At 35.3% G+C, this 129,782-nt stretch overlaps 12 protein-coding genes and 5 pseudogenes across 20 annotated transcripts; 9 read left to right on the plus strand and 8 right to left on the minus strand.

Annotated features, from left to right (window-relative positions):
- Positions 1–1,148: 1,148 nt before the first annotated feature.
- LOC147397478 (U4/U6.U5 small nuclear ribonucleoprotein) lies at positions 1,149–4,728 on the minus strand. Its single transcript, XM_086449175.1, has 2 exons — positions 4,046–4,728; positions 1,149–1,403 (listed from the first exon to the last, which is right to left on the minus strand). Exon 1 carries the CDS (start codon positions 4,669–4,671, stop codon positions 4,066–4,068), a length of 606 nt encoding a protein of 201 aa, XP_086305301.1. The 5' UTR covers positions 4,672–4,728; the 3' UTR covers positions 1,149–1,403; positions 4,046–4,065.
- Positions 4,729–15,444: 10,716 nt separating this feature from the next.
- On the minus strand, positions 15,445–19,475 carry LOC147397479 (glyceraldehyde-3-phosphate dehydrogenase GAPCP2, chloroplastic-like). The gene is made up of 6 exons (XM_086450206.1): positions 19,227–19,475; positions 18,804–19,047; positions 17,237–17,340; positions 15,910–16,007; positions 15,681–15,823; positions 15,445–15,532 (listed from the first exon to the last, which is right to left on the minus strand). Exons 2-6 carry the CDS (start codon positions 19,016–19,018, stop codon positions 15,445–15,447), a joined length of 648 nt encoding a protein of 215 aa, XP_086306332.1. The 5' UTR covers positions 19,019–19,047; positions 19,227–19,475.
- Positions 19,476–29,383: 9,908 nt separating this feature from the next.
- Positions 29,384–32,569, plus strand: LOC147397480 (Protein kinase superfamily protein). Its single transcript, XM_086449176.1, has 7 exons — positions 29,384–30,017; positions 30,087–30,341; positions 30,443–30,600; positions 30,725–30,804; positions 30,919–31,054; positions 31,273–31,422; positions 32,341–32,569. Exons 1-7 carry the CDS (start codon positions 29,813–29,815, stop codon positions 32,494–32,496), a joined length of 1,140 nt encoding a protein of 379 aa, XP_086305302.1. The 5' UTR covers positions 29,384–29,812; the 3' UTR covers positions 32,497–32,569.
- Positions 32,570–36,479: 3,910 nt separating this feature from the next.
- On the minus strand, positions 36,480–42,670 carry LOC147397481 (replication protein A 32 kDa subunit A-like). 4 transcript variants are annotated; one of them, XM_086449180.1, is made up of 10 exons: positions 42,194–42,469; positions 42,009–42,119; positions 41,818–41,915; positions 41,644–41,685; positions 41,314–41,391; positions 38,715–38,793; positions 38,497–38,598; positions 38,320–38,399; positions 36,912–36,980; positions 36,480–36,805 (listed from the first exon to the last, which is right to left on the minus strand). In XM_086449180.1, exons 1-10 carry the CDS (start codon positions 42,293–42,295, stop codon positions 36,721–36,723), a joined length of 846 nt encoding a protein of 281 aa, XP_086305306.1. In that variant the 5' UTR covers positions 42,296–42,469; the 3' UTR covers positions 36,480–36,720. The 4 variants fall into 4 exon arrangements, with proteins under 4 accessions (XP_086305306.1, XP_086305305.1, XP_086305307.1 ...); XM_086449179.1 differs by having other exon boundaries at positions 38,497–38,601; positions 42,194–42,456; XM_086449181.1 differs by lacking the exon at positions 41,644–41,685 and having other exon boundaries at positions 38,497–38,601; positions 42,194–42,670.
- A 337-nt stretch (positions 42,671–43,007) lies between these two features.
- Positions 43,008–46,451, plus strand: LOC147397482 (cytoplasmic 60S subunit biogenesis factor REI1 homolog 1-like). 2 transcript variants are annotated; one of them, XM_086449178.1, is made up of 6 exons: positions 43,008–43,293; positions 43,683–43,876; positions 44,546–45,025; positions 45,128–45,297; positions 45,820–46,038; positions 46,126–46,451. In XM_086449178.1, the coding sequence occupies exons 3-6, from the start codon at positions 44,636–44,638 to the stop codon at positions 46,283–46,285; spliced, it is 939 nt and encodes a 312-aa protein (XP_086305304.1). In that variant the 5' UTR covers positions 43,008–43,293; positions 43,683–43,876; positions 44,546–44,635; the 3' UTR covers positions 46,286–46,451. The 2 variants fall into 2 exon arrangements, with proteins under 2 accessions (XP_086305304.1, XP_086305303.1); XM_086449177.1 differs by lacking the exon at positions 43,683–43,876.
- Positions 46,452–46,529: 78 nt separating this feature from the next.
- On the plus strand, positions 46,530–48,917 carry LOC147397483 (LEAF RUST 10 DISEASE-RESISTANCE LOCUS RECEPTOR-LIKE PROTEIN KINASE-like 2.2; annotated as a pseudogene).
- Positions 48,918–49,809: 892 nt separating this feature from the next.
- Positions 49,810–51,657, plus strand: LOC147397484 (LEAF RUST 10 DISEASE-RESISTANCE LOCUS RECEPTOR-LIKE PROTEIN KINASE-like 2.2). The gene has a single exon (XM_086451078.1). It carries the CDS (start codon positions 50,156–50,158, stop codon positions 51,503–51,505), a length of 1,350 nt encoding a protein of 449 aa, XP_086307204.1. The 5' UTR covers positions 49,810–50,155; the 3' UTR covers positions 51,506–51,657.
- A 1,221-nt stretch (positions 51,658–52,878) lies between these two features.
- LOC147397485 (rust resistance kinase Lr10-like) lies at positions 52,879–55,032 on the plus strand. 2 transcript variants are annotated; one of them, XM_086449183.1, is made up of 3 exons: positions 52,879–53,135; positions 53,431–53,506; positions 53,582–55,032. In XM_086449183.1, the coding sequence occupies exons 2-3, from the start codon at positions 53,431–53,433 to the stop codon at positions 54,841–54,843; spliced, it is 1,338 nt and encodes a 445-aa protein (XP_086305309.1). In that variant the 5' UTR covers positions 52,879–53,135; the 3' UTR covers positions 54,844–55,032. The 2 variants fall into 2 exon arrangements, with proteins under 2 accessions (XP_086305309.1, XP_086305310.1); XM_086449184.1 differs by having other exon boundaries at positions 53,653–55,032.
- Positions 55,033–56,531: 1,499 nt separating this feature from the next.
- On the plus strand, positions 56,532–57,954 carry LOC147397486 (rust resistance kinase Lr10 pseudogene; annotated as a pseudogene).
- A 3,654-nt stretch (positions 57,955–61,608) lies between these two features.
- LOC147397487 (rust resistance kinase Lr10-like) lies at positions 61,609–64,425 on the plus strand (annotated as a pseudogene). Its single transcript, XR_015180255.1, has 2 exons — positions 61,609–62,207; positions 62,282–64,425. The product of XR_015180255.1 is annotated as a rust resistance kinase Lr10-like (transcript).
- Positions 64,426–66,630: 2,205 nt separating this feature from the next.
- Positions 66,631–68,861, plus strand: LOC147397488 (rust resistance kinase Lr10-like). The gene is made up of 2 exons (XM_086449185.1): positions 66,631–66,853; positions 67,480–68,861. The coding sequence occupies exons 1-2, from the start codon at positions 66,831–66,833 to the stop codon at positions 68,747–68,749; spliced, it is 1,293 nt and encodes a 430-aa protein (XP_086305311.1). The 5' UTR covers positions 66,631–66,830; the 3' UTR covers positions 68,750–68,861.
- A 130-nt stretch (positions 68,862–68,991) lies between these two features.
- Positions 68,992–70,292, minus strand: LOC147397489 (G-type lectin S-receptor-like serine/threonine-protein kinase At5g24080; annotated as a pseudogene).
- A 2,619-nt stretch (positions 70,293–72,911) lies between these two features.
- On the minus strand, positions 72,912–75,407 carry LOC147397490 (rust resistance kinase Lr10-like). The gene is made up of 2 exons (XM_086449187.1): positions 74,308–75,407; positions 72,912–74,191 (listed from the first exon to the last, which is right to left on the minus strand). The coding sequence occupies exons 1-2, from the start codon at positions 74,345–74,347 to the stop codon at positions 72,999–73,001; spliced, it is 1,233 nt and encodes a 410-aa protein (XP_086305313.1). The 5' UTR covers positions 74,348–75,407; the 3' UTR covers positions 72,912–72,998.
- Positions 73,877–90,755, minus strand: LOC147397491 (adagio protein 1-like; annotated as a pseudogene). The gene is made up of 4 exons (XR_015180256.1): positions 90,332–90,755; positions 86,240–87,842; positions 80,103–85,994; positions 73,877–73,984 (listed from the first exon to the last, which is right to left on the minus strand). The product of XR_015180256.1 is annotated as an adagio protein 1-like (transcript).
- LOC147397492 (rust resistance kinase Lr10-like) lies at positions 75,504–80,095 on the minus strand. Of its 2 annotated transcripts, XR_015180257.1 has the most exons (3): positions 77,800–80,095; positions 75,838–75,962; positions 75,504–75,756 (listed from the first exon to the last, which is right to left on the minus strand). XR_015180257.1 is itself a non-coding variant. In XM_086449186.1 (2 exons), exon 1 carries the CDS (start codon positions 79,163–79,165, stop codon positions 77,801–77,803), a length of 1,365 nt encoding a protein of 454 aa, XP_086305312.1. In that variant the 5' UTR covers positions 79,166–80,095; the 3' UTR covers positions 75,504–75,962; position 77,800. The 2 variants fall into 2 exon arrangements, 1 of the variants encoding a protein (XP_086305312.1); XM_086449186.1 differs by having other exon boundaries at positions 75,504–75,962.
- A 3,180-nt stretch (positions 90,756–93,935) lies between the features above and the next one.
- On the minus strand, positions 93,936–104,249 carry LOC147397493 (adagio protein 1-like). The gene is made up of 3 exons (XM_086449188.1): positions 103,787–104,249; positions 94,488–96,114; positions 93,936–94,239 (listed from the first exon to the last, which is right to left on the minus strand). The coding sequence occupies exons 1-2, from the start codon at positions 104,008–104,010 to the stop codon at positions 94,503–94,505; spliced, it is 1,836 nt and encodes a 611-aa protein (XP_086305314.1). The 5' UTR covers positions 104,011–104,249; the 3' UTR covers positions 93,936–94,239; positions 94,488–94,502.
- A 15,747-nt stretch (positions 104,250–119,996) lies between these two features.
- Positions 119,997–126,722, plus strand: LOC147397494 (plasma membrane ATPase 4). The gene is made up of 16 exons (XM_086449190.1): positions 119,997–120,232; positions 121,549–121,668; positions 121,780–122,016; positions 122,707–123,468; positions 123,577–123,699; positions 123,798–123,902; positions 123,992–124,136; positions 124,218–124,382; positions 124,477–124,715; positions 124,818–124,850; positions 124,955–125,036; positions 125,156–125,316; positions 125,409–125,582; positions 125,740–125,922; positions 126,044–126,225; positions 126,404–126,722. The coding sequence occupies exons 1-16, from the start codon at positions 120,176–120,178 to the stop codon at positions 126,498–126,500; spliced, it is 2,865 nt and encodes a 954-aa protein (XP_086305316.1). The 5' UTR covers positions 119,997–120,175; the 3' UTR covers positions 126,501–126,722.
- The last annotated feature ends 3,060 nt before the right edge of the window (positions 126,723–129,782 follow it).

Below are 129,782 nucleotides of genomic sequence, written 5' to 3' on the forward strand. Positions count from 1 at the left end.
AAACAATAAGTAATGTAGTCAGTTGTCACTGAAAAGGTTCAAAATATCATATTGTATTGGCTGATCTGTATCACTTTTCCAACTCTCTGATACGATACAAGTAGAGAATTCAAACATTCAATATTTTGTTCCAATTCAAACCCTCAATTTTGCTGAGAAATCATCCTCACAAAAAATCAGTCAATTCAGAAATTTCTAACTCTAGTTTATAAGTTGAAGAATTGTGAATCGTCAATTCTTGTACTGCTAGATTGTAACTATTTTTCATGGGATTAGAAGTTTCAGAATTGACTGATTTTTTGTGAGGATGATCTACTCATTATAAAGATGATCCTCACAAAAAATCAGTCCATTTCAAAACTTTTTAGTCATATAAGGCAAAATTTTGCCCAGAATGATGTAAACAATTTTGTCAAAACAACCGATCTTTTATATATATATATATATATATATATATATACCCTTCTTCCTTGTTTTTGTTTTTTTTTTTAATCTTTGCCAGAACAGAGACACACTCACTAACCCTCATCTCATGTTTTAACTTTTTAAGCAAAGTTTATGCCCTTGACCTCGGTTTCTTCTTGAAGACTGGGTAATTAGACAACCACGCCCTTCATGTTTTGTTAAATACTTGAGAAGCCCTTGACTTTTCAAACCGATAATATACCTTTGACCTTGATCTCCTAGGAACTAAAGATTTTTTATTTTATTTTAATGTATCTGTTTCGGAGGAGACTCGCACATCGAAACAATATGATATTTTAAACCTTGGTAACAGACTCACAAGTGCATTTCTTATTTATTCATTCTGATGAATATGTATATAATTTTTTTTATAATGATAAGTTTTTAAATGAAGTATGGGGGAATTTTTGAAATGTGAGGGGAATTTTGGGAAAAAGTGATTCAACAATCCCCTGCTCCACCTTCTCTCATTGTAATTGTATGGGAAAGCTAATAATTTTATAGGCTTGGTGGCAAGTTAATGTGATACCCACCACCACATGTATATAAAAAAAAAATTATCCAAAACGAGATTCCAAATTCGAAAGTCATCTCACTAAAACAATGGGCTCCCCACATGTGACATCCACTATTAATAAAAAACACAAAACACACCCAAATCCTATACATATCATAAGCAATAATTTACCAGAAAGATAAAAATCAATAAATAATAATAATAATTTTTGTAAAAGTCGACCACCACTACCTTATAAATGTCAACCACGTGAGCCTGGCTGTCACAAGATTAGCTTCATAGTATCATATGAATCTGTTACATTTTTGAAGAACAATAAGTTGCGTTCTTACATTGTCACTCAAAATATGGGCTGAAATCGGCAGAACAATCTATATCTATTCATCCGACTAATTCCATTTTCTCTAACACACACTCCTCCCTGCGAAGATTACATAAACTTCACCATAAGATTCAATTCAAAATCTATAAAACAAACAATGGATCATAATTCTTATTTCATGTTGCAATCAGGCTAATGTCACAAACTAGTGGAAGATTCGACGACTGAAGTACAAAATCCAATCCACTTGGTCAACATATGTCAACCAACATAACTGTAACATGTCGGTGATACACAACTAAAAACATTCACATAAGAATACAATCAACTGAACAATGACCAAATCTGCAAATGACTGGAAATGTAAGGTCGCAACAACCCAGGGTCAGCCCAGAAATTTCAAGTTCACGAGGCAATAGCTGGGTCAATAAAGCAAACACCAAGAAACTTAATTGTTCGCCTTGCCTTAGTAGCCTCAGTTTATGATGATGACTGGATAACCCATAAAGCACCTTTAACAACGGGAGTTGCACATGATTTACAAAGCTCACAATTGAATACATGACCACAAGGGAAACATGGGTGAAGGGTAAGAGAGTTGATAACATTGAGGGTTTATTTCATTAATCTCCCAACAGCTACGCATGACATAGGGTATCATTGACTTCTCAACCCAATGCTTTGGTCCATCCCCCCAAGGGAAACCTTCATTTGAAAGTGCAATGTTTGATTCTTTTTCGTGTCCCAACACTCTCCTAATGTTGTGGTAAAATAGACAAACCTTATTCTCCTGTCCTCCATAATGGTTTGGGGGGATAACACACCAACAGACGTTTAGTTCACGAGCTCATGCCAATGAGGGTATATTCCATTGTACTAGACCATTGCTAGTATTTCCGTTAGAAGCATAGTACTTTTGACTTTGAGGAGGTGCTTACCTTGAATTAGAAAACAAAAGAGATGGTCCCCCCGCCATTTTCGCTCTTGTCAAACAAAGACTTCAGATGGTTCTCTCAATTTTCTAATGAAAGTTGAATACCATAGTAACATGGCAAACATGAATGGATTTGGTAAAAAATCTGGCTCCCGTGATTGTTATTGATGCATAAAATCAACATCCAATCCCTCTCTTGATAATGGAAGTCCCATTGAGATTGTCAATGATGGTTCTATTCATTTTGAAGTTTTTTGTACAGCTTGCACCACACTCTTATTCACCATCAAAAAGATCCTATCAGTATTAAAGGAAAAGAAAAAAAAAAAAAACTTGAAACCTACTCTGAGCAAACGAAAAGAACTCAGGGATCTCCTACCTACCTAAAAATGAGATGCTCCAAAGACTTACCATCTACAAAGGACCCCTCCCCATTAATAACCGTCTATGGAAAAATGGAGTACTGTATACCAGGAGTCGGAGCAAAGGAATAGAAAACCGAGCACAACAAAGTATGTCTCATGACAATTGGAAATAAGACTATGCCATGGAAATGTGTCATAAATAATGCAGACTAGTATCTCACTCTTGTGTAGTGCCAAATGCAACAAGCAAGCGATTAAGAATACTCCAGTAACCAAGGGAGACAAGACCTCTACTAATCTCTATATGAAGCTATGGTAAAGTAAAAAACAAAACAAGGCATTAGCAGGATGATACAGTTCGACACACCATTCTCCCAAGACAAAACATTCGCAAAACCCTAACTTAAGTTGGTTAAATCTAGTTTCATACCATGTATCTCTTGCTCATGTAGGGCACATATTAAATTATATGCGATACTTGTATCATCATCATCGAAACCTTATCCCAACATTTTGGGGGGTCGTTTGAATAAATCCTAATCCTTCATTCAATTTTGTCTAGAGCCATGTCTTATGTTATTCCAAGTATGTTCAGACCCTATGTTACCTAGTTCGCTCAGTTCAAATTTGTAGTAGGCGACTTTGGAATGGACCCGCTTTGTAAGGGTAATTTGCTTTGGTTTCCTAGATCGGTTTCCTAGATCGGTTTTGCTTGTGCATATATATAATTCAAATATACAAGTTCTAGGTACAATTATAATGTTAAAAAAATTCTAAATTAAATATAAATATAAATATAATAATCCAAATTTTAAATATAAAAAATGAAAAAAATATAATAAATTGGTTTGGTTCACCGAACCAATTAAAAAACTATTTGGTTCGCCGAATCCAATAAAAATTCGGTGGGTTTGTGGTTCACCTGATTTTACGAACCCAGTACGAATTGTACCGCAAACTGGTTCGCTTCGTAGTGGTTTGTGGTTTGAACTAATAGCAACAAATTGGGTAACATAGTTCAAATCCACTTTCACTACCTCAATCCACGTTCTTTTGGGTATTCTTCTCACTCTTTTAAAATCTTCAACTTGCAAATTTCTTCTAACGGGGAAAGTAATCTACCTTCATTGCACATAACTAAACCAGCCATCGTGATCAACTTTCTCTTAATTTACAGCCTAATGGGTCTAATTCTACATTTTCACAATCGCATTCACTTCTAATTTTATCTTTCCTAGTTTTTCAACTTAACAAAATGAAGATTCTAAAACTTCAATAATGTTCTAATAAATGTTATACAATTCAACTCATATGCATGATTAATAACATTGTACGTCCCTACCAAATAATATATGATACAATATTACTATTTTCACTAAGTTTGTAACATAATCAAAGTTAAAAGCAAAATATGTGAACTAGAATTAGCAGAAAACCCTAACCTTCAAGAAAATGGACAAATCTAGCGATTGCACTCAGGAGGTAGAGGTCGATTAAACCCTCCCCGCCGATTCATGTATTGCCTCGGCTGCCGCTTCGTCACCGCCCTTATCCCGCTCACATTAGCACCGGGCACTGGTTTCCCTTTCGTTGAGTCGAATCCAACCGGAATCCCTAACTTCTTCATCATCTCTATCTCATCCGAATCCACCAGTCCATCAACCTCAGCATTAGTATCAATAGGAGCTTCTGAGGAATCTCGCTTCTGCTTCTGCTCCCTGGCGATGCCGTCGACGAATTCCGATACAGCTGCGGCCCGTTGCCGTTCTTTATCGTCACTGTCGTCTCTGCGGCGGTGGTGATGGTGTTTGCGGGGAGGGTCTGGTGACGAAGAACGGTGGTTATGGTGGCGGCGGCGGGAGGATCGTTCGATTGAACGGGATCGAGAGCGAGATCTGGATTTCAATCGACGGTCCGGAGAGCGGGTACGGGAACGAGCGTGTCGGGTCCGGGTACGTTCCGGGGTATGGGATCTTCTGCTGCGGTCACGGTCTCGATCTTCTTTCTCTCTTCTTCTATCTCTATCTCTGTCTCTGTCTCTGTCTCTCTCTCGCGCTCTCTCCACCATTTCTACTACTGAACTCGTTTGGGTTGTCTTCGCGACAGCACTATCTTTCTAGTTTTAGGTCCAAAAAATGGTCAGGTTAATCATGCCTTGGATAATTTTAAACCCTGGTTTGTTCCTTGGGTTTGCCAAAGTACCTAGGCCCTTCACTTGTCCAAAATAAAAAAGCCCGCAAACCCATCAACGAACCTGGAGGCCTGACTCGTAAATCAATCAGTCCGGACCTAGACGGATTCGAACCCGTGAAGCATGACCCAAATCTGAAGCCCGGCCCAAAGGCATAATATTCATTTTGAAGAAAAAAAATGTAGATTTTTTTTTTTTTTCCAAATAATAATAGTTATTTTCTAAAAGAGTCGTGATTTTCTGACACCCTGACGTGGTATGGGTTAGAACCATATATTTTAACCTTTGGGATACATAATTCTACATCCCCATAAATATGTGCAATTGTATGTCCCAAGAAAGAGAATCTATGGTTCTAGTACATGCCACATCAGGGTGCCTCTCTTGGAGGGGGACGTCAAAAAAATCCTTATTCTTTCCATATAATGTTGGATTGCTAAATTTTTTTTTGGAAAGAATAATGATTTTCTGACGCCCCCTCTAGCATACGCCCCATCATAGAACCGTAAATCATTTGCCTCGTGATACGTAGAAGGCAAATGATCTGCTGTTTTGGAATGGGGGTGTCAAATTATCACAACTCTTTTGAAAAACACTGTCAAGGATTTTGCTTTCCATCTATTTTTAGAGAATAATGCAAAAGTGACTTCCGACAAGTTACAATTGCGTTGGATGGACACTGAGCTGGTGTGGAGGTGTGTACAAAATCATAGATGCTTTCCCTCGAGATGCAAGTGGAGAACATCAATGGTTCCATGCACACCTTCGCATCGGCTCAATGTCCAACACAAGGTATTGAGCGATCATTCTAACATTGTTCTTTTTTATATATACAAAATAACTCTCTATATCAATCATTGGATTCTTAAGCATATTTTTGAAAATTTTGGACTTTCCAACATTTTATAATTTCAAATTTAAGGCTGTCAGCTGCTTTGTAGATCACAGAACCATTCAATAATTTGCTTATCAACAATCACCAATATATAATTAACTAAACTGTCATTCCTTTAACATAAATGACATATTTAAAGATATTCTATTGGCACACATACTTTTAATTACAACACACCAACCCTATTAAAGTTTAGGGTGAATCTCCATTTCGTGTGTTGAATATGACAAAATTCTGAGTTCGATAACTATTCATTTTAATTCTCAATATGTTTTTCGAGTGAATTCGTCACTTTTATAATCTATCAATTTGTGGATTCATCAATTATGTTATTAACGAATTTACTGATAAAATACTAATGATTTTGTCATATCAACAATCTCGTTTATAATAAAAATGAAAAATTCACTGTTTTGAGAATTAAAATGAATAGAGTACCGAAATAAAAAATTTGACCTAAGATGGGCATGTTTTGAGAAAAATCCATCAAGTTTAATAGTGGATTGCATATTGATGGGTGTGTCATAAGAAAAAGTTGGTGTCTTAATACAAGTTCTCTAAATTAAATATAGAAAATTGAACAGTTTGAGCAATAGTGTCGATCTACAGCTAGGCCTAAGAGTGACAGAAATACCGTTGAGATGGCAGGAAATGGGATAAAGGAACCATCTTCGCACCATGACATGTCGATATCTTTACATCTCACCCGGATGTTTATATCGCAGCATCAAACATCGTTTGAAGTTAGAAAAGTTCATATATTTATTTCCACCCAACCTCTCTCACTCTCTCATTTATTCACGAGAACTCCTCTCTCTCTCTCTCTCTCTCTATTCTTCTAGTCGCCATCGATGATAGAAACTATTGAGAACTTTAGCAATTTTTGAGAGTAGCATGAAAGAACGAAGCAGAACTCTCTAAAAATCTCAATTAAATAAAGAAACAAAAAAGTGAAAGAAAGATCATAATGGCAATTCTGAGAGAGAGAGAGAGGATAGTTTCGTTATTTGTAGAGGAGATTGATTGGTTCGCTAAAAAGGTAAGATTTACAGTTAAAGATCCTTATCACACACCTACATTTCCAAAAAAGTCAATTGATTTCTCTTCTTTTTCTATTTAGTAGATGGGCCAACCATTCTAGGGATATTAATTGGATCCACTAGGCCTTCAATCCAGCCCACTTCCCTCAAAAATAAGGATTTGGGCCTTTATCTTGAATCTGCAAAGGTTCTCGGGCTCAAAATTTTCCAACCTATTAAATCCGGGTAACGATGAATATTATATAAAATTTGATGTGTGATTATATATAAAAGTTTCAAACACATATATTATAAAATAACAAGTATCATATCGTTAATCATTTTTCAAACTAGTATATATATGGAGATTGAACAGCTATTTTGATGGAAAATAATATTCAAGGACTTCAAATAATTTTGAATTGTTTATGAATTTATTTTTTGTAAAATCAGAAATCAACCCAAATTTTTATAAAATTAAAATGGCTAGAGTTGGGCTTCAACTCAACCAATTACATAGGTTAGGGTTTAGCCAAGCCCAAACCTACCCATTGACAACCCTAAAACATCTGAGAAATTAGAAATTTTTTACTATAGAAAAGTCAATCTAGTAATTCACAAAAATCCAAATGACCAATTGCATGAAGTCCAACAAAGATAGTTTTGTGCATGTAGTATGTGATAACTTTGACATTCTTGCTAAGTAATGATCAAAGCGTGGAGGAAAATAAAAAAATAATAAAATTGAGGGAGGAGGCGAGTCAAATGAACTCCAAAAATTTATAACAATTGAAATTAACCCACAACCAGGGTCAGCACAAGCATAAGGTCATTTAGGTAATCACCAAAGGCCCACAAAATTGGGAAGTGTTTTCCAGAAAATTAAAAAAAAAAGAATTTTATTACACTCCTAGGATCTTTTAGATAAGATTTCCACAAATGCTAGTTTCTAAATAAAGCAAAGACTATAATGATAATTTGATGCTCTTTTTTTCAAACGTTCCTTGACCTAGCAGTTATAGAGCCATAAATCTTTTTTCTTGTGTATCCCAAAGCAAATGATTTATGATTTTGTGATGGGAGTATACAAAGAGCGTCGGATTATCACGACTCTAAAACAAATTCTCTCATCTTTTATCTTTCTTACACGTTCCATCTAAAGTGGAGTCCAACTAGTCTTACAAAGTTAGTAAAGATTTCACCTTTACTAAGGTTCCATGGTTGAATATATATATATATATATATATTTCACCATTAAATTTTAATTTTAAATTTGGGAGTTATGTGAAAGTTCAATAGCCGTCCATTTTCCAAAATAAAAATAAAAATGGATGAGTTTTTCCAAAAAATCTAGAGGGTTGTGGTGTTAAAGCTTAAAATCAATGGCAATTTCAAATCTAACAATAGGTGAGTGTCTGGAGGTTGTTTGTTTGATACCTAGTATGAGCAATATTTTTGCGGGGCCACCCACGAGGGCGTTCCCTCACTTACCTTGCGTGTGTGTGATGTGTGGGGCATTGCACATGCTTGGGGGACGGTCCCCCATATGCCTTGTTTTTTGCCCTGGCTCATTTGATCCCCTTAGTCTGATGTAAGTCTAGACAACACCGTTATCTTAAAAAAAAAATACTAACTAAATTAAAAAAGCCTACTTAAATATGGTTTAAATGAATAGATTGTAAAAATGCAAGTCAAATTTTATTTAAATGAATATGTCACAACATATTGAAATTTTGGGAGGAAGATGTTTCTCAAAAAGAAAAGTAAAAAAAAAAACTCATATCCAATGTTGGATCGGATTCCCAAAAAATTGTTAGTTTCCCAAAAAATTTAGGGAAAATTATTAGAAAAAACCGAATAAAAATATTATTTCTCAAAAAAAACCAAATTTATTTAAAATTAGGAAAAAGGTAAAAAACCGGCCATTGATTGGCCGGTTGTAGTCTCTCTCCTCCTTCAATTATTTAAAATAAAAAAAATTCGAATTTTTTAAAAAAACAGGTCATTAAATGACCGGTTGTGTTTCTCTCTCCTCTATTTAAAAAAAAAACGATTTTTTAAAAAAAACAGGTCATTAAATGACCGGTTATGTTTTTCTCTCTTCACTTTCTCTCTCTTAATTATTTAAAAAAAAAAGGTCATTCAATGACCGGTTTTATATTTCTCTCTCATCTTTTTCTCTCTACACTTTCTCTCTCTTAATTATTTAAAGAAAAAAAGGAAAATTATAAAAAAAAATCAAATATAATAATTATTTAATAAAAGTGAAGAGAAAAATTCATCAGACATTGAATAATGGTCGTTTCATTTTAAAAAAATTTCGAGAAAAATTCAACGGACATTGAATAACTGTTTAGAATGTAAAAATTCTTTTTTTTTTAATTTAAAAAATAGAGAGAGAAAGAGGAGAGAGAAATTCAACGGACATTGATTGGTCGTTTAAAATGTAAAAATTCGTTTTTTTAATTTAAAAAATAAAGAGAGATAAATTTAGCGAGCATTGAATGCCGTTTAAAATATAAAAATTTATTTTTAATTTTTTAATTTAAGAGAGAGAGGATATGGAATGGCAATGAAAACATTTGAATTTTTTAATTAAAAAAAAGGGAAAATTATAAAAAAAAATCAAATATAATAATTATTTAATAAAAAAGTACAAATTTTTTGAAAATTATGAAAAAGATAACAAACCGGCCATGTAAGGGCCGATTTTTTCTCTCTCCATTTTTTTCTCCTTTTTTATCTTTTTAATTTGAAAAAATCGAATTTTTTATACTCTAACTGGCCATTCAATGTCCTCTACATTTCTCTCTCCTCTTTCTCTCTCTCTTTTTATTTTTTTTAGAGGACGTTGAATGATCGGTTAGAATGATCGGTTAGAGAGAAATTTAGAGGACGTTGAATGATCGGTTAGAATGAATTTTTTTTTATTTTTTTAATTAAAAAAATAAAAAAGAGAGAGAAAGAGGAGAAAGAAATGTAGAGGACATTGAATGGTCAGTTAGAGTATAAAAAATTCGATTTTTTCAAATTAAAAAGATAAAAAAGGAGAAAAAAATGGAGAGAGAAAAAACCGGCCCTTGCATGGCCGGTTTGTTATCTTTTTCATAATTTTCAAAAAATTTGTACTTTTTTATTAAATAATTATTATATTTGATTTTTTTTTTATAATTTTCCCTTTTTTTAATTAAAAAATTCAAATGTTTTCATTGCCATTCCATATCCTCTCTCTCTTAAATTAAAAAATTAAAAAATAAATTTTTATATTTTAAACGGCATTCAATGCTCGCTAAATTTATCTCTCTTTATTTTTTAAATTAAAAAACGAATTTTTACATTTTAAACGACCAATCAATGTCCGTTGAATTTCTCTCTCCTCTTTCTCTTTCTCTCTCTATTTTTTAAATTTAAAAAAAAAAGAATTTTTACATTCTAAACAATTATTCAATGTCCGTTGAATTTTTCTCGAAATTTTTTTAAAATGAAACGACCATTATTCAATGTCTGATGAATTTTTCTCTTCACTTTTATTAAATAATTATTATATTTGATTTTTTTTTTATAATTTTCCTTTTTTTCTTTAAATAATTAAGAGAGAGAAAGTGTAGAGAGAAAAAGATGAGAGAGAAATATAAAACCGATCATTCAATGACCTTTTTTTTTTTAAATTGATTTTTTTTTAAATAATTAAGAGAGAGAAAGTGAAGAGAGAGAATGAGGAGAGAGAAAAATATAACCGGTCATTTAATGACCTGTTTTTTTTTAAAAATCGTTTTTTTTTTAAATAGAGGAGAGAGAAACACAACCGGTCATTTAATGACCTGTTTTTTTAAAAAATTCGAATTTTTTTTTATTTTAAATAATTGAAGGAGGAGAGAGACTACAACCGGCCAATCAATGGCCGGTTTTTTACCTTTTTCCTAATTTTAAATAAATTTGGTTTTTTTTGAGAAATAATATTTTTATTCGATTTTTTTTAATAATTTTCCCAAAAATTTAAAACAAACCTATCTTGAAATTAAAAAAAAAACAAAATAAAAAACATTCATGTTAGATTGTATTCCAATTAATTTTTTTAACTTATTCCATATAAAAGTTAAAAAAAACAAAAAAACTCAAATCCACCCTTGGATTCTCCAAACAATAGTTATTTTACAAAAATTAAAACAATCATTTCTTATAACTTTAAAAAAAAAAAAAAAAAAATTAATCTTGAAAATGATATGTTAACAAAATTTAAATATAAAAATAATTTTACATCTTAAAAAGTAAAAAATATAAAAATAATAATTATTTTTATTAATATATTACATAAATAAATAAACCGTCCTTTTAAGATTTCGTCCTAAACCTCAACTTGTATCGAGCCGCCCTGCCCATACCTTGATGTGAATATGATATAGTAATGTACTATGCACAGTATCTCACTTATCTTGCAATAAGAGTAGTTGATTTCCTGACTATGCACTAAATCCAAAATAGAGATATTCGTCCACCTTCACGCGTGGAAGTGAACAAAGACAAAAGACAAAATAGAAATCTATTCTAAGTTGAGTGGGGGAATTTGTTGTTAAATAAAGGAAAACGATGACTCAGTTGGACCATCCACCAGTTGATTTTTAATTGGTTACAAAATGATCGTGATGTATAGTACATCACTGTAGATGCTTTTCCACGAGATACGAGTAAAAACATCTATGGTTATGTATACGACACCACATCATTTTTCTTGTCACCTTTGTGCTTCCGTCTGTGTCATTCCAGCATTTTTTTTTTAAATTTATTTTTCAAATAATTTATAATTATTTTTGCACTGCCACGTCAGTTTAATATTGAAGTTAGTGTCCAACGCACAAGCAGTGTAACACGACTCTTAAATAGATAAGGGTGTTAAACTGTTAAATCAACAGTATACACCCGTGTGTTCTTTTAAACGAAAAAAAAAAAAAAAAATGAGTGTAAACTGTTTGAGATACGAGAGTGGTACGTTCTACAGATTATCACTAATCTTCTAGGGATTAGAATAGATTCTTGGGACACAGTTTTCTGAGGAATCCTCAACATCTCAATTGTTTATTTGATAGAGACTAGTGATGTTAAACTATTAAATCTAAACAGAAAATTATTGCCACATGTCTATTATTTACCATTATAAGATAGAATCAGGATCAAGTAACATTGGGCCTCAACTCTACATTGCACAGAGCCCAATGTATTTAATCTCTAACCAAAACTTGTCACGTAAATTATGTATGTTGTTATATGAACGGGACACCACTCTCGATTACAACTCTATACCATACAGAGAAATGGAATATTATTTATAGTGGAAAAACACATATTTCTTAGAGATCAGCACTGAATTGTAGGTTGGGGCCAATTTGAAATGCTACGTGTATATTGTTAGGGAGAGATTATTTATTTATTTTTTTCAATGTTTTGGAATATCATCATATCTTGACCATTGGATTGAGACAAGATATTCTTAAGGATAATAAGGTTTTCTCAGAGATAACTCGTTTTATTTTGGAGAAAGCACAAAATAGGTTATGAAAGAAAATTTCAGTGCCATATATGTTTATAAAGTACTTAGAAGATATGGATATTAATAATGATTTTTTTAAAATCAAATTAGGTATTGTTCTTATATTTATTTTTATATCTTTTTCATAAGTATTTATTAAAGGTTTTTTTTTTTTCTAGACGTATAAAAGTAAAAGCAAGTATAGCAAATAGTAATACCCATTTGTTATAGAAATGTGTTATTATATGGGATTGTCTTATGTATATTGTAGACACCCCAATTTGCACGAAACCGTTAGGAAAATCCAAATTTTCTCGAATTGATTTTGAGTCAGACTTAAACTTCTCAATGGACCCACATTGCCACTTGGCATCATATTCATGCATACATGCATACTATTTGCATCTCATATCATGCCCATACCTTGTCCCTAAACCTATGTCCATCACCCATATCCTAAGTCCAAACCCAAGTTCATATTCCAAACCCAAGTCCATGTCCTAACCCAAATCCAAGTCCATATCCAAACCCAACACCAAGTCCATACCCAAACCTAACACCAAGTCCCTCCTAAGCCCAAACCCAAGTCCATATCCTAACCCAAACCCAAGCCCAACACCAAGCCCATTCCAAGTCCATTCTCTCACCCCTTCATAAGATGACACATGTTGATACCTCATAAGCCCCCAATGCCCAATGCATCATCTAATTGGAGGGTCAACTTTTCTTTTGTGAAAACTCAAGAATGCCCTTCTCAAAAAGTCTAGTCAAGTCAAAAAGGTTATTTGATCTTTGGTAATAATCCATAAAGGTGAGAGAACTTCCCATTATGCCCTTAAAAGGTGGGAATCTTCAAGTACATACATGGAGTTCTCCCATTGGTCCATTTCAAAATTATACTTCCACCCTTGCTTTATTTGTTATTTACAAATGAACCAAGATTTACTTTTTACCTACCACTTCACCTTTACACATGTCATCCTCCTATTCACTCTCCCAAATGTGCTTTTGTTTTCCCATTGGTCCATTTCAAAACTACACTTCCACCCTTGCTTTATGAGTTATTTACAAATAAACCAAGATCTACTTTTTACCTACCACTCCACTTTTACACATGTCACTCCTCCATTCATCCTCCCAAAAGTACTTTTGTTCTCTCACCTCTATTTACCAAAAAACCAAGGATCAAAGCATGCTTTTAGGGTTTCTTCACAAATGTCATTTTTACCCTCATACAAATGGAAACTCCTAAAAGAAACAACCTAAATCTCATGTCCATTTTCTTTATTTTTAGGGTTGGACCACTTTATCCCCAAAAGTTCTCAAAAAACTCTATAAATACCCTCATTTTCTAAGAACAACTCATGCTCTCAAGCCCCCATCTCTCAACCTAAAACTCTACTAAAATCTCTACTCATCTCTCATCTCTCAACTTTCAACCTTCAACTCTCTTAACCATCAACTATATCCTTCAACTCTGAAGTTCATTACTCAAGCTCAAGTTCTCTCAAGACTTCCAAAAGGGACAAGGTGGGATAGTAATTATTTATTTATTTTCTTTTATCTTGCATCTTCTTCTTCTAACCCTCTCTTTTCTTTTTTAGAAACCCTTAGGATGTAATGGAGAACCCTCCTTCATCCCGAGTAGATTGAACCTCAACCTTGGGCATGGAATACTTGAGGCGGTTTGATCGAAAGGATGGAGGTTGAAGTCCTTTTTAACCCATTCTCATATCATGCATCATAATGTACACTATACACACACATCACACATGTTGGTTATGATGAAGAAATGTGTAACTTTCTTGATGGGGTTAAAACACTAAGTTTCTAGCTAAACATGCATGCATTAAGGTTATAGATCTAAGAGAATTCCTTTCATGGAACTTTTCTAAAATCATAAACCAACATTTCAACTCATGCAAAAGTGTGTTGACTCCATAGAATGTCTTTTTCTATAAGATATCTCTTATGTCAACACCAACATTAAAATCTCTTCCAATGAGGTACATACACACTATATGCACCCACCCACTTCATGCATCTCATGCATTCTACTTGTTATTTTAATCATTTTCAAAACGACCAAATCTAAAGGTAACCACCTTAGGTGGAGAGAATGGGGTGCTTAACACCTTCCCCATTCTCTAACCGAATCCCCTTACTTAGATCTTAGGTAGACCATACCTTTTCCATGATTGAGAGTCACTACAATGCCATAAAAAAAATGGTTTTCAAAATAATCGATTCGGGTGCCCATTCACACCCATTTACAAAAAAGAATGGTGGCGACTCCAAACAACGTAGCATTGAGGTTCAAAGTTGAACATTCTCATGTCTACATATATTAATTATTTTAATAAAGAATGTGGAGGGATAAAATTGTATCTCATCCAGATTGTTCATTCGTATCATCAACACACATCTAGAGGTGGACATATGATATCATTTGAAGAGAATTTTATCTTATTAAAGAAGAATCACAATTGAAGAGAAGTTTTTCTATTCTTTTTTATGTAATTATTAATTTGGATAAGGAGCAATATGATCAATTACAAATGAACTAGGGTTAAAACTTTTTTTAGGATTTTTCTATTTAAAGATCTTGATGTCATTATAAAAAGGGGAGGAAAGAAGGTACACTACAACATTTTTTATCTACAGCGGCGGATTTTTACGCCGCTACAAGGTCATTTTTCCGTCGGTAAAAGCTATTGCGGCAATGAGCAGCCGAACCAAAGATCCGTCGTTATTTCCTCTGTCGCTAATTATAGCGGCCGATAATGTATTCCGCTGTTGCAGGTGGTATCTTTAGCGGCGGATATTAATATCCGCTGCAATAAGTCGAGATTTTAACAAATAGAATATAATACATATAGCGGCGGATATTAAGATCCGCTGCAATAGGTCAATTTTTTTAAAAAAAATACAACACATATAGCGGCGGATATTAAGATCCGCTGCAATATGTCAATTTTTTTTAAAAAAAATATATAACACATATAGCGGCGGATATTAAAATCCGCTGCTATACGCTTTTTTTTTTTAAATAAAAAATTATTATATATCCTTCAAAAACAATATATAAAGATGGAATGTGTTTCTTTAACTCTATACCAGGTAAGCCTTCTCAACCTTCTCTATATATTTCTTCTTCATTAATACATTTTCATCTACAGTTCTAGAAAAAAAGAGTATTTTAAACAGGACTTCTACCTTAAGTCACCAACAAAATCATTGGAAACAACATCATCCTCCGTATATCCAAGGATGTCTTTCAATGGACCCTCTGATGCATACCTGGGAGAGAATTTAAAAGTTGATCAAATGTTACTTTGAAATGAGTATGAACGTATTAAGGACTAGAAAGATAGAAAGAAAGAGTAATATTGTAAAGGATGATTCACATGACACAAGATCTCTGTTTAAACTATTAGAAATGACATACTTTATGGCTGCTTTGTCATCTTCATATGAAGCACTTTTCTCAAGTCGACAGGTTAAGTCCACGACTGATACATTCGGTGTTGGAACACGGAATACCATTCCAGTGAGCTTGCCATTAAGTTCTGGAAGAACTTTTCCAACAGCCTACAACCACAGAAGCATAATTACAATTCACATAGAAAACTCCAAACCAAGAGAAGGATTGTTTAAAAGTTAATTCAGAGTAATACCTTTGCAGCACCAGTCGAACTGGGTATGATGTTTTGCGCAGCTCCACGACCCCCTCGCCAGTCCTTCATTGGAGGGCCATCTACAGTCTTCTGTGTTGCTGAACAAGAAAAGGAAATTGATATTACCAGGGCCACAAAAAGAAAAAAAAAACTCACAAGTGCACATCTATGTAACAAGGACACAACACTAAAAGAATTTTGGCTTATACCATATATGCATCGCTACAAGGATCCAGACTAATATGCATCTAACATGTAAAGTAGTCACCTTTGTTTTTCAATACAATAAGGTGGTTTCACAGTTTATTGGATGGCTAAGAGTTCATCATTTGATGATGGAAGAAAAAAAATCTACTTTGATGCCCCCTACTTTCTACCAAGCACCTTTTCTTTTTTTCTCTCATCAGTGATTACAAAGAAACATCTGAATAATGTTAATATAAGATGAAGCCGATCATGTTGTACCCAAGATCAGGGATCAAGGTGCAGTACACTCCATAGGTCTATTTCCCATGTTGGTCCCTACTTTTCAACAACAATCATGTTGTCCACAATCCTATCTATCCAAACCACTCAAGGCAAAGGCAAACGTTGGGTAAAACATAATAAGATGTTGAAACTGCTATAGAAGAAATAATACATACAATAAATCACTTAACAGTGCAGTTTGTTAATATGCGTGACTATAACTGATGCAACTAAAACAGAAGAATTTACCAACTAGAATAATAGAAATCCACCAATTGATTTCACTTGGTACAGGCTGGCTGTGCATAGCAGAAACGACATACATCAGATTTTCCTCTACCAGGTCAAAATTTGGCCAACTAGATCACCTTGGGATAACCATTGAATGGTGCATCTAAGCCGTGTCAATGGTTACAAACAGTACCTTGCTTAAATAGGTTACAAACAGTACCTTGCAAAATAAAAATATTTTTCTAGTATGATCAAAGTAACATAAGTTTGTCTGCGGATCGTTTCATCATAGTCCAGTGTAAGCCAGCAAAATATTACTACATCTCCTAATTTGACTTAGTAATAATTAAATCTCGTTGAACCCACCTTAACTCCATTAACCACTTACCCCTTCCTTGCCCAACAAAAAAAACACAACACCCTTATTGAATTATTAAGACCAACAACATGTGTACCCGCTTATGGTGTTTATCTACCAAAACGTTGAGTAAGAGTGTAAAAAAGCAATCACAAGATATCACGAAACATAAGAAATTACCAGGTCCTAGTTAGGAAAGGTTTTGAGATAACAATTCAGTCTTAAGGCAAAACACGCTTAATCTGCATTAAAGAATAAAAGTAAATGTACCTGGATTTTGTGACAGTGGATTGTCCATGACAAGATCAGGAGAGTTATTTCCCTCTTTGGGGAAATGTGGATCAACTAGAAGATGTCTTCTTAGACCAGCATACCTGTGGAAAACACCAACTTTCTTTAAATTAGACTCCTCAATGTAGTTGGCCCACAATTATCAAATAACTCAAACACAATTTGTGTAGTCTCCAAATATTGTGTTTGACGACTAGCTTAAAAGATAACATGGATACTATAATCAATTCATGAATTTTCTTAAAGACATAACATGCACCAACCCATTTAGAAGGAAATGCAACATAGCAAAACTAACTGTATCAGAGATTTAATTGGAACAAAGTGAAAATCCCACAATTTCAGAAAGAACAAAACAGATCCTCATCAACAATTCCCTTTCCAATAGAAAGATCAAGCAAAGACCACAATTTCAATCTTTATTGGCAAAGGAAAAAAAACATACAATAACATAAAACTATATATTAAACTTTTACTCCTTATGGATAACCAAAATAATCCACAGCACAGAATCCTAGTACCACTAATCCTAGAATCCTCATTAGCTCAATCATGACACAACCACCTAATCGAGTCCCTTGTCATTACTTTCAGACCAAATCTCTACAAACAAATGCACTGAGAACTTTATGCAATTCCAGCTTCAAACCATGAAGATGTATGGCATAAAAAAAAATACATATGCACCCCCCTCACAGAAAAGGAAAAAAACTGTTAAGATCTAGGTATCTAGGATGGAGAATTCCTATTTCCAAGTATCTAAACATGCAAATAAAAACTAAAAGGAAAATTTTAAAGTAATTCCAATAATTCAAAGAACAAAATCCTTTGAGATAAGCCATTAAAGTTGAAGACTATGCTAATCATAACCAATACTCCCGATTTTATTCCAATCATCTAAACCTCAAAACACTCCCATTAACAAGGCACCTACATGAAACAAATTCCGAAGTGATTATAGATCAAAGCATGCTAGATACAATAAATTCACTTCCTTAATGTAATTCCATGCATCAAAACCATAACGACCTGTTTGAATTGCCAATTTTATTTTATTTTTTGGTTACATAAGCTGGACTAGAACCCCATGAACTCAAAGTTCCATTATAATGTCAACTGACTAAACTATGGGGCTAAACCTAGAATTACCATTTTTGGGCCAAAAAACATGTTTTTAACAGATTTTCTGTGCAAAATAAAGGTTATCATCCATCAAACCATACTAATTGAAGTAAATTTACTTCTTTTTAGGTACTTTCAAGTATCTAAACTACTAAGCATTTGTTTTGGATTGCTAATTTTTGCACCCAAAAAAAGTACTTTAAGAGCTTGTTTGTGCACAAAGCAGGAGGAGGAGGAGATCTCGTCCATCAAACCATATTAAATAAATTTATCTCTTTTTAATTACTTTTAAGTATCAAAGTACTAAGAGCTATTGGAAATATCTTTCCTCTGGGAGATCCAAACAGGCCCCAAATTTTACACTAACAAATACCCAAAAAAAAAAAAAAAAAAAAACAAACAAAAAAACGAAAAATAAAATTACCTCCTTCCAGTATCGGCGGTGACACGTCGAAGTTCGTCGATTGAAGAAAAAGAAGAGGGCAAAATCCCCAAATTTATACGCCATTGAACACCTCTAAGATCAGAGAAATAATATTTGCATCCGTCTTCGGATATTTTAAAAGGAGATTGAGTAATTGAATCTACAGATGACGAAGATTCAGCTTTCAACGACTCAATTGGAGCTTGGGACAACATTTTCTCGCGATTTATCCTGCTCAAGCCCTCTGGAACAAGAGAGTAGACGATTTACAGAGATAGATTTGACAAGGAAAAAATCGAAACTTTTGAATTTGGATGGAAAAATTGGGCGATATACGGAATAAAATAGATATACTCCATTCATAGATCTATGCTCGTTTCTGTGTGTCTATAATTTCAGAGAGAGAGAGAGAGAGAGACTCACCAGTAAAAGTGCGCGATATCGGTGAAGTCGCACGGAGATGCTCCAATGTTTAGGGTTTTTAAAGAGAGAGAGAATGACAAGATGAGAAGAGAAAATGAAAGAGAGAGTGAGGGAGTTTCGAACTTTTTGTAAAATTCCAGCAGAAGAGAGAATGTGTTAAAAAAAATTGCGAACAGCTGCGGAAACTTTAATCCGCAGCTATATTAAGCTTGGTGAAACGTTTAATTTCTTTACAATAATTTAAAAAAAAAAAAAAAAAAAACACGCACTACAGTTGCGGAAACTTCAATCCGCTGCAATATATAGTTTAAATCATTTTTTTTTAAAGGAACCGTGGTCTACAACTGCGGAAAATCTAATCCGCTCCTATACATAGACTTAAAAAAATTGATACAGACAAAAATTCAATAAATCAAATTTTTATATTTAAAAAATTGATTTTTAGTGACGGATAAACATATCCGCTCCAAAAAACATTTTAATGTGTTCTCTGTAGTGGCGGATAAAACTATCCGCTGCAAAAAATTGATTTTTTTTTTAATTTTTATGTATGAATAATCCCCTATAACGGCGGATTAAATTATCCGCTGCAACAAATATTTCAATGTGTTCCCTATGGCGGCGGATAAAAATATCCGCTGCAATAAATTGATTGTTTTTTTAATTTTTTGGTATGAATGGTCCCCCATAGTGGCGGATAAAAATATCCGCTGCAAAAAAATTGATTGTTTTTTAATTTTTGGTATGAATGATCCCCTATAGCGGCGGATAAGAATATCCGCTGCAACAAACTGATTGTTTTTTTAATTTTTTGGGTATGAATGGTCCCCTATAGTGGCGGATAAAAAATCCGCTGCAACAAATTTGATTGTTTTTTAATTTTTGGTATGAATGGTCCCCTATAGCGACGGATAAAATTATCCGCTGCAAAAAACGTACCATATTGCAGCTGAAACATCCATCCGCTGCTATAAACCGACGCTATACACAAAAAATGTTGTAGTGGTAGAGGAAAAATAGAGGAATAAGGTAGAGAAAGACGGAAAGGAGGTGAGAAGGTCTTGTAACCGTAAGATTTATAGTGAAACGACTCCTTAAATTCATGGACGTACGTACGTTTGTCGAATCACATAAAAAATTATATATATATATATATATATATATATATATATATATATATATATATATATATATATATTATATTCTTTTTATTATTTTATAAATTAAATGATGAAATTATGATCGAGAGGTCGATTTATCACAAAATCAACCTCTATAATTGACGTCATTTGTGGAAACGAAGAGAAAAAATCATGAGAAATCATACGATATGATCGAGGTCTCAATTTGAAGTAGGAGCTGTCGTGAATACTGGCTCCTTCAAATTTAGGATTTGAGATTTATTTTATTTTGTGAAAGAAAAAATCATGACCAGGTCAAGATAGAGATCTATGATCATGATTTTAAAGGGTAAGGAAAGGTATGACAGCGTTATTAGATGGCACGGTTGAAGGGTGGGCCGTTTTGGTTAGGTGAGTGTTGAATGGACGGGAAGGTGGACGTTGGAATAGGGTTCGGCTGCACAATTTTGGGTACACAAACAATTGAGTAGACAGAAGAAAGTACGATAAGGAAATTGGATCACATGGTCGTTCAGAACGTTGAACAATGGTAACACCCCCATCTCTATCTCTGTTTTGGAAACATGAGATTAAAAAAAAAAAAAAAAAGTTAGTTTTCAAAGTTTTTATTAGATGTATTTAGAATACATCAATTTTGGATGTGAATTGAAATGTGTTGCTAATAATTCGTTCATAAAAGGTCACTGCAAGTGCAGCCAAATGAACGGTTATGATGCTTTCTTAGATGGAAGGGGTTGATCCACTCCAACTTCGAAAAGGTCATTGCAAGTGCAGCCACATGAACGGTTACGATGCTTTCTTAGATGGAAAATTCCATTCGACTCTATCATGGACACATACACCACAATAATAGTACTCCGCTGGAAGGATACATGAATATCGATATTATCAGGCATTATTTACATTAAAACGGATAAATATAGAAAATTTTATTTTATTTCATGATTTGTTTAATAAAGTAAATAGTAATAGTAATAAGAGTTAAGAGGGTGAATTGAATTGGACTTGTGCATCAATATTTGATCTATATTGTAATTCATACGATGGTATAAAGAAATAAAGGTAAAAAGGACATTGGATCGATTTGATTTATTAGGGACTCCAATTTTCACCAAATCGCACTGGATTAACAAAGTCCCTCGAGGGCTTAGGTCACCCGCATAATAAATTGTCACGTGAAATAATTTATTATTTGAGTCAACTCAGCATAAAATAAGATGGGGGCTTCATTCGGACCCATAAGATAAATCCCATGTGATTCAATTTGTTTTGTTTGATTGTCCCGACAAAAGGAAAAATTGAGGGGGTTAATTTTATGCTTAACTCGATCAAGTCTACAGATTCCGTTGAGTTAAGTAGCTCAATTTATTATCCAAGTTATAATCCATTGTATATTTGGGGATTTAGTTCGAGCTCATAATAAGGGTTTTATATGACCTAATTTGTTACTTGAGGTGACTCGATTTAAAAGTAGTATAGGGGTTAATCTCGTACCCAACTTGATTGAGTTGAGAGACTTCGTTTAGGTAAGAGGTTTATCCCATTATTCTAATTGATTGAGATTAAAGGTATACACGGGGGCTCGGTGCAAGCCCAATCATTAGAGTAAAGTAGTTATTTTGTAATTAGGGGCTCGATCCAAGTATAATTAAGGACTTGGACTTGGGATTACATAAGAGATATATTTTTAATAGGGGTGCAACTTGGTTCGGGTTGGTTCAATTTAGAATAAAATTAGAACCGAACCGATCAAGATCGATTTCATTATATAAGAATCAAAACTGAACCGAATTATTTTAGAAACGAACCAATCCAAACCGACCTTATTTCGGTTTGGTTCGGTTCCATGTGTTGCTAAGGAAGAGTTAAAATTCTCTCATCTCTCCCATTGTTAGGCTATTTTATAGCTTGAGAGAGAGAGAGAGAGAGGGAGAGAGGGACGCACCGTCGCAGCTGCAGACTCAAATCGTACCGTCGCAGGCACAGAGAGAGAAAGAGATGCACCATCCCAGGTCTCACCATCTCTGCACTGCATTGCGTCATAAACGAGAGAGAGAGAGAGAGAGAGAGAGAGAGAGAGAGAGAGAGAGAGAGATGAGCCGTTGGCTGCCGGTGGCAGTCGCAGGTCGTGGATACCAGAGAGAGAGACGAGGGTTGGGTAGTTTTATAAAAAAAGTAAAAAAATTAAATTAAAAATTAAAATATAAATTTAATATTTTATTTTATATTAATATTGGTTCGATTTTAGTTTGGTTCGGGTTTTTATATTATCTGAACCGAGAATCGAACCGAAGTTATCGGTTCTTTATTTTATAAACCCGAAATCGAATCGATACCCATTTAAACCGAACCAAACCAATCCAAATTCTACGATTTGGTTTGGTTCTCGGTTTGAACCGAATTAAGTTGCACCCTTAATTTTTAAGGATGATATTGTAAATCATTTTCCATGAAGTTTTCAATAAGGTAAGAAAATGTACTTGATTTTCTTCAAATTTTATAAGAAAAAAAAAGATTATTTTATGAATCTATGTTATTAAAAATATTATATTCTATGAACTTAGTGATCTCCATTTATTCAAGTTTTTCAGGTGGATTCAACAAATTTTTATAAAGCAAGAAAGTCGGTTCCTCCTGGATCCGAGCATTACTCTATGAGGTGAGTGATATGAAAATCCAATAATGTCGGTTCCTCTTTGACCCAAACATCACTTTATGAGGTGAGTGACGCAAAAACCCAATAACGTCGGTTCCTCCTAAACTCGAGCATCATTCTATGAGATGAGTGATATGAAAACCCAATAAGGTCAGTTCCTCTTGGAATTTCGCATCACTCTATGAGGTGAGTGATGCGAAATCCAATAAGACAATAAGGTCGGTTCAATGTGAATCAAGTTTCAATCTAAGGGGAGTGAAACAAATTTTTACAAGGCAATGACAGCTATGGTTCTTCTATTATTTATCAAAGTCTTGGATCATTTTTAGATCCAAGTCTGATCTGGGACTTCGATCGATTATTTTATTGTTTATTTAAGTTTTGGATCATTCTAAGATTCAAGTCCGATTTGAAATTTCGATCAGTTATTCTATTATTTATTAAAGTCTTAGATCGTTTTGAGATCGAAACCCGATCTGGGACTTCGATAGGTTATTCTATTATTCATTTAAGTCTTGGATCAATTTGGGATCTATACCCAATCGTCTTAAATTATTCTGGGATCTATGCTCGATCTGGGATTTCAATCTGTTTTTTAATCATTTGTCAAAGTTTTGGCTTATCAAGGAAACCAAGCTTAGCTTTGCGATAATTCTATTATTGAAATATCTGCATATTATGGGAGCTTGACCAAGTCGAATATCAAATTTGTAAAAAGACATAAAAAAGAAAATAAGCTTGAGGAATCAATAATCATACCAGTTTAAAAATTTAAGATGGTGCTTACTCAGATAAGAAGTATTTCTCGAAGGCAGATTTCAATACATCGAGTTTCACCTTTGAGAGGGGGCTGTGTGGAGGGATAAAATCGTCTCTCATCCGGATCGTCCATTTGTATCATCAACACATATCTCGAGGTAGATACGTGACATCATTTGATGAGAATTTTATCTTATTAAGGAAAAATATTAATTTAAGAAGATTCTTCATTTTTTTATGTAATTATTAATTTGGATAAGGGGTAATATGGTCAATTGTAACTTAATTAGAGTTAAAACTCTTTTTATGATTTTTCTATTTAAAGGCCTTTGAGACCATTGTAAAAAGAAGAGGAAAGAAGGTAGAGGAAGAAAAGAGGAATAAGGTAGAGAAAGACGGAGGGGAGGTGACGAGGCCATGTAAATGTGAGATTTATAGTGAAACGGCTCCCCGAACTCGTGGATGTAGGCACATTTGCCGAACCACGTAAAAAATCCTTATTTTTTTATCTTCTTTTTATTATTTTGTGGATTGAATGATGAAATCGTTATCGAGGTCAATTTATCACAAATCGACCTCTATAAGGAACAATATTTTTTTTATTTTAATTTGTGTTTAGTCCCATATTGGACATAAATTACCTGGTCTCTCTCTTTATAAACTCTGGGCCTATCCATTCATTGCCAATTGATTTGAGTTGACCCCCCAAATTTATCATAGTATCAGAGCGGGCCGTTTTTCCTCCACGTCACCCCAGTTCATATCTCTATGTGCTTTGGCCCACACGTACGTGGATGTGTTAAGTTTAGTCTCACATTGGACATAAATTACTTTGTCTCTCTCCTTATAAACTCTTGAGCCTCTTCACTCATTGCCAATTGATTTTGAGTTAGACCTTCAAATTTATCAATTTGTTTATCATTTTTAGTAAATCACCATTTTATTTTTTGTGAAAGAAAATAAAATCATAGTGATAAAGAAAATGTTGAAGTGATTGCATAAGACACTGTGTTACACATTGCTAACGTGGAGGGGTGCACAAAATCATAAATACTTTCCTTGATATACGAGTGAAAAATCTATGATTTTGTGCACACCTCCACGTCAGCACAACGTAGTGTCCATCTCTATCACTCCAACACCACTCTAATACTATAAACCCACTAATCTTGGAATGTAGGACGGGCCATTACTCCCATAATAACATCTAGGTCCTTACATATTTTACAAATTACTTTGATTTCTTATGTTTTTGAAAACACCCTTTTCTATGGGCCTTCACTTCAAAGACTTATTGTGTTTTTCACCAAAACATAATAAATGTCGTGAGCTGGTCGCAGTCATTAATCACAAATCATCATTATCATTTGCTTTATATCCCAAATTTGGTAAAATGTATCGTGTTTTGCGGTTAAACTCTGTTTACAGTTATATCTTCAGTTCACATGTCTCTTTCTACATCTAACTCACATTATTTTCAACTTTTTTCCAATCTTCCTAGGCCTTCAATCATTAGTGCTAAATCACTATTCTTTCCTTAACATTATCATTGGTTATTATTATGCGTATCAAATCATTTAAATCTATTTTAGTACAAGAAGGTAATTACCAGTTTCTATTTTTACCTAAAAAATATTAATTTGTTTTATTGAAATAAGTAAATCAAGGGTATGTTTGGAATGAAGGATTGAGGAGAGTTAGAAATGGTTTCAAACTTTCAATATTTGGTGGCCATGAGGAGACCCTCTCTTATTTATTTATTTTAGAAGATTTAGGACTTCTATGCTTGAGAGAAATTTTAGAGAGAAATAGTGAAGATCAAGGTTCACCGATGAGAATGATATACATTAATATTGATTGCAGAGCCAATTTTTATTTAAGAGGACATGTGTCACATTGAGATATTTGAAATACGAGATCTTGACCTAGTTAAATAAGATAAAAAGAATTGTATAAAAGTCGGAAGAAATTTATGAAGATTATTTCTTAATAATTACAACTTATTGAGCTGCCAAGTCTAGAATGTGGGAATTAATTAAAACTCGAAAACCTTAAGGAGACTAAATGCCAATATTATATCTAAAATGGAAATTCAGCCGAAATCATTGTAAGAATTTGAGGAAAAACCAATTAGAAAGGCCAATTCCATGAGTTCTATAAAGAAAGAAAACTCATCAAACTACAAATTGTGAGTGGAAAATATTGGTTACACTTAATCATTCTTGTATATAAATCCTAATTTGAACATTGGAGTAGAACTAATAAGTATCCCCATCAACGTGAAAATCAAGAAGGCTCTAACATCGCAATCTTGATAGTTCCTGGCAAGTAACAAGAAGTGTGTGAAATTAAAAATCCCTATTTAAAGAATTTGAGGAAAAACCAATTAGAAAGGTCAACTCCAAGGCCTATAAAGAAAGAAAACTCATTAAAATACCTAAATTGTGAGTAAAAAATGTCGGTTACACTTAATCATTTTTATATAAATCCTAATTTGAACATTGGAGTAGAACTAATAAGTATCCCATTAATGTGAAAATAAAAAAGATTCTATGTCGCAATCTTGATAGTTCCTGGCAAGTAACATGAAGTGTGTGAAACAAAAAATCCCCATTCCCCCCCCCCCCACACCCACTCCACCATGATCATTGAAGACTAGGGTTACCCAATTCATTAAAGAGGCACCGAATCGCAAATCGATTCGAACCAGTTTGTGGTACAATTCACTCTTGGTACATGATAGTTAGCGGACCAAACAAATATATTTACTTCACCTTAATTTCTTTTCACCCCTTCCACATGCTTATATATTGACATATCGCCCTAAAATTTTAAATTGATAAAATACCATTTTGACCTTGATCTTTATTTATAAATGATGAAAAATGATCAAATACCTTCGTCTTCTTTTTACCTTATTATTCACTTCAACCTTCAAATGCCCTCGTTTATGTCTAATTCTACGAATTAGATTTGTTCTCAAGTGGTGTATCATGAATTGTGAACTCAAATTCGAATTGAATGAACCCACAAAGCAGGTAACATAGTTGAAAACGATGAAGATACTCATTGATAACGATCATGGTATTCAATTGTAGTACAAGTGGAAAAATGGAAAATAGAGATAGATGCAAAGCCTTCAAGTGAGATGGACTTAGGTTTCTTGAAAAAAAGTATAAGATGATATGGACAGGTGAGTTACCATTTTTTTTTTCAACACCTTAAAGAATTATAATTCGCAAGTGTTGCAACTTGGCATAAACATCTTCCCTTTTCAACTACACCCCAAGCTCAATTTCAAAGTCTCATTACACCTAGAAAAAATGTCACTTCGACATATGATTTACAATCTACCCAAAAGATATTATGATTTCACCATCTCGACAAGAAAATCATCTTCCTACAAGCATAGGTGGAGTCAGGATTTTTCTCATATGGGGGCAATTAGGAGTAGAAATTTTTTTTTGGGGACAAGAGTGGAAATTTTTTTTTTGTCGGGGCAATAGTGGCAGATTTTTTTTTCTTGTCGTTAAAATTTGCCGCAATAACTCACTAATCCATATACTTTGAAAATTCTTGTGGGGGTAAGTGCCCTCTACAAGGTCAAATTGGTAAATAATTTTGCATGGAAATGTGCAATTGTAAACTTGAAATGTGCATTTATGCTAGAATAATCTTTTTTCGGAATCGAAGAATTTCACTATGGTGCCCTACATCCATTCATCTAACCAATATTTTGTAGAAAACTTCTTTCACCACTACATTTTCTAATTTCATATCAACTATTTCTCCACACCATTTATTATTTTTATTAGACACCAATGGAGAAACCATCTACCCTACCACACCCACTCACTCACTCTTTCTCTCTTTTAAAAAAAAAAAAAAACTGCTATTGGAACCTCAACTTTTACTTATTACACCCCAATAGAAAAACAAAAAAAATTCAATAGTTGAGAATAAGTAAAAGTTGGGACACCAATAAAAACTCTTCCTTTCCCTTGTTTAAATTTTTATTCATTAGATTTAAAATTTTACATGAGCCTAAACCTAAGTGTTAAAAACTGCTAAAGTTAGTTGAATTTGTTGTAATGCATTGTAATGTTGAAGTAAATAGCTTGAACAAAACTTTTTGTAATGTTTGAATGGTGTGTTTGAATCTTTAATTAGGGCGTGAGAAATAATTTAAGAAATCGGGATGTCATAAGTAAAATTTAGGGTGCCAATAGCAATTCTCTTAAGAAATTACTGGAAATTTAAAAATCTATATAAGCTATGATTAACGACAAAAGTGATTTTGATTTCTAGTTGGAATGAATGAATTTAGTTAAGGATGAGAATAAAATTTAAGTTTATCTTGATTTTAATTGAGAATTGAAAAATAATGGGATGACATAATACAAAATTTGTCCCCACATCCTTGAAATTCATTTAACTTGCTGTGGTAATAGAAGATCTTTTTTAGAGAGCACCCCAAATTTTTACTTAGCACACCTCAATTTCTTTAATTATTTATCACACACAAGTTAAAGACTAATACCATTCAAACTCCACAAAAACTTGATTCAAGTTATTAACTCAACATTATAATAATTTCAATAGTTGTTTACACTTGGGAGTTAGGATTAGGCTCTTATAAAATCCTAAATCTAAAAAATAGATATTTAAATGGAGACAGAGAGAGATAAGTAAAAGATGAGGTGTCAACTTTTCTAATATATTAAAAAAATTTATAATAAATCAAATTACGATATTAAATATGGGGTGTCGCCTCTATTTATTTATTTTTATTCTTTGAATATGATGTCTGATTTGCGGGTTTGCCCAAACCCCATATAATATTAATATATATATATATATATATATATATATCAATCCGAAGTCAAAACAAGATGAATCACAAAAAATGATTAATAAAAAACACAAAATCCCTATCATTAAAACCTGAAATCCAACAATTGAGTTTTGTACCTGATATCATATTTTAAGAGAGTTACTATTGCCACACCAATACCTATGTAAATCACACAGTTGGTGTGGCAATAGTAACACTCTATTTTAACTACCAGAATAATGTGCATGATTTTAAAACTCGTTCGAGACTGAGATGTATCGTCCGACTTAACTTGGTATTGGAGTTGAGCGGGACCAACTCGCAAAGTCATTATTTTTATCGAGATTTGGGACTCACGTTTAAATTTTTGACTTTTTAAACGAGAAGTCTCAAATATATCGAAAAACTCGTCCTAGACGACTCGATATCAGGCCTAGACGAGATGAGACGTGATGCAAAACCGAGTTTTAAAACCATGATAATGTGTCATTCCATCAGTGGCATGTTTCATGTACGCTGGATTGTCAACTATGATGATTTCTGCTGGTGACATATGTATTAAAAAAAAATGTGGTGAGACAGGTAACTATACAACTTCAGGAACTACTGATTCCAACACCTAAACAGTTGGATGGCGTGGTCCAACAGGTGGAGGTATTTGGACCACGTGTTAGACTTAAGTGTTTTTGTAGGGTTGGAAAACTGTAGTGCCAACCCAGAGAACTGCACCTCATAAATAAAACCAACGTTCTATCTCAATTCCATTAACACACCTTCTTCTGAGGAAGAAATTGCAACGAATACAGCAAAAGCAACCCTTCATATCGACAGAGCATTTAATACCCTCTCACTATCCAAGCAACATTACACCCAATTTTAGGAAAGTTTTCAGTCTTTATTACTCTCTGTAATAACCACCCAATCCTTCTTTTTTACAGAAAATTACAGAAGAGATCTTCAATTGTTGTGTTCTTGTCTTACAGTAGAGAGAGAAACAGAGAAACAGTGAGAGAGAGAGAGAGAGTGAGAGACTCTTCTTCTTTATAATTTTACCCAAATGTAGCGGTTCGGTTCCTTTCTCTCCAATTTTTCTCTTATACTTAACTTTCTTTCTTGTCCTTAGAATCACCTTTTTTTTTTGCTTCAAAACTGATTTAACACTTAACAGAGAGACCCTTTAAGAAAACTGGGTAAAATGCGTCATTTGCATCTAAGAAAAAGCAGCTTCAAACGTCTCTTTTCTTCTTCTAAGGAAGAAAACATCTCTCCACCTCAACAACAAAACAACAACAACCATGAAATCAAGTTGATTTTACCAATAACAGAGCCATCTCAAAGACCCACTTGGAAATGCTTCTCTTATGAAGAGATCTTTGATGCAACAGATGGTTTCAACACAGGTTGGTTTGTTTTTTATACATGTTTTATTAAAATTGAAAATTGAAAATTTTGGGTTTGATGGATTGCAGATAAATTGGTAGGGAGAGGTGGGTTTGCAGAAGTTTACAGGGGAGTTCTGAAAGATGGTCAAGTAATTGCTGTAAAACGTCTAACAAGAGCTTCAACTGATGAAAGAAAAGAGAAGGAATTCTTAACAGAGCTTGGAACTATTGTCCATGTTCACCATCCAAATGTGTCATCTTTGTTGGGTTGTTGCATCGACAATGGGTTCTACCTCATCTTTGAGTTTTCTCAACATGGTTCTGTTTCTTCTGTTCTTCATGGTATTTTAAAAATTTTGAAACTCAACAAAATTAGGACCATTTTTGGGTATTTTTTTATGTTTTTTTTCTTCTTCTCTAATTGGATGATTATTTGTTTGTAGATGAGAATTTATGTCCAATGGGTTGGAAAATTCGGTACAAGATTGCGGTTGGAACGGCTCGAGGACTCCATTACTTGCACGAAGGATGTCAAAGGCGGATAATTCACAGAGACATTAAGGCCTCCAACATTCTTTTGACTGCAGATTATGAACCTCAGGTCTGCTGTCTATTGGAATCAAATTTTTTTTTATAAATATTATATTTAAATATATATATTTATTCTTCCTTGATTGAACCAATATATATCTAGTTTAAGAAATGTGCTTGTTTGAATGCCTTAGATTTCAGATTTCGGATTGGCGAAATGGCTTCCATCTCAATGGACCCATCACTCGATTGCTCCGATAGAAGGGACAGTTGGGTCTGTAATTCAAATTGAGCAAAATTTCTTTTGGAGTAGATAGATTAGAACTAAAAGGGAAATGGGTTTATTAGTATTGAACCATTTTTATTTTATTTTATGTTATAATGCCAGGTACTTAGCACCAGAGTATTTCATGCACGGGATTGTTGACGAGAAGACCGATGTCTTCGCCTATGGAGTCTTTCTATTGGAGATCATCTCTGGTAGAAAACCCGTAGATGGGTCTCACCAGAGCTTACTTAGCTGGGTAATCCTCCTCATTCCTTACTCCCCTTCATTTTTTTAATTGAGAAAATGTGTTTGAAATTCGATTTGTTTCTGATTAACTAGTCTTATGGGTATTGCTAGAATCATTTAGAGGTTCTTACGAAATAGTTTCTCTTTAAATGAATCTTATAAACTGTTTCGTGACAAAAAGAAATGCAATCGAAACAGACCATTAATATCAATCTAAATTACAAACAGGCTAAACCCCTATTAAATGAGGGAGAGCTAGAGATGTTAGTTGATTCAAAGCTTGGAGGGGCATATGATATAACACAGTTGAAAAGGCTTGCTTTCACAGCATCTCTCTGCGTTCGAGCGTCCGCTACGTGGCGCCCAACAATGGGCGAGGTATCGTAATTTCTATTCTCTAATTAATTGATAATTTACTATCTAAAATTTTCCGTAGTATTGATTTCTTAATATATATATACATACAGACACTTATAATAACAAAGATGCCTTCTTAATTATTTATACTCTCTCAGAAGTTTTTGAAATTAAGGGAATTGTTTTTGACAGAATGATGTATTTGTTTAAATGTCTATCATTTTCTTATTTAGTAGACCCAAGTTTCTTGTCGTTTTTTCCTGATTTACAATGCTCATTAGGTAAGCATCCTTTATCCATTTCTGCTTCCTAAACTATCCCTGAAAGAGATGGGTAATATCGTACTTATTTGCTACTTTCATGAACCAAATTGAACCTTAGTAGTTGACCAGCCAAAAGATTTTAATTTTTTAAATTTTGGTTTGGGCTTATGGTAATTGATCTTAATTTGTGCCAATATAATACAATTATGTATACTATCATCATCTTATCCCTAAAACTTGTTAGTTTGTCTAGATTGACTTTGCACACCTCACTGCTTTGTTTTCATCAGCCGAGACTTAGATCTTGGATTTGGTGTTTTGTGGTGTCGGTGGAGGGCTATTTTCAGGGTGTACTACTGCCCTTCAAATAGTCACATTGCCCATTGTATGCACCTGACCTACCATTAAAAGAATCTAGAAAATAAACTAAGCAAGCTACCGATAGTCCTCAAGAAAATCAAAATCCCTTTTTAAGGGATTTCGAATCTTTTCTAGTGTCGATTTCGACAAAAGTAAATTAGTTACACTCTTATCTTGTGAAACGGAGAACTAAAATAGTAAACAATAATTTTTCTAATCAACATATATTTAGCATCCTCGAAGATTAACCAATTGAGCAACATTTTTTAATGTTATTTTTCTAATAATTGATCATAATTATACTTGAAAATGGCAGGTTTTGGAGATAATGGTGGATGGGGAGATGATCAAAGAGAACTGGAAAATGCCAGAGGAAGAAGAGGAAGAAGAATTCTGGGGTTTTGAGGATCTAGAATGTGAATTTGATAGTTCATTTTGGACATCTCCTCTAAATTCAACCTCCAATGAGTAGCTCTTAAGCCGGTTTGTTACTAAAATAAGAATCTAATCGTGTACATATATATACATTACGTTACATTTTTTTTTTTTTTGGCAAGGCAAGCGAGATTAGAGGTCCATAATTAGTGGGTGAAGGCGGGTTTTGAACCCAGGCCATGGTATCAATTCTTATGTTACATTACATGTCAATGATGAAAAGATGGGATTGTTGCACCAACTCCAACCTATTTTAATTTTTTTTTTCTGAAGAAACTCTTGTGAATGTACAGTTCTTAATGTTGATTAGATTCCATTGGAGTAGGCCAATTTTTTTTTTCATATTTTCTGCCAGGTGTTTGCTTTTAGAGAAAGTATTTCTTTAAGAATTAATTAATTTTTTTAAATAATAAAAAAATTGAGAATAAGTTATCTCTGTAAATATTTGTGGATGTTTGATTGAATATGAAAATATTGAAAGATAGTTGGTTTTTAAGTTTGGGTGTGAGGATAATTGTGACGGAATAAAATTAGGAATCTCTCATCTTGATAGGAAAATCATTTTCTTTGTGGGTCAGGTCTCAAAATACTTCCAACCAAACAAAAGAAAATTATTTTCTTAGACAAATAATGATTTTGTTAAAAAAATGTGCAATCATACACCTACAAATTGTATTTTATTGGGAAAATTATTTTTTCACTAATTTTTTATCCTAATCATAGAAGACTTCACTAAATTTTTTAATTCAGATCCATGTTAATGGATTCAACATTATAATAACAGTGGATATTGATCTAACTATACCCCGGCCTCTTCGATACTAATTCGTTTTGGAATGTTTCCATCAACTTTTCAATTTGGGTTAAATTGGAATTATTTTCAGATTATAGTTTGGAATGTTATGAAAATTTCTTGAAATAATTTGATCAAGATTGTCTCGATAAAATGAGATTTTAAATATTGCTTTTAAAACTGATCAAGATCAGATTTACCGCAGAGGGGCGAGCTGACTTTACACTAAACCTCACAAACTACAAGCCAATTATTGTGCAAACCGGCGCCTAGCAAGTGTGAGCAGGAGGAGTTTACGACAATCAATAATTATCCAATAAAATTGCCAATTACAGCAAATTTGGACTGATTAATGTCTATAAATATTTTGGTTTAGATCATCTTTGATAAAATGAGATATTAAATCTTGCTTATGATCAAATGATGGAAACCTATGCTTTATGGAATTTTTAGCCTCCCTAATCATTGACCTAATTCTGATCTCCCAAATGATCAAATCCAAACTGATTAATCAACTCGCATTGGTGGGTCCTTATGTGTCATTGAATTTTGAGTGCCACGTGGATAAAGACAACTGGCACCTTCACGGAACTGACAAGTGCAAGGGTGTCAGTAGCAAAAAATGGTCCCAATGTAACTTGAAAACTCGATATGGATTCCATACGATAGATCAATAGATATTATATAGATCAATAGATATTATAGAGCCCGATTTTGAAGTGGCTTGAAACTGACAGGCCACCTCAAATTTTTGAAGAAACCCTCTTCATTGCAAGACAAGGGGACTATTTATTTTATGTCCCTACATTTTTATCAAAATTTAAAATACCTCCTCCAAAATGCCACGTATAATTCAATGGAGAGAGGGTTTGAGGCGGCCCACCCGCTTCAAAGTTTTTTTTTTCCATATTATAACGATGATATATATAATAATATATTGTTATTGATTTCATTTTAGAGTAGATTATAATTAAAACATGAGTTTTGTGGGGGTTGTTGAACAGGTAAGTTCGATTGATTTGTGATTGGGATGGTGGAGATGGTACTTTAAATATCAAATACATAACCTTAAGTTATAGTGATTTACATGAACATCCAACATGTGTGTGCGTTTGGTGGAGAGTTGTTTTGAGGAACATTTTATGTTCTAGGTATTGGGTGGTTGACCATAAAAGGTGGTCCAACGATACTCACTATAAGCTACTTAACAATGGTATTTATGAAGCCTTGAAAAATAAAATAAAACTGAAGAAAAATAAAATTTTAGCCGAGTCGTGCTGGGGTGGGCATCATGATTCCCCCACCCAAAATGTCACTTCGGCATTATCCATTTTAGTCTCATGTTCACATACTCTACTATTTTATTTTATTTTTGGGTGGAAATCATGATTCTTTCAAACTCCTCAAAAGGAGATAATCTTGAGGTTGAAGACAATGGCTTTTTAAGGAAAAAAAAAATCTACTGTCTTTGGCAAAAAATTGAATACAAGGGCATTTTAAATGATTTCCATTAAGGCCTTGTTTGGTACCATCCAAATCATTTGCAAATGCAAAAGTTTTGCCCAGCAAATCATTTGCAGTATTTTTGAGATTGCAAATAAGAGGTTTATACAAATAATTTTAAATGAAATATATATATATATATATAACCTGACATCTCTAAATTAGATTCTAATAAATCATTTGCATAAGATTTACTCTGTACCAAGCAGGGCCTAAATACCAAATGGCATTAGTTTAAAAACACAAGAGTGCTCAAATATTTGCCAAAATCCAACAGGGTTTCCAAATCTAAATCATCAAAAAAGAACAGAGCAATGACCCAGACTGCCTAGTGGCACTCATTGATAACCATAGACGCAACCGACCAAAAGTGTTTATGATTTAAAATATAGAGCTAAGTGATTCCATTGTGGGTCTTTGGAAGCCACTAAAAAGATCAATATACCTGAACCCAATATGGTAAGATGTAGGGTTGTCCAATTGAATAGTGGAGAAGGTAATAAAAAGTTCCACGTGTCCATCACATTATTATTTGTGATCCACATATCTTTGCTTTGCGTATCAATCACATCTTTGATTAACAACTTCAATTATATAATGATTTAAAATATTAATCTTCATCATCCAATCAATATTTTTCACTTTGATTGATACCCGTACAGCTGTATAGTATGATTATGAAACATGAAGTAAAATGTAAGATCTATGTATAAAACAACACTATTAATCACCACAAGTAGCCATTTCCACACTAATTTTAGAGACATCGTCATCATCAAAACTGTCTCAAACTAAATGAATTATGATACTTAATTCAGGACCACACCTTGTTTTTGAGATCATACATATCATCATGTTCAACTTATTCTAATTTTTGTGGTCCAATAACACTCATTTTAGTTTGCCATTATCGCACACTAAAACTTATCTTTTGGTGGAGGCATGTCTTGAGACCTTTTCCTTTTCCTTACTCACGTAGCTCTTGTTCAGAATTCAATTGGGGTAGCGTGGGCAGGGGAAGATGAAATACTTATTATGTTAAAAAACAAGAATAAATAAGATTGATCACTAATTTACTAAAAAGAAAAGAAAGTCGGCTAATCAAGATTATTAGAAAAATCAATAAAATAATGGTCTTTCATAAAGAAGCTTCGACCAAGAATCCATCTTTAATGCTGACATTGTTCAAGTTGTAATTTTTAATCCAACTTTCTTCTACAGCCAATTGGGTCACTATTTATTAATTGATGTATCTATTCCTAGTTCTAGACTTTATTTGGATAAATTGCAAGACAAATTAATGACTAAAATTTCTACTTGCATTTTTAAAGAAACCATTAATGTAGAGAGATCTGTCACTGTCGGCCAACCCCCATTTGATGCACCTTAGCTGAGAGATGTCCAAAAAGACAATTGAATGAGATCAGGACCATTGGCTTCTTTTCAATCCTCACAAAGAAATGACACAGATTGAATGAAAATTTATAATACAGTGGTATTGATCAAGCAACGTGTTTACTCATATCCTTCCATGTGATCCATAGGTGTGACCCATCAAAAGGTAATAAGCCTAAACCCCTTGCATGTGAGCTACGTGTATGGCACATCCTATCAGGTGCAAAAGTGTTTCAGAATTGCAATATCTTAGGTAGGCCCAAAAACTTGACACATGTGACATTTCTTTGAGCAACTATTACGAAAAATAGCTATACAGCTAAACAAGGTTATAAAAATATGCTATATTAACATAAGGGAATCTCAAAGCTAACAAGCTAAATCATTGACTGTTTGATTCTGTCTGTCTCCAACTTTAGCATCCTATTAAGGATCTACATCCTGTCAATTAAAATAAAATATAAAATATAAAGAAAACTTACAGCATGAAAGTAAAAGTGCAAGGTGCAACTTGATCTCCTTTGAAAGGAGGAATCCATTAAGTTGATGGACATCATATGCTAAAGAGTATTAACCATTTACAGTAGATTTGAAATGACAATCATCAATTGTTGAGTAAATAGCACCTTCCTCTTCAAGAGATCTTATAGATTCCCTGCCAATACAATGTGACAATCAACAACGGTTAGATACTTTTATTCAAATGTTGGTTGATGTGTGCATGACATATATGTGTGGGAGCGTGTTTGAGAGAGAATTACATGATCTTCTCCAATGGAACTTTCAATTGCAGGACAAGTTCATCCCGATGTACACCCTTTTCCCGTCCCCTACAAACAGAGGGAAAGAGCATGAAACAGATCAACTTTTGAGGGTATAAGGACCTGATTAAGATTTTGTGAGGTTTGCAGGGGCAATTTTAATATGCTTGAAATGAAGGAGTTACATGTTAATAAGCAAAGTACACATCTAAATGTGCATGGGCAAACATGCGTCTTTTCTGTATACATGCATAACATTCATACTATTAAGTATGTATTGAATAACACCATAAGATCATATACGTGCAGGGAAACGACATCAACACCATAAGACATCATACACTAACTTATAAAACAGGAAATGGCCATCAGTGGGAGCACATGTGTACCTTTAGGGTCAACAACAGTCCAGTCAAGTGATACCCATCTACCAGCAAGAACCCTCACGATATAACAATGAGGTCTGGAAAAGGGTCCACTTATTGAATGGTTAGAATCAGTGGATGAGAAAAAAATAAAAGGTTTTCTGGGTGAGGCCCACCGATGATTAAGTTATGGAAATGGAAAATATATCCAGTTAAACAATCCAGAAACCAAAAATTATGAACCCCTTACCGATACTATAATATAACACCAAAAAATAAAAAAACATTTTTCAAAAACTAGTGCAGAGAATCCTAACCATCATAAACTGGGTTGAAACAAGAGTCACTTGGGGATGCAATAGATTGGCGAATCTCAACCATCCAACAGAACCATTTTTTTTTTCAATGCCAAGGAAAAAGGCACGAACATCAAGATCACCTGTGTATGTGGTGGTGAGGGGGAGCAAACACAACTGGATGATGTCTACGGGATAAGATAGCATCCAATTGCTTTTACTTTTTTACCTTGTCTTGGGATACAGTCCCAAAGCATGGTTATTCTTACCACCTGCATGAATCCAAATACATCGGCATTGGGCTCATAGATGATAATTTCCAGTCAATAACTTAGACTCTGGATCCAGCCATTACATAGTACTTGCATCCCACCCAGATGTCTGGATTGGCTACATATGTGTTACCACCTATTAGAAAGACACCAGTAACAACGTAAGTTTTGTACTAAACTATACTGGAGGCTACAGAGGTAGTTCGCAATTGAGGTAGGTAGTCCCCTAACTCCTGAATGTGGAATGAATCCGTACACCTGACCATTCAGCCCATTTTAGGGCTCAACAAGAAATACTTTCACTTGCTTCTCCTTTCTTCTTTCAAATTTTAATTTTTTGTAGACCAGCAAATTCAGGTAATAATAAGGTAGCTCAGTTTGCAGCTCTAATAAAAAAGAATGTAAAACAAGCATGACGGAAAGGAAACAAAACACAGATACTTGAAAGAAGCTAGAAGTTCTGTAGGCAACTTACAGATTTGCAGGTTGCTGCAAAAAGTCAAGAACCTTTTGATCGATGCCCTTAATTCCATCAAAGCTATATTGCCCAGAAAACTAGAAAAATAACATGAAAAATATTATGTCTGAAATAAAAAAAGACAGATCAATCAAGGAATCAGAAGAATATGTAAATTCCAGCTGGTTTCCTTACTTGATTGGGAACAGCACCTTGATACCCTATTGATCCACTTTGCAAAGAAGTGTTCATTGCTGAGTTTGTCATCTGTGGCTGGGTCTGGGCACTACCCCGCATCTTCTATCGACTCAAACACAGAATGCATCAATCAAATGCACACTTGCGTAGACATGTATATTTGTGAGTTGATGTGTAGTTAATAGCACAATAACACAAGGTATAGTGATCAATACCTGTAGCTTAGTGTTGCTAACATGCACATATATACACTCTATGAAGTGGTAAGCAATCTCATTGAAGTCAATTACAGGCCTGAAAACCACAGCTCAAGTTCATTAATATTGAAATCAAGTAACCATACCAGAATTGCATGCAACATGGAACACCAGATGTAATCACGTGTTCAATCAAAATACCCTTCAATTTTCTTCAAATGGATCATAAGTCCTGACATCCGCTCTCCTGGGAGGGGGGAAGCCATATATTCTCCAGAGCCCAATTTGTGAGTATAGCCCCAGAATAACTCTCTATACATGATTTACATTTAGGTCCCAGTAAATACTGCTCTCAAGGGATTATATTTAGAGCGGTACTTTCTTGTATCTATTTACCCCGATAGAAGCAAACTTCTTAGCAAATTTTCTTTGGATATCTTTACAAATAATAGCTCCATTAGCCACTCCATTTTCTTTTCGATGCTTAAATCATGTGAATTCACCACAATAAGAGCTCATGAGGAGCAACTCCTCATTTATCATCTTTTCTCCAAGTCATTACAGAAGATACCATACAGGATATAATTCAAATGGAAAAAAACAGACTACCACATATCCCCTCCCACTAATAGGCTCTAAATAGAAATACAGGAGACAAACAAGACATTGATTTAACCACTCATTCTTAATTTTTGAGAGTTCATAGTTTTTTTTTTTTTTTAAATTAAACAAATTTTGAGAAGAATTTTTTTGGAAGGTATATTAAGAATGACTTTTAAGAAATTCTCCCCCATCTTTTCCTTCATAAGAACCTTCAGGGTACTTTTCAACTTCTTAGAGATTGAACCCATCACTCTTGTAGGCTGAACCCATCATTCTTACTAGCAGAATCTCATAGTAAAAAACATACTGGAACAAATGATTTAAACCATCCATGTCTTCAAAGTAGAAAAAATAGGATAGCCACCACATATTTCTGAAATATAAGAATCAAACCCACATTAAGAAATAATTCCTAATTGATAAATAAAATTTATGCAATAAAAACTATTTTATTTTTATTACAAAATACATCTAAATAGTGTTTTCAATACCTTACTCTGTATAATATTACATACAACTATCAAATCAATTAAATAACTTTCTTTGCATGTATTAGTACTAGAGTTTGCCCGTGCCTAGCACACTCACCCTCTTTGAGGTTAAGGGGCTAAAAGAGGAAAAACAATAAAGTTGTAGGGAATCATTGGAAAAGGGGTAGAAGGCTAAGGACAATAAAGTTAGAGAGTATTATTGGAAAAAAGGGGGAGAAGAGTAAAGAAAATAAAGTTGTAAGGAATCATGGGAAAATGGGTAGACGGGTAAGGACAATAAAGTTAGAGAGTATTATTGGAAAAAAGGGGGAGAAGAAGAAAGAGAATAAAGTTGGAGGGGTATCCTTGGTAAGGAAGAAGAAAAAAACAAAAATTATTTTTGTGATTCGTGAGAAGATTAAATCCCAACCCTTACTTATGTGGGAGGGTAAACATTGGGAAGATGACCGTTGTGTTTTATTATATATATTTTATATTAAAACTTGTCTCTAAATGCTAAAATTATGTTTCTTTATTTTTACAAGTTGTCTATTTTATTGATCAAGTAAAAAAGGTCCCAATTATTTGTATGCCCAACAACAACAAAAAATAGAAGAAAACAAGAATAAGAAACTCAAAACACGATTATGATTATATAATTTTTTACAATAAAATAAAGCAGGAAACGTATGCCTTGGCCATAAGTCATATACATTAGTCACACTTAGCATTCACACCAAGGAGTTCGCCTTGAGAATGCTTCTTGTTATGAGGTGTATGCCTTATTTGTTTTTACAATTATTGCACTTCATGGCCTTTTTTAATCCTTGTCCTAAGGAGCACCTTGAGGTATATGTCTCTCACACTGTAAAAACATTTTTCCTAATTTTTGCAGAATTTTATAGTGTACATCATATCACATAACTGCTCAAGCTCGAATATTTATTTTTTACCTATTAAACCAATGCAATTGTGCAACTATGGACATACTAGAGGAGCATAGTGACCCAAGCAACTTATGTGCTTTTGGCACAACTATGAACAGGTTAAGATGACTCATCATAATGTAATTCTCAATTCCATGACTTTTACATTTCGATCGAAACAAGTAAGGTATGACAGAATTCATTGGAAACCTACCAACCCTTGGAAGAGTTGCCCTAGTACTTTTAAGACAATTACCTAACAAAATTCGAAGATTCTATTGGCCTATATTCTATGCAAAAGTTATTGACCTACTTGTTTGAGCTAAAATCCCACCCAAGATAGTCTAAATGAATTAAGTGTGACACGTGATCAAAGATTACATGGAGATATATAAACAAAGTTTACTTCAAGGTACAGTATCTATTGATACTTAATTTCTGCAAAATTATTGGGAACAAGTGATCCAAACAAAAGTAGTTTCAACATTCGCCATTACTACAATGGAAGAATATAACCATATGCAAATATTCATTTCATCTCACTTTATAACATGAAAATGAAAAAATATCAACTAAACAAAAGAATATAAAAAATTAAATAAATTACTAGATTCATACCTAACAGAGAAGGCAACTAAATGCCTCTTTCCCTGAAAACCTTTCAAGTGCCCATGAATTCGAACATACATACCATCCCTAATAGTATACAAAAATCACACCAATTGTGAGCTTTCCAATGCATAAATACCATGATATCTCACAAACAAATGAGAATTGCTAAAAGATTCAGTTAAACACAAAGGAAAATCTTAGATTTACGCTACAATATTATTTATTGCACCTCTTTCAGGTTTTTCAACAAATATCTTTGGTTCAAGGTTGGAATCTCAAATAAAGAACATTAAGCAATTCAAGTAATTAACATGGGAAGTGAAGCAAACATCTTACTGTATTTCCTCCATTTCCTTTGAATCAATACTTTCGTTCATCCTAACAATAACGGGAATAATAATAAAAAAAAAAAAAAACAGAAAAGTCACAATCGGCATCTAATGGTGTGATTAAATATTATCTTTTTCTAAACTATGAAGAAGTAAAGAAAGTAAAAAAAAAAAAAATCACCATCTGTGACAGTCAATGCGTCCCGTTCCATCATCGAGAGTAAAAGCAACCTCGGTCACTCTTTCAGCTTTATTGACTATCATCCCAATTAGAGTAACCTAACAAAAACCCTAAATCAAATCAGACCCTTTAAAATTAAAAGAAAATGGAGTAAAAAGAAGCATAGTTCGGGTTTGAGATACACAACATACATTGTTGACATCGACACCATCAACGACGAAATTAGATTTATCGTCACTTGAATGATAAGCTTCGCTTATCTGCTTCACTGTCAGCGGAAGCAAGCCCTGTGTATCTCGATTCTGCAACAAAAAATGAAACTAAAAACCCTAGAAGGAGAGATGCAAAGGAAGGTGAAGAAGAGATGATGGATTACCTTGGCAGGAGAAATACCAGAATCGGTGGTTTGAGTTGCTTGAGAAGGCATGAAACCACCGCCAGAGAAGGCTGCGTTGCCATCGAACTGACTCGAATACATCTCTGCAAAACTCAAGATCGAGAGAGACAAAAAGATACTTGGAGATTTGAAGTCAAATGATCGATTCTTATAGACAAATTGAACAGTTTCCCGCCAATTTCCACCCTTTCCCGCTCGCGCGCCTTGGTGTACGTGTACGTGGTAGTGAAGAATAAGCGACACGTAACACCACGGACTTTGCAACCACATGGAGAGTGAAAATGAAACTGAACTAATGGGCCGGACTTTCTATGGGTTGCTTTATTCGGGTTTGATTTCAAATTGAATGGGCTAAATCCAAGTCAGGTCGACCGTATTTGGGCCAATTCTGGAGAAGGGCTTTTGCGACCTTCTTGTGAGAAATAGGAAGTCCCAATAATGCCCCCTCTTTTTTACCGGACACGTTCCCTCTACATTTTTGTCAATATTTGAAATATCTTCTTGAAAATGCCACGTGTAATCATTTAATGTTTTTCCCCTCAATTGAGATAAGCTTAAGCTTGACAGATGGAGCATTTGCATGAGTCACCACTAACCTTCATTATTGGATCACCAATTCAACGGCCTTTGTTGGTGTGTTGTACACTAGTCAACGGTTGGAGATGATAGGGTTGACACCATTTCGTAAGATCCAAGTAAAGTTGCTCAAAATTTAGCCCTATGGATGCGTTCGTATGTGCTTGCGCACGCACCCATGCAACGACCTTACACACGCACACGCCTATGACCAGTGCTCTGCACTCATTGTGTCTCCCTCTCTCTCTCTCTCACGTATCCCTTCACCCTTATTATAAAAAAAGTCTTCTTTCTATTAGATTACAACTACTTTTACTTCTCTGTTGAGAGAGATCGAAGGCCTCAATTGAGAGATTATTTGATCGAGATCTAGAGAGAAAGAGAGTGAGGAAGAAGAGATGCTCGGGTTGACCTGTAACGCCTGCAACACTGGTTTTGAAGACGAATCGCAGCAGAAGCTTCACTACAAATCTGAATGGCACCGTTACAATCTCAAGCGAAAGGTCTGTTTTCATACTCTTTCACTTCTTTGGGTTAGGAATTCTGTAACGTACGTTCATCCAGTTGTTCTTCTGTTGGGGAAAAAATATTTTTCCATTTTGGTTTTCCACTGTTATGTGTTTGTAGTACATGTTATAAGGGTTTATTGTGTTGAAAAACCAAACATCAATCACTGAAACTAACACTAATGAAAATTCGGAGTACAGTGTTTACTTCGTTACCAAACAAGCCTTTGAAGTTCTTTCACTAGATTGAAACTTTTTTTTTTCTTTTCTTCCAAATGATTTGATTTATACCAAGAGATATGGGCTTAACTTTCCACTACACTATACCTAGGTATTTTTGGTGAATTGGTTGGGTTTGTATCATTCTATTATTTGATTGATGTCAGAGCCAGCACTAAAAATCTGGTACAAACCTCTGGAAGGAATGACCCATGGTACGAGTCGTCACAAAGTAGGCACCAAGGGCATTAGTGGAAGGGGTGACTAGGGGAAAGGGTTACCTGAGGTCTGAAAAAAAGGGTATCAGAGTGAAAGCCGCCACAGGGTGGGCCGCTGTGGACGTCGGCTGCAAAACAGGGTGGTATGTTACAGCCCCAAAAAATTATGGGCTTAAATTTCCACACCACTAACACCTAGGTATTTTTGGTGTATTTGTTGGGTTCTTATCATTGTGGAATGATCATATAGTTTACTTCATCAATTATATATGGGTTGGGATCACGTGACAATCCTTAGTTGACAACCATTTGTCTTACATGGGTTAGAAGTTCTGGAATGGGCTGATTTTTTGTGAGGATGATCGCCTCACCATAGTGACCATCTTCACAAAAAATCAGCCCATTTCCAGACTTCTAACCTTATAGGATAAGTGGTTATCAATTGGATTGTCACCTAATCCCGCCCCTAAGAAGAGAATGCACAAGAGGGAGTTTGTCACATCGTTGTATTAACCAAGATATATCCTATTCGGGGAAACTACCCGATAAAATGATTATAACCATATAAAGTCTAGACTATCACCCTATCCTAATGTAAACGGTTATGCCCACACTGAAAATAACACCAATTTGGTTTCATTGTTTCACTCGGAGAAACACACAGGGGTAGGATAGTTAGATGGTTATGGTTGGCAAACAGTTGAATTGTTGGCATGTGAAATCTAGCTTGGACTTGATTGGCTGGATTTATTTTCCATTTGCTGCTTATATTCCAACGGGCTTTATGCTAATCTGCACTAATTTTTTAACAGGTTGCAGGGGTTCCTGGGGTGACAGAAGCCCTGTTTCTAGATAGACAATCTGCATTAGACCAAGAACAAAACAAGTTGAATGAAATACCCATGTTATATAGTTGTGCACTTTGTGGGAAGGAGTATAGAAGCTCCAATGCTTATGACCAACATCTTAAATCTCGGACTCATACTGTGCGAGCATCTCAGGGAAATGTGGATCCTCAAAGTGAGGAGATTGCAGTCATAAAGCCAGCCCCAGCGAAAGAGGCAGAAAATGTAGAGAGTGATGGCAGCAGAGATGAGTGGGAGGAGGTGGACCCAGATGAGGACATGGATGTTGATGAGGAGGTGGATCCTTCCTGTTGCTTCATCTGTGATTTAGAGCATAGCACCATAGAAACTTGTATGGTTCACATGCACCAGCAACATGGGTTCTTCATCCCTGATGTTGAGTACCTGAAGGATCCCACTGGCCTGCTTATTTATCTTGGTCTAAAGGTACCGCAGCATATCCTTTCACAGTTCATGCTGGAGTGTTTTCTGATGTTAAATTTGATTTGACTTTTTATTTTATTTTATAAATATTATGATTTTACTCAGGTCAAAAAGGATTTCATGTGTTTATATTGCAACGATCAATGCCAACCTTTCAGCAGCTTGGAAGGCGTGAGGAAGCATATGGAGGCAAAAAGTCACTGCAAAATACGCTTTGGGGAGGGAGGTGATGATGAGGAAGCTGACTTAGAAGAGTTTTATGACTACAGCAGCAGGTTGTTATTATATTGTTGATGCATTCTTTTATTTATTATCAAATGATACCCATATTTGGATGGACGGGTTTGCTTCAGACCTTTGCTACTTTTTTTTATGTGATCCTCATTCTAGCTATTTAGTGGAGTTTTCATTCAGAGTTACATGTGACAGGCGTTCATGGCCATAACATAAAAACTCTTTTTTTACCTATAATAGAAATTTGCATTTTTGGAGTTAGCTTAGCTTATAATTATTTTCTTTTAGCAAGATAAAATGGTTTATGGCGCTCCCAGTTCTGAAGGTTTCCAGTTTGACTACTTTTCTTTATTCTATTTTTCTCTTCCTAGTTACTTGGACGGAATCTTTCAAATTACAGGACTATCGCATTCAAAATCTCAATTTGTGTGTTATATATGGATACTATGTGAACCCTTTTTTTTCCTCCAAGTATCAGAATTTCTTGTTCAAGATCTCAATTTGGGTGTTTTTTATATATTGATACAATCTGGGCATTGGTTGTTCCTCTCGCCCTTTTGTAGTTATGTGGATGCAGACGGAAAACAACTAGTGACACCAAATGATATGCCCAACACTGCTGAACTTGGAAGTGGTGGATCTGAACTTGTGATAACAAGAGAAAAGAAAAGTGGGACATTAATCAAAACTCTTGGATCTCGAGAGTTCTTGCGTTACTACCGCCAGAAACCGCGCCCTTCTCCAACAAGTGAGATTGCCCTCACTGCTGCCTTAGCCTCGAGGTATGCTTTGTCTCTCTGCTTGTGTTTCATCTTAAAAGGAGAATAAATGATGAACAATGAGCCAACTGGGAGGATTTTAATTTGCAGATACAGGAGTATGGGCTTGGTAAAAGAGCAATCAGTGGAACATATTCTTCGGAAGAAGGCGTTGAGGGAGATGAATAGGTCAGGAGTAGATGCAATGCGTTCGAAGATTGGAATGAAGAGTAATGTCATTAGGAATCTCCCCAGGAATAGTTTTTGGTGATGTCTTTAACAATCTTAATATAGGATTTAGCAAGGATTATGATCTATGTATAAATTAAATGAGCTGGCTCGTGACAAGGATGTGGATTGTAAAATAAGGATTTATTTCAATGTTGTTGTTCCATCTATACATGATATAAAAGAAACAGATGAAATTTCCTAGGGTACATTTCTTGTTATTGTCTCTTCAGATACTTTGAGCTGTTCTCACAACTGCATGGCCCCTCTTTGATGAACCAGGAGTGAGGCATGGAATCAAAACCAAATCCAAGTTTTAAGCTCATTGTGTTGAAGGAGCTGGTACAGCTTCTAGTATTGTTAATACTGCTACTAGTATTACTACTTATTCTTGTTGCTGCCATGTTTAAAACAGTTTCTAGGGCTTCCATATACTTTGGCATTGGAGGTGTGATCGTCATCAATGTGATTATGATTACCTACATGTGCCATCAGAGAGATAAACCAGACGAAACAACCACAGGAAATGAACCAGAGGGAACACTAATGAACACAGGCACTATTGAGAGGTTCATCAACAGGGTCATTAAAGAAAAGCTTGTCAGATTCCCAGCTCATCAGCTGAGGATTACAACCAAAAACTACAGTAAAATCATAGGGAGAGGTGGTTTTGGGTCTGTTTATGAGGGAAATCTAATCGATGGCATACCCATTGCTGCGAAACTACTCCACGATGACAATAATTCAAGAATTTGCCAACAGTTTGTTGCAGAAGTAAGCATCATAGGAACAACCAATCACTTGTATCTAGTTCAACTCTATGGCTTCTGCTTCGAGAGAGGCTTAGTTGCGTTAGTATATGAGTACATGAAGAATGGTTCACTTGCCCGGCTCTTGTTCTGTGAGAATCAGAAGATTAGTAAGGACAAACTTTACAATATAGCAGCCAGGACGGCCAAAGGAATTGTTTACCTACACGAGGAACGCGAGCAGAGGATAATACACTACGATATTAAGCCTGCGAACATCCTCTTAGATGCAAATTTCCATCCCAAGTTCACTGATTTTGGTCTTGCAAAGCTTTGCAATAGAGAGCACATCCACATGCTTTTCACTGGCTTCAAGGGGACACCTGGGTACGTTGCTCCAGAGATGTGGATGCCATCTACTATAACGCACAAGTGTGATGTGTACAGCTTTGGGATGATATTGTTCGAGATATTGGGAGGAGAAACTTGAACATTAATATGCCAGAGAGCCAGGAGTGGTTTCCGAATTGGGTTTGGAAGAAGTTTTGAGGAGGGGAAGATGTGGGAGGTGATTGACAAGTGTGGAGTTGATGAGAAGGATAGAGAAGTTGCGGATAGAATGGCACTGGTGGGTATGTGGTGTGTGTGCAGTTTAGACCAAACATGAGGCCCTTAATGAGTGTTGTGTCCAACATGTTAGAAGGATTGATAGAGATCCCTATACCGTCGAACCCATTCAAACACATGGTAGGTGGGTTAGTTGGTGCAGATTTGGGGCAATGTAGTTGCTTAGTTCAAGTCTCCAAGTTATCTAAGATCTGTACTTGTATTTGGTTTTACTGGAAATCTCTTCTTTTTTTCATTTGAATATAGACTTGTCTCTGTATGCTCATAATATTACTCTTTGGGCACTAAGAGGATAGTGAGGATTGAGTGAACAGCTTGACACAGTGATGGACAGACTCTTAAGGCACCAGAATAGTGAGTCTGAAGATCACCCAGAATAGAATCTAAAGGCACCACAAAAGTTTACTTATTAGCTTGGCTCAGTTCCAATTCAAAATGGTTGGATTTTCACAGATATATAGATAGATAATCGTAAGTTTTTAAATATTTCTGATTTATATAATAATATCAATATGAGATTTGTGATAATAGCATTAATCCAGCTGATAATGAAAAAAAGCTATTTTTAGGGAAATTTATTGACATGCCAAGAAACTTTAAGGGCCCTTCAATTTTTAGGGTACTTAAAATTGTTTTGGGCACTCCATGCGAAAGGGCACACGTCTCATCCTCCAACTATTCTGACGGCTCAGGCGAGGAGGAGGAGAAGAAGAAAAAGAAAACAACAGAGGAGAGAGAGAGAGGTCAGGAGGAGGAGAAGAAGAAAAAAACAGATAGGGAGGGAGAGATCGGAGGAGAAGAAAAAAAAAGGGAGGGACAGAGAGAGATCGGAGGAGGAAGAGAAGAAAAAAACAGAGAGGGAGATAGAGATTGAACGAGGAGGAGGAGAGAGAGAGACACCGGAGATTCATGGCTGGTTTCCAATGTGTTGAATCACTAGAGAAGACTTCATTTTTATTTATTATTATTACCACACTTTGGTCCCCTATTAGAGTTTCTTGGTGGGAGAATAAAACTTGCCTTATTTTTAATAAGAATCATGATAATCTGACTACCCCACGTGGCACACTTGAGCAACTCTTCTGATGTGACAAACTTGAAAACCTCAGATCTGTATTCCTCGAGAGACAAAACTGCATTTCCCCATAAAAATGTGTATCTCGATAGAATCGTACATCCTAAGGCATACAGATCAACAGTTCCCGAGCTTGTCACGTCAGGAGAGTCAATTGAGTGGCAAGAGTAGTCAGATTTTCATGACTCTTTTAATAAGTAATAATTTGGTAAGGTGCTGTTTGTTAAACTGAAAAAAATAAGTGCTGAATAGCATTAAACGCTGAAACTTATAAGCGCTGAATTTAAGTGTTGAAAAAGTTATTTGTTTAGATACTGAATCATATATGTTACACATTGTTGAAGTTGGTAAATTGTCTTTGTTATCCTTACAATCATATTATACATTGTTTACATATTTCAAATGCCTATTTCTTATCAAACACAATAAAATATATTATTTCTTATAAAATTAAAATATAATTCATTTTTAAATAATAAATAATACTCAAATCTTCAATTTTATAAATAATAATTTCTATTTATAAAAACCCACAAATTTCAAATTAAAAATAATAATGTCATACAAGTCACCAAAATTTGAAATCAACATTAAAATAACTTAATTTTAGATGAATAATTTTCGATAGAAATAAAGGATGTATAATTATAAAAGCACCTTATGAATTAATAAGGGCAACCCACACTATAGTCAATTTTTTGTTTTGTTTTATATGGGTTAAAGTTTTTGGAATGAGCACATTTTTAGTGAGGATAATCTAGAGATCATCCTCACAAAAAATCAGTCCATTTTGAAACTTCTAACTCGTCAAAAACAGTTTTTTGTTTTATTTTTAAAAATGACGATTTACGATTCTTGAACTTGTTTTGATAGGGTTAGAAGTTTTAGGATGTGCTGATTTTTGGTCTCCTCATTGTAGGGATCATCTTCATCAAAAATTAAATTATTCCAAAACTTTTAACCCATATAAGACAAAATAATTTAGCCATGGTGTGAGTTTATTCATTTGTGGGGTGCTTATATACTAATGAGGAGATCATCTTCACTAAAAATCAACTCATTCCAAAACTTTTAACTCATATAAGACAAAATAATTTAACCATGATATGGGTTTATTAATTTGTGGGGTGCTTATATACTTATCCATGGGATATAAGAGGTAATATCCTTTTAAGAATAAGGGCATACTTGTCCATGCTCAAAAAATGAAGGGCATACTTGTCCGTGTCGAAAAAAGCAAAGTACTTACCGCTTCAGCACTTTTTTTAAACATCAAAATAGTGTTGAATTTTTTTCACTTATTTTCAGTCATAAGCATTGAAAATATAGAGTAAACAAACACGCTATTTTGATAAAAAGTGATGAATTTAATTTTTTTCAGCAATAAGAACTGAAAAATAGCGCAAACAAACACTGCCTAAGTTTGACTTGATCAAATCCATCAACTTGGTGGACACGGATCATGGAAAAATCAGATTCAAAAGTCGTAAGCGAAATAAAAGAGAGCTCGAGGAAACCTCCAAGATGGGATTGGTTTTTTCCCAATTTTCTTGACGTGGGTGGTGGTGTAGAAAACAAGAAAATGTCCCTATGCTATATGTGGCCCAAACGAGGGAGAAAGTTATGTATAGACGCGCGCGCACACACACACACACAGATGATTATGATTATGATTATCTTTGGCATCGGAAGTGTGATCGTCGTCAATGTGATTATGATTATCTACATGTGCAATCGGAGAGATAAACCAGATGAAACAACCCCATACAATGAACCAGAGGAACCATTAATGAGCATCCACACTGTTGAGAGGTTCATTGGCATGGTCATTAAAGAAAAGCCTGTCAGATTCACAGCTCTTCAGCTGAGGATTGCAACCACGAACTACAATAAAATCATAGGGAGAGGTGGTTTTGGTTCCGTTTATAAGGGAAATCTATTCAATGGCGTTCCCGTTGCTGTGAAGCTACTCCATGATGATAGTGATTCAAGAATTCGCAAACAGTTTGTTGCAGAAGTAAGCACCATAGGAACAACCAATCACTTAAATCTAGTCCGACTCTATGGATTCTGCTTCGAGAGAGGCTTAGTTGCATTAGTATATGAGTTCATGAAGAATGGTTCACTTGACCGGCTCTTGTTCTGTAAAAATCAGAAGATTAGTATGAAGAAACTTTACAATATAGCAGTTGGGACGGCTAAAGGAATTACTTACTTACACGAGGAATGCGAGCAGAGGATAATACACTATGATATTAAGCCTGCGAACATCCTCTTAGGTGCAAATTTCCATCCCAAGGTCGCTGATTTTGGTCTTGCAAAGCTTTGCAATAGAGAACACACTCACATGTCTATCACCGGCTTCAAGGGGACTCCTGGGTATGCTGCTCCGGAGATGTGGATGCCTTCTACGATAACACACAAGTGCGATGTGTACAGCTTTGGGATGGTTTTGTTCGAGATATTGGGAGGGAGGAGAAACTTGAACATCAATATGTCTGAGAGCCAGGAGTGGTTTCCGAATTGGGTTTGGAAGAAATTTGAGGAGGGGAAGATGGGGGAGGTGTTTGACAAGTGTGGAGTTGATGAGAAGGATAGAGAAGTTGCAGATAGAATGGCAAGGGTGGGTATGTGGTGTGTGCAGTTTAGACCAAACATGAGGCCCTTAATGAGTGTTGTGGTCAATATGTTAGAAGGATTGATGGAGGTCCCTATACCGTCGAACCCATTCAAACACATGGTAGGTGAGTATGTTGGTGGTGCAGATTTGGGGGCAATGCAATTGCCTAGTTCAAGTCTCCGGGTTATCTAAGATCTGTACTTGTATTTGGTTTTACTGGAAATCTCTTCTATTTTTCATTTGAATGTAGACTAGTCTCTGTATACTGGTAATATTACTCTTTGGGCATTAAGATGATGGTGAGGATTAATTATTTTAATTAAAATCTACAAAATTCCAGTTGACTCGGCTAGATTTTCAAAATATCGTCCGAGACTTGTTCTTTATCTCATGAGATGATGTGAATGTTGAGACACCATGTATATTGTTGAATGAGACCGAGATGACTCAGGCTCGGGCAAGATTTAAAACCATGCTTGCAGGAGGAGGGGGCTATATGAATTGAGTCATGCAAGAGTGGCCTCAAGATTGTACCTCATATTGTACATCCTGACGTGAAAGTGTGTAGGAACCATATATGCTTTTTGACTTGTATTTCGATGAAAAGCATCTATGGTTCGCACTTTCATGTCGGGATGTGCGACATGAGCTACAATTTTGAGGTCACTTGAGCATCATTCTTATGAAATTGGGAGCATGGTTTTAAAACTCAAACAAGTGCACAAGTTGGAGTAGAATAGCGAGTTAGAAGATCACCTTGAGCATTATACTTTTTGGCTTGGACCCATGGTTTTACAACTCTTTCGAGACTGAGACGTATCGTCCGAGTTAACTCGGTATTAAGCTGAACGAGACCAACTCACAAATCTATTTGAGACGTCCACGTATCGTGAGATAAGAGAGACGTCTTAGACAAGATTTTGCAAATTCTCATCTAAGACAAACGATAGCTAACATCAATGAATAAATCATGAGACAAACGATATGTATCGGACGAGATTTTCAAAATCTTGTTCGAGTTAAACGAGACAAACAAGTTAAACGTTCTTAATCTTATATTCTTTCATCCAAAACAATTTTTCTTCATCTTCTCAACCAAGTGAACTAAAAAAAACAAGGTTTTGGGGAAAAACTTCATCTTCTTCATCCCATTCAAGACGAAATCGGATGAAGAAGATAAAAACATACGTACTAACGAAAATGAAACATAGGTAACAATGTAAATATTTAATTTATTTATTTTGATAAGTATATTATGATTTTTTTTTAAAAAAATTTATATTTTTTTGGTTTCATTTTTTAATAGGAATCAGTTTGATTTTTTTTAAATTTTTTTTAGATTTTTTAAATGATTAAAAATCATTGTCTCAATGGCGAAGGAGACAACTCGAACGAAACGAGACGTGAAACCGACTTTAAAAACCATGGCCCAAGTCCAATTCAAATTGGTAAGTTTGACTTCAAATCCATCAAGTCAAACTAGTACCGATCGAAGAAAAACTCAGATTCAAAAGTCGTTAGGTGAAACCAATAAAAGATGAGCTTGAGGGAACCTCAATGATAGGATGGACTTTTCTTAGTCAAGAAAACCGACTCTCTAATCAATGAGAGACTTCTCTCTAAAACTCCACCTCATGAATTAAGGGTAAGGAGGTGAAGCTTCATAGCAACTTCGGCCCTTTCAATGTCTGTGTTCAATTTTTCTATATGAGAAGCAGTTTTGGACCATGAACACCATGGATTATAAAGGTTGGAGGTGTGCTTAGGTGGCGGTTGAAGCACCAACAGTGAACTTCTGTTCTTTAAAGATATACTATCAATTGTGAGTTTGAGTTGTAATTATTAAACAATATTATTAGTTTCAAAGATTTTGCTTTATCTTAATCAATTTCTTGGTTTAATGTTGAATTGTTGATATTTATATTACTTGTTCACTAAATTATTTTGGATAAGGGAATCAGCTTTAGTGTTGTATTACTTGTTTGATTAGTGTTTCTTGAATATCTTGTGAACCTGTGATTACTATTTGTGGATTTATTAATATGGGATTTGATGACCTAATATGAGAAAAACAACAACTTAGTAGATTGATTTCTTCCTGACCTTGCTTCACTCAGATGTCAACCACTGATCAAAACTTTGGGATTCCCCCTCCTCCATCGAATGGTGACGGTTCTGAGACAATAGTCATTGGTAAGTTGTAAAAAACTCATCAAAACTCAAGACTTTGTTAGTGAATCACTGATACAAATTCTCGTAAATTTGCAGTTGTACTAATAGTTATAGTGGTACTAAACGTAGTATTTACCATGATCTTATGCGGTTGTTGCATAAAAAAGACAAAGAAATCAATTGTGACAAATTTAGATGCTCGAAGGAACAATGCGGCTATAGTAACTAGGCACGACATGGCTCAAATCTGGACGGCGGATGCTGAAACGATGGAGAGGTTCCTTTTCGATACGGAGAAAGAAAAACCTGCTAGATTAACTGCTCAACAACTCTCTAGTTTCACTAATAATTACTCAACAAAGTTGGGTTCTGGTGGTTTTGGAGTTGTCTACAAAGGAGAGTTCCCCAACGGAATGAAGTTCGCAGTAAAGGTTCTCAATAGAAGCTTGAACAAGAGAGTCGAAGAGCAATTCATGGCAGAAGTGAGCACAATTGGTAGAACTTACCATATCAATCTAGTGAGACTTATTGGGTTCTGCTTAGATCCACATATGAGTGCACTTGTATATGAATACATGGAGAATGGTTCCCTCGACAAGTTCTTATTTAGTAAGAATCCAAGGATCGAATTGGAGAAGCTACATGAGATTGCTATCGGGACAGCTAAAGGGCTTGCATACTTGCATGAAGAGTGCCAACCGAGGATAGTTCACTATGATATAAAGCCCGGTAATGTTCTCCTAGATGCTGATTTTTCTCCCAAGGTTGCGGATTTTGGACTCGCAAAGTTATGTAATAAGGACAATACTCATGATAGTGTCACTGATTATAGAGGGACTCCTGGTTACTCTGCACCGGAATTTTTCTTTAAGAACTATCCCGTGACAAATAAATGCGACGTGTACAGCTTTGGGATGTTGTTATTTGAGATCGTGGGGTGGAGGAAGAACCTCAATGCTGATCAGAGTAGTGGATTAGATTGGTTTCCGAGAGAGGTTTGGGAGGAGTATGAGAAAGGTGGACTGATGGAGATGATAGTAAAGTGTGGGATTGAAGAGAAGGCAAGGCAGAAGGCAAAGAGTATGTTTATGGTGGCCCTGTGGTGTGCTCAAGACTCCCCTGAAGCAAGACCACAGATGAGTGATGTAGTTAAGATGTTGGAAGGTGGTGTGGAAATAATGCCACCAGCGGAACCATTTCGATACCTGTACTCGGTACAGGAAGATATACCCATGACTCAGAATGAGAGCAGTACGAGTTCAAGCTATTCGACAACTCAAAGAAGTGATTCATCTTGGTACAAAGATTCCACCCCAATCATGAGGAATTATGAGATAGAAATCACTACTTCTTTATGATGAGGACATAATCTCTGTCTTATTCCCAAATATAATCCTTTTTTGCCATTCATTTCTATCTAAATCTATATCTTATGTCAAGGCAAATCATGAGGACTTGAATAAGTATTTCGTCGCAAATAAAGATGTTGTAAATGGTTATGAAATTTTGTGATATTGGTTATAAATTATAATGGGAGATTGGAATCAGATCCAACACTAAAGCTGTTTAGTTTAGTTTTTATGATTTGATGCCTCAATTTGTGGGAATGCCAACAGTTTGAAATCCTAATTTATCAACCAAAAACTATGGTTTGGATTAACTCTGCATTAATAGAAAAATTATTTTATCGAGTCTTTTACATAGTTGAATAGAAGTTTACCAAAAAAAAAAAAAGGTAATACTTTTACAAGGGTGTTTTAGATAGAGATTCCAAAATACTCAGTGTTAATTTTATTAAAATCGAAGGGGGTATGATTAAGTAAATTTATCAATAATTTTATTAATTTCCATATTTTTACCTGTTTTATTACAAGTTAATATAATACAAAACACATCATCTCAAGATAATTTAATAAGCTATGAACATTCAATCTGACATTGATAAGGAAAAAATAAATTATAAAAGGAAGAAACAGAAAGAAATCCAGGTCTATAGAGTATTTTAAGTTGACCATTACATTAATTAATAGACCCTGTGATAGTTACGTGTTTCTAAATGCACCGTGAGTTTTTGGACGATATCTTAACAACCCAGTAAGTGAACTATTTTCTTGTTTAATGACCCTCAGCCTGATAAAACTATGAATTCAAATAGTTGAGATCCAAATTCAAATTTTGAGAAAAAAATTGAAATCATCGACCTCGACAATTTGAATCATTGACTCTTGACAATTCATATCCAAACGTCAAGATTGACAATTTATAATTATTAGGATTGCCCAATGGTACCAAATCCAGTCTGTTTGGGTTTGGGTTTATCTTTGGATGCGATTAATAATTGGGTCTGGTTTGGTTTCATTGTTAAATTCTTGGATCCAATACCATTACATTTGGTTGGTTCCAGGTTCCATATATTAGGTCCATCTAATGAGCAAAACATTTCCTAACATTTGAATTTCAATTAAAGATTTTGAGAAATTTTCCAAAACGTGATCAATTTTTGACAAAATTCCCATTCCGGCTCATTATTCATTTTAGTTCGCAAGTGATGATCTCGTTGATATAAAATAACGATATCACTGTTATTTTTTTTCAAAGTGACAATCTCACTGGTCATCAAAGTGATGATCTTGCAGGTTCACTACTTTTTAGTGAGATTGTTACAATAAAAACCAACAAGATTGTCACTTCGAAAGAAAATATCGGCAATCTCAATACTTTATAGCAGAGAGATCTTCACTTTGAAAAACCTGCCATCTCGCTCTTCATGTTTTGGGAATTAAAATGAATAGTTAACCGGAATCAGAATTTTATCATATTTAGGTTACGAAATGGTAATTAACCCGACAATTATTTTTGGAGGTACCAATATGTTTTACAAAACATTTATAGATTCGAAATTTCAAAATGTATCACAGTGTTTCAATTTGCTATGTCAAAATACTTTGAATCATGCTAACTTAGCCATTTCCAAATTTGTTGTCGAGAACTCTGACAATCTTATTCTCCAAATTTTGCAGTATTTTCTGTGATAGGCACTGTGGCACTCGTTGCGGTCGTATTCGTAATCATTGATTGCTTGAAGAAGGCAGGAAGTGCGATACCAACTTATAACCCGAATCCTGAACAATGGCAGTGTTGAAGTTACAAATTTACCTGCTTCTGATGTTGAAGTAAATATTCCACCCAATTTTGAGGTACTTCGAGACTCACAGGTTAATGCAACAATGGAGAGGTTTCTTAGCAACATGGCAAGAGAAAATCCCGTATGATTTTCGCTTCAACAATTGGAAGGCTTCACTCAGAATTACTCCATAATATTGGGTTCAGGTGGTTTTGGAGTAATCTACAAAGGAAAGTTCCCAGATGGAATGCAAGTGGCCATTAAGGTCCTTAACATCAACGCGATCAGAATCGAAGAACAATTCATGGCAGAAGTAAGCACCATAGGAAGAACTTACCATGTCAATTTGGTCAGACTCTATGGGTTTTGCTTTGAACCCACGAAGAAAGCACTCGTTTACGAGTATATGGAGAATGGGTCACTTGACAAGTTCTTGTTGAATGTGAAACAGGACAGAGAGGGGGAATTTAAATGAAATTGCGGTAGGTACAGCTAAAGGGATTGCATACTTGCATGAAGGGTGTCCTCAAAGGATAACTCACTTTGATATAAAGCCTGGGAATGTACTCCTTGACATGGGTTTATCCCCCAAGGTTGCAGATTTTGGATTTGCAAAGCTTTGTAACAGGGAGAGTACCCGTGTGATCATGTCACAATGCGGGGGGGACCCCAGGATACACTGCACCAGAATTGCGGAAGAAGTTATACCCGGTGACCGAAAAATTCAATGTTTACAGCTTTGGGATTTTGTTATTCGATATAATAATGGTGAGGAGAAAACATGGCAATAAATTGAGTGAGACCCGAGAATCGTTTATGAGATGGGCTTGGGAGAATTTTGAAAATGGAAAGTTGGGTGAGATGATGGAGCTTTGTGGGATAGGAGAGAATGATGGAAAGGAGGCAGAATGAACGTCGATGGTTGCTTTGTTGTGTGTTCAATACTTCCCAATGATAGACCATCAATGAGCACTGTGGTAAAGATGTTGGAGGGGCAGGAAATTCTCTGGCCTCCAAACCCATTTCTATATCATGAGTCGGGATGACTTTGGTGGCGTCGAGTGAACATAGTGGAGTCTCAAGTTCTTCCACATCAATATCTTATTCTGTCCCACTGAAGAGGTTATTCGAGACGAAAACTAGCTAATTAGTTCACTTATATCTGCAATCCAATTATTTTATTTTCATATTTATACTCCCCAATTTGGTTATGAAGATCATTTCTTGATCTCTTGTTTAGTGTTGTTGATCCAATGTAAAAGAACATTTGAAGTATTGATGCTTTAGATAATGCTTAGATGTTTTATTTTAAGGGAAAGAAAATGTTGATGTAACATACTTTAGAAAATATAGAAAACACCACAAAAAATATTGTTACAAGAAACATAGAAAAATCTTCTCTCACTTATGTAGAAGCTATTTCAATTTCATATTTCTTCATGACAGGGGTTGAACATTTATAGAATCACTAATTAATCAATTTTACATTAGATTCTATTTCTTCAACAAGGATTCAACAATAAAATCCTAACTCATAGTCTAGTACCACATAGGGCTCAATTGGATTATAGAACCTATATATTGCATTTGCAGTTCCAATTTTAAAGGCATTCATATGCTTTTATCGTTGTTGTTGCACAGTCAAAGTTGTATTATTATGTGACTGATCATCAATCTCTTGGTCTATACTCTCCATTCTCATACATACAAAATAAATTGTCATCTCATTTGAGATTATAGTAAGTTCATGGAGAAATTGATCAAAATGGAGAACTTTTCAAACTTATTTACCAAAATGGAGCACGATACATCTTATTTCTGAAAATGGTAATTTATCATTTTCAAAAATATTTTATTTTACCAAAATGGTAAAAAAAGTAATTTTCATATTTATGCAATCGAAAATACTCTTTTTTGATTGCATGTCAGAAGGATCCTTCTAATACTGTATAAAATACATTCTAATCTCATGTCAAAAGGATCCTTTCGACAAAAATGATATTTTCAATAGCAAAAATATGGAAATGATTATTTTTACCATTTTGGTAAAATAAAATATTTTCGAAAACGATAAATTACCATTTTTGTAAATAAGATGTACAGGTCACCATTTTGGTAAATAATTGATATGTCGTACATGTTTTAGTAAATTTGCCAAGTTTATACTTTATACTACTCTTAATGAATTATAAACGATCTTCTTCAATTGTCGATTCTTGAAGGGCCACTGCAAGATCATTGTCATGATTGTCTAGCAATCCTTTGGACCACACTTTATTGGATTAAATTCACGATTTGAGGTTTTTTCCTTAGGCAAAAATTTTAATTATCATTTTTCAACAATTAAAAGTCATAGGACTTGTAGAATTCATTACATCTAATCATCATCACACATTAACAATCCTATATGAAACAACATGATCATGATTTGGGTGGTTGAATCAGTTGTATTGGCCAAGGTTAGGGAACTTGAAAAATAGCTCTATAATGTGATTCAAACTCATCTTTAGTGTCACTTTCTTTGATCAACTTGAATCTTGTATTGTTAGATTCAGCTTGACACGGTGATGGACAAAACCCACTACCCCATCACTTGAAGGAGGGGGGTTTATGAAATTGGGAGCATGGGTTTAGAATAGCGACTCAGAAGATCGCCAAGAACAGAATCTAAAAAAGTTTACATATTGGCTTAGCCCAAGTCCAATTCAAATTGGTTGAATTTTCACAGATATATAGATAGATGATTGTATGTTTTTAAATATTTCTGATTGATATAATATAAGATTTTGTGATAATAGCATCAATCTAGTTGATAATGAAAATATATTTTTTTAATAAATAATTTTGTAAGTTTGACTTAACCAAATCCATCAACTCAAACTGGACTTGGGGGGCACCGATCGCAGAAAAACTCAGATTCAAAAGTCGTAAGCGATACCAATAAAAGATGAGTTTGAGGAATCCTCCAAGATGGGATTGGTCTTTTCTCACTTTTCTTTACGTGGACGGTGATGTAGAAAACAAAAAAAAATGTGTCAAACACATAAAGATTAAAACATTTTTCCTAATCCTACTATTCCTATGTCTTAGAGAATAAGATGCATCATATTAAGATGCATGCGATACACTGTATCATTGTTACTATATCTCATCACAAATGGAAAATTGTGATGGAGGATATTCTAGAATATTTATTGATATTTAGAATATATCAATTATGATATTCTAGAATATTATATCAGGCTATTTCCATATAATTTTGTTGCTGTAACTTTTGTACATGGTGTATAATTAATCCAATAATTCTCAATAAAATTCATATTTCTACATGGTGTCAGAACTCAAGCTCCATTGAACACATCGATCTTGATGCATCATTCTTTGGCGATAGCACCATCGTCGGACCTAAATCTATCTCTTTTTTTTTCTATACTATTGCATCATTGACAATGCATCTCATAATAAAAGAAAGTTTAAGGTTGTGATTTAGTAATATTCTACATTAGGAATTATAGATAATTAATAATTATAAATTAGATTAGTTTTTAATATCTAAGTTGATGTAATCTCTACAAATACCCTAATAGGGTGTTCATGTAATATTCATACAGGAATTCTCACTAAAATTCAGATATTTTTATGGGATTAAAGCTCAAGCTCCGTTGAGCTAATCGATCTTGGTGCACCGTTCTTTGGTGATGGTGCCACTGCTATCATTGGACCTAAATCTTTTTTTTCCCCATTTACCATTGTTCTAGTTTTCTTCAATATAACTATACCTCCTTTTATATCTCTACAAATACCTCATATCGAAACATTCATCTATTAGATCTCTTTTGTTAGTTTTATTTATTTATTTATTTATCTAAAATCTTTCCAAGAAGAGTTAATTCATTTAAATATCAATAAATATTCTAAAATATTCTCCATCACAACCAGGGGCGGAGCCAAAATTTTCCTGTAGTGGGGGCAAACTATGGTTAGTTGTTTAGTGAAGATGAATGGTTTTAGGGAGAAATTAAGAGGTTTTTAGTTAGAAGTTGAAGAAAATGATATTTAGGTCATTTCCAATTAACATTTGAGAAGTCCCGGTCAAGAGGCAATGTCATCAACAAAAAATAGAAGAGGTGAGGGAGTGGGGACAAATGGGGCATGTAATTAGTTGAAAATATAGGTGTGTCTCAAAATTCTGTGGGGGCAAAAATTGGAGGGAGGTAAGGGTGTAAGGGAAAATGGGGAGAGAGGTGAGGGAGTGGGGACAAATGGGACATGTAATTAGTTGAAAATATAGGGGTGTCAAGTTTTGTGGGGGCAAAAATTGGAGGGAGGTGAGGGTGTGGGGGCAAATGGGGAGAGAGGTGAGGGAGTGGGGACAAATGGGGCATGTAATTAGTTGAAAATATAGGGGTGTCTCAAAGTTCTGTGGGGGCAACTGCCCCCAGCAGCTCCTTACTAGCTCCGCCCCTGATCACAACCTTCCATTTGTGATGAGATATTATGTATCTCATGCATCTTATTCTCTAACACAGTAAGAGAGACTTTCTCTCCTAGACCTACCTCATAATGAGTGAGGGATGGATAACCAAACGACTTTGACTTAAGTGTAAGGAAGGTGGGGTGAAGCTTCTTAGCAACTTCAGCCCTTTCAATGCCTGTATTCAATTTCTCTATATGAGAAGGAATTTCACAACATTAACACTACTGAATTATAAACGTTGGAGGTGTGCTTAGGTGGTCGAAGCACCAACAGTGAACTTCTGTTCTGTTCTTCCCAGACATACAACCAATTGTGAGTTTGAGTTGTAATTATTAAACAATATTAGCTTCAAAGATATTGCTTTGTCTTAATCAATCTCTTAGTCTGATGTTGAATTGTTGATATTTTTATTACATCTTCTCTGTTACTTCTCTTTATTTGTACATATATAATTTTGACTATTTCACTAACTTATAATTTTGTACATGCATCTTAGTGATGTATTACTTGTTTGATGAGTGTTTATTTTTTGTTGAAAAAAACTGACATGCACCATCTCATTCCTTAATCTAAGTCTCACTATTTATAGAAATATTCCTTGTTGAAGATGGATAGAGATCATAACTGAAATAAATAATTTGTCCGATATATCCGCTAAGGGTATTTTTATTTAATAAATCCAATAGGACTCAATTGGTGTGAAACATTGTAAAGCAACTTTGAGGTCGTGGGTTCAAGTAAAACAAAAACAAAAACAAAACAAAAAAAACAGGGTTTTTGGGTATTGGTCAAGTATTCTGGTGTATGTCAGCTAATCCTAACTTCGATTCATGATTGCAATCTTTTTATATCTTGAACAATATAGAGTTTTAATATGTTGTGAACCTGTGGTTACTATTTGTGGATGTATTAATATGGGATTTGAAATATTATTGTGGTTTAATATGAGATTTGATGATATAATATGAGAAACACAACAACTCGGTAGGAACAATTAAACAGTCCTATCCCTAGTCTAATTTGCCCCTGATCTTACTTCACTCAGATGTCAACCAATGGTCAATACTTCGGGATTCCCCCTCCTCCATCGAATGGTGGCGGATCTGCGACGATAGTCATTGGTAAGTTCAAAAAAACTCATCAAAACTGAGACTTTGTTAGTGAATCACTGATCCTAATTCTTGTAAATTTGCAGTTGTACTAATGGTTATAGTGGTAAAGGTAGTGTTTATTGTGATCTTATGCCATTGTTGCATAAAAAAGACAAAGGAGTCAATTGTGACAGATTTGCATGCTCAATTGACCAACGCGGCTATAGTAACTAGGCCATCTCCAAATTTCAACATCGCTCAAATCTGGACAATGGACGCTGAAACAATGGAGAGGTTCCTCCTCGACATGAAGAAAGAAAAACCTGCTAGATTAACTGCTCAACAACTCTGTAGTTTCACTAATAATTACTCAACAAGATTGGGTTCTGGTGGTTTTGGGGTTGTCTACAAAGGAGAGTTCCCAAATGGAATAAAGTTCGCAGTAAAGGTTCTCAATAGAAACTCGGACAAGAGAGTTGAAGAGCAATTCATGGCAGAAGTGGGCACAATTGGTAGAACTTACCATATCAATCTAGTGAGACTTTATGGGTTCTGCTTAGATCAGCATATGAGTGCACTTGTATACGAATACATGGAGAATGGTTCCCTTGACAAGTTCTTATTTGGTAAGAATCCAAGGATCGAAACCGAGAAGCTACACGAAATTGCTATCGGGACAGCAAAAGGGCTTGCATACTTGCATGAAGAGTGCCAACAGAGGATAATTCACTATGATATAAAGCCCGGTAATGTTCTCCTAGACACTGATTTTTCTCCCAGACACTGATTTTTCTCCCAAGGTTGGGGATTTCGGACTCGCAAAGCTATGTAATAGGGACAATACTCATGATAGTGTCACCGGTTATAGAGGGACTCCTGGTTACTCTGCACCGGAGTTTTTGTTGAAGAACTATCCCGTGTCACATAAATGCGACGTGTACAGCTTTGGGATGTTGTTGTTTGAGATTGTGGGGCGGAGGAAGAACGTCAATGCTGATCTGACTAGTGGATTAGATTGGTTTCCGAGACAGGTTTGGGAGGCGTATGAGAAAGATGGACTAATGGAGATGATAGTAGAGAGTGGGATTGAAGAGAAGGTTAGAGAGAAGGCAAAGAGTATGTTTATGGTGGCCCTGTGGTGCGCTCAAGACTCCCCTGAAGCAAGACCACAGATGAGCAGTGTTGTTAAGATGTTGGAAGGTGGTGTGGAAATATTGCCGCCACCGAAACCATTTCAATACTTGTACTCGGTAAGGGAAGGTATACCCATGACTCAGAATGGGAGTGGTATGAGTGGAAGCTATTCGACAACTCAAAGAACTGATTCATCTTGGTACAAAGATTCCACCCCAATCATGAGGAATTATGAGATACAAATCGCTAGTTCTTCATGACGAGGACATAATCTCTGTCCAAGCCTTATTCCCAAATATAATCCTTTTTTGCCATTCGTTTCTATCTAAAACTATATCTTATGTCAAGGCAAATCGTGAGGACTTGAATAAGTATTTCGTTGCAAATAAAGATGTTTGAAAATGGTTATGAAATTTTGTGATTTTGCTTACAAATTATAATGGGTGATTGGAATCAGATCCAACAATAAAGCTGTTTAGTTTAGTTTTTATGATTTGATGCCTCAATATGTGAGAGTGCCAACAGTTTGAAATCCTAATTTATCAACCAAAAACCATGGTTTGGATGAAGTCTGCATTAATAGAAAAATTATTTTATTGGGTCTTTTACTCATAGGGATAGAAGTTTTAAACAGAAATCACTTAACCATGGTTTGAGTGCTAACTTAGCCATTTCCAAATCTGTCGCCGAGAACTCTGACAATCTTATTGTCCAAATTTTGCCATATCTCCAGTGATAGGCACTGTGTCACTAGTGTTCGCAATCACTGATTGCTTGAAGAAGGCAGGAAGTGTGATACCAACTTATTATTTGAGTAATTAGTTTTGTTGCATTGTAATATGGTGTTCTACGGTACATTGTATCATATCTATTGAGATTAAGACATGCTTAAATTGACTTGATTGAGATTTATTAGGGATAGAGTTTATCTCTAGATATGATTAGGTTTCTATATAACTCTATTAGGATTGCTGTAATTTTTATCTAAGAGAATCAATAATATCTCATTCTTCTATACTTATACCCGAATCCCGGACACGCTTCTAATGTTTAAGTAAATATTCCACCCAATTCCGAGGTATTTAGATTTTCACCTCAACAATTTGAAGGCTTCACTCACAATTACTCCATAATATTGGGTTCAGGTGGTTTTGGAGTAGTCTACAAAGGAAAGATCCCAGATGGAATGCAAATAGCCATTAAGGTCCTTAACATCGACGCGATCAGAATTGAAGAACAATTTATGGCAGAAGTAAGCACCATAGGAAGAACTTACAATGTCAATTTGGTCAGACCCTATTGGTTCTGCTTTGAACCCACGAAGAAAGCACTCGTTTACGAGTATATGGAGAATGGGTCACTCGACAAGTTCGACATCAAGTGGGGGAATTTGTAATTGCAATTTTAAAGTTGTATCATAGTTGTTGTTGTTGCATATTCAAAGTCGTATTATTATCTGAATGATCATCGACCTCTTGGTCTTCTAATACTAACACATACTCTCCATCTCATACATAGACAATAAATTGTCATCTCACCTGAGATTATAATAAGTTTATACTTCTCTTAATGAATTGTAATTAATTTTAGGTACTAAAATAAATCAATTATTTAATTTTAATAAATCCACACTTAGATTTTAAAAAAATTAGTGTTTTTTTTATAATTAATAAAATAGTTGACCCATTTTTGATAATTTTCCTTTTTATTTTTCTTCATGGAAAATGATAGATTAAAAAAAAAAAAAGAAACTAAAGGTTCCTTCTTAGGTTTGATCCAAGGTGTTGAAAATGGACCGTCACAAAACCCACAAATTTGGAAATTAAAATTTGAACGTGAAAAATAAACTTCCTTTTTTTAAGTTTTTAAAATTTTGTGATCTACATTCCTGTGATGTCCTATGATGTTTTTAATGCTTACATGGATGCGTGGTTTGTTGTCGGGAAACTTTCCTTAACTTGGTAAGGAAAGTTTTGTTTCCTTTTGATTAATGATAAAGGGACTCGCTAAGAGCAACTCCAAAGAATTTTAAAAGTTGCCTTTAAATTTTCAAAATTTCAAATTGACATCTTCTTCAAAATAAAGGCTCTAAGCCACTTTCCTACTCCAATGTGTTCTACCTTCAAATCACTATTCATTCCTTTAAAACTTTATTTAAACGCATTAAATAAATTTTAAAAAAAAAAACGTAAAATAAAAATGCTATTGACACTCCAACTTTTACTTATTCAACTTCAATTAAAAGAAAAAAAAAATGGAGAATTGCTATTGGCACTCCAACTTTAACTTATTGCACCACAATTTCTTAAATTATTTATCACACTCCAATTAAAAATTAACACACTCTCCAAACATTACAAAGGCTTGTCTCAAATTATAATCTCAATATTACAAAACATTATAAGCAAGAAAATCTTGCAAAATTGGTGGTTCACATTCAAACATAATTTGTCATAAATTTTCATAAAACTTGATCGATTAATTGATTCAATTTGATTTTTAAAATATTAAATGAAAATACTTTAAAATTTGTTAGTGGCAAAAGTGGAATTTAAATAATGTTACATGAAAAAGAGGAAGCTAAAATTGACACTTATACAAAAAATGAGACACAATAGGGTTTATTGGAAAAAAAAAGTGAATAGTGATAGAGATGAAGCTTCAAATCTTTTCTCTTCTCTTCAAATATGAAACAATGAATAGTGATTCAAAGGGGTTTCCTTCAAAGTAATTGACGGTTTGAATTTGGTTCAATTGCTAAAACCTCTATATTTGAAGTTTTAAAGGATAGTTGGAATTGCTCTAAAACATATGCGGTCTATACATGCTTGACGTGGCAAGTGCATAGAATTGTAAATCTTTTTCCTATGTATTTGAAAGAAAAATATATATGATTCTATGCACTTGCCACAGGAACTACGTAGACACCGAATACGACTTTCGAGTCAAATTATCACGACTTTTTTTTTTTCCTAACAATGCTAGTGACCAGGACACTGCCTTTGACACGGCACTGATGTGGAGGTGTGTTCAGAACCATAAATTATTTTCACTTGTACCAAAAGGAAAAGTATGTATCATTTTGTACACATCAGCACAACGTTGAATGCAGTGTCGTAGGTAGTCACCTTAGCAATTTTTTTTTAAGGTGGTGGGCCAGTGTAATCAGGTGGAGTCAACAGAATACTTTGTGATCTATATTCTATCCCAGCTGCTCTTGCATGGAAACTTCCAATTGGAAACGCGTTCAACGACTTTGATTTTTTAAAAGTCAAATTTTCAAAGTAGAAGCAACCCCTGCCTAGTGGTTAAATGTGGAAGTTAAATTGTGAATTTGTTCATCTTCTTCTCCTCTCTCTTTGTTCATCATTTCTTCCAAAAAAAAAAAAAATCTTGAATTTCAAGAGAGATGTCATTCGAGGGTACTCATTCGACTAACTTCCCATTCCCAACAACGTCCAACAACGGTTTCGACGACAATTTTAAGTCGGTCACCGATGATTTTGATGCAACATTTAGATGGGCTGTGGCGGGTGCCATCAGTAAGTTACTAAAACCCAATATAGCACTAACCTTAAAGATTTAAAATTTCGTTTCGTTTTGTTGTTTCGATTTTTCTATAAGTTGAAACAGATTGGAATGTTTTGGAAATTCACTTTTTTATTCATAAACAAATGTAGAAAACTATTATTAAATGTATAAAATGGAAGTTTAGATTAAATGGTTCCATTTCTCTTTCTTATATTTTGATGATATCCATTAGAAATGTTTGGAACCAAACATAGGTACATCAAAATATAGCATTTGATGCACATATATAATATTACAAAAATTCATTTTTTTTTCTTGATTAAATAAATATTAGGTTGGTGAAATGGCCAAGATCACATCTCAAGATGCTGAGGTCTTGAGTTCGAATCCCCCTTGGAAGCCACCTTCATGGATTTGTCCCATTAATTACCTAGTGCTTGTGGGGAAGGGGACTGCATGTACCCCGAGGATTCGTCAATAAAGTTTTTTTTTTTTTTTTTTCTGGAAGTATGAATATGTTTTGCAAAACATTTGAGTTACACTAAAATGTCGAACATACGACAATGTTCCATTTCAGTATGTCAAAATACATTGAATCATGCTAACTCAAGACAATCATATTTTGCAAATTTTGCAGTCTCTGGATTGGTACTACCGTGGCAATCATTGTAGTAGTAATCAAAATTATTGATTGCTTGAAGAAGGCAGGAAGCGCGATACCAACATATATCCCAATCCCAAACAGTGGTAGTATTGAATTTACAAATCCAAAAGCTTCCACTGTTGAAGTAAGTATTCCACCCAATTTCGAGGTAGTTCGAGACTCACAGGTTAACGCAACAATGGAGAGGTTTCTCAGCAATATAGCAAGAGAAAAACCCATCCGATTTTCACCTCAACAATTGGAAACCTTCACTGAGAAGTACTCCACATTATTGGGTTCAGGTGGTTTTGGAGTAGTCTACAAAGGAGAGTTCCCAAATGGAGTGCAAGTAGCTGTTAAGGTCCTTAACAGCAATGCAAACAACAGAGTTGAAGAACAATTCATGGCAGAAGTAGGCACCATGGGAAGAACTTACCATATCAACCTGGTCAGACTTTACGGGTTCTGCTTTGATCCCAAAATGAGAGCACTCGTTTACGAGTATATGGAGAATGGGTCACTCGACAAGTTCTTATTTAGTGAGAATCAGACATTTGAGTGGAAGAAACGACATGGAATTGCGATAGGAACGGCTAAAGGGATTGCATACTTGCATGAAGAGTGTCAACAGAGGATAATTCACTATGATATTAAACCCGGGAATGTTCTTGTTGACACGGATTTTTCTCCCAAGGTTGCAGATTTTGGATTGGCAAAGCTTTGTAATAGGGAGAGTACCCATATTGTCATGACAGGATGTAGGGGGACACCAGGGTACGCTGCGCCTGAATTGTGGAAGCCATACCCGGTGACCCACAAATGTGATGTTTATAGCTTTGGAATGTTATTGTTTGAGATAATGGGAAGGCGGAGAAACCATGATAACAAATTGAGTGAGGCCCGAGAATGGCTTCCGAGATGGACTTGGGAAAGTTTTGAAAAGGGAAAGTTGGGCGAGATGATGGAACTTTGTGGGATTGGAGAGAACGACCGAAAGGAGGCAGAGAGAATGTCAATGGTTGCTTTGTGGTGTGTTCAGTACTTGCCCGAGGCAAGACCTATAATGAGCACTGTAGTAAAGATGTTGGAAGGGGGAGTCGAAATTCCCTCACCTCCAAACCCATTTCAATATCTGGAGTCAGGGGTGTATTTAATGGCGTCAAGTGGAAACAGTGGAGTCTCAAGTTTTATATCATCAGGAAATGCTTCTGAAATATCTTATTCTGTCCCACTTAAAAGGGTATTCGAGATAGAATCTAGCTAGTTAGTTCATCAGGAAGAAATTCAAATTGTTTGTATGTTTATATTTGAAATCCAAGAATTATATCTTTATATAATCCCCAATTTGGTTTGGTGGATCATATTTTGTTCTTCTATTCTTAATGCTTCAGATAATGCTTATATGATTTGTTTTAGAGAAAGAAAATGTTGATGTAACATACTTGAGAAAAGATCCCTACAAGAAAAACATTTTTTATAAGATAAAACAAAGAAAAATCTTCCCTCATCTCCCTTATGTAGAAGCCATTTCAATTTCATATTTCTTCATGACAGGGGTTGAACATTTATAAGATCATGTATGCATTCGAGAGGAAGCTGAGTCAAATCCGCTCTGTGTCCCTGTTGAAGAAGCATTTGGCTCAGGACATGGGAGTCTCTACAGCTAAGTATTGAAATGATCATGGATGTTGGAATCTCCATCTCTCCTTCTAACATCTTCACCACAAGACTAATCCATGGCCTTAACTCAGCTCGATATTGAACGCAACAGAGAGCAACCACAATCATCTTTCTCCTCAATCCCACAAACGACCATGATCTCCCCCAATTCTCCATTTTCATACTTCTTCCACACCCATTTTGGGAACCACTCATCTCTCTGGAACATTAACATTGAGATTCTTCCTCTTTTCAACGATATCAAACAAAAGCATTCCAAAGCTATAAACATCACACTTTGGAGTTATAGGAAAGGGCATCCAGAGCTCTGGTACCGCATACCCCAGTGTCCCCCTTCTTCATGTCATGATCACATGGGTTTTCTCCCAATTACATAGTTTTGCCAACCCGAAATCAGCAACTTTCGGTGTTAAATCTTGCATCAAATAGAATATTTCCCAGCTTTATGTCATAAAGAATAATTCTCTGTTGACACTCTTAATGAAAGTAGGTGATCCCTCTGGCCTTCCCAACCGCAATCTCATTAAGCTTCTCAAAGTCTATGGTCACATTTCCTTGAATAATAACCTGTCAAGTGGGCCATTCTCCATGTACTAATAACCTGTCAAGTGCGACAATAACGACCTTTATAAAAATGATTGCTGCAGATGAAGCTTTGTTACTCGACATTTCCCAAGAGATGCAGAAGATCACTGTAGATAAAAAAGCTTAGGCTGTTTATGTGAAGGAGGGTGAGAATTTAGGGGGAAGTGGTTCAAAACAAGGACAATGGTTTTTCTATAGAATGCAATCACCATTATTTTCATCTATGTTTCTATATCAAATACTTGGTTCGTTAACGTGTCTATCTATAGTTATATCTTATCTCAAGGAAATTAACTAGTCTTACTGCCCAATTCCATGGATCAATCAGATTTATTACATATTTTAAGTATTATGTTGACATCTATAGCATGTTCAGCGCTAAAAGCTATGCAAAGTTTCTTGATTCATGTTTAAATTACCAGAAAACAGCATATATTCTTCGTCAATGATGAGACCATGAAGCCGGCCAAGAAATTGACAACCATCTTGGACACTTACCATTGTTTTATGCTAACATATACTAATCTTCATGGGGTCCATGGGACCATCAATCAGGAAAGAAGAACTTCATGAGAACTTCATGAGATCCATTGCTATTTAGCTGTTGTGAGATGCAAAATAATGAAATTGCAAGAAGATCAAGATGGCTCCCTATACCAGGGATTGTATTTTTCCTATTTAATCAAAGAAGAGATCAAACACTTGAATTATCATTTAGAGATGGTTAAAACTTAAAAATACCAAAAGTGATCCAAGTCCATCTACATTTCAAGTGGTTATGATTATCTGAACAGTTTTAGAGTAGTTTCACCATAAAAATCTATTAGGTATGACCCATAAAGCGGAAGAGCATAGGGGAACAAGCACACTTAGCATATCTCAAGGAGCATAACAAATACCCAAATACTTACAAATAAGATAAAAACGAAATAGCGAAAACCAATACATGAATTAATCATGGACAAAGTTCACATTAGTCATATGTTTATACAAGGCAGAGATCCATCCATGCTGATGGATAAAGCAATCCACAGACAAGTGCAACAGATGCATTTAAGGTTGACACCAGCTATGTATTCGATTGTACCTCACAAAGATAAAACACAAGTCCACAACCACCCTCTACCCATAATTCTTCATGTAAAGAAGATATTTGTTCACGACAGGAGTTCAACAAATATTGAAAGATACGTTTGGCCATGGAGAAAATTCTGAATCTGAACAGCTTGGTCTGCATCTTGTACAAGCAAATATGAATTCCTTGTAAAAATGGTCATAGGAAAAGAAAACCGAGAGTGGGTAGTTCCTTGCCTGCCGGCCCCAAACCAGTCTTTTTGCACTGAGCATCATCTCTAACGCCCAAGTTGTCACACTATCCCATACATTTTGGCAAACCATTCTCCACAGGTCCTTGTTCTTTGTTAATTGATAGAGCCGCTTACACACAGAACCAACAGATGTAATGTCTCTTGGAGTTAGCCATGAGAGTATCTTTTGAGCCAAGACCTCATCGCTCAGTTGAAACATGCAACATAGATCAGAAGAAACATTTCCATATCCAGATGAAAGAGGCTCATATGAGTAAAGATCTACTAGTTATATTTTTTATTTTTAAATCATTTTAGTCAGAATCAGTCATTAAAGCTTAGTCCCCAAAAAAATGGAAAAAAAAATAAAAATAATACAATTCAGGATTGATTGTATCTTCACTAACATTAGGTGGCTACAATGAATTATAGGTTACAATTTGTAAATGTGCTGCATGTGGATCGTAATTTTTGTCCACCTAAAAGACATGAGAGAATGGTGTGTAATGAAATGCGACCTTCAAGTGCAACCAAGCCTTGAGGAGGACATGTAACTGCAAGGTAGCATAGAATGTGGTCATGTCATGCAAGCTTCCGTGATTGCATGGTGCATGTACGGATCATTACAAACAATCTCAATCGTTGATCAGGAGAAGATGTTAGGATCAGCATGACCAGATACTGATTTGAAGAAAAAAAGAGGAAGTGGGGTTTGCTATCTTAGGTTTGTGTCAATGAAGGTATTATGCAATCTACTTACAGAAGTATGGAAACGAATGAAAGTCATATCTATGAAGTTTTTTTTTTTTTTTTCTGAAAATGACAATAGGGTCCACAAAACCACCCAACTATTGTGAAAAGTATATGAAATTAATCATCATGATATTTGGTTTAAGAAGATGATGATGACGATGGGATAAATACTTGAAGATGGAGAATTTGTTAGCAATGCATGAAAAAAAAATGGTGGAACAATTAATTGAAACCAATACAAGCTGGGCAAAAGGAAACAAACAAGAAAGTTAAGGGCTTTCCTCTTCCTTTTCCTAAAATGCAAACTAATCAAGAACTAACCTTGAATTGCATACATTTTACAAAATATAAGCTAATTGCTAACATTAGGTTTTATAGCTACACTTGAATTTTGTTCAATAATAATCCAAACCGGCCCATATTTAAAATCGCCAAACATTACGCAATTTTATGGCTACACCTAATTTTGGATCGGTTATAATCCAAGCCGACCAATATTTTTGTGGAGCTACGACCTACCATCAAAATCGGCAACTCCTGAATTCAGATAATCTCTGCATTCTATTTTGGCTGTCAAAACTTTAACTAAGAAAGCAACGTCTTGCAATTTGGTCTTCTCACTGATTACTGGGTTCCTTTTATTTTATTTTATAACTATTATCTCTGTATTTATTTTTTAAAATCAAGACCTATAATGAGCACTGTAGTAAAGATGTTGGAGGGGGGAGTCAAAATTCCCTCACCTCCAAACACCCATTTCAATATCTGGAGTCGGGGGTGCATTTAATGGTGTTGAGCGGAAACAGTGGAGTCTCAAGTTTTATATCATCAGGATATGCTTCTGAAATATCTTATTCTGTCCCACTAAAAAGGGTGTTCAAGATACAATCTAGCTAGTTAGTTCATCAGGAAGAAATTCAAATTGTTTGTATGTTTCTATTTGAAATCCAGGAATTATATCTTCATATAATCCCCAATTTGGTAAGGTGGATCATATTTTGTTCTTCTCTTATTAATAAAATGTAAAAAAAAAAAAAAAAAAAAACAGGAATTAATAATGATTCAGATAATAACTAAATGATTTGTTTTAGAGAAAGAAAATGCCGATGTAACATACTTGAGAACAGATCTGTACAATAACAACATTTTTTAGACGATAAAACAAAGAAAAATCTTCCCTCACCAACCTCATGAAGAAGCCATTTCAATTTCATACTTCTTCATGACAGGGGTTGAACATTTATAAGAAGATCCTATATGCATTTCAGAGGAACCCGAGTCAAATCCGCTCTGTGTCCATGTCGAAGAAGCATGTGGCTCAGGACCAGGAGTCCCTACAGCTAAGTGTGAAAATGGGTTCATGGGTGTTGGAATCTCCATCTCTCCTTCTAACATCTTCACCACAAGACTAATCCATGGCCTTGACTCGGCTCGATATTGAACGCAACAGAGAGCAACCATAATCATCCTGACTGCCTTCTCCCTATCTTTCTCTTCAATCCCACAAACCACCATGATCTCCCCCAATTCTCCATTTTCATACTTCTTCCACACCCATTTTGGGAACCACTCCTGGCTTTCTGGAACATTAACATCGAGATTCTTCCTCTTTCCAACGATCTCAAATAAAAGCATTCCAAAGCTATATACATCACACTTTGGAGTTATAGGAAAGGGCATCCAGAGCTCTGGTGCCGCATACCCCGGTGTCCCCCTTCCTCCTGTCATGGTCACATGGGTCTTCTCCCTATTGCATAGTTTTGCCAACCCGAAATCGGCAACTTTCGGGTTAAATCTTGCATCCAATAGAATATTTCCCGGCTTTATGTCATAATGAATAATTCTCTGTGGACACTCTTCATGTAAGTAGGCGATCCCTTTGGCCGTCCCAACCGCAATCTCATTAAGCTTCTCAAAGTCTATGGTCACATTTCCTTGAAATAATAACCTGTCAAGTGAGCCATTCTCCATGTACTCATAAACAAGACCTCGCAAGTTTCTCTCGAAACAGAAACCATAGAGTCGCACCAAATTAAAGTGATGGGTTCTTCCAATGGTACTCACTTCTGCTATGAACTGCTCCTCGATTCTCTTATCAGAGCTACCATTTAATATCTTTACTGCCACCGGTGTTCTGTTGGTGAAAATTCCTTTATAAACTGCACCAAAACCACCTGCACCCAACAAATGGCTGAAGTTATTGGTAGCAATCCTAAGTTGTTGAGAGGAAAACTTGATAGGTTTCTCTCTTTCCATGTCATTTAGGAATTTGTCCATGTTTAAAGTCAAAAAGCTCGAGTCTGGAATAACTATGTTGGTTCTTCGCTGAGCTCTTTTGCAGCATACGACAGTGACAATAGCGATCTTTATAAAAATGATTACTGCAGATGAAAAAGAAAACAATTAACAAACAATGATGATTTTCTAAGTGAATTGTCAAACCCAATGAAGAAAACTAAATGAGAAACCAAATTTGAACACCTGAGACAAAGCTTACCCAGGCTTGCAGCAATAACTGGTGCTTCGTTACTCGACATTTCCCAAGAGATGCAGAAGATCACTGGAGACTAAAAAGCTTAGATTGTTTCTGTGAAGGAGAGAGAGAATTTAGGGGGAAAGTGGTTCGAAACGAGGACAATGGTTTTTCTATAGACTGCAATCACCATTATCTTCATCTATGTTTTTATATCAAATACTTGGGTCGTTAACGCGTCTATCTAGAGTAATATCTTCTCCCAAGGAAATTAACTTGTCTTCTGCCCAATTCCATGGATCAATAACATTTATTACATATTTTAAGTATTATTTTGACATCTGTAGCATGTTCAACAGTAAAAGCTTTGCAAAGTTTCTTGATTCATGTTTAAATTACTATGATGCTCACTAGGTACCTAAGAATATGCCAAAAAACAGCATATATTCTTCATCAATGATAAGACCATGAAGCCGGCCAAGAAATTGACAACCATCTTGGACACTTACCATTGTTTTATGCTAACATATACTAATCTTCATGGGGTCCATGGGACCATCAATCAAGAAAGAAGAACTTCATGAGGTCCATTGCTATTTAGCTGTTGTGAGATGCAAAATAATGAAATTGCAAGAAGATCAAGATGGCTCCCAATACCAGGGCTTGTATTTTTCCTATTTAATCAAAGAAGAGATCAAACACTTGAATCATCATTTAGAAATGGTTAAAACTTAAAAATACCAAAAGTGATCCAAGTCCGTCTAAATTTCAAGTGGTTATGATTATCTGAACAGTTTTAGAGTAGTTTCACCATAGAGTTAAGCAGAATATAGAGTTCGCAGGAACTACTTTTGATGATTTTGTTTTTGGATGGCATTCTTTATGTAATCACTGATGTTGTTTTTTTCTTTTCTTTGTTACTTTTCTTGAGGCTATCTCGGCCTCTTTGTTTCTTGTTTGCCCTCTTTGATCAATATGTTATACTTTAAAAAAAAAAAAAAATCTACTAGGTATGATCCATAGAGCAGAAGAGCATAGGGGAACAAGCACACTTAGCATCTCTCGAGAAGCATAACAAATACCCAAATACTTACAAATAAGATTGAAACGAAATAGCGAAAACCAATACATGAATTAATCATGGACAAAGTTCACATTAGTCATATGTTAATACAAGGACTATGTATGATTACATGACATGGAAATAGACTTCCAGAGATCCATCTGTGCTCTTAGCAGAGATCCATCTGTGTTGATGGATAAAGGAATCCACAGACAAGTGCAACAGATGCATTTAAGGGTGACACCAGCTATGTATTCAATTGTACCTCACAAAGATAAACCACAAGTCCACAACCATCCCTCTACCCATAATTCTTCATGTAAAGAAGATATTTCTTCAAGACAGGAGTTCAACAAATATTGAAAGGTCCGTTTGGCCGTGTAGAAAATTCTGAATCTGTACAGCTTTGTCTGCATTTTGTACAAGCAAATATGAATTCCTTGTAAAAACGGTCATAGGAAAAGAAAACTGAGAGTGGTTTGTTCCCTTGCCTGCCGGCTCCAGAACCAGTCTTTTTGCACTGGGCATCGCCTCTAACACACAAGTTGTCACACTACCCCATACATTTTGGCAAACCATTCTCCATAGGTCCTTGTTCTTTGTTAATTTAGGGCCGCTTGCACACAGAAACAACAGATGTGATATTTCTTGGAGTTAGCCATGAGAGTATCTTTTGAGCCAAGACCTCATCACTCAGTTGAAACATGCCACATAGATCAGAACAAACATTTCCAAACCCATTGCATTGAAGTAAATTTTTTAAATATCCTTCCTTTTTCTTTTTCTTTTTTATATCATTTTAGTCAGATTCAGTCATTAATGCTTAGTCCCCAAAAAAATGGGGGTAAAAAAAAAAACAAACAATTCAGGATTGATTGTATCTTGAGTAACATTAGGCGGCTACAATGAATTATAGGTTATAATTTGTACATGTGCTGCATGTGGATCGTTGTTTTGGATTACTGTAAAGACATCAGAGAATGGTGTGTAATGAAATGCGACCTTCAAGTGCAGCCAGACCATGAGGAGGACATGTAACTGCAAGGTAGCATAGAACGTCACCATTTCACACAAGCTTCCGTGATTGCATGGTGCATGTTCAGATCATTACAAACAATCTCAATCGTTGATCAAGAGAAGATGTTTGGATCAGCATGAACAAATACAGATTTGAAGAAAAACCGAGGAAGTGGGGTTTGCTATGTTAGGTTTGTGTCAATGAAAGAATTATGTAATCTACTTACAGAAGTATGGAAACGAATGAAAGTCATATCTATGAAGTTGTTTTTTTCTGAAAATGACAAATTGGGTCCACAAAACCAACCAACTAATATTAAAAGTATATGAAATTAATCATGATGATTTTTAGTTTAAAAAGATGATGATGATGATGATGATGACGACGATGGGATAAATACTTGAAGATGGAGACTTTGTTAGCAATGCATGAAAAAAGATGGTGGAACAATTAATTGAAACCAATTCAAGCTGGGCAAAAGTGATTCTACTTTTGCCTTTCTGAAACACATTTAAATGAAACCAATTCAAGCTGGGCAAACGGAAAAAAAGAAGAAAGTTAAGGGCTTTCCTTTTCCTTTTCTTAAAATACAAACTAATCAAGAACTAACATTGAATTGCATACATTATTCAAAATATAAGCTAATTGCTAACATTAGGTTTTATAGTTACACTTGAATTTTGTTCAATAATAATCCAAACCGGCCCATATTTAAAATCGCCCAACATTTCGCAATTTTGGATCGGTTATAATCCAAGCCGACCGATATTTTTGTTGAGCTACGACCTACCATCAAAATCGGCAACTCCTGAATCCTGATAATCTCCACATTCTATTTTGGCTGTCAAAACTTTAACTCAGAAAGCAATGGCTTGCAATCTGGTCATCTCACTGATTACTGGGTTCCTTTTATTTATTTATTACTATTATCTCTTCATTTATTTTTTTAAATCAAGACCTATGATGAGCACTGTAGTAAAGATGTTGGAGGGGGAAGACGAAATTCCCTCACCTCCAAAACCATTTCAATATCTGGAGTCGGGGGTGTATTTAATGGTGTTGAGCGGAAACAGTGGAGTCTCAAGTTTTATATCATCAGGAGATGCTTCTGAAATATCTTATTCTGTCCCACTAAAAAGGGTGTTCAAGATACAATCTAGCTAGTTAGTTCATCAGGAAGAAATTCAAATTGTTTGTATGTTTCTATTTGAAATCCAAGAATTATATCTTCATATACTCCCCAATTTGGTAAGGTGGATCATATTTTGTTCTTCTCTTCTTATTAATAAAATGTGTAAAAAAAAAATGGAATTATTAATGATTAAATGATTTGTTTTAGAGAAAGAAAATGCCGATGTAACATACTTGAGAACAGATCTGTACAATAACAACATTTTTTAGACGATAAAACAAAGAAAAATCTTCCCTCACCAACCTCATGTAGAAGCCATTTCAATTTCATACTTCTTCATGACAGGGGCTGAACATTTATAAGAAGATCCTATATGCATTTCAGAGGAACCCGAGTCAAATCCGCTCTGTGTCCATGTCGAAGAAGCATGTGGCTCAGGACAAGGAGTCCCTACAGCTAAGTGTTGAAATGGGTTCATGGGTGTTGGAATCTCCATCCTGACTGCCTTCTCCCTATCTTTCTCTTCAATCCCACAAACCACCATGATCTCCCCCAATTCTCCATTTTCATACTTCTTCCACACCCATTTTGGGAACCACTCCTGGCTTTCTGGAACATTAACATCGAGATTCTTCCTCTTTCCAACGATCTCAAATAAAAGCATTCCAAAGCTATATACATCACACTTTGGAGTTATAGGAAAGGGCATCCAGAGCTCTGGTGCCACATACCCCGGTGTCCCCCTTCCTCCTGTCATGGTCACATGGGTCTTCTCCCTATTGCATAGTTTTGCCAACCCGAAATCGGCAACTTTCGGGTTAAATCTTGCATCCAATAGAATATTTCCCGGCTTTATGTCATAATGAATAATTCTCTGTGGACACTCTTCATGTAAGTAGGCAATCCCTTTGGCCGTCCCAACCGCAATCTCATTAAGCTTCTCAAAGTCTATGGTCACATTTCCTTGAAATAATAACCTGTCAAGTGAGCCATTCTCCATGTACTCATAAACAAGACCTCGCAAGTTTCTCTCGAAACAGAAACCATAGAGTCGAACCAAATTAAAGTGATGCGTTCTTCCAATGGTACTCACTTCTGCTATGAACTGCTCCTCGATTCTCTTATCGGAGCTGCCATTTAATATCTTTACTGCCACCAGTGTTCTGTTGGGGAAAATTCCTTTATAAACTGCACCGAAACCACCTGCACCCAACAAATGGCTGAAGTTATTGGTAGCAATCCTAAGTTGTTGAGAGGAAAATTTGATGGGTTTCTCTCTTTCTATGTCGTTTAGGAATTTGTCCATGTTTAAAGTCAAAAAGCTCGAATCTGGAATAACTATATTGGTAGCAATCCTAAGTTGTTGAGAGGAAAATTTGATGTGTTTCTCTCTGTCCATGTCGTTTAGGAATTTGTCTATGTATAAGGTCAAAAAGCTCAAATCTGGAATAACTATGTTGGTTCTTCGCTGAGCTCTTTTGCAGCATATGACAGCGACAATAACGATCATTATAAAAATGATTATTGCAGATGAAAAAGAAAACAATGACGATTTTCTAAGTGAATTGTCAAACCCAATGAAGAAAACTAAATAAGAAACCAAATTTGAAAACCTGAGACAAAGCATACCCAGGATTGCAGTAATAACTGGTGTGTCGTTATTCGACATTTCCCAAGAGATGCAGAAAATTGCTGGAGACTAAAAAGCTTAGATTGTTTATGTGAAGGAGAGTGAGGATTTAGGGGGAAAGTGGTTCGAAACAAGGACAATGGTTTTTCTATAGAATGCAATCACCATCTATGTTTTTATATCAAATACTTGGGCCGTTAACATGTCTATCTAGTTTTATATCTTCTCTCAAGGAAATTAACTTGTCTTACTGCCCAATTCCATGGATCAATCAGATTTATTACATATTTTAAATATTATTTTGACATCTATAGCATGTTCAGCGGTAAAAGCTTTGCAAAGTTTCTTGATTCATGTTTAAATTACTATGATGCTCACTAGGTACCAAAGCATATGCCAAAAACAGTATATATTCTTTGTCATGATGAGACCATGAAGCCAGCCAAGAAATTGACAACCATCTTGTACAGTTACCATTGTTTTATGCTAACTTATACTAATCTTCATGGGGTCCATGGGACCATCAACCAAGAAAGAAGAACTTCATGAGGTCCATTGCTATTTAGCTGTTGTGAGATGCAAAATAATGAAATTGCAAGAAGATCAAGATGGCTCCCTATACCAGGGATTGTGTTTTTCCTATTTAATCAAAGAAGAGATCAAACACTTGAATCATCATTTAGAAATGGTTAAAACTTAAAAAATACCAAAAGTGATCCAAGTCCGTCTACATTGCAAGTGGTTATGATTATCTGAACAGTTTTAGAGTAGTTTCGACATAAAAATCTACTAGGTATGACCCATAGAGCAGAAGAGCATAGGGGAACAAGCACACTTAGCATCTCTCGAGGAGCATAACAAATACCCTAATACTTACAAATAAGATTGAAACAAAATAGCGAAAACCAATACACGAATTAATCATAGATAAAGTTCACATTAGACATATGTTAGTACAAGGACTATGAATGCTTACATGACATGGAAATAGACTTCCATCTATGCTCTTAGCCGAGATCCATCGTGCTGATGGATAAAGGAATCCACAGACAAGTGCAACAGATGCATTTGAGGGTGACACCAGCTACGTATTCAATTGTACCTCAGAAAGATAAATCACAAGTCCACAACCCTCCCTCTACTCTTAATTCTTCATGTAAAGAAGATATTTGTTCACGACAGGAGTTAAACAAATATTGAAAGATCTGTTTGGCCATGGAGAAAATTCTGAATCTGAACAGCTTGGTCTGCATCTTGTACAAGCAAATATGAATTCCTTGTAAAAATGGTCATAAGAAAAGAAAACCGAGAGTGGGTAGTTCCTTGCCTGCCGGCTCCAAACCAGTCTTTTTGCACTGGGCATCGTCTCTAACACACAAGTTGTCACACTACCCCATACATTTTGGCAAACCATTCTCCACAGGTCCTTGTTCTTTGTTAATTGATAGAGCCGCTTGCACACAGAACCGACAGATGTGATATCTCTTGGAGTTAGCCATGAGAGTATCTTTTGAGCCAAGACCTCATCGCTCAGTTGAAAATGCTACATAGATCAGAACAAACATTTTCATATCCAGATGAAACAGGCTCATATGAGTAAAGATCAGAACAAACATTTCCAAACCCATTGCATTGAACTAAATTTTTTAAATATCTTTCCAGTTTTTTTAAAAAAAAAAAACCATTTTAGTCAGAATCAGTCATTAAAGCTTAGTCCCCAAAAAAATGAAAAAAACAAAAACAAAAAAACAAACAAACAATTCAGGATTGACTGTATCTTCACTAACATTAGGCGGCTACAATGAATTATAGATAACAATTTGTACATGTGCTGCATGTGGATCGTTGTTTTTCTCTACCTAAAATACATGAGAGAATGGTGTAATGAAATGCGACCGTCAAGTGCAACCAAACCTTGAGGAGGACATGTAACTGCAAGGTAGCATAGAACGTGATCATGTCACACAAGCTTCCGTGATTGCATGGTTCATGTTCGGATCATTACAAACAATCTCAATCGTTGCTCAAGATAAAATGTTACGATCAGCATGAACAGATACTGATTTGAAGGAAAAAAGAAGAAGTGGGGTTTGCTATGTTATGTTTGTGTCAATGAAGGCATTACGTAATCTACTTACAGAAGTTTGGAAACGAATGGAAGCCAAATCTATGAAGTTTTTATTTCCTGAAAATGACAAATAGGGTCCACAAAACCACCCAACTATTGTTAAAAGTATATGAAATTAATCATGATGATATTTGGTTTAAGAAGATGATGATGATGATGACGATGGGATAAATACTTGAAGATGGAGACAGACTTTGTTAGCAATGCATGAAAAAAAAAATGGTGGAACAATTAATTGAAACCAATTCAAGCTGGGCAAAAGGAAAAAAAGAAATGAAAGTTAAGGGCTTCCCTTTTCCTTTTCTTAAAATACAAACTAGTCAAGAACTAACCTTGAATTGCATACATTATTCAAAATATAAGCTAATTGATAACATTAGGTTTTATAGCTACACTTGAATTTTGTTCAATAATAATCCAAACTGGCCCATAGTTAAAATCGCCAAACATTAGGCAATTTTATGGCTACACCTAATTTTGGGTCGGTACCGGCCCATATTTTTGTTGAGCTATGACTTACCATCAAAATCGGCAACTCATGAATCCTGATAATCTCCACATTCTATTTTTGTTGTCGAAACTTAAACTCTGAAATCAATGTCTTGCAATCTGGTCTTCTCACTGATTACTGGGTTCCTTTTTCTTTTATTCTTTTATTATTACTATTATCTCTTTATTTTTAGTTTTTTAAATCAATGGAGTAAATCGATTTCATTATCGACTCCATTGAATTATAAATGTAGGAGTAACTACAATAAAATAAGAAAAAGTCGACAGATGATTTGGGCTTTATTCAACAAATGCCAATTACAGCCCCCCATTACAAGAAATAATCAAGTTAAAAGTTCTAAAAGAGCAAGAGAACTCAAAAGAACGTGGACAGAGATAGAGAAATCAAATATAAACACTATTTCACTAAACAAAAGATTTGGCTTTGGACAGAATGATGGAGGAGCAGGATTTGTTTGGCCAACCCCATGGGTGTACACCAGTTTGGGTCATTCATGTAAAACAGTAAATACATGCCCACTTGGATGCGTGGTTGATGTGTGCTCTACCTGCAATTGTGCTTTCTTTCAGAAAATTTAAAATCCCCTACATTTGGGTATTAAATCAAAACTCAAGCCAATCTATCAAATACAGGAAGAAACCACCATTTCCACTCATCCATGCAGTATAGCTCGGTGGGGGTACCACTTTATCAGTCAACCTTAGATAATCCAAATAAGCCAAAAATCAACCAAATTGACGGTCATTAATTACCATCAGGATTATTTTTGGCTACACCATGTAACATGATACTGCATAGGCAAGCGGGGTGGCGATTGACAATGCTTCATAGTGTTGCTTGACCTGTCCCTCTTATTTGCAGAAACCGAAGAAAAATCATGAAATCTTAATTCTTAACCCCAAATGTGAGATAGGATCTTCAAAATAATTACTAAGGAGCAAATGTGACGGAAGTTAACTGGTGAACATGTAGAAATTCTTATAAGGGTTTCTTAGTTATTTCTAATCTTCCAAGGGTTCTTTTATTATTAGTAACACTCTTATGATGTTAATATATATATGAGTGAGAGAAAGAATAAAACAACTCTCTCTTCATCTCTTTTCTTCTTCTCCACAAAAACCCTAATCCTAAAACTCTCAAATCTACTTGGTATCAGAGCTCAAGATCAATAAGGACCTTAGATACAAATTTAAAAAAAAAAAGAGAGAGACAAGAAGACTCTCTTACTTGCTGCGTCTGATGACGTCAGCAGCCGGCGTGTTGACGTCATCTGACGCTGTTTTCGTTGGATATTTTGATCTTTTCTGATTGTTTCTAAGAGAGGGTGATTTTAGAGAATTTTTTGAACAAGTTTCATACGATTTGGAGTTGTTTTGAACAAGTTATGATGTTTTTAGTAAAAAATCAACAAAAATGACGAAATTTCAAGATCTGTCATTTTCTCTCCGTCTGTTCATTTCGATTACTTGTTTCTGAGTTTGGACTTGAGTAATTTGGTCGTTTTTTTATGAGGAATCTAATGGTGGTGACCGTTGATCGATTGGTCAAATATTGAAGCTTCGGTGATCTTTTCTTTGGACCTCTTTTCTGTTTTTTTGCTGAAAATGGTGTTTTTAATGCAAATTTGATCTCTTGTGTTATTTTTTTATATGGATTGACTTGTTCTCCATATTCTAATGCTTGTCATGTGTTGTTAAAGAGAATAATAAGTGTGTTTCTCCATCGAGTGAAGTGTACATCAACTTCAAGTATCTAGTGGAGTGTATTTCGTGCTCTCAAGGTGTTTGTTGTTTTTTTTTTTTTTTTCGAAAGTTTCTTTACAATGTCTGAGGTTAGTCAGTCTTCGAATGTGTTTTTGAATGGTGAAAGGAGTATGAGTAATCCTCAAAGTATTGCTCATAATCTTCAGATCACTACAGTGAAACTAGATGGCCATAATTTCCTTGCTTGGTCTAAATTGGCCATACTATACATTAAAGAAAAAAGCGTTATATGGCTTGAAACAGTCTCCTAGTCTATTCATTAAACATTCAAGCTGACCACACATTATTCATTAAACATTCCAATGAGAAAATTATTGCTCTCATAGTCTATGTTGACGACATTGTAGTGACTGGTAATAACTATGATGAAATGAAAAAATTAAAATACCAGTTAGCAAAGGAGTTTGAGATTAAGGACTTAGGTCAATTGAAATACTTTCTTGGGATTGAAGTTGCTAGATCAAAGAAGGGTATTTTCATCTCGCAGCGGAAGTATGCTATGGATCTCCTTCATGAGACAGGTATGATGGGTTGCAAGCCTTGTGATACTCCCATTGAGTCAGACCATAGGCTTCGTGAATCTAATGGTGAACCCTCCATTGGTGTTGAGAGATATCAGAGACTTGTGGGCCGGCTTATTTACCTCACCTTAACCCGCCCAGATATTGCTTATGCAGTTAGTGTGGTAAGCCAGTTTATGCATGCACCAACTGCAACTCATTTAGATGTTGCTTATAGAATCCTAAGGTACTTAAAATCCACTCCTGGACAAAGTTTATTATATGCTTGTCATGGTAGTTTGCGTGTTGAAGCCTACGTAGATGCAGATTGGGCAGGATCAGTGTTAGATCGTCGTTCCACCTCTGGATATTGCGCATTTGTTGGGGGTAATCTTGTTTCTTGGAGAAGTAAGAAACAGACAGTGGTTGCAAGATCCAGTGCAGAAGCTGAATTTAGGTATATGGCTCATGGGGTGTGCGAGCTTCTATAGCTTCAAATCCTCTTAACCGAATTGAACTTTCCTATTCATGGGCCGATGAGTTTGTATTGTGACAATAAGGCAGCCATTAGTATTGCTCATAACCCAGTTCAACACGATAGAACCAAACACATTGAGGTAGATAGGCACTTCATCAAAGAAAAGTTGCAGTCTGGACACATTTGTACTCCATTCGTGCAAACTGAAGATCAGTTGGCTGACTACTAAGGGGCTGGGTAGTTTACATTTTCATAGCATTGTTAACAAGTGGGGCATGAAAAATATATATGCACCAACTTGAGGAGGAGTGTAGAAATTGTTATAAGGATTTCTTGGTTATTTCTAATCTTCCAAGGGTTCTTTTGTTATTAGTAACACTCTTATGATGTTAATATATATAAGTGAGAGAGAGAGAATAAAACAACTCTCTCTTCATCTCTTTTCTTCTTCTCCACAAAAACCCTAATCCTAAAACTCTCAAATCTACTGAACATGCATAACTAAGAACCAAACAATGATTTTGTTTTGCGATTTCTTAGCATATTCCACCAAAATAAATAAATGGATAATAACAAAGTTCACAATCATATAGGATAAGAGTCATGATAATCTGACGCACCCCCTCTGACATACGCCCCTATCACAGAACCGTAGATCATTTGCCTCGGGATACATAATAAAATGTTGTGGTTATGTGTATCCCAATGCAAATGATCTACGGTTGTAATGGGAGCGTAGGGGGGCTTCAAAAAATCATTATTGATAGGATAAACGACGAGGTTAAAGTAAATATTCACAAGAAACTTACACTTTTCTCCAGAAAGAACTCACAAAGTAAATCCCACTTGATAATACTATCACTAACTAGGGCTGCAACCTGGGCGGGTTGGAGGGTAAACTCAGAATCAACCTAAGTAGGAGAATCACCCGAGCTCAACTCAACCCAACCATCGGGCCTAAGCTCACTAACCCAAGCTCAACTCGAGTTTGATCTTCTAAAATTGGATTGAGCACAAGTTAGCCCGAATGAGGAAATTTTGTGCAATTTGGTCAGGTTGGGCTCGTAGAATAACACTTATTTCATTTTGATTAGCAATAAATTTTATATTAAAAAAAAAACATAAAAAACAAGAGCACTAGTAAATAAAATTGTTTACAACCTTCAAATACATCATTGAGAGAATATTTAGACAAATCATACCAAACCAAAGCCGCATTAATAATATTCAATTGTCCAGGCTCGCCCATCAATCTGGTTGAACCTACGTTGAGTTCGGGCTAGCCTGCCCAGGTTGCAACCCTATTACTTACCTATATACCTGAATATTACTGACCGTATCCCACTACACACCCATACTGGTAGAATGCATATTTGGTATTTTCATTCATGATTCTGTGAGATCAACTCCTTTCCTATCAACAGATCAAGCATGATTTGTGAAGATAAACTCCATCACCCAAAAACAGATCAATCCAGCTACATGAACCTGTAACAGGAAAATACATCATGCACAGCAATAATTTCACGACTTCTAACCACAGTAACATATCATACGATATTCTAACAAACACAACCACTAAACATTGCTAATCGTACAACAAACAACCATTTCTTGACTACTTTACACAGCCCAACTTATTTGTTTTCACCATTTTATCAAAACTATCCATCAAAATTGTTATTAAATTTGATGTTGAAATCATTAATAATAATTCCATCCAAATGACTTACCAGTGCACTTCTGAATCACAAGACTGAGCTTGCCAAAGACAGCTCACTCAGCATCCACTCCTCCCCAGTTTGTCCACCAAGAACTATAGCCCTCATTCCTCCAACAACACACGTACTATGGCTCCAAGCGAATCTGGGGGGGCACCCGGGTACATTTAATATCCTCCAGGTTGGTTTTTCATCAGTTGGGTCCAGGAGATAAAGCTGGGAGGCAGAGTGAGGACCAGCAACTGACCCACCAAAAATCAGAATCCTACCCCAAGGGAGACTCACTGCAACGTGATCCAGCCGAGGAGGAGGAGCTATACCTGCTGGATTTCCAGCACCACGCATACCACTTCCAGTTACGCATCTCCAACATGGTTCCTCTTCACTTAGATCCATCGTGAATCCATCACTTGAGCGGAGTCGAAGAGGCCCACTCTTGGCCAGACCTCCGAACATCAATAGTTTCCGCCCACCATAGACAGAAAGTGTATGTCCCAACCTGGAAGGGGGTGTCCATGACATGGGTATCTCTCTCCAGACAGGTTTCTCCATTGTCATGAGATCCAGACCAAAGGTGTCACTGAGAAGCACCCCAGAATCTGCACAACCACCAGAAACTACCAACTTCGAGCCATCTAATATGCACGCGCTGTGCCATGATCTGGAGGGTGGTGGGGCCAATCCAGAGATTTCACACTATGCGGGATGCTGTGTATCCAAATCCAATACAAAGACGTCATTGAGTAAGCCCTGCTTTCCACATCGTCCAAAGACGACCAAGACTGATCCATTTACACAAGAAAGAGTGTGACCCCACTGTCCCGGGGGTGGGGAGCTCACTTTGACATGTTGCCACTCTGGGTGGCTAGATTTCAAATCCAACACAAATGTGTCATTCATTGGCTGCATGTTCACCCCTTCCCCACCAAATAAATCCACCCGGTTTCCAACGGCACAGGCGCCAAAGTTGCAACGAGAGGGCTCCACTGTACCTCCAACAGTTAACTTCCTCCATGCTGCAGCTTCAAGAGTGGTTAGTTCCCGTGCCAGCCGACCCCATCCCAGTCATTTTGCACTGGGTACCGTCTTCATCACACGAATTGTTTCACTACCCCATGCATTTTGGCAAACCATTCTCCACAGGTCCTTGTTCTTTGTTAATTGATAGAGCCGCTTACAAACAGAACCAACCGATGCGATATCCCTTGGGATCAGCCGTGAGAGTATCTTGTGAGACAAGACCTCATCGCTCAGTTGAAACATGCCATAATGATCAGAACAAACATTTCCATATCCAGAAGGAGGCCCGTACGAGGAAAGATCAGAATGGAACCGTTCGGAAGATTCTTTTACTAAAGATCCAGGCAGTGGACCCAGATCAAGATTCGCTTCGGTGAAGAACTGGATGCCAATAACATGGGTAATGGTTTCATTGTCACCATGTATTGGGGACTGCAACCTGTTCATCAATGGAGAACCATCTTTCTTGAAGTTCAATATATCACCTTGGAATTCAACCCCATCCGTAAGACATCTCTGCATTTCGGAAATTACAGTGGTGTTTACCAACGGATGTCTCCTTTTAGCAAATGGCCCTCTACACTGCATAAAACTGCTGAAATAAGACCTCAGGATATCAGTACTAGTATTATGTTCTAGCTAGATGAGCAATACAAGAGTTAAAAAGAAAATAATTGAATTACATTTTAACCATCAATGCTTGACTTAAGACTGGAACGAGAAAGTGTTTGGGATGTTAAAGACGTTACACTTGAAAGGAGAAAATAAAATCACAAGTTAACCCAGTTTTATAGAGTTATCTAGAGCTCATAATCAAGTAAAAATTCCATAAATCTAGAAAATATCTAAGCCCATGATTCAGCATGAAAAATACTTTACAAAATTTGTAATGTAAAAGACTCTCTTTATGATTAATTCGAGAGGTAAATCACTATTTATCATATTACAGAGAATACAGTTATTTACAGATAATTACACTTCATGGTGACAAGGGAAGTCTTTACAAAACTGAATGAAACCACATCCTCTTGCAGTGGATGAGAGAGTAATTTTGGCTGTGAGTTAGATCCTGCGCATGTGCACACTCAAACCCCCCCCCCCCCCCCTTCCTTCTTTTCAAGCTGACGGGAGATCTGCCATGGTTAGGTTGTTAAGTAGATATTGAAACCTTTGTATGGATAGGCCCTTTGTTAACAGATCAGCCACTTGATCTTGTGTAGAGACCTAATGGACATCAATAGCTTTTCTTACAACATGTTCACGGATGCAGTGATAGTCGATCGATCTCTACATGTTTGGTGCGAGCATGATAGACAGGGTTAGTAGCGAGTGCTATGGCACTGATGTTGTCACACCATATGATTGGGGGAGAACAAATACACATGTGAAAGATCTACTAGGAGAGTACATAGCCAAGTGAATTCAGCAGTTCTATGAGAGAGAGAGAGAGAGAGCAATATTCGGCCTCAGTGCAAAACGAGGAACCGTAGGTTGTTTCTTAGCCCTCCATGAGACAACGTTGTTACCCAAAAATATGCAAAACGCACTTGTGGAACATCAATGATCGCAGCCCGCCCAATCAGAGTCAGAATAGGGTTTTAGTCCCAACACTACACAGTGATTGGTCTGAGGAGTATACCATAATTAAGAGTATTTTTAAGATAGCGTAGGATTCATTTGACAGTTGTCCAATGTAGTGTTGTAGGGGCATGCATGAATTGATAGACTCGATTGACAGTAAAACCATTGCTGGGTCGTTTCAATGCGAGATATTGAAGGGAACCTAGGAGACTCCGATATTCTGTAACTTTTGGTAATGGGTCAAATTTGGTCATGCAATGTCCAATAGGAAATGGTGTATTTTGGGGTTTTATGAGATCAAATTGTCACTTTGGTAGGAAGCCAATGATATACTTGATTTGAGATAAAAACAACCCATGATGATTACAAAGAACATGAATCCCCAAAAAATAGTGTAGATCACCCAAGTCTTTCATTGCAAACGTGGCACCAAGATGATGAATCAATGAGTAAAGATCGGCCGACGAGTTCCCCATTATGATACCAAGCACTTGGTGCTTGCTTCAGTCTGTTGATTTCTTTAAGTAAACAGCACACATGATTAGGAAAATTAGGGTCAACAAATGTAGGAGGCTGTTGCATATAAACCTCTTTCTATAGGTTTCCATGAAGAAAGGCGTTGTGGACGTCAAGTTGTTTGATAGGCCACTTAAATTGAACAAGAAGGGTAAGCACTACACAGATAGTAGTGGGTTTAACCATATGACTAAAAGTCCCAATATAATCAACCCCTTCTTGTTGGTGAAAACCTTTTGCTACAAGTTTGGCCTTGTAGAGGTTAATAGTGTCATCTGCCTTTTGTCTGAAACTTTAAATCCATTTGCAACCGACATGGTTATGTTGATGTTTTTGGGGTACTAGAAACCATGTACCATTCTTAAGAAGAGCATTATAAACTTGTGAAAAGACCAAATGGAATTTTTATTTATTTATTTTGCGGGTGCAAACTTGTTGATGGGTTACCATGGGATCGCCGGTTGGGGTAGGGTGTGTAGTAAACTAGTAATGGGTTGAGGATACGATGTATTGGGTGCTATAGGTGTCACTAAGGAAGGAGTAGAGGTTGGGTGGAGTTGAGAGTTAGTTTGACAGTGTGAAAGTGTAAAACAAGGCAAAATGCTTTCTACGGACTCACTCACGTGTAGACGGACTTTCATCATGTCTAGGTAGGGGGAGGATGACATGGTGAGTGTGGGTTGTGTGATTGAGGTTGTTGAAGAAGAGTTGATGGAATTTTTGCCAAATGGAAAGACTTGTTCATCAAAAATAACATTTGTAACCATTGTAGTTAAGGCTATATATAACCTATAAAACATAAGCAAATGCCGCGATATTCAAGTTTGTGATTATTGTAAGGCCGTAAGAATGGAAAATAAGTGCAACCCAATGTGCGTAAGATAGATATAATTTGGTTAGTGGCAAATTGTAACAAACACTAATAATAAATAGCAAAGAAATGAAGCAAATATAATTGAAAAGAAGAAGAAGAAGAAGAAAATGTACCAATTTCGACCGATTACTTCCTCGGCTTGGTAGCCAGTGAGGAGCTCAAAATCTGAATTAACATACACAATTGGGTGGTGAGGCTCTAAAGCGTCAGTAATTACGAATGGAGACCAAACTGGCTGTTGAAGCCATCTTCGAATTGTGAATGAAAGAGGCCCTCCATCACTTGGCAAGAATCCATCTTCTTCATCATCTCTTCTCTCCTCTTCTTCTTCTTCTGTATTATAGCTCTTCATCTCCTCCAATTCTTTTTTTCTCTCAAACTACGAGAATGGGTTTTAGCCTCTCTCTCTCTCTCTCTCTCTCTCTCACTCTATAACCTGATTTCAAGCTGAAGATATGCACCTTGACCTAGGTTTTGTCCAAACGACCGACATAAAACGAGCTAAATGCCCTTTCCTTCACCATAAGAATCGCACATGTCTTCTTCATGCATGTTCTTTTTGGATATGGAAAGCCAAAGTTTATTGATAATGAGGGACTTGGAAAAAACTTTAATGGATTACACGTGCCATTTTCGAGGAAGTATTCCAAATATTGACAATAAAAAAGTAAGTGTGTGAAATAAATTTCAAAAAATCCACATGTCATGCTATTGAACCTCATTATCAATTCGTAGGGTTGTCAATGGATCCGATTTATTATCGAAATTCAATAATAAGATCTAGACCCAATCCATTAATAATTGGATCAAGTCAAACCCAATTTTATATATAAAATCTAAATAAACGTCGCATATCTCAACAAATATATAATATAATTTATATATATTTTAACATATTATCAAATTGGGACATGATTGATCCTGATCCGATCCAATAAGATATCGGATCGTTATCATAATCCAAAACATCGATCTAAATCCGAAGTTATCAGATTGGATTGTGGATTTGATCCGATCCATTGACAGCCCTAGCAATTCAGAATACAATAAAAATTTGAATTCTATTTGATTTTAGGTTGCAAAAATCCGATTTAAAATTTAGTCAAAAATTCAGTAAATAAAAAATACGTTGCATATGCTTTATACATGTATTATCCATCCCATTTCTAAAAGAGTCGTGTTGGAGTAACATTGAACTAGACATTGATTCTCACATTGCTGATGTGGAGGTGCGCACATTGCCATAATGCTTTTCACTCGTATCTCGATGAAACATCTATGATTTCGCACAGATATTCATGTCAGTAATGTGGGAATTAATATAGTTGTGATGGTGGTGATAATGAGAGTATTGAGGTTATTGTTCCATTAATTTATAAAAAAAGACCAAAGTCAAAAGACAAATCAATAATTTGAAAAATTAAGGTGATATCTCAAATAAATGAAGAGGGGCATGACATTATTTTTTTAAAGATGAAAGGGACATTTATCACTTAAAAAAGTGGATTCCTTTTGAATTTTGAAGCGTGACTGCTTCACAATCAAACTTGTTTACATCATACAACATACAACAAATTACAATTTTTTTATCAAGTTTTATAAATTTTCGTAAAAAAAATGTGTATTATTCTTGTTTAACTTAAAATATGTGAATTATTTAGAATAATTCAATATTCCAAAGAATAATACTTTCATTGAAAAAAAAAAGACAAAAAATTCATGAATTTTTCACGAATCAAACGGGAGATTGCTAACAAGGGTTACGAAGAGGGATCCAGAGGTATTCCAAATATTGATAATAAAAAAAAAAAAGTTGGGGTGTGAAATAAAAAAGAGAGTTCCATCGAAATTTGGATGCGGGCTGCCCCGATTCAAAGTCGGATTCATGGGGGGCTCCTTGTTTGATTTCAGTCTTCATCAATGCTCTTTTGGATTTGCATGGCTAGATCATAAGATTGATTGTCATCTTCAATAACATTAGGCATAAAAACCAAACCTTGAATTATAGGTTACAATTCGTACATGTGCAGCATGTGGATCATCGTTATTGCCTGCCAATAAGCACATGAAACTAAACCATGAGGACGACATGGAACTGCTAGTTAGCTTAGAACGTTATTATGCCACAAAAGCTTACGTGATTGCATGATGATGGATATTTGGATCATTACAAACAATCTCAATCGTTGATCATGAGAAGATGTTAGGATCAGAAGTGAACAGATAGATACTGATTTGAAGTAAAAAAAAAAAAAAGAGGAACTGGGGTTATCAATGTTAGGTTTGTGTTGATGAAAATGACAAATGGGGTCCACAAAAGTACCTCCAACTATTGTTAAAAGCATGTAAAATGAATCATGATGAATTGATGATATTTGGTTTAAGAAGATATGATGATAGGGTAACCTGATTATAGGAATTCAAAAAATTAGATTTCAAATTCTAATAATAATAAGAAAAAATTTACTACAAAAAAAAGTCAATTTGAGATTTCACAGAATCTTGAATAAAACATCTTCAAATTACAAAATTACCCTGGTTAACTTTGTAGGATTGGTTATCCGAGGTTCTCTGAAGTCAGAACTCCCTCCCACAACGATTTTTTCTAATGTGAACTCTTTAAACCCTGGTGGGCAAGTCAAGAACGAACCTTGAATTGCATATATTATTCATACTAGAATCAAATCACCACCCTTAGGAAGTTTTATAGGCAATTTTTTAACTACACCCAATTTTTATTTTTGATAAGCAAGGATTTTATTAATAGAAAGGCAAGATTGACTGAGATGGCCAACCAAGCGAAATCAAGTACAAAAGATTACTCTTGTGAAATACAACACACCCCTTTCCCATCTTACTACAAAATCTTCGAATCTACAAGATAAGAGGTTAAGGGTCCCAAGACCTTAGCCACAAATATGTGTCTGTTACACTACAACCAAAGTCCCCAACAAATTGCGAAGTGTGTTAAAACTCCAATTTACCATTAAAAAAAAAGGGCAATCTCCACATTCTATTTTGGCTGTCAAAACATTAACTCTGAAATCTGTTCTCACTGACCACTGTAGGTCTTGGAGAGGAGAGAGAGATTGTGCCAAGGTCTCCTTCTTGAATTCAAATGAATTGGAACTCTCAAACCATTAAATTTCTCTCGAGTAAAAAATCCATTCCGTCTCTCAATGGTGTTCCTTGGAAGTGGAATTAACATTTGTGTAAACTTAAGAAATTCTAGGGTTTCTTCAATTCCGGTATAGACTTGGGTCACCAGCAGGTTTCTTTTTAAATCATGGAATAAATCAACTTCGTTTATATTACATTTTTAGTGTAGTGAAACATGAGACTTTCACTTTAGATTAGGGAAAGATGAGACGCATCATACCTAAATTGATCCTCGCCAAAGATGATTTCAACATACACTGCCAATGGGGTCATTGAATTATAAATGATTTGGGCATACATTCAAGAAATGCCAATTACAGCCTCAATCAGAAGATATAACCAGGTCGAGGGGAAAAAAGAGGGGGGGCAGCTTTATATTGTCGCCTAACCAGTCCCTCTTATTTGCAGAAACTGACGGAAAATCATGAATTCTTAATTCTTAACCCCAAACATGAGGATCTCCAAAATACAACTAAAGAGAAAATGTGACCGAAGTTAACTGGTGAATGATTTTGTTTTGTGACATCTTGGCATAACCCACCAAAGTTAATAAATAGATACCGACAAAGATCACAATACTTATAGGATAAACATGGAGGTTAAAGTGTAAATATATACAGAAAAGTTACATTCTTCTCGAAAAAGAACTCACAAAGTAACCCCAAATTATAGCAGTATCACTTAACTATATACCTGAATATTACTGACCTAATCCCACTACACAACCATACAGGTAGAATGTATATTTGACATTTTCAAGCATGATTCTGTGAGATAAACTCCTTTGCTGTCAACAGATCAAGCATGATTCGTGAAGATAAACTCCCATCACCCAAAAACAGATCAATCCGACTAGATGAACCTGTAACAGGAAAATACATCATGCATAGCAATAATTTCATGAGTTCTAACCACAGTAACATATCATACGATATTCTAACAAACAAACACAACAATGAAACATTGACAATCATCCAACCACAAACCATTTCTTGACCACTTTACAAAGCCCAACTTAGTTGATTGCACCAATGATCAAAACTATTCATCCAAATTGTAATTAAATTTGGTGTTGAAATCATTAATAACAGTTCCATCCAAATGACTTACCAGTGTATTTCTGAATCACATGATTGAGCTTGCCAAAGACAGCTCATGCAGCTCACTCAGCATCCACTCCTCTCCAGTTTGTCCGCCAAGAACTATAGCCCTCGTTCCTCCAACAACACACGTACTATGGCCCCAAGCGAATCTCGGGGGACGGCCAGGTACATTTAATATCCTCCAGGTTGGTTTTTCATCAGTTGGGTCCAGGAGATACAGCTGGGAGGCAGAGTGAAGACCAGCAACCGACCCACCAAAGATCAGAATCCTACCACATGGGAGACTTACTGCAACGTGATCCAGCCGAGGAGGAGGAGCTATACCTGCTGGATTTCCAGCACCAGGCATTCCACTTCCAGTTACGCATCTCCAACATGGTTCCTCTTCACTTAGATCCATCGTGAATACGTCACTTGAGCGGAGTCGAAGAGGCCCACTCTTGGCCAGGCCTCCGAACATCAATATTTTGCGTCCACCATAGACAGAAAGTGTATGGCCCAACCTGGAAGGAGGTGTCCATGACACGGGTATCTCTCTCCAAACAGGTTTCTCCATCGTTGTGAGATCCAAAAGGAAGGTGTCACTGAGAAGCACCCCAGAATCTGCACAGCCACCAGAAACTACCAACTTAGTGCCATCTAATGTGCACGAACTGTGCCATGATCTGGGAAGTGGCGGGGCCAATCCAGAGATTTCACGCCATGTGGGATGCTGTGCATCCAAATCCAATACAAAGACGTCATTGAGTAAGCCCTGCTTTCCACATCCTCCAAAGACGACCAAGACTGATCCATTTACACAAGAAAGAGTGTGACCCCACCGGCCCGGAGGTGGGGAGCTCACTTTGACGTGTTGCCACTCTGGGTGGTTAGAATTCAAATCCAACACAAATGTGTCGTTCATTGGCTGCATGTTCACCCCTTCCCCACCAAATAAAACCACCCGATTTCCAACGGCACAGGCGCCAAAGTTGCAACGAGAGGGCTCCACTGTACCTCCAACAGTTAACTTCCTCCATGCTGCAGCTTCAAGAGTGGTTAATTCCTGTGCCAGCCGACCCCATCCCAGTCGTTTTGCACCAGGTACTGTCTCCAACACACGAGTTGTTTCACTACCCCATGCATTTTGGCAAACCATTCTCCACAGGTCCTCGTTCCTTGTTAATTGATAGAGCCGCATACAAACAGAACCAACAGAGGCAATATCTCTAGGTGTCAGCCTTGAGAGTATCTTGTGAGACAAGACCTCGTCACTAAGTTGAAACATGCCACAAAGATCAGAACAAACATTTCCATATCCAGATGGAGGAGGCCTGTATGAGGAGAGATCAGAATGGAACCGATCGGATGATCTTCTAGACTCTTTCACTGAAGATCCAGGCAGTGGACCCAAATCAAGATTCGCTTCAGTGAAGAACTGGATGCCAATAACGTGGGTAATGGTATCATCATCACCATATATTGGGGTCAACCGCAACCTGTTCATCAATGGAGAACCATCTTTCTTGAAGTTCAATAGATCACCTTGGAACTCAACCCCATCATCAAGGCATCTCCGTATTTCTGAAACTACGGTGGAATCTACCAATGGATGCCTCCTTTTAGCAAATGGCCCTCTACACTGCAAGAAACGGCTGAAACAAGACCTCAAGATATCAGTACTAGTATGGTTCTAGGTGAGCAATACAAAAGCAAACAAGAAAATAAATGTGTCACATTCAACCTTCAATACTTAAAATATGGAAGCTTCAAATAATTAGTGGAATAAAAATGGGCTGGATAAATAATGTGTGTGCATGTCCGTGGTGCCCCACCCAACCCAACACACAGGGTCGTTTCAGACATCAAGAACAACATAAAAGTAAATCAAGTACAAATAACAAAAATAAATGTGTGGATCAAAAAAGGGGATAACAAAACAATGACCATGAAGTTATCCAATATGAGACTTTTTAGATTCCAGTAAGAGTGAAATAGACAAGCTCACGCAATGCAAATGACCATCTCAGCTATCTCATATCAGTCATTCAGGTTATCAAGAACAAGTTAATAAAGTTATAAATGTAAAAGACCACCACAAACATTAAAGAACTTAAAGGAAGAAGTAAAACAGATAGAATGAAAAATGTTTTATTGGATCTATAATTTAATTAACTACAATTGGTAAACAAGATAAAGTAACACAAAACAGCTAATACTCCCTTGTAAAGCATATGACTACTAAACAAATGGCGCTGACTTTGAAGTTATTACCAATAAGGGAAAGGTAACCAAGTTGACGCAATCATAGTCACCAAGTCAGGGGTTTGGGAATTAGTCGATAAGGGAAAAAGTCGAAGAAAACAAAAAAATTGAAATAGTTTTAAGATAATGTTTTTTTTTTTTTTGTTCTAAAAAGTATTATCATTTATATCATCAAATCCTACTTTAAATTATAAGAATAAATAGTCTGCGAAAAAACCCTTTAAAAAGTGACGATGAAATCACATTTTTTTGTTAAATCGCGACTTTCGTTTAACATGTGACTTTTTCAAAAAGTCGTGATTTAATCACCGGCCTTTAAAATCGCACTTTAATCACGACTTTTTCAAGAAGTCGACGACGTTGGTGACTATGGACACAATGCACATAGCCATCTCCGCTATCTCATATCAAACATTCAGGTCTCTGTTAAGTCTTTCTATTATTGTTTGCTTCCGTCATGTGAGGTATCTTTCTCTCCATCTGTCATTTGGTCTGCTCTTGTTCCTTTTAAGGTGTCTTTCTTTTTATGACTTGCCTCTTTGGGTAGAATCCTCACCTTGAATAATTTGATCTATCGGGGGTGGATTACCTCAAATTTTTGCTATCTTTGTTTGAGGGACGGGGAGTCTGTCAACCACATTCTTATTTACTGTTCTTTCTCCTGTGTTATTTAGATGTTCTTCTTATCTCGTTTCCAAGTGGATTGAATTCTTCCTTTATCTTTTTTTGCGCTTTTAGAGGGTTGGAGTTCTAATATCTTCTCTTCTAAAAAGAGACATCTTTGGACTATCCTTCTTTTCACCATTACTTGGGGTCTCTGGAGAGAGCTCAACAACAGAGTGTCTCATAACAATGAGAGCTTTTCTCACACAGTGATTTTAGAGATTTTGGGATTTCCTTTCTTTTGGTCAAAGATGAGTAAAGACTTTGAGGAAGTGTGCTTCCAAGATTTTGTATTTAATTGGGAAACCATTTGTGACTCGTAGCACCCCACCGGACGTGTATTTTATCCTTTCTTTCTTTCTTTCCTTGTTGTTTTTTCTTGTCTTGTTGTTTGGGAGCTATCTCAGCCTCCTCTTCTCATTTTCTTCATTAATTAAATTTATATATATCAAAAAAAAAAAAACTTCATAAATTTAAAATTCAACTAACAATAAAGAACTAAAAGGAAGAAGTGAAATTGATAAAATAAGAAATTCCTTTTTCCTTTGATGCAAAAAAGCGTCCTAACTCCCTTTGAAAGTGGGACTAATCCCTATAGATATCCCTGCCACAACAAACAGGCGTATTGGGTAAAGTTGCGAGTGGGAAGACTCGATCTCACAACCTTGAGGACCACACCTAAGCCGTTGAACAACTACACCACCACTCATGTGACAATTAGAAATGTCTTATCAGATCTACAATTTGTAAGCAAAATAAGGAAATACAAAACAACTAATCTTTCCTTTTGAAAGCACAAGACTATCACACTTTTATCAAGACAACAAACACCACTAGTCGGCAAAAAAATTCTAGTACACATCCAACATTTCCCATTCAATCCTTCAAGCAGGTGAATGACGATCACTAGTCCTAACTTGTTGCTCTGGCAAAGAAAATCACTAATTTAATCATCACGTTTTTATTGAAGGTTTTTAATAGTACCTAAGAAAAATTTTCCCGCATAAAATGATAATGTTCACAACTTAGATGCTTCATCTTTTGAGAAAAATCGACAACATTTGATTGTTGGGATGCATGAAGAGAGGAAAGATGAGAAGTTTATGTAAAGTAGCACCATTGTCCAAATTATTTTTTTTGATAAAGTGTAAAGATATATTAAGGGAAAAGAAAAGGATTTACAAAACAGGCAGTTGAGATACCCAAATAGAACAAAGAAAACAAAAAGAAGCAAAGCAAACAAACAAATCGCTAAGAGTTACACAAAAGATCCCATCTAAATACAAAGTCGTTAAAAGATACCCCCAAAAATTCCTTGCTCAATTTCGACCAAAAGTACAGCAAACCCAAAATCTACAGATATACAACAACATGAGGCAAACATTCCTTACCCTGAAACACCATGTAGTTCCTCTATCTCCAAAGACCTCATGCAATGACCAACAAAAGGATAGCTCAAAGGTATCTTTTTCTAAGAAAGAAAGTGTTAAAAGTCCATGCTTCCAAAAGCGACAAGAAATTTTTAGGAAAAACCCACTCCAGTTGAAAAAGGGAGAGAAATGTAGTCCAAATACCCCGAGAAAATGAGTAATGAATTAATGTGGTTAACAGACTCTGCTTCACTCAAGTAAAGAGGGCAAAAATTTGGAGTAATCCAACCACGTCTAATCAAGTTATCCAAGGTAAGAATTTCTTTAAGGAAGCTAACCACACGAAGAATGGAATCTTGGATGGGATAAGAGCACTCCAAACAATAGTTTTTTTTTTTTCAATAAGTATAATACACTCCAAACAATAGTTTCCAAGAAAGAGTTCTCGAGCAAAAGAAGAAGTTTATAAAATGAACGAACTGAGAATCTCTTGTCCTTAGTCGAAAACCATTCCCTTTTGTCTTGATTATTCTCATTAATTTGAGCAAAATTCAAGAAATCAAGAGAAGATATTACCTCTACTATCTCCCAGTCATTGAAATTCCTCCTGAATGTCAAATTGCAAGTAGTAGTAATGCCATTACGAATCAGACAATTCTAAACCGCATAGTTCTTTTTCAAAGAAAAATTGTACAAAGACCGGTATTGAGTTGATAGAGGAAATGTTACCACACCATTTATCCTCCTAAAAAGTAACTCTATCTCCTAGTCCTACTCTATAAGTGATCCAACTATCAAACTGATTGACAACCTTGAGAATCCCTTTCTACACACTACAACCATACATGCTTGAGGCCTCACCACTATATCAACCAAATCTCTTCTCACTGTATTTAGCTTGCACAACTCTCCTCCACAAATTACTCATTTCCTCCCCAAACCCCCACAACCATTTACCTAACAAAGCTCTATTGGTAAGCCTTACACCTCTGATCCCCAATCCTTTATTTTTCTTTAGGGTACAAATCAACTTCCAATTTATCAAGTGGTACCTTCTTTCTCCATTCTTATCATTCCATAGGAAATTCTTCATAAGACGTGCCCATTTAATCTCTACAGAACTGGGTAAAGAGAAAAGGGATAAGAAATAATCGGAATACTAGTCAAAGTACTCTTAATTAAAGTTACCTTTCCACATTTTGAAAGATATCTCGCCTTCCACATGCTTAGCTTCTTTTCCAAACTCACCACCACACTTCCCAAATGCTCTTGCTATTGTAAGGTGCCCCTAACAGTAGGCCTAAATAAGAAGATGAAAAACTGCCAAAGGTGCACTCCAATGTGGCTGCCAACATAGGAAGATCATAAACGTTTCCCACCCCGAACAACTTGTTTTTTTTTTTTTTCAAGTTTATATGCAAACCAGAGATTGCTTCAAAACAATATAGAAGCACTCGCAAAATACGCACTTGCTCCTTACGTGATCTAAGAACACCAAGGTATCATCCACAAATTGAAGATGAGAGATCAATGGTCCCTTATTGTTCACCCTGAAACCCGATAATTTCCTTAAATCTACCACCCTTTAGAAAAGTTTACCCAGTGCCTCAGCCACAATAAGAAATAAAAATGGGGAAAAGGGATCCCCTTGTCTCAAGCCCCTCGTGCCTCTAAAGAAACCTATAGGGCTATCGTTAATAAAAATAGAGAAGGAGACCGTTGTTGTGCACTTCATAATCCACCCAATCCACTTTGACCCAAAACCCATTCTTTCCAACATATACTCCATAAACTCCAACTCGTATGACCCTAACCTTTTTGCCTATCGATTTTTCCTACCAACATGGCCTTCTTTTCTTTCAATCTCTAGTCAAGACATTCATTTGCTATCAACACTCCGTCTAGAATCTATCTCACTTTAATAAAGGCCGCTTGTTCAAACCCAATTAAAATTTTCAAATATGCTCACTGATAGTGGTGTAAAGCCCCCACTTCATATAGAACTTTGCTTCTATGAAGTAACTACTATTTCTTGATGATTCAAATGAGCAAGTGTGTGTCTGTACGCGCTCGTGTGAGAAAGAGAGAGAGAGAGTTGACAAGCAAAACATGGCTTCGACATAGTAATAAATTTAGTATTAGAATCTTGTTAAGTAATGTTTTTATTTATTAAATTTAGAATTCACATTATAGAGCTGTTGGGATTTGTTCTAGTTGCTCAATTAGTAAGAAGGAATAGGAGTTTTGCTTGTTTTGCAAGTTGAAATTATTTTGAAACATTGCTAAATATTTTTATTTCTTTTAGGGAAGTATCTTCAATAGGGTGGCTTTCGTGGAAGCGACTTCCAAACCTTAACCAAAAGGTCGAAAGTTCAAGTGATGATACCAAATCAGTACTTCTTTTAGGGAAGTATCATGTCAGTATATAAAATGGAACGTAATGGATATTCTACATCGTCGAATGGAATGGCAATGTTTGAATGAATTTTCTCTTTGCATCTTCTCTCTAGATGTGGTGAGACTCCATACATTTATGCATCTGTCTCCCTTATTTTTCTGCTAATACAATCACAAAACCCTAAACCCAAATTTGTACTACATTTTTGCAACCCGCCCCCCCCCCCCCAGCCAACCAAAAAAATTTTCATCCAGTAGACTTAGAAATTGTGTAACAATAGAAAGATTTAAGTAACAGCCAAGGTTCCTTCGAAGGGGGTTTTATTTGTTTGGACCGCCGTGAAGGTGAGGATTATAACAATTGATCAGTTGAGGAGAAGGGGTTTCTACAGCCTGTATATTTGTTGCATGTGCTTGGCAAATGAAGAAACAGCCAATCACTTGCTTTTGCATTGCGAGGTGGCAAGGGGAGTATGGATCCATTGCTTTTCGTTGTTCGGGATTGATTCATGACTTTTGGGTTCGGTAAGAGAAGTCTTTAGTGAATGGCTTCAATTGGGGATATGCTTCCATAATTCAAAAAGGTTGATTTGGGGTTTAACCCCTTTTGCGATTTCATGGTGTATTTGGAAAGAAAGAAATCCTAGAGTGTTTGAAGGGAAGACTCAATCAAGCCAAGCATTAGTTTTATTGGCTCTAGGGCTTCTTTTTTCTGGTGTAAGATCTTCAAAGGAGTGTTCTTTGAGGATTTCTTAGTCCGTTGGGATAGTATTTGTAACATTTCTTATTAGTTGTTCTTTGTTTCTCCTTTGTATTTTCTTTTCTTGGGTTGAACATCTTGACCTTCCTCTCTTTCGTAATTTCTTCCTATCCATTATCTATCCAAAGAAAAAAAGGAAGATTTAAGTGAAATTGGTATTAAGTGTGGATGATATAACAAACCCCATTAAAGAGAGGGAAAATGGTTAGAAAAATCAATGAACAAGCAAATTCAAAAGAAGATAGAACAATTGAATGCCTCGATTACAATTAAACTCCTTGATTAATTTCATTATGAGATAGAAGATATATTTAAATTGCAGCACCTTTCACCACTTGTTTGAAACCTAATTCAAAAAAACCTATCATGTTGTCCTGCATCAATTTTGGTGTCAAGGCTAATTGCTCTGCATCAATCCAGCTGAATGTATCCTATTCACCATTTTGGTATTAGATCTAGCTGCACTTTATCAAGCCGGCACAATGAACTTTATTCCACCATTCAATTCTATACAAAACTATGCCTTTCTTGACTCAAGTGTCTTCATATTTGCTATCACTACCTCAATACATGTCCCTTCTTGTCTTCTCTCTCTTTTAGAATCTTCTAAAAATGTTTAAAAACCAAGTGACAGAGAAATATTGGAAGCAAGAGAGACAACACTTAGGTGCAATTGTTGAGTTGGGTCAAAAGTAAAACCCAACTCAATGAAAGTGCACATATTCTTCTCTAGTTACATACGTGTACATTTCATGCATTTAATAATAATAGAAGAATATAATCTTCGTTATCTCTAACTGTGATAAGTATCCTTTCCCTTGTGATGTCTTTCATGTAATAAAAAAACAAACAACAGAGAAGATTTCTTGTGTGAGGGGATCCTTTGATAAGATTTGTTGTATAGGTAACTTCCAAATTCCGTTTGAGGGAGTTATTATATTTAGGATTACTCCAGAGATATGTAGAATTAGTTCTAACATCTCTTGACTACCTTGTAGCATTTGGAAGGTCTAGAGAACCGTGGAGAAAATCTTAAAAGATAATTGTCGATGGCATGGCAAAAGAATTCCATCTAGTCATGTTAGGGTGGGACGATCAGCTTTTACTCGCACATGAGGAAAATGTCCAATACTTCTTGTGCATCATGCATGGCGCCATGCCTTACATGCACATAGGAACAGACCATGAAAGGAGTGATTTAACATCCTCAGTCCTCACCCCTCAAGTTGAGTGGGCCAAACATAGTTCCATTCAACTTGGAACATACGTCGTCGAAGGATAATCAGGCAGTCTTTTAGTAAAAAAAAGAACAATGGATGCATCATGTTTATTACTCCTAAAACATTGGAACAGATTGATAGTCCAATTCAAGGAATTCACTAAACATGTACAACTCATGTCAACCACACACTAATTATCACAAAGTAGAATTTGGGGGTGAGTAACATGGAGTCCAATCGATCCAGCAGAAATCTTACACGCCCAAATCCAAGTTATTGATTCAACTTTTGATCCCATCCATTGAAAAACTATCTCTTTATGCTAATCACAAAAGAAGAGCAAAAATTTAGAAAACAAACCAAGTTCTTAACAGCTTTAATACGATTTCTACCCACAAAAAGTAATTTCTAGGATATTTACAATTGCATCCGACTTTGTTATGCAGATTAAACCCTCTAAAAATCTCAATTGAAGCCCTAAACGCATCCATTACCGAAATTAGAACTTTATTAACCAACAACCAAACAGAAATCGAGAAGAAAATTACAATTAGACGAAAATCGCACCCAATTATCAGATCTCAATTGATTAAAAACCAACAAAAGCTAACCAAAATATCAAATCGAAGAGATTAAGAAGACGAAAACATACCAATTTCGTCCGAGGATTTCTTCGGCGCGATAGCCAGTGACGAGCTCAAATCCAGTGTTGACGTATATAATTGGCTGATCCGGCTCCAAAGCATCTGTAACAACGAGACCACATGGAGCAGTTTGAAGCAAACTCCCGATTGTGAAGGAAAGAGGGCCTCCATCGTTCAACAAAAACCCTTCCTCGTCGCCACTCACTCCTTCCGAATCGCTATCCCACTCCATAATATCACCCCCAAAATCAACAATTTCAACCCATCACAGCAAATCCAAGCTGAAGGACAGAAGAAATTGGAGATACTGTTAGGGTTAGGGTTAGGGTTTCTTTATTTGAGAGAGATGAGGAGAGTTCGAGGTTCTGAGATGAACTGATGATGAGATTTTGGATGGATTGATGAGTGGCTGGTGAGACTTGGTGACTAAGCCACAAACCGATCTAATAAAGTCGAGAGAACCGGAGAGAAGTTGTATGTCTTCGTCGCACGTGCGTCTGAAAGAGAGAGGAGGGTATTCGCACGCTTGGACTGTGGATGAACTTATCTTGACACGTGGTGATGCTGGATGGTTAATTAACGGCTCTTGTTTTCCTCATTGGTGCGTACTACGCATTCGGAGTTCGCGAATGTTGCCCTTTCATAAAAGAAGTGTAAATTTTGATGTACCCTCCGGATTCTTGTGAAAATTGAAGACACCCCTTAACTTCGGTCTTCCTTGAGAGACTTGCGAAATGACCAAAGCAGTCTCATTCCCCGACCTCTTTAACCTATTATTTAATGAGAAACACTTTCCTTTCTAAGAGTTGTTGAGCTCAAATGGATTTACCAAATTAGCAATCCAACAACACCAAAACCCTCTAGATTTCAAGGAAAAAACTCAAATTCAAAAAAGAAAAAAAAATTGGACTTGATCCAAAGTTTTGAAAATGGATGACTGGTGAACTCCCACCGAATTCTTAGATTTTTTATTACAATTTAACAATGAAAAACAATCTTTAAAAAAAAAAAAACCCATAGAATTTTGTTCCTTACATCATTGTGGCATCAGATCATGTTTTTGGATGTCAAAAGGTGAGCTCAATAATCCTTAGTAAGATTTGAAATCTTATTTAAATTAATAAGACTAGACTTACTCTTATTTAATGGTATGTATCTATTCTTAAATAATTTTCATTTTTTTCTATCATATGATGGAATAACATATGCTCAATTACAAAATATTATTCTTTTGTAAAGATTATAAATATTTAAATCTTTAAAAGATTGATTATGATAGAAACACCAAAAACAATTGATTTGATAGAGTATTTACAAATTCAATTATCATTTTCATAAATATTAAACGAGCTGTCTTAGATCTATGGCAAGTAAAGGGCATTCACACTTCACTCGATTGCCCCTAAGATTGGGATGATTCACCTCACCATCTCATCTTGGACAAATTTTAAAATCATGCAAACTACAAATGAGTCAAGGATACCATACTTTCTAATGTGGTAAGAGAAGCAATTTCGGATCAATGAAGGCCTCCCACTCACGGTGAAAGATGGGTAATTCAGTACCTCCAAAGATATTGAGGACACCATATCCATCATTAAAGTTAGCATTGAAAAGGAGGATTTGATGGAATCTTGCATCTGGAGTTATAAAAGGAGGATTAGCGAGATGACCTATTAGAGATGATGAGATGATTTGGATGAGTCAAATTGATTCCCATTGTCGCCTAGACGAGTTGAGAAACCTTGCAAGTTTGAAAACCATGATAGACATGGTGTTACAATCATGGTTTTAAAACTCACCCGAGATTAGATGACTCTAAGTTGTTGATTTCATGTGGGGGTTTTTGAAAACCAAGATTATCATGACCTCGAAACAAATAAGAGTTTTACTAGCGTTTTGCCCCATTAACATCTAAGTACTTTTGATATATTCACATTAAAATCATAGATGGTTTCACTCGTATCCATAGTAATAAAGTTTGGATTCTGTAATTATTCAGTGAGGGTTCAATTCGGATAAGTTCAGAAAAATTTTGTTAAAAATTTGACAATGTTTGAAGATTATACAAAATATTTTATTAGATTTCTTACCAAAACCTATCATCTGCTATCTCTTCTAAATCATAATTTCTTTCTTGAGCTCCGGATGTTGAGAAAACTAAAATTTTGGAGGCAAATGGTAAAAATGTTACCATATTCCATGATTAATTGAGGGATCGTCAATTAATTTGTCAAATTAATCAACTAACCACTAGTTGGGAGTATTTTACAAATTTTTGGAAAAATTTGGAGAATTTTGTGACAATGCTCATATTTGAAGGAAAGTGTTGTAGGAAGTCACGTCAGCATTATTCTTAGATATGTTGTCTATAACTACTAAAGAACCTTTCGATTTCTAATGCAAGATAGAAATCGAGAGGAGGTGTCATTAACATAGGGAAGTATCTCTAATTTTCACCAAAACCTGATGTTCTAAAAGGTCACTTGTAGTGAAACCAAACTGGGAGGATCCAAAAGATTTTGATGTCTCCTTTGTTATTTTATTTATATTTGTGGATGTGAATAGGATTTGCTCGATAATACTAGAAAGTTCAATTGCAATCTTTATGTATCATCAATGGGGTACATATGGCCCATTTTGGACATCTAATCAGCTCATTCTTTAATGGGGTTTGAAATTAGGCCCAACCATGGATGAAAGCACTACACAAGCCCATCTAGTCTATATTTTTGTTTTGGGTTCAATTGCTTCTTCACAACCGAAGCCCAAGTCTTCTGTGTGAACCAAATCAGAGCTAAAATCCCTAAAAATTAATAAATTTCGCCTTTTAAGCATTCTAAGACCTGTTTGATTACCATTAATACCAAAAAGGAGAAAAGTAAAGGAAATACATTCTGGATTTTTTTTTTAAAAGCACTTTGAAAATGGTGATCCGAACAAGCCCATAGTTTTGGGTAGACAGTTTTGCTTATTTTTGCACGAAACTAAAGACGTCTTGAGCAAGAGATAGAATATCAAGAAACTAGACAATGGATTGAACATACGTTGGTTCATCAATTAGCTTAGCTCAAATTCCGATTCCCAATTTTTGGTTTGTTACTATAGAACAAACCCAGTTTATAAGGTAAAAAGAGATAATATGTTTCTTGATTCACTAGTTAGATTTGCTTTGCTTTATTACTTTGAAATACAATCATAATCTTAAAAAGGTTTAGCAAAAAATAAAATTTATGAAGAAATTGAAGATGTCTTAACACACAAGTAAATATATAGAAAGTCTCTTTAATCTCTTCTCGATTATAGATAAAAAGCCAAAGAGACGTAATCAAACTTCTCAAGTAAATACATTTTATCTTATATTTCAATGTGCCTTGATATAATGTTGATTTGCTAAACCAAATGAAAAAAGTTTCTACAAATTGAAATAATTAAGTTTTCCATGAGTCTAAAATATGTCGTATTGTGAATTGGTCCACTTATTTTGTATCGTTGCTTGGTACGATTGAAGCAAATTTGCTAATGAAGGATTGAACTGCATTGGGTTGGGACCCATGGAACAACGGCTTGATGGTCCTAAGAAGTAGAAGATGAAACAACCCAAGCCCAGCTTCCAAACAAGCTAAGCTTAGGTTTGGCCCACATGTAAAAACTTCCGTGTCACCTCATCCAACTATATATTAGAAGCTTAGCACAATCATATAGTTGTAACCATCAAATCTATAAAGTTTCTGAGTGAAATTTTCACCCCAACTTGACCATTATTTAATCAACCCCACACACCATTAGTGTGAGTGATCGTAAGTCATGAATTCAATATCCAGAACGAGCATTAATTCCTCAAGGGCCACTCATGAGGGTGCACCCTCACTTACTTGGTGCGTGTGATGTGCGGGTGTTGCACGTGCCCAGGACTAATCCTTGGACAAGACCATGGTCTATGGACTGAGCAAAATGGCCAGATATGGGGCTGGTCCCCTGTCTATAGGGATATTTGGTTATAAAAAATAAAAAAAAAGGAAAGTTATTATTTAATATTTCATGTATATCATGCAAATAGTTTGTAACTATTATGGAAAGTCCAAAATATGTGAAAAGTTTTTCTGTGCATGAACAAATGCAACTTGCAAATAAAACATATGCTTTTAATATTGCAATTTTGATGTTTAATAAATTGTCATAGTGAAATAAAAAATTTCATAAACTAAATAATGGAAATAATTGTTGGAGTAATTAGTATGATGCATTGAAATGAGGCGTACTACAATACACCGTGTCGTATTTATTGAGATTAATATAAGTTTAGATTGATTTGGATCAGATTCTTAGGGAAAGAATCTATCTCTTGATTGGATTTGATTTCTATAAAAGTCCTATTAGGGTTGTTGTAATCGTCATCAAGAGATTCAATCAATAATATTCTTCATCAATCATATCGGGGATCTCTTCTTACCTAATATGTAAAATTGTTTTTTTTTTATATAGTAAATTTCATGTATATTATGCCTATATAGTCAATTTAGAAGGAAAATTTAATAAAACGATAGTAAGACCATTCATACTTTATGGAGCTGAATGTTAGGTTGATAAAAAGCATCATGTTAATAAATTGAACGTAACAAAGATGAGTATATATAATGAGTGAAAAAACTATGAAAAACAAAACTAGAAAGAAATGTATTTGAAAAAAAAGAAAAGAAATAGCTTTAATATGAAATAATTAGACAAGAGATGCCTCAAACAAGACCATCATATATAGTTGACTTTACGATGTGATGTCACGGGTGGGATCCATGAAATGCAGCCTTGTAACATTTGAGAATGTACCACATACAGTCTAGGAGATGAGGAAGAGGGTTTACAATTGAGTCGTGATAACTTGACTCCCCTCTCTGACATACGCCTCCCTACGTCCTCATCACAGAACTGTAGATCATTTGCCTCGAGATACACAAGGAAAAGATTTATGATTTTGAATATCCCGAGGCAAATGATCTACGATTCTATGATGAGGGCGTAGGAGGGAGTTTGAAAGTCATCATTCTATCATTCTTTACTATCAACTAAAATGATGGGAGTGGGAGACAAAAGTTGCACCTACCCCAATGGCTAATCACATGCAAAGAAGGAAACCCATTAGTCAGATACTAAAATATGTAGGGTTTTGAGATCTCTTAGCACTACCATCACCCATTGCACACAAACATCTAATATGCTATCTTAGATATTCCACTAGACAGAAAAGACCACGAGAAAGTAAATTTATAAAAGATTCTTTCATTTATTTATTTATTTCCCTTTTTTGTGGGTTGTGTTGGACACTCTTATAATTTTGTGTGATTGTATGTAAAATATTTTCAAATAATCATGAGAAAATGATTTCCAGTGTTTGATTGCACGTAGAAAGACGTCAAAAAAGTGAGAAAATTATATTTTCCTGAGAATCGTTTTCAAACCAATTTTAATTTCCATGCCCAATCATACAGACATTATGTCTTTGATGACTTCTACTTTCTCCCCCTCTTTGTTAGATTCTCACAAGATAGAAAAGTGATGGTTCACAAGGAATGGGCCTTGTCATGAGAAGGCATGGACTTGTGAAATAGCCACCTGACCCTTTTCGAAAGATCACATGAGAGCAAACGTCCACCATTGGAGCCTCCTTTGGCACTCGAGACTGGAGACTTTTAGATCTTTTTCTAAAGCTTGTGATTAGATTTTTTTTGAAATGCTCAAGACACGTGAGAGTTTTTAGAGTTTATTAGGGCGTTAGAGTTGGTCAAAATTCAAGTAGGCGGCGTTATGAACCGGCCATTGGGGGCCTGTGAATTTAACATTTGACTCACATTACGTGAAAAAAGAAAATTTTGACGGGGCACGGCCAATGACTTTTAAAAATCAAATTTCAAAGGCCCAAAGCCATTGAAATTATTGTTGTTCTCCTGATTTGATGGCTTACAGCCATTGAATTTCTCCCATCCTCCATTAATTTGATGGTTTCGATCTCCTGTAAAAAAAATAATTTGACAATGATAATTTTGATGCCTTGCTCCGTCAAAATTTACGAAATTTGACAACCTTGAATCATCAAATATGGGTTTTTTTCACATTATGCTAGGGCTTTTCAACATTCTCTTTGTCCATCCACTGTGACTCCTAGTTATTTGTGACCAATGATGAAAGTCATTTTTCTAATCTAGACCCCAAACCCATAGCCTAGGAATCCATTTCAGTGGTGAATCACTAGGGAATCTTCTCCCATATCAGTTTGTTCAATTGATTTGCGGAGGTAACCGTGTTTGTGAGTATATTTTTCCATCGAAATAATTTCATCTAGAAAAGCTTCTCAATTTGTACGTGGTATGTGCAAACATGTACACATGTATTACAATACTTAATATTTATACATGATTTAGATTTTTATAATTATTTTTAAAATTTTAATTAAATGGATAATCTATTAACTTTGACTTAAATGACCTCTTCATATTGAGGTTAAATGTAAAAAATGGGGGTATTTTTTAGGGTGGCACTCTGAGGCCTTAAAGAGAGTCAAACGTTTTTTTCAAAAAATCAGTCCCTTCCAAAACTTCTAACCCCATCAAAAGTGGTTTACAAAAATTGGACGGTCCACAATTCTTTAACTTGTAAATTAGGGTTAAAAGTTTTGAAATGAACTGATTTTTTGTGAGGATAATCTCTTCATCATAGAAATTATCCTCACAAAAAAAAAAAAAAAAACAGCTTATTCCGATACTTCTAAACCCCTATTTTGAAAAATGTTTGGCTTTCTTTAGGGCCTCCAAACGTTTCCCTTATTTATATTCCAAGTTTTAGTGTAAACAAATGCTTATCCTTTTTTCCTTCTCTCATTATAATAATGAAGATATTTAAGTGTACTGTCATATGTTCCAACCATTGGACATCTAAATAGCTGAAATAGGAAAAGATTCTATTCTGATCCCTTTCTTTGAGGAATATATTCCCATCTCAACATTTGTTGGGCACTAGAATTTTCCTATTTCACTTTTTAGACCCCTGATCACACTTTATTATTGCTTGATGAGTCCACAATGGACCTCAAAATAAAGGAAAATTCTTATTTGGGAAAATATCCTTAGAGATTCCCTAAACAAATGCATCGCAAAACATTATCTACACTAATAATCCATATGAAACCTATGCTTTTCCTTCTATTCTAGGAATAAGTACTAGTTTTTTTTTTTTTGGGATTTGTTTTCTCGAGAATCCCTATGAACATTCATCTCGTCTCTGCATTGGTTTGGAGTATGGACGCATAGACCTTGACATCGTTAGAGGCTAAAATTTTCACCATATAAACCTTTGGTTTTATGGTGTGGACTGTAGAGAGTGATAGGCAATAAAATGCCCTAGTGTCATAGTTGTCGAGTATTTGATGACAGATGGATCGTGTGATACATTAGTCACGCACTTTTGTAAATTATATCAATGATTCTCCATACCCCACAATAGTGTCCTTGGGTTCTTATCTGAGTACTCGACCGACTACCAAATATCTTTGAATTTATCCTGTTGGGCTCAATCGTGATTGTGATTTTACGAGACATATTAAAACAACTGTGACACCTAGGCATTGAGTGCATGCATCTTGATAACTCGCCATCAACTTTTATAATCCTAGTACTTAAAGAAACAATTGGTTGAAAAGCCTTGGCAATGCAGATAAAGACCCATGAATTTGGAAGAATCAAACCATCCCTTCCCCCCCACAACAATTTCCACTACAAAGCTAAAAATCAAATATTGCCCATGCCCAAGAATCATCTTAATGGAGAAAAAGTTGTACTAAAAGCATTGGCTCACAACAAAAAAAATTATTTTTTTTAAATGGAGGTGTATATTTGAACTTATGCACCCCAAGTGAGATGTTGGTTTTCTTCAACAGCAATAATTCTCTTGGCATCTTTTCTCTCCCTCTGTCACCTTTTATATTTTCAAAGGTGATCTCAAAAACATAGAAGCTAGGTGGGCCATAGGGGACCTTAATCAAGGACCGTTCATTCATCTTGTTCAACAGTCTTCACCACTGAAGTTGTGAGTGGAAGTATGATGTTGCCAAATAGTACAAAGTTCCTGAAACAGAATATCATCAAACATCACAAATTATGCTCTATTCATCATGCCGTAGAGATCCATGTGCCACATATTGATGTTCATCTCAAGCACCTTAATAATTTAAGCTAATGTATGTTTGCTAGGTTGTAGTGATAGAGAGTGTACCTACACAAAGATCACATCGTATGAGAAAAAAATCACTTGGTTTTTATTTGGAATGATTAAAAAAGTTAATGCCAACTAGGGCTGTCAATGAATCGGATTTGGATCTGATTGGTATAAATTGACCCAATAGTGTCCTTTTGAACTCCATATCCGATCCAAAATAATGTGTTGTTTTCATCTTATTAAAGTCAAAAAATCAATAAAATATTTAAATATAAGGATTAAATGCCCTTAATATTTATTATGTAACGAACATTAATATGTCCTTGTCTTTTTTACTAAGAGAAAATAAATAAAAATATTATTAAAGAAGATAAAGATAAAGATAAATAATCATTTTTTATTTATAAAAATATTCATTATTTAAATCTCTCCAATGGTGTAACAATGTCTTTCTTTCGAAGCGTACATAGAGAACCATTAATCAATTAGCATTCTTTTGCAAATTTCTTTCCAATATAACAAATCACTTATTATTTCAATACACATGACATCATGCCATTAAACCATCAACTTCACAAACATTTTTGTTAATCACAAATCTCTATTTTACTCAAATTTATGAGCATTGCCCAAAGTGTTGATTGTTTGAAATCCAATGGTGGGGATTCACCGAGCACACTCCCTTTCATGGAGTTGATGACCATTAAAACACTTCTTATAAAACTATTGAAAAAGAAGAAACTTGAAAGGTGATGGAGCAGCTGAATTTACTTGCTTACAAGGAAGGCATGAGACGTGTGAGTCTCTTTAGTTTTGCAACTGTTAAAGTCTCTCTCTCTCTCTTTATAGAATTTTCAAATTATGACCATTACACGCGGCGGCAGATTGCACAATCTCAGGCCTAATGGAGCCGACAATGCCTAACGGTCTTTTGCAACGGTCCATGGGTTCTAATTTAAGGCAAGTCGAGTCACGGGCACATGGCCAATAATATGGAAATTCAACAATGGCAGCTGATACGGTGGATTTATTTACAGACGAAACAGCTTATTTTTCACTTACTTAAGTGATCTTTTTTATAATAATAATAATAATAATAATAATTAATTACCAGTTTATCTTTTCATTTTGACTCACTCATTACACACTACCACCTATTGAACAAAAAAATTTATTTTATTTTTCTTCTTTCCTTCTTTCTTTCTCTTCTTGTTCTTGTCTTTCATATTTATCTTATTTTGAGTTTTACGAGAAATTGAATAAATTGAGATTAAGTTTTAGGATTTTTTTTTATCGACTGATAATTTTTGCTTGGATGAATTTTGAAATTCGAAATGCAATGAGGATAGCATTGATACATTTTGTAACATCTTCTTAAATCTCATTAATATTTTCATTTCATCGAACGAATATCTATTCTGTGTCGGATAACATCCAAGCTTATACCTAAAATATTCTCATAGGATTATGTGAACAAATCTTTTGAAATTTCTAAATAAATTCATTATCCCCTCGTGTTTCTTTAGGGATAGGATAGTTTCTATTTAAATTTCTTAGGATTTCAAAATCTTACAAAGTAATGTTTCATTCATTGTACTTATTTTTTCTTGAGGCAAAGGCTGACTATTTGGACTTGACAATGGGACTCTTGAAAGACGACTCTTTTGACGGACCCAAAGTGATAAAGATGACGGTTTAAAATGTTTGGGAGTATTTTTTTTTTTTTAGTTATTGCAGCACACACAACCCACACACAGAAAGAATGCAAATGACATCATCCTAAACAATTTTTTTTTTATTACTGCTAGTACTCACAATAAAAACTTTTTTTTTATTTATATGTGTTGTTATCAACAACACACTACTCATTATCCATTTTCATCAACTTTTCATAGGCAACACTAAAGACATTTCAAAATTGATGAATTGTCTTATAGGCTTGGCTTGTAAAGACTGAGTGGCTTGAAAAAGCTAGTGCAAAAGAGGTATTGGCCACTTGTAAGGAATTAGTCAAAAACTAAAGCACGCTTGCTAAATTGAAAACTTAAAAGAGGCAATCTAAGCAAAAGTTAGAGGAAAAAAAATAAAAACAAAAAAATAAAAACAAAAAATCTTCATTGAATTGAAAAGTTAAAAAGATGGTCTGAGCCGAAACATCAGAAGTCCGAATGACTAAGTTTCAATATCTAGCTTAAACCAGGCAAAAACTTAGAAGCTACAAGTATCTTGTCTACGATTGAAAGAACCCTTATAGGTCCTGGCCTACACTGGCTAATGTCATTGGCTTCATCTTAAGTAAGAACATGACATGAATTGATGAATGAGTTTATTGATCGGTATTTAATCAATGTAGACATTAAACTCACAAGAAGAGATTTATAAACTTTTTTTTTTTTTTAGTTATCTTATTTTGATTTTTTTTTTTTTTTTTTGCATCTAATCATGAGAGAAGTTCTAAAAAAATCATTGTTAAATCTCAAAACGATAATATTGAATCAAAGGCATCGAAGATTTTTTTGACAATTATATTCAATAGGTTCAGATCGAACTTGTTTTAGTACATTTAGTAAGTATTTACTGAACATTACAAAATCGATTCAGAAGGTAGGTCAAACATAACTTTTTCATTTGAATGGCTTTGACTCAATTAGAAGTGTTAGGGTAAGAAAAATAAATAAGATCAAAGCTTAAAACCCTCATTGAAACATTTCTAGATGCAAAGAAAAATAAGTAGAAATTAGAGAGATGAGAAAGAAGAAGAAAAATGATTTAATACCTTTTGGTGGGTGAAATAAGAAATTTAAGTTAAAGTATATTTAATAAGTGTGTGTAGATAATTATTTTAAAGTTAAGGTTGGTTATTGTAAGAAAGTGGGTGTAAGTTGCAATTTCGGTGTGTGTAAATAAACCCATGCAGACCTTAAGCCAAATTAACAATAGGCCCTCATCCTACATACTTTATATTTTATATATATTATTCTTAGATTGTGGATTCAAAATCATCTTACCTAGTTCCTTGTTTCACTTTGGTTTCCTAGATGTGTTTATTAGTTTGATTCGCTTGTGTATAGATATAGGCCACATATAAAAATTATAAGTATAGGTATAATGTTAAAAAAATTTAAGTTAAATATAATAATCCAAATTTTATATATAAACAATAAAAAAAAACATATATATATAATAAATTGGTTTGATTCACCGAACCAATTAAAATATTATTATGAACCAACATGTTTTGGTTCCTTTGACCCAATCAAAATTTGGAGGGTTCGTGGTTCTCTTGATTTTATGAGCCTAGCATAAACTGTAGCGCAAAATTGGTTTGGTTTGTACTTGTTCATGGTGCAGACTAGTACTAACGAATTGGATAACATAGTTTCACAGTCTTTAGACAAATTTCATAGTATAATTTTTTTTCTTTTCAAATGGTTGCTTTTATCGTTTTAGTTAATTTATTTAAATATCCTAAGATTGAATTTCTCACAAATAATCCTTTATTTGAGGTTCACAAGGGTATAATAGTAAAATCATGATATTCACCGGTGTATTGGTATCATTCTTAATAAAAATAAATATCAAATTGGGTACATGTTACTTTTGATAAAACATTGTAAAAGTGTGTTTGGAATAGTACTTTTTGCAAATACGAAAAATTAAGAAAATTTTAACTATAGGGAGAGCAAATAATATCGGTGGATCTAAGAACTATATATACAAATCTTGACTATCGGATCTATATAATATGATTAGCAAATACTTCAGGGAGAGCAATTTCATGGGCACTCTTAGATCCATTTGATTCACAAACTTCTAAATCCAAGTAAGCTCTCAATTTAATGTCTTGGACCCCACTTATGAACCTTATAAATTGTAGATGCATAAAGTTACACTATTTTGGGATTTGCATTGATGACTTGGATCTTCACCTTTTGTGCTCCTTGGTGTACTTGCTAGTTTGCTACACAACCTTTCCGACACCCAAACTAGGTTAACTCGAAAAATAGCAGATTAACAATATAGGCAATGAAATAACATACCTATCTTTGCTTCAACCATTATATTTATAGATTAAAAACCTAAAGATCCCCTTAGATCTCGTTAGCATTTTAATCTTCATCCTATTTAGAAGGTGAATCTTGATTAGGATTATTTTTAATCAAGATCAGTTTCTTATTCAACCTGTATTTTTCTGAATTTTCTTTATCAAGAACCATTTTTTATTTTGTCTAATCCTCAATTTTTAAGGATTCAGAGTTGATTGAGTCAACCTACTTCTTTTTTGTGTCTCAATGTTACCCCGACCATCTGAGGTTTCTACTCAAGGACGAGATTGTGCATTATGTAAATCGAACATGCCCAAGTACTCAGACTCGGATGAGTTGGCTCGAAATTCAAGATTTTACTAGGATTCCTAAGTGCCACACATCATAGGTTTGTTTCTTATAAAAACTATCCTCTACACAAACCTAAGAGTTGGACCCAAAAATTTAATACTCATAATTTAGCACTCAATTGATGCAATGAGATGCTCTAGATTGATCCCTAACCCCCATGTTAATAGTGAAACAGAGGAATCTGACCTCGAATCCTAGTTTTTAGAAATATGTGTTTATGCAAAATTATTTGTATTTATTTAAATTCTATTAACTATAATTAATACAAAAGTACTTGTTGATCATACCTAACCATTGTTGGGATTATTTATGTAATTTTTGTTGAGTAAGTTACACCAACACCCCAGGTAGTTTGGTATTTGACAATTGTACTTCCCTCCCTCATAGTTATGGAAGGGACTCACTTAACCCCCTCCCATCTACTTGCCATCAACCCAAAGAGTTAAAAAAATATTTTTATAAAGACCATTTTACTCTTTTTAACATGTTTATTTTTTGATATAAAAAAATATCCATGTGAAAAAATGGGTTTATGGGCAAGAATGTGAATGATTAGATGGGAGCATTTTTAACCATTGTATTAAAATTTATTTTTTTTAAGGAAAAGAAAGGTTAAATGAGCGGGTAAAATAGTAATATAAGATTTGGATTTTAACACCATCAATGAAATGGGAGATAAGTGAAATTATCAAAATGTTAGGAGTCAACATAGAATTATCCCAAACTATAGGGGGTCAAACTGTATTTTACCCATTTTTATAAGATGAAAGGAATATTCAATAAATATAATAGAACTATGGAGATCCCCAATGTTTATCACCTATAAAGAGTGATTTAGATTCAATCTCACATGCATCTTCAATGAATAACTTCAACTTTATTCTATCATATCTCCTCTTTTTCAAGATCTTTTAATTTTATTGTCTTTTATCTTTTATTCATTTTTCAATAATATTCCTTCAATTTTTTTACCTTTGCCCCTCCATCCGTTTTTCAGTAATACCTTAAATTTTTATTATTTTCCTTTTACCCTCTTAACTCTAAGGACAAAAAGGATGAGCAAACTTTAGTTATATTATATTTTTGGATATGAAACTTGGGTTTAATAGCAGGTTTAGATTTTTTGCTTCTCACAAAATACATTAGGTAAAAATGAATCAAACGAGCTAAGTTTCCAATACAACCTTCTAGTTTTCAGCATTTACTAGAATTTGTTGGCACTTATATATATATATATATATATATGGGGAAGCATTCAGAGGCCTTAAAGAGAGTTAGACATTGAATTGTGCCAAACATTTTTCGAAAATCAGCTCATTTTACAACTTCTAACCCTAGTTTATAGTGAAAGAATTGTGGATCATTCGATTTTTGTAAATCACTTTTGATAGGATTAGAAGTTTTGAAATAGACTAATTTTTTGTGAGGATGATCTCTTAATCATTGAGATCATCTTTACAAAAAATCAGTTCATTTCGAAACTTCTAACTCATACATTGAAAAAATGTTTAGCTCTCTTTAGGACCTTTGAACGCTACTATATATATATAAATGCGGGAAATGTATATACCCATCATTTTTTTTATATAACTTAATGACTAAAATGACCCTAAAATATTTTTAGATAATAAATGATGACTATAAATTCTATAAATTTTAGGGTAAATTTCAAAATAATTAAAAAAAATGGTATTTTCGGAGCGTTGCTAATATTGATAAAGTTATCACGTAATGTTGATAATTTAATAACATTTTGTCAACACATGTATCACTTTCAGTATTTTTGAAAATTTTGATAATTATTTAAGAATTTATCCTAACTTTTATATAATTACTTAAGTTTTGAAAAACATATTTTCTTAATTAAGAGCACTTACCAAATACTATCATCAAATACCCAATTTTGCAACCACATTTCCTATAGAAGGGATTGAATAGGAATGATTTTTTTATCATTGCACCACTCCCCCAAGTGAGATCTAAGTGGAGTGGTATTAACATTTTTATGTACAATACACAATTTTATTATTATTTTTTTTTGTTTTATTTTGTTAAATAATGCAACAAGACCTCAAGATATTGTGACCACCCTAAGTGACATTATAGGTTATAAGTTTTGTTTTATTTCACTCTAAGAGAAGAATTTGGTGTACTTTTGAGAGAGAGATTGTTGATAGAAAGTCCGTTGTTGAAGGTTAGAACATTCAAACAAACACGGGGCCCATCTTTAAACCCGTGATTTGCTAAATATCTGATGTGATCCAGACTTTCTATGTCACTCAATCTCTAAACCAAGATCTCCAATCCTAACAAATTATCTTAGCTAACTGATATTTACATCCCACGTTTTTTATATGGTTGGGTATCTTTAAGATCACCTTTATCACCTTAACAGTTTACATCCGTGTTAGACAAATTTTATTAAATCAGTAATATTTAAAATAAGTAATAATTGAATTTTATTTATTTATAAAAATCTTGGAAAAAAAAATAGAATAAAGAGAAATACAAGTTTACACTTAACGTCTAGCATCGTTGATGGACCCATTAAAGAATTTAGTTTTGTTATATGGTTTGATTTTGTATAAACTTCCAAATCTGCCATCATGACTAATAGAGGTGGACCCATATTCTCATAATGAGATAGAATTATTATGATCAGACGGCTGTGATCCCTCTATCATGGTCATTTTCTTAAGTGGGTCCATATATTGATGTATTCAAATGACCTGATCACGTTACGGCTACGCAAAGATAAAGTGTTTGCGGTCAAGATCAAACCTCTTTTCACTAAATCCAACGGTCAGCACCGAAGGGTCATCCTCGTGAATGATGTTTAAGTCGTTTATTTTTGACCAAAAGACAGTCGTTTAGGCGAGCTATGACTTTCCCATGATGTGGCCCACCCATATTAAAGTCAATCCTTAATTAAAAACAGCAAAAATGAGATTATCCTTGGTACAGTATTACAATAAAACTAATAAACTAATAAACTTTCCATTTAAGGAGCCAATTCCTTAATATAATGGCAAAATAAATAAAATACAATATCTCATTCACATAGGCAAAAATGATATTAGCCTCTCGATCTTGTTGATCAGATATAATCTTTCCAAACCAAAGGAATTTATTATATTTCTTTAAATAACTGTGGGACCGACATTGTAGATGGATTGTTGTTTTAGATCAGAATTATATACAGTCAATAATGGTGGAAGTAATATAAGTACAATGTCACGAAGAGCATGGAATAATTCTTTGGGCATTGACTTAAGGAGGATTAGATGGGACCGACGATGAGCGTGCATCAACACGTGTAAATAAAAAGGAGCCGTACTAGACTGACTCAAAAGAAAGAAAAAAAAAAAAAACTCAAATACATTTAACTGATGTGGAATGTGCTCATAACCTGATTTTTCCTCGAGATACAAAACGAACATTTAAAGTACGTATATTTTTACACGTTGAGTGGTATTATTTGAGTATTCGTATTATTAAATAAATAAAATAAAATAATGAAAAATGAAAAATGAAAAATGAAAAATAATCTAAATGGAAGTTGGGTGGGCCCATTCGAATGCGTAGGTATTATAAAGATGGGTGTTTAGTGTGAATACTTGCTAAAATTTAGTTTCGTGTTGTGAAGGTAACATAGAGACCGTCATGACTGTAATACCTCTCTGGTTTATCTCATTTTAACAGGATTTAAGGGTTTATATCCTTTTAACAGGATTTTAGGGTTGTTTTTAAGGTATTTTTGTTGATTTTTGTGAAAGAGATTTCTCTGTTTAGAAGATGGGAGTCGATAGATCGTACAGTCTGGAAGAGATTAAAAATGAATCCGTTGATCTGGTAATCGATCTATTCTCTGTTTTTCTTCCCTTTTCGTTATTTTTTATGGATTTATGGATTAATTTACTGGTTTTGAAGTTTAAATGGAGATTTTAGTCAAGAATGTGATTGTTGAATTTTGTTCTTCTTAATCTTGCCTTAATTTTTTTTTTAAGTGCTGAATAATACGAGATTTTTCTTTGTTCTTGCTTGATATGTGGTCCGAGAAGATCAAGATGTCGTCTTTTTGGTTTTCGATGTTCTTTCAATGGTGGATTAATGTATTCGGTTTAATTCTTCAAGGTTCAGTCTATAAAGTATTTCTGTTTTTTTTTTTTTCCTCTTTTGCTAATCTTGTTCTTTTGTGATCTGAAGCCTACAAAAAATCTAAACTTACTGTGATCTCATCCATGCTGGTGGAATGATCTTGTTTTGTTTCGGTCTCGACCACCTTTTTTAAATATAAAAAAAATTTGGATTGATTTCGGTCAGTTTCGTCTTCGACACAGTCTTTGTAAGATTATTATAATCTCGATCTCACAATTTCTTTCTTAAAAAAATTCTCTGTTTTTCTCTCTCTGTCAACTATAGTGTGTCGTCTTTCTTATTTTGAGAGAGAGAGAGAGAGAGAGAGAAATTTCCAGTAAAAGGCAGCTCTTTTCCCAATCGAGATTACTGCCTTGTCCTTGCACATCTCGTCTTCCCAAGAACAACCATTAGTAATTCTCGAGACGTAGCGCGAATCTCGAGGATGGTCTAATAAATTTTCGGGGACTTATTTAGTTGTTTTTCATCTTTCCTTTTCCCTGTTCATATTTGGTGTCACCACGTTTTTATTTTTGTTAACTTTTTTTATTGCTATTTTGATATTTGAGTACTTCCGTCGCACCTTAGCAACTCTCCACCACCTCCGCCACCGACCTGTTCTTCCTAGAGATTCTCATTCGATAATCACAATGGAAATCGACGGTGTTTATATAGAGACGTAACACTTAAAAATATTATATTAAAGTGGTCGTGTCGTTTTGGGCTGGTTCTTCACCGTGCAGTCCTTCTGGAGATCTGATCTGTGGAGATCAACAACGCAGCTCATTAAAATAATATTTTTAAGGCTTATTTAGTGACATTAAATATTTGCCCACTTTTCAATGGGTCATTTAGATATACCCATGTTTTTTCAAAATGAGGACAGATCCCTAGACTTTAGTTTTATACTATAGACTTATTAAAATACCCTAAATGTCCTCATCTTCAACCTCTAATCTAAAATATTTGACTTCTCCCCCAAAAAGGAAGTATGGGTGAGTTGTCATTGACTCTGGTTTCGATAATTACAGGAAAGAATTCCGATAGAGGAAGTGTTCGAGCAATTAAAATGTACGAAAGAAGGTCTGACATCAGAGGAGGGAGCCAACAGGCTTCAGATTTTCGGACCCAACAAACTCGAAGAGAAAAAGGTCTGTTTTCCTTCAATTAATTGATTAACATCAAAGCTTTTTTTTATTTTTTATACTGTTTTTGGCTTCTTCTATAGTTGATTTACGATTTGATCTCTCGAAAAAAAACAGGAGAGCAAAGTTCTCAAGTTTCTGGGTTTTATGTGGAACCCTCTGTCATGGGTTATGGAAGTAGCTGCTTTGATGGCCATTGCCTTAGCAAATGGAGATGGAAGGCCTCCAGATTGGCAGGACTTTGTGGGTATCATAGTCTTGCTGGTGATCAACTCCACTATCAGCTTTATAGAAGAAAACAATGCTGGTAATGCTGCTGCAGCTCTAATGGCTGGCCTTGCTCCAAAAACTAAGGTAATCTAATTAGGCGCCAAACTTCGACAGATAGATCATATAGGGTTATGTCTCAGTATTTAATTTATTTTATATGATGATATGTATCATAGTAACAAAAAACTTTTTTTTATTTTTATTTTTCAAAGGTCCTGTTTAAAAATATTTTGCACCTAATAAAAAATTTTGACTTTTCCAAAAAAATATGTGTTTTTACGTTTGAAAGCCGTTTTTTTTTTAAATATAATAATAATAAGAACCTCTTTTTTTGGGCGTATGGTTAATTTCTATGGTTTTTTGATTGTTTGTGATTTAGTTCATAAATATTGTTTAATGTAAGATTTTATGATAATATCTTGATATTATAGATTTTAAAAATTTTCATAGTATGTTATTTCGCTCAAAAATACATTTATGGTTAAAGTTTGTTTTAATCATAAAATATACAATCATGTGTGGAAACATGTTATCATGCATAGATATTGAATAGTGTTTTTTTTTCCTTTTTGGCTCAAAAAATATATTAAAAACATTGACTAAATTTCTAATATATATATTTCTCATAATTTTCTTTTTTTTATATTTTTTATTTTGTAGATATAACTTCTTCTTTTTTTTTTTCATTTTGTTATTTTTTTCCCATTTTTTCTGAAGTTTTCTATTGCCGTTTTAAATCAGTGTTCTGATTTGGTGACTATGATATGTGTATAGGTGCTCAGAGACGGTCGATGGAGTGAGCAGGATGCAGCAATTCTGGTTCCAGGGGACATAATCAGCATTAAATTGGGAGATATTGTTCCAGCCGATGCGCGTCTTCTTGAAGGTGATCCATTAAAGATTGATCAATCTGCACTAACTGGAGAATCCCTCCCAGTAACAAAGAACCCATCGGATGAGGTGTTTTCCGGTTCGACTTGCAAACAGGGTGAGATAGAAGCAGTTGTCATTGCTACCGGTGTCCACACCTTCTTTGGGAAGGCGGCACATCTAGTGGACAGCACCAACCAAATTGGGCACTTCCAGAAAGTCCTCACTGCAATTGGGAATTTCTGCATTTGCTCTATTGCGATTGGAATGATCATTGAGGTGATCGTCATGTACCCAATTCAGCACCGCAAGTACAGGGATGGAATCGACAATCTCCTCGTTCTCTTGATTGGTGGAATCCCCATTGCTATGCCAACTGTTTTGTCTGTGACCATGGCTATTGGGTCTCATAGGCTATCTGAACAGGGTGCCATCACCAAGAGAATGACTGCCATTGAAGAGATGGCCGGCATGGATGTGCTTTGCAGTGACAAGACAGGGACGCTGACACTTAACAAGCTGAGTGTTGACAAAAACCTTGTCGAGGTGTTTGCAAAAGGTGTGGACAAGGAGCATGTGCTCTTACTTGCTGCAAGGGCATCTAGGACTGAAAATCAGGATGCCATTGATGCTGCCATGGTTGGAATGCTTGCTGATCCAAAGGAGGTATAGCTAAACCTTCTTCTTTTATTTCCTTTCTGTTTCTTTTCATAATTTCATTTCTGAGGTCAAAAGAATAATTGAAGAACAAGCTCACATGTGTTATATGGGCAGGCAAGAGCTGGTATTAGAGAGGTCCATTTTCTCCCATTCAATCCTGTAGATAAGAGGACTGCTCTCACCTATATTGATGTTGATGGCAAGTGGCATCGGGCTAGCAAAGGTGCTCCCGAACAGGTAAATTCTTTATTCATGCTTCACTTTTTAGATTTATTAAAGGATTTATAATTAAGATATCTAGTGGTTTACTTGCTTCAATTTGTCTTTGGAAACAGATTTTGGCCCTTTGCAACTGTAAGGAGGATGTGAGGAACAAAGTCCATTCCGTGATTGACAAATTCGCTGAACGTGGTCTTCGATCATTGGCTGTTGCAAGACAGGTTTTCTATTGTGACACATTGATGGCTTTTCTCCTTCCATGTATAATAGAATGTTCCTCCTATTGTTGGAATTCTGGATATGTTTGCAGGAAGTGCCTGAGAGAACAAAAGAAAGTGCAGGGGGAGCTTGGCAATTTGTTGGTCTGTTGCCTCTCTTTGATCCTCCCAGGCATGATAGTGCAGAAACTATCCGCAGAGCTCTCAACCTTGGAGTGAATGTCAAGATGATTACAGGTAATTCATGTTCTGTTTTTTTACATTCCCACTCCTATAAGTAATTGTTCGTTTCTCTCATATGGCTCTTTCAATCTTCAGGAGATCAGCTTGCCATTGCCAAGGAAACTGGCCGTAGGCTTGGAATGGGAACAAACATGTATCCATCCTCTTCATTGCTCGGCCAAGACAAGGATGCATCCATTGCATCGCTTCCTGTAGATGAGTTGATTGAGAAGGCCGATGGTTTTGCTGGAGTATTTCCAGGTATACCAGCCACCTTGTGATGCAGACACTTTACTTAATCTGTGTTGATTATATAAATCTTTTCTTCTAACATGGATTTTTTTTGGTGAAATAGAACATAAATATGAAATTGTGAAGAAGTTGCAAGAGAGGAAGCATATTTGTGGAATGACTGGAGATGGTGTGAATGATGCCCCCGCTTTGAAGAAGGCGGATATTGGAATTGCTGTTGCTGATGCTACTGATGCTGCTAGAGGAGCTTCAGACATTGTCCTCACAGAACCTGGTTTGAGTGTTATAATCAGTGCGGTGCTTACCAGCAGAGCTATTTTTCAGAGGATGAAGAACTACACCGTGTGTACCTTTTTTCATATTCTTTTTCTTGAAGCTTCATAATTTTATAAAGTTCAATTTGATAGAGATTCAGCTCGCTCATGTTGGTACTTTCATTTTCAGATATATGCCGTCTCGATCACAATCCGTATTGTTGTAAGTTGCCTTGAGTGGATATTAGTTTTGTTTTAAGTCCTTATATCTTTCTTATTCTTTTTATTGATTAGTCTGTTACTTTCTCATTTCTTCCCATGTTATAGTTTGGCTTCATGTTTATTGCTCTGATATGGAAGTTTGACTTCTCTCCCTTCATGGTTCTGATTATTGCCATCCTAAATGATGGTGAGGATTTTATCCTATACAACTTTTTAATTGGTTTGAAGGTATTCTGCTTATGGTTACGTTGCAATGGCTTCAAAACAAGACTGTGATTCTGATTCCTTGCATTATTATATCTCTAGGAACGATCATGACAATATCGAAAGATCGAGTCAAGCCATCTCCAATGCCCGACAGTTGGAAATTGAGAGAGATTTTCGCAACTGGAGTGGTCCTCGGTAGTTATTTGGCATTGATGACTGTGATATTCTTCTGGGCTATGAGCAAAACTGACTTCTTCTCGGTAGGGATTTTGTCGACTTTCCAGATGTGTAACTGATTCTTTTTCATGGTTAATCTGAGATTTATTTTTGGTGGTTGGTCTTGGTTATGTAGGACACATTCCATGTTAAACCGTTGAGAAACAGTTCTGTTGAAAAGACGGCGGCCTTATACCTGCAAGTGAGTATTGTGAGCCAGGCCCTCATTTTTGTCACAAGGTCTCGCAGTTGGTCTTTTGTCGAACGCCCTGGATTTCTCTTAGTTAGTGCTTTCATAGCTGCTCAGTTGGTAAGAAGATCTTCCCTTCATACCCTTTTTAAAAAGAAAATTATTTCAGTGTAAATTCTGTTATACTGAATATGGATTTGTTTATTTTACCCTACAACGGTAGAAAAGAAGAAGCATGCTATGACCCACAATGTTTAACTCTTTTGATAATTACTAGGTCGCGACGCTGATAGCTGTGTATGCTGAGTGGCGTTTCGCAAGGATTAAGGGAATTGGTTGGGGGTGGGCTGGAGTCATCTGGCTTTACAGTATAGTAACCTATATTCCACTTGACTTGCTCAAATTCTTAACCCGATACATCCTAAGTGGAAAAGCTTGGGATAACTTCCTAGAAAAGAAGGTATCTTTCTGTTTTCATTTCCCTTCTAAAAAGTGCTTTGTTTTCAGACATCGTGTTTGTTAACTTGAAGTATAAGTGGGGCTTTTGTCTAATGATTGTATTGTTTTATTTATGAAAACAGACTGCCTTCACCACCAAGAAAGATTATGGGAAAGAGGAAAGAGAAGCTCAGTGGGCCCTTGCACAAAGGACTCTACATGGTCTTCAACCACCGGAAACCACTAACCTCTTCACTGACAAGAACAATTACAGGGAGCTTTCCGAGATTGCCGAGCAGGCCAAGAGGCGAGCTGAGGTTGCAAGGTATGGATATTCACTTGTTCCTTTCACCATCTTTATTTGAAAACCGACTAGGCTACAATATTATCCAAAATCCCCTATTATTTTGCATTTCTTTTCTTTAGTTTTTAGTAGATTAACAATAGATAAATTTGGTCATGGTGTACTTAGATTAAGAACGTGTTTAATTTATTGGCTGCAGGCTTCGCGAGCTGCACACACTCAAGGGGCATGTCGAGTCAGTGGTGAAGCTGAAAGGGCTGGATATCGATACCATCCAACAACATTATACAGTTTAATTAACTAGAAGAAACAATGGTGAGAGGAAACAAAGTGTGGCCGGTTCACCAAAATACCAAACCAAGAAGAAAAGGCCTAACTAATAGAATCTTTTCTAGATGGTGAGATGGTTTTTCTTGTTAGTATTTACTTTTCTTAGTATAGTTTATTTGGGTTCAGTGGAAAGAACTATGTCTTTTCTTTTTATCTGGTGTAAGCAATATAACATCTCCCATTTTTTATTTCTTTCTTTTTATTTGCTTTCTCATGTGGGTGCCCTGTGCTCATGTTATTTTTTGATTCTCTCATAAACACTAATATGGATGGGCATCATAACAATTAGAAAAGGCCTCCATCAAATTTTAATGGAAAGTTGAAACTATTTAACTTTAGAATGCATTAGCAATTTCTTGGTTCGAAAGGATTTTTTTTTTTTTCCGTGATTTCAATGGAATTTTACGAGCTCAATCACCCCTTTGACCTTAATTTTGTCTCGATAGAAACTCATTCATCCTTCCAAGAAGCACATTATAGTTGAGAAAGACATTTGTAATTGTTAATAATGATAATATCAACCACATAATAAAAATATTGGCGGTTTTTGTAGAAGGATTCTAATTTCTTTTCAAGGAAAGCCTGTGCCTTAATTACCAAAGTCAATGGTATTTTTCGGTAGAGGTGTAAGTAAGGGCTCTGAGAAAATCAGAGTGTGTTTTGATCTATTTACATTTGTAAGACACCCATGTTTATTTTCCATGTTGCATCCAAAACGATGATTGGACATCATAGGGATGTATTGCACAAAATTAGAAGGAACTCTTCAAAATACATAAACATTGTATAAAATTTGAGTTTAAAATTTGGGAGTTGAATGGCCCTTCATTTTTAAAGTCTTTGATCAGAGTGAATAAAAGTTGTTTTATTTTTTGAATTTTTTTAATCTATTCAGACCACGAACTTTGATTTTGCTAGACAGGTCAGTGATCAGGTGGGTTCAATAGAATTTGAACCTAGAGATCAACATTCATTCTTTTCCTTAGAAAAGATTGTTACTTATACACGACATACTCCAAGAAATGTAATCCATACTCTGTCCAACTCATATTTCTAGATGAAAGAAATGTAATCCACGACATACTCTGTACATATTTGGGTGGTCAAAATACAATAATGTGGATAAGTTTCTTGAAAATCATACCCCTTTATTAAAAGGGTCCATGACATTCCAATGACTCAAGAAACATTGTCATCTCCTCCCTTCATCCAATCCCCCCATGCAAGACCATATTAGGTCTTTGCATTTTGTACCATCCACATTGTGTTTCCATTCCCAAAGAGAGCTCTACAACATTCCTATACAAATTTGGCAAAAGTGGTATTGAGGCCAACATTCCTACAACATTCTCTTCAATAAAACCCGAATCCACTCAAATCCATCTCATACTCCTCTCTCAAGCTCTTCATCATCAATCCTAACCCCCCTCACAGTTCTTTTTTAAATCCGGGTCCCGGTAAAGGAGAATTACAGTTTCACCTGTCTTTTTCTATCTCCTTAGGTTTTAGATTTATGGGTGGAGAAACAACATTTGTTCAGATTTACTTTTGTTAAAAATCTTATTGTATAACTCCGAGGGATTAGCTCAATTGCAATTTGGGACCGATAAGTGAGTTCGATACCCAGTCTGAGTATTAATTTCTTAGGGCCACCCGTGTGAGGGAGTACCCTCAATTACCTAAGTGTGATGTGCTAGCATTGCACGTGCCCCAAGACTAATCCTTGGACAAGGCCATGGTCTATGCATCTGGGCAAATAAGGGCTTGGTCCCCTCTTAACAGGGACAACCCAGTTATCAAAAAATAACTTGTTAAATGTGAAATGGTTCTAAAATACCCTGATTTTATTTGAACTAAACCACTACCCTACCAAATCTAGTCCAACTCAGTGGACCACGAGTTGGTCCAAGTGTTTAAAATACTGCAAAGAAATGATTCTATCGTTTATTAGACCTCGTGTTACAAGAATCTCCTAATCGGATTTATAAATAAAATAATGGCTCTAACTGATCTAATCCCAATTCAACCTGATCTTTATCTAATCCCCATTAATGGTGACGTCATATTATTATACATCTTATTACAATACATCGTTTCTAATAATCTAATAATTGGGATTGTTGACTAAGGTAAATTACACTTTGACCCCCTGTAGTTTGATATAATTCCATTTTGACCCTCCTAATGTTTAGATAATTTCCCTTACCTCCCTCACAATTATCTAAGGGGTTCACTTACCCCTTTTTGTCAAATTGCCGTCAACTTAATAATTAAATTCCTTTTGTAAAAGACCATTTTGCCCTTTTTAAAATTTCATTCTCTTTTATAAACAAAAATATGCCTATGAAAAATGAGTTCAATGAATGCTTAAGCGAGGGCATTTTAATTATTGCTTTAAAATTAATTTTAATTATTGCTTTAAAATTAATTTTTTCCTAATAAAAAATAATAAAAGATACAGGGGCAAAGTAGTAAAATAATATCTAAATTTTAATGCCGTCAGCTAAAGGGTAGGTAAGTGCAATTATCAAAATGTTAGGGGGTCAAAGTCTGATTCACCCTATTGATAATGTCAAACTTAATTGAGGTTTTAAGGCATAGAGGATGAAGTAGGCAGGTTTGATGAAGGAGTGGCTGTCAATTTGGTCCATTGGGCCACAAACCATACCCGTCTATAAGGTTAAGGGCTTGATCTTTTGCCTGTGAAGGTAGGGTCTGGATTCTAAATTTTGAACCCATTAAATCTGGGATGGTGGGCTTGGGCCTTATCAATCCCCAACCTTATCTGGTCCAACGCAATACCATATTACATACATGTACCACATATAGTTAGATATACAACTTAGTAGCAACAAATAAATAAAGTACACCATAAAATAAAGTATTTACTCTTGTCTATAATTATTTTTTACTAATATATGGTGATTGGATCCCTATTTTGATGAAAAATAGTTTCGTTAAGGACATCGCCGGAAGGGGGTTTAGTGCTGCTTAGGGCTCATCATCCAAGCCCGGCTATGATCAGCCCATTGACAGCCCTATATGAAGAAGAATGATAAAGGAAAGTGTTGATTAAAGCATGTTTATCATCATCATCACATCAAATTCTTATCCAAAGATTTGGGAAGACTAAGCTTTGAACAAGACAATCGAAAGAATCAAAATGGATATAAAAGTGAATAAAGAAAAACAATAAGAATAAAAAAATGATACAAATAAACGATGTTCAAAATAAAACTTTCAAAAAT

This window comes from Akebia trifoliata, chromosome 8 (genome assembly GCF_017979445.1).
Source record: "Akebia trifoliata isolate Shusen 1 chromosome 8, ASM1797944v1, whole genome shotgun sequence".
NCBI lineage: Eukaryota > Viridiplantae > Streptophyta > Magnoliopsida > Ranunculales > Lardizabalaceae > Akebia > Akebia trifoliata.

Bases quoted from the DNA above. Each gene is read 5' to 3' on its own strand.
- LOC147397494 (XM_086449190.1), top strand. From the start codon at position 120,176: ATGGGAGTCGATAGATCGTACAGTCTGGAAGAGATTAAAAATGAATCC. The intron at 120,233-121,548 runs GTAATCGATCTA...CGATAATTACAG, and splicing joins AAAATGAATCCGTTGATCTG to GAAAGAATTCCGATAGAGGA. The intron at 122,017-122,706 runs GTAATCTAATTA...ATATGTGTATAG, and splicing joins GCCTTGCTCCAAAAACTAAG to GTGCTCAGAGACGGTCGATG.
- LOC147397488 (XM_086449185.1), top strand. From the start codon at position 66,831: ATGGGCTGTGGCGGGTGCCATCA. The intron at 66,854-67,479 runs GTAAGTTACTAA...CAAATTTTGCAG, and splicing joins GGCTGTGGCGGGTGCCATCA to TCTCTGGATTGGTACTACCG.
- LOC147397481 (XM_086449181.1), bottom strand. From the start codon at position 42,484: ATGTGGTTGCAAAGTCCGTGGTGTTACGTGTCGCTTATTCTTCACTAC. The intron at 38,602-38,714 runs GTATTGATCACT...TTGAGTCGATAG, and splicing joins TTAGCAACACTAAGCTACAG to AAGATGCGGGGTAGTGCCCA. The intron at 38,400-38,496 runs GTAAGGAAACCA...TTATTTTTCTAG, and splicing joins AAGGTGCTGTTCCCAATCAA to TTTTCTGGGCAATATAGCTT.
- LOC147397485 (XM_086449183.1), top strand. From the start codon at position 53,431: ATGTCAACCACTGATCAAAACTTTGGGATTCCCCCTCCTCCATCGAAT. The intron at 53,507-53,581 runs GTAAGTTGTAAA...GTAAATTTGCAG, and splicing joins TTCTGAGACAATAGTCATTG to TTGTACTAATAGTTATAGTG.
- LOC147397484 (XM_086451078.1), top strand. From the start codon at position 50,156: ATGGAAAAATCAGATTCAAAAGTCGTAAGCGAAATAAAAGAGAGCTCG.
- LOC147397480 (XM_086449176.1), top strand. From the start codon at position 29,813: ATGCGTCATTTGCATCTAAGAAAAAGCAGCTTCAAACGTCTCTTTTCT. The intron at 30,018-30,086 runs GTTGGTTTGTTT...GATGGATTGCAG, and splicing joins AACAGATGGTTTCAACACAG to ATAAATTGGTAGGGAGAGGT. The intron at 30,805-30,918 runs GTCTGTAATTCA...TTATAATGCCAG, and splicing joins CCGATAGAAGGGACAGTTGG to GTACTTAGCACCAGAGTATT.
- LOC147397482 (XM_086449177.1), top strand. From the start codon at position 43,189: ATGCTCGGGTTGACCTGTAACGCCTGCAACACTGGTTTTGAAGACGAA. The intron at 43,294-44,545 runs GTCTGTTTTCAT...ATTTTTTAACAG, and splicing joins GTTACAATCTCAAGCGAAAG to GTTGCAGGGGTTCCTGGGGT. The intron at 45,026-45,127 runs GTACCGCAGCAT...GATTTTACTCAG, and splicing joins TTATTTATCTTGGTCTAAAG to GTCAAAAAGGATTTCATGTG.
- LOC147397492 (XM_086449186.1), bottom strand. From the start codon at position 79,165: ATGTCGAATAACGACACACCAGTTATTACTGCAATCCTGGGTATGCTT.
- LOC147397493 (XM_086449188.1), bottom strand. From the start codon at position 104,010: ATGGAGTGGGATAGCGATTCGGAAGGAGTGAGTGGCGACGAGGAAGGG. The intron at 96,115-103,786 runs GTATGTTTTCGT...GTCTTGTTTCAG, and splicing joins GAAATCCTCGGACGAAATTG to CCGTTTCTTGCAGTGTAGAG.
- LOC147397479 (XM_086450206.1), bottom strand. From the start codon at position 19,018: ATGTTGTCCCAAGCTCCAATTGAGTCGTTGAAAGCTGAATCTTCGTCA. The intron at 17,341-18,803 runs GTAATTTTATTT...TGTTTTCCACAG, and splicing joins ACCGCCGATACTGGAAGGAG to GTATGCTGGTCTAAGAAGAC. The intron at 16,008-17,236 runs GTACATTTACTT...TTTCTTGTTCAG, and splicing joins TCCACTGTCACAAAATCCAG to CAACACAGAAGACTGTAGAT.
- LOC147397490 (XM_086449187.1), bottom strand. From the start codon at position 74,347: ATGTCGAGTAACGAAGCACCAGTTATTGCTGCAAGCCTGG. The intron at 74,192-74,307 runs GTAAGCTTTGTC...TTTCATCTGCAG, and splicing joins AGTTATTGCTGCAAGCCTGG to TAATCATTTTTATAAAGATC.
- LOC147397478 (XM_086449175.1), bottom strand. From the start codon at position 4,671: ATGGTGGAGAGAGCGCGAGAGAGAGACAGAGACAGAGACAGAGATAGA.